Consider the following 144,179-nt stretch of genomic DNA (forward strand, 5'->3'; position numbering starts at 1 on the left):
CTTCACAGCGGGCAGAGTAACAGACATGATCTGCTTTCAACAAGCGAGAATATTTTCTGCTCTCGCTTGTTGAAAGCAAGTTGAGCTGAGTTTCTATGGCATCCATGCCATAGCAAACTCCAATGCCCCAGGGAGGGGCATCCCAGGACATTCCTGGAGCTGGTCCTGGGGGGTGGCGGTCCCCAGGGCCATCTAGGCCTCCTAGAGGGGGACCGCCTAGCTCCCCTCCTTTGTTTTAATTTGACCCAGGGAGGTGTTGGTCCCCGGGGGTCCGCAATGGACACCCTGCATTATTTATTGTATGTGTGCCCCAGGGAGGTGATGGTCCCTGGGCATGCATGGGGGGTCCAGAGCCCCCGTGCATTATGATTCATTTAATCCCGGGTGGTAGCAGTCCCCAGGGCTGCAGGGGGGGCATAGGTCCCAGGGCTTTTTTTCTAATGTTGCCACGGAGTCACAAATCAACCGGCGAGTCCATGGCAAAAATGTTTTTAAAAATGCATTTTCCCCCAGCTGGGTCCTTGAGGGACCCCATCCATCATATCTCAGGGGTCAGGGTATTCCTACCATGCCCCTTTTCTTTTTTTGAAACTTTTTATTTGGGACTCAGCTTCAAGCCGAGTACCAAGCTGGCTGTAAACACTTCCTGGTTGAAGTGTTGACAGGCAATCAAATTTTAGTAAGATTTGCGAGTCCAATGTAAGGACTCGCATCACCAGATATCTATATTTATCTATATATCTAGTATTGGTGCTATGGTGAATTTCTCTTTAAGGGTGGACAACATCTGGTCAGCTGCTGGAGAGGGACAGACTGGGACAAGGGTAAGAAAGCAGGAAATTCCAGACACCTCTGTAGAGGAACACTCCAGAATCTTCTCCCGCTTCAAAGTGGGCACCAGGTGTAACTACTGGATCTGCATCTGCAACCCAGGACCACCAGTGTGACTCCACGGGCTCGCAGGCTGGCCTACTGATAAGAGTCTCAGGGGCAGAAAAGACTCCAACCATCTTGAACCCTGCACCTTGACTCTGCCTGCTGTGAGTCTCAACCCGCCCCGCCCTTCCCCAAGGGTTGTCTTTCCAGTCCTGGACCTTTGCAAGTGGGAATATAAGTGCCCTGCCAGCCCATCTGTGGTCCCCATCAGAACTTACACATTGTGACCCAACCCGACACAGCCCTTGCAGCTCCTCATCAGAATTGACACATCATGATGCAACTCGCTTCACAGCCCCCATAGCTCCTCATTGAAACTGATGCAGCAGAATGCAACTAGATGAGTACCTTGCATTGCAGCCTTCACCACTCCTCATTGGAACCGATGCCCTCCATCAAGGACATAAGGTACAATTGTCAGTGGTCCTTACTAGGTTCCAGCATCTGTATCACGCTCCATCACAGTTGGCCTCAACTTGTGACTGTGCCCCTGTCCGGCGCGACCAGACAACCACAATTGGCGCTTTGTACTATTTATTTATTTATTTATTTATGGGTTTGTTACGCGCCGGCATCACACCCGAAGGTGTATCTCCGCGCGGTGCTGCGATGTGGACAGGTAGAGAAGCCTCCTCCTAGAATAGTACAGTTTTTAGGCGCTTCCTGAAAGCTGGGTGACTGGGGCACTCTCTGAGGGAGAGGGGGAGGCAGTTCCATAGACGTGGACCCATGATGGAGAGGGCGCGGCCTCCCTGTCTGGTCTTATAATGTCTGGGAACCTGCAACAGCTGTTGGTTGGTAGACCTGAGGATACGAGACGGACGATGAAAGACAAATTTATCCGCCAGGTAATGGGGTCCCAGATTGTGAAGACTCTTGTGTATCACACAGCAGATCTTAAATTCTACCCGTTTCCGGATAGGAAGCCAGTGAAGGGCTTTGAGGAGGGGGAGGGAAGGAGTTCTAGGGGGGGAGTTGGTCACCAGCCGTGCTGCGGTGTTCTGCACCACCTGTAGTTTGTTGAGCACTCCCTCACTGGCCGCTAAGAGTAGGCCATTACAGTAGTCCAGGCGGCTCAAAACGAGGGCCTGGACCAGGGTCTTCCGGGTGTCATCGGGTAGAAGGGGGAACACCTTCCGAAGGAGGCCAATAACGTGGAAGCATGAACCCGCAGTAGTGCCGGCATGGTGAGAAAGGGTGAGGTCCTGGTCTAGACGAACCCCCAGGTTTTTGACCACCTGTTTAGGGAGCGGGGCATGTCCCAGGCTTGAAGGCCACCAGTCTGGGGTCCAGAGGATTTTCGCCTCCCCAAATAACATGACCTCAGACTTTCCCACGTTGCACTGTAGAAAATTCTTGGCCATCCAGCTGGCAATTGCAGTCATGCCGTTGGAGAATGCTTGTCTTATCTCCGGGGTAAAGGTTTTAAAAGTGAACAGCAGCTGCGTGTCGTCAGCGTAGGAGATAGGCATAAACCCAAAGGACCTAATCATGTTGGCCAGAGAGGAGACATATACGTTAAACAACGTAGGGCTAAGGCAGGAGCCCTGCGGGACTCCTCTGATGATGTTGGCCGAGGCGGAAGTAAAGGAGCCCATGTTCACCTTCTGGGTCCGCTCTGAGAGAAAGCTGGTGAACCACGCCAGGGCAGATCTGTCAATGCCTATCTCCTTTAATCTGGAGAGGAGAATGTCGTGGGATATGGTGTTGAATGCTGCGGACAAGTCCAACAGCACCAACACCACAGACAAACCTCTGTCCAGGGACAGGCGTATGGCATCCGTAACAGAGAGGAGGGCGGTCTCGGTACTATGCCTAGGCCTGAACCCGGACTGAGAGTGGTCAAGGCTGCCAGTCTGCTCAATAAAAGCGGAGAGATGATGGTTGACGTGCTTCTCCGTCAATTTGCCGATAAATGGCAGCAGAGAGATTGGCCGCAGATTGGTCAAGTCCGACCAGGGAATGGTGGAATTCTTCCTGATAGGCTTGACCATGGCCTCCTTCCACACCTGGGGGACCAGTCCCTCAGACAGGGAGCGATTGATCACCGTTTGAATACAGGGGCTGATAACACTCCCAATAAGGTGCATGACACGGGCAGGTACGGGGTCAACTGGGCTGCCTGACTTGATGGTCCCAATCAGGGAGTTGACCTGGTCTAAGGTGATCTCCGGGATGAGAGATAGTGAGGCTGGGACAGCGCAGGCTGTTCCAGACTGTAAACTGGAAGAGGGATCGTTATCATCCGCGGATGTGCTGGATTGGGAGATTTTTTGGTAGATGGCGTCAATTTTTTCCGTGAAAAAGCCAGCTGTTTCGTCGCACAGTTTTTGGGTTAGCACCTCTGCACTGTCACAGGCGACAGGTTTAGTGAATGTGCAAAGCACCTGGTACAGCAATTTGGGGTCGTTGCTAGCCTCAGAGAGTTGGGAGATGATGTGGGACTTACGGGCAGCTCTGATGTTTTTATGATAGAGTCGCATAGCTGAGCTATACCTGTCTCTATCACTGGAGCTGCGCGAGAGTCTCCAGGATTTCTCCAGCTTTCTGCAGGCTCTTTTCTCCGTGCGCAGTGCGTCTGAGTACCATAGTTCTTGTTTTCGACCCGACCGCATATTGCAGCGTCTTAGAGGGGCGATCAGATTGACCGCCGTACTCAAGGCTTTGTTGAATTTGGACAAAGCCAAATTGGGGGAATCTAATGGGAGAAACTCAGGAGGAATGAAGGCGGCTCCAAAGGAGTTGGCGGATACCTTATGCCACTGCCTGCGCCATAACGGCAGGGGGACAGGGTTGGGGCGTTCCTCCAAGAGAGTAGGGAGGGAGAAATTAATTATAAAATGGTCGGTCCAGTCAACCTGCAAAGGGGGATGACAGATCAGGGCATGGGAGTTCGATAAAATTAGATCAAGAGTGTGGCCGGCTTGGTGAGTCGGGCCCTGGTTACACTGTTTGAAGCCTAGGGCATATAGGTCGGTCAACAGTTTGCAGGATTCAGCGTTGTCGGACAGTTCGCTGTGGACATTGAAGTCCCCTAGGAGTACAAAATTAGTCCCGGATCTAATATGGGGGGCTAGTGTCTCCAGGAGAGTGGTCGAGGCCTCAGTGTAAGGACCCGGAGGGCGGTAAACCAATGCTCCCTTCCAAAAGAATGGGGGCGAGGCGCCAAATTTAAAAACCAATATCTCAATGTCGTCAGTACAACATTGATCGAGGAGAGTGACAGTGAGAGTATCTTTATAGATTACTGCGACCCCGCCGCCGGTTTTGACAGGGCGGTCAAGCCTGAGAATCTTATACCCTGAGGGAACCGCCAGGGTGATAGCAGGGACTAGGTGAGGCTTAAGCCATGTCTCCGTGCAGAAGCAGTAGTCGGGGCGGGTTGATTGTATTAAGTCCCATACCTCCGAATGGTGCTTCGGGAGAGATCTGACATTACATAGTATGCTATTACCCCTGGGGGGCGGGGCGTTGGGGTCCACCGGGGTTAGAATGTCTGAGAGGGGGAAACCAGAGAGTGACTGAAAATGACATTGTTTGCAAGAGAACGGACCCCCGGGACAAGGGCCGTCCTCCTGACCACAACCATTAAGGGGAGGGTGCCACAATTTGCGTAGGTCCCTGGAGGAGTACCTTATTCTATCCGCAGCTAAAGAATTAGGGGCGGCAGAGGTAGGGGTCATGGCCCCCGGCCCCGTTCGGTCACGGACGGGCACAGACGGGCTCCTCTCTGGCTCGTCTCAGGCGCGTCTAAGGCGCCCGTCTGCGCGCAACCGCTGCGCGCTTGAGCGACGAGAGGGCTTAAATGCCCTGCCTGAAGAACTGCTAGAGCGCTAACAGCGCGAGAGTGTGGGTGGGGTCACTGGCTCTTCCTGTCCCGCCCTCCGCTCAAGCGGCACTGGTTGCCGTGTCGGAACGGGGCGGGGCAGGGGGAAGATCGAGCACAGGCCCAGGAAGTCAGCGCAGTGTAGGCGGTGAGTGTACAATCGTTTTTAAAAAGTATCAGTCACAATTTAAAATCACAAGTTTTAAAATAAAGCTCAAGCAGGTGCACAACAAACAGGTACCGGCTAGTGGGGAGCGCGGAGCGCTGTCACAATCACAGCTGATATTAAAGCGGGTCGGGGAGACTCTGCCACCGTCCCTCCCTTCCGCAAGCTGCCGCAGCTCCTATTATGCACTATTTTTACCTGAATCTTTAAAATTGCATATCTTTGATTCTTCTGATTGGATTTTTGTCATTTTGGTATCACATGCTTTATTTCAATGTACTGTGTTTTTCTAAATTATTGGTGTCTTTTAACTTTAGTAATGTTTGTGTGCTGCATAAATTCTTTACACATAGCCTCTAAGTTAACCTGACTGCTTTTGTACCAAGCTAACAGAGGGCTAAGCACCGGTTAATTTAGTGACTTCTTATGGTTCACCCATACAAGGATTGTGGATTCTATTTGTGTAGAGATTCCACCCCTCAACCAGCAACCCAATTTCTCACAAAATATTCATTGAAAAAAGCAAAGGTTAAAATCATGTTATAGTTACGAATTGTAATAATATGTTACTTTACAATTACAAACACCTTACAAATTCACTGAAAAAACAATAGTTCACAGGGACATTATACTTTTGTGAAAATGGCAGTTATTACTTACTGTTTAAACTAACAAAACCAGTAAAATACATCAGTTATAAATCTCAAGTAACTATAACTCGTGCCCCTAAGTCCCTATAACTCGCGCCCCATCATGCACAATGTTTTCATCAATGATGTCACTTCAGATGTTGCCGTGATGCCATAGAACATGTCATGAGTGATGTAATATAAACGGCTGTTAGTAGGGCATAGACCTTCAGTTGTGAGTATCAAGTGAAAAAAGTCAGTAGCCCTCCCAGTGGATTCTGGTCAATGTGATCCATCTTTTCAAAGCTGTAGCTCTTCCTGAGGCGCAAAATTGTTAGCTTTCAAATAATTCCTTTTTCTAAGCCCCAGACACATTTCACTCTTTATAAGATCTTCGGTGGAGCACAGCAGGTAATGAACGATAAACTTGTTTCCAGAATAACATTAAAAAAGTATGTCTTCTTAACTGTCCAACAAACAGCATGTTAGTGCAAAGGTCATCTCCCTCTGGTGTGAGCCATTGGCCCCAGGAATCATTTTACTAAAAACAGCTTCCACGTGGTTGCGCTCAAAGTAGACTTGCACTTACCAATAGTCTCTGCTGTGAGTTTCAACTGAAACGAGACTCATTGGCCCTCCCAGTGCATTCTGGTCAATGTGACCCATCTTTGCAAAGTTGCTGTTCTTCCAGTTGAGCAAAGCTTGATAAATGTTACTTTCTTTTAAATAATACATTTCTCTAAGCCCCAGACACTCTTCACTTCTATTGTGTGTCTTTAGCTTCACTGGAGCACAGCAGGTACTGAGTGCCAAACTTGTTTGTAGCAAAGCATTCAAAGACCAGGGTCTTCTTAATTGGCCAACAAACAGTAGGTCACTGCTAGGGTCATCTCCCTCTGGTGAGAGCCACTGTCCCCTGGAACAGTTTTATGCAAAACAACCTCCACGTGTTTCGGGGGAGCCACTCCATATCCTCCTTTTTTAACTCCTTACTTTCACCTCAAGTCTCCCCACCCCTAAACCCTTATCTTTCGTTACACCCACTCAACCCTGAACCCTAATATTACCCTTATCTCCCTCTACCTCTACCTACCCAAAAGATCTAAAATTAACCATGCCTCCCTTTACCTCTACCCACCCCTAAACCCTAAAATCACCTACATCTGGCTTTACCTCTACCCACCCTTGAACCATCAAATTACTCTTATCTGCCTTTACCTCTGCCCACCCCTGAACTCTAAAATTATCATCACTTCCCTTTACTTCTACCCAGTCCACAACACTAAAATCACCCTTTTCTCCATTCATCTCTCCCCATCCCTAAGCCCTAAACTTTCACTTACCTCCTTTAACCTCTACCCAAACCTATACCACTTTTTTTTAAATAAATAAAGAATGTATTATTTAATAAAATAAAAATACTTACTTAGAACTACTTGCGTGGTAAAGGCATGCATGGCAAAGGCTGCTTCCCTTCTGGGACCTGAATCGTCTATGTGAACAAACTAGCATCTGCTGGAAATGTAGGAGGAGAACCATTGAAGGATGTTGTCACTAAATCCCATTCAAGACTTTGGGGTATGGATAACGGTGCTGTATGCAGCTGAAAGGTCTAGCATTGCCCTGACCTTATTTATCTCTATTGCAACTCCATAGGTTTTAAAGTTGCAACTCAGGATGTTGCTCTAAATTTGCCTGTATAGACATTTCCAGATGGTGTGGGAGTGTTCCATAACACAGCCTTTCTTGTCATGGATAGTGGGTGAGATCATAGCCCTTTCAGCCGGAGGAGTGCTTGCTCGGCTTACATGATCACCCAAAAATGCTGAATTGTAAATTTATCAGGTCTATCTCTGGCAAAGTGTAACATTGTCGTGACATGTATATCTATTTGCACCCTTAGGGTTTTGTATGTGAGACCTCGGCAGGAGAGTCACAGAGGAGGGGGAAAAGTGTGTGAAGACACCAGATTTGCAAGACATGTGTGCGATAAACCCCTGTCAAGAGCAGGCTGCTGTGCACAGTGTGATGTGATTATGGACATGAGGGGTGCTGTTCGCACTAGCCAATGTGGTGTTTGGATGGCTAATGATGACAGTTGGGCACTAAACCCAGAGGATATCCATTTGCCCTATGTCTTCTGCAGAGGAGGCAGCGGCTTGGAAGGCAAGATCTAGCTGTCACTACACTAACAGTTTGGAGGTGTCATCATGGAGAGAAATTGTATGTGACATGGAAATGTAATTTTGTAATTACTACTTTGTCACCCCTGAAGTACTGCTACAATGTTAGTGGGTTGACTCAATAACTGGAAAAGTGGCTGATTGCTCATGAACTGTATTTCGTCTGTTGGTTTCAGGGAAATAAAATATGCTTAAAAATAGTTCAGTAAAGCTAGGCCTAAGAATCCCTGCTTCCGCTCTCTGTTGCTGTAAACTATACCTGTATCAGGCACTGTTATAATTTATAACAGCAAATGTATGGAGCCTCCGGTGCCTAGCTCCCTCCAGGTTTTCCACCACTGGGGGTTGATCTCACACTTAAACCTGATTTAGAGTTGGAAGGTGTCTGGATGTTCTTTGATTTCTGGAGAAAGATCCAAGTCTGGAAGATAATTTGCAGTATAAATTCTTGCACATTACGATCCTTATGGATCCAGACTCAGAAATCAGAGCTTTTTCGATCCCACCGCCGACTCCTGCATTGTTCACTCAGGTGTGGGGGCGTGGGAAGGCACACAGGAGAAGGCGGGGACGAAAGAGGCTCTTACTGCGCATGCTTCCTGTGGCCAGCACTCAGTGCGCCCACATTCAGGCTCTGTACCGATTTTTTATAACATGTTTCTTTTGAGATGACATTCGCGTTTCTAACCAAAGGAAATAAATGGTCTCATCCACATTGGTATCGATAAAACGTTCAAGTTCTCATAAGGAGAACGTTGACAGGTGCTGTCTTCAGAAAGCGGTCTCAAATGTGAATTTAGTACATCTGCGAGCAGCTTGTAAGAGGGCCTGCAATTCTGCACAATATTTACAATCACAGTAATGGTAATATCACAGCGAGTAATTCTGTAAAATGCTTACAATGTTAGTAATGGTGATAATACAGCGGGTAATGTCACACTGTTTCAGAAGTAACTCCTTGCATGCTGGTAGTCGTCTCAAGTAACTAGGGAGGCGCACTCCATTCAAGAGAATGTTTTTTTTATGTCTAATGTGCTGAATTAGAACCGACTTCATGTGATTTGCATGGCAGGTACATTAACGTATTGGCAATCCCCTGTATCTGCACCAGTGCTCTGAAAGTTTTTCATACAGCCAGAGAGCCTGAGGGGAGCTGAGATTATATGTTACTTACTAAGGGCCCGATGTAGGTAAATCTGATTTACCGACTCTAGAATACCGAATTTTACCGATTCGGTATTCTAGATTCGGTAAATCAGATGTAGGAAAAAATTCGGTAATTTTTACTGAATCTGTATGATTCGGTAATTACCGAATCGGTATTTACCGATTCGGTAATTGCCATTGATTTCTATGGGCCTTGAGGCCCATAGGAACGAATGGCAATTACCGAATCGGTAAATACCAATTCGGTAAAATTACAGAATTGACAAGGGGGACAGGGTGTCACTTTGAAACCCTGTTGCACCCCTGATTCAGGCTTGTGTGCCACACATACATGGCTTAAGGGCATGTATGTGTGTCACATGGCACAGGTGTACATGCGTGCATGTACACAGGAATTCGTTATTTACCCTCAAATAATATTTGATGGTAAATAACCAATTCTTAAGGGCCTGTGGCACTGTTTTCAGTGCCACCTACATGCCACATTACCAATTTTGAAAATTTACCAATTCGGTAATTTACAGAATCGGTAAATTTACAGATTCGGTAAATTTACAGAATCAGTCATTTTTAGGCCCCCTACATCTGAAACTACAAATACCGGTCGGTAACGGCCGAAATCGGCCGTCACCGACCGGTATTTGGAGACCTACATCTGGCCCTAAATGTTTTAAACCATACTGATTCGCATGCACAGGAACGTGCACTAAATTTGTGTGTTCTCAACTTTTGCGCCTAAAACTCTTATATTGCTGGTAGGCGGTGGGTACATCACTGCAGGAAGAATATGTGACATCATACCGCATGTTATTATCCCGCATACCATTATCCCGCATTTTTAATTCCGCAAATACTATTATATCGCATTATTTATTAACGATCTCAAAATATCGAAAATTTCATTCAATACAAGAAAATATACTTTTAAAACGCATGTATTTAGCACTAACACTATTAGATTGAAAATTAAATATGTAATGTGCTTCATTACATTGAAAAACACAGTTTTAAAACGAGATGTGTTTTTTAAATGTATACATTTTTTAAAAGTAGTTGAGTACTGGGACGGGGCAGTGTAAAAAATAGGGGTTTTGGGTGGGTAAGTAATTTTAAATTAATACTAGAGTACTAGAGTACTGGGACGGGACAACTTTTTGAGCTATCCTTGTGATTATATGCCCGCTTCCCCCCATTCTCATCCATTCTCCTGCGCCTGCATTGCCCCGCAGAATTCCTGCACACTCGTGGCCCCCGCTAACGACCTTCTCCTTCCGTCATTCTACAAATTTTGCAGCAATCCTTGTGATTATATGCCCGCTTCCCCCCATTCTCATCCATTCTCCTGCGCCTACAATGCTTTGCTGCACATCGGGTAAGCGCTATATTTATTTTTATTTATGCACAACCCTACTCCACTTCACTGGCATATTCCAGTTTGGGCCTGAAACATTAACAACTGCGGAGTAAAAGTAACGCGGGATATTGGTATTGCGTAATAACGTAAAAGTAAATCGCGGGATAAAAGTATACGGGATAATGACATATGCGGGATAAAAGTATGCGGGATCAAAGTACTCGTGATAAAAAATGCGGGATAAAGGCTGCAAACCCTGCAGGAAACCATATTCTACTGCACAGCAATGTGTTTGTTTCTACGGTGTCACTTGATTGTAAGGTGTTTCTTGATTCCATATGTTCATTGGTTCTAAGGGGGTTCTTTAATAAATGTTTTTTGATTCTAAAATGTTTGTTGATTTTAAGGTGTTAATTGATTTTAAAGTTACAGGTAAAATGTGACTGTTTATGAGACTTCCCACGGGTCTTCATTGAGACACCTGGGAACAGTAGTTCAGCCTTGCTCCAGACACGCATCAGAAAAACAACCTTTTAATTTTAGTGTGCTCAGATGTTCGGCATCAAGTGCGTTTTCCTTAACTGTAGAATCAAAGGAAAAAGGCAGTACCTGAGATGTCTGGCCATTCTCTATTGTGGCTCACTAGTACCCATGGGAAAAGGGCTCAGGCAGATCCAGGCATTCAGCTTGACACCAAGCTTGAGCCCTACTTGGCATGCCCACCTCAAATCTCAAGTATTTATCAGATCAGGAGTTTCTAGATTAAAGCGTTTCAAGATGAATTCATAACTATATAATGAATAATACATAGGTGGTATTTTATCCTTACTATTATCATTAGAAATATTTTTAATGCACCCACATGAACTCTTGGCATGAACTTTTTTAACTTCCATTCATCATCTTCTCTTGTGTACAGATTCCATCTGTAAGAAAATGGGTTATTGGTTGAGGAAAGTGGGAGCCGCATTCAGGCAACAACCACAATAATTGCCAGGGTGAACAATAAAAGTCACTGTACTAACATGTGCTTAACATTGTATTTACTTGTCACAAAAGAATTGGACTTAAATTAGAGGCAAAGTGTAAACTATTTATGCAATACTTCGAACAGTCAAAAAGAGAAAACAGAACACAAAAAAACTCCCAAACCAATTTCGAAAAATAGAATAACTTTTAATAAATAAAATGATACCTGCACGACAAAAATGCAACAAGTAGAACGAGCGATACGCAATTTTACAGTTTTTAATAGATATAGTGCTTAAAAACACTTGTGGTCATCTGGTCGTGCTAAACCGGGGGAAAGTCACAAGTTCAGGTTGAATGCGATGGAGCACGGGCCGGATACAGGGACCCGGTAAGTCTCGCTGAAAAAGTTACCTTCTTAGAGCCCAGCACGAAGAGTTCTGTTCACAACAGAGGAGGCCACAAGCAGCAGGGAGAGCATCACAATCGGTCATCACTATATTTAATCTCATTAGTACCAGTTTCACAGCCAAGTACATAACTAAAAAATGGCCCGTGAACCTTTTTAAAGGGTCTTCAAACATGCACGAACATATATATCCAGATTTTTAGTAACATTTGGTCCTTTTGAGCTAGAAACACATTTTAAAAATTCGGCAGTTCATGCAGCAGATGATGGATTATGTGGCATATGTGTCAAATCCTTAATCAAGCGTAAAAATCCACTGCTGCAGAATCGCATAATTCCATTGGCCCTGGTAATAAGGTAACCCCATGTTAGTTAGTGGGAGGGATAGGCTTTGCAATAGATTTTAGGTGTTTTTCACAACAAGAACATGTAAAACCTAAACCCTACTGTTTCAAATGCAAGGCACACTGCCCTATGAGCCTCTGGGGCCTGCACAAGGGGTGACTTCTATGTATTTAAAAGGGAGGTTTAGGACTGGCAAAAGGTTTATGTAATGTTTTGTTTAAAACTGCACTAGGGACTTACAACTAAATTATATGTGCAAATTAAGTGTATGCCAACTTTGCTATGTTTGAAGGAGAGAGCACAGGCACTTTTCCACTGGTTAGCAAATAGTAAAGTGCACAGTGTTCTAAAGCCAACAAAAACAAATGCAGCAAAACAGGAGGAGGATGCAAATACGAGCAAAATAAAAAATGTGCCTTTCGGGCAGCCACTTGGCAGTATCACCAAGTGATCAAAAGGGTGCAAGCTGCTTTTCAAAAAGATCTGTTGGGCGCCAACGCTCCTAGGGAGCTATTTCGTATTGTAAAGTCTCTTACTGCTTCCAAAAGAAGGATATCACTGCCCAATCCCTCATACAATCGCTGCAATGAGTTAGCAGATTACTTCTAAAACAAGGTGGCAGACATCTACAGTGAACTACAAAAGAGTAAGGATGCTTCCTACACTGGTCCTGAAACTCCTCCATTGATTTTTTTTTTTTTTTTATTTCAAAATATTTTTATTGAAAATAAATTTTACATATCCATAGAAAAGACATTCTTAATACTTGTACTGGTCTTGCAAGATTGCGGCCTGGCGGGGCCTGAGAGAGGAAAAGGAAAAGAGAAAGAAAAGAGAGAAGGGGGGGGGGGGGTTATCGTTCCAAGTATGCGTCGAGAGCTTCCCACATATTCTCCTTGGCCGTATGATTTGCCGCCTTTTGCTTGGCGGTGATATTGTCTGCCCCCCGGAGGAAGGTTACCCAGTTGAACCAGCGCTTGAAAGTGGCTTTGCTGGTGTCCTTCCAGTTACCCAGAATCGTTTTCACTGCAGCCGTTAGAAGTACATCGACCAGGTCTCGTACTTCTTTGGACTGGAGTTCTGTTGCTAGGAAGGCGGTGGCTGCCCCGGCTAGTCCACTTTGTATCTTACTTCCCGTTATTGTGTCTATGACGTTATAGACCTTGCCCCAGAAAGCTTTGACTTTGGTGCACTCGAATAGCATGTGAGATAGATCTCCCGTGGCCCTCTGGCAGTTCCAACATGTGCTGTTCTCACTGGCTCCAACCCTCCCTAGTTTCGCTGGTGTCCAGTGCAACCTGTGAAGTAGCCAATATTTGGTTTGTGCTAGCTGTGGTGTGATTTTGTTTTTGGACGCTGTCATCCATAGTTTGGCTCTTTCTACTTCGTTCAGCTGTCTCTGTATGGTCTCCTCCCAGAATGCCAGCGTCTTGTTGTTTAGGGTTGTGGTGCGTGGTGTGATTAGCTTGTAGATTTGTGCTGTTTGGTGGCCCGTCTTGTTTAAGTTTTGCGCGTATTGTATGATGGTGGGTGTTTGTTTCGTTAGTCCTGCTTTGGTGACAGCTGCTTTTATTTTGAGGAATTCGTAGAACTCCTTGTTAGGTAGGGAGGTTGTCTGCTGTAGTGCCGTGTAGGTGAGTGGGGTGTTCCCTGCCTCTAGTTGCGAAGGCGTAGTGATGCCTCTGCTTCGCCATACCTTGCTATCTAGTGTTTTCCCTTAGTATGTGACTTTGGTGTTATGCCACAGAGATTCCCATTTGGTGCCTTTGATACTCACTGCCATTTCCCTGTCCACTCTTAACAGCGCTATCTTTGTGTTGTGAATTATTGCGTTTTTGGCTTCTGGGTGCTTGTGGGCCGTGAGGGCCATAATTGGGTCTGCGCCACCCAGAATACACCTTTCCAGGTCCAGCCACACCGGCGTGTAGTCTGGCGTGGGGGCAATCCAGTGCAGACCCTGTTTGGCCAGGGATGCTTTCTGAAAGGCTTTGTAGTTTGTGAGGTTCAGTCCGCCTTGTTCTTTTCTGAGTCTGAGTTTCGCTAGGCTCATTCTTGGTTTTTTCCCTCCCCAGAGGAACATGTTGATGCTTTTGTCTATTTACAACAAGGGGTGGTGATGGACAGAGTCTCTGAATTAAGCAGAGTACTCTCACCCAGTCAAGAGATCAGGGCTAGATCCAACACCGTTTTTTAGCTCATTGCACCATCCCAGTTTCAGAACCTGGCTGTATGCAAATTAGTCTGTCCCTGGCCCAGTGCATCATGGGAACAGGGCAGACCAGACTACAAAAGCCAATTCTTACACTGGGAAGGAAGCAAGCTTCCGGGGACCGGTTTCTGGCATTACAGCCGTCTTCGGCCCGGCTTGCTTGAATCCTGATGGTGCAATGAGCAAGGGACTCACATCTGAGTATACCCTTCCACGCTTAGGGTGGACAAAATTATTTACAACAAGGGGTGGTGATGGACAGAGTCTCTGAATTAAGCAGAGTACTCTCACCCAGTCAAGAGATCAGGGCTAGATCCAACACCGTTTTTTAGCTCATTGCACCATCCCAGTTTCAGAACCTGGATGTATGCAAATTAGTCTGTCCCTAGCCCAGTGCATCATGGGAACAGGGCAGACCAGACTACAAAAGCCAATTCTTACACTGGGAAGGAAGCAAGCTTCCGGGGACCGGTTTCTGGCATTACAGCCGTCTTCGGCCCGGCTTGCTTGAATCCTGATGGTGCAATGAGCAAGGGACTCACATCTGAGTATACCCTTCCACGCTTAGGGTGGACAAAATTATTTACAACAAGGGGTGGTGATGGACAGAGTCTCTGAATTAAGCAGAGTACTCTCACCCAGTCAAGAGATCAGGGCTAGATCCAACACCGTTTTTTAGCTCATTGCACCATCCCAGTTTCAGAACCTGGCTGTATGCAAATTAGTCTGTCCCTGGCCCAGTGCATCATGGGAACAGGGCAGACCAGACTACAAAAGCCAATTCTTACACTGGGAAGGAAGCAAGCTTCCGGGGACCGGTTTCTGGCATTACAGCCGTCTTCGGCCCGGCTTGCTTGAATCCTGATGGTGCAATGAGCAAGGGACTCACATCTGAGTATACCCTTCCACGCTTAGGGTGGACAAAATTATTTACAACAAGGGGTGGTGATGGACAGAGTCTCTGAATTAAGCAGAGTACTCTCACCCAGTCAAGAGATCAGGGCTAGATCCAACACCGCTTTTGTCTAGGCGTTTGTGGAATTCGGGTGTGAGTGTGAGAGGCAGCATGGAGAGCAGGTAGTTTAGCATGGGGGTGACCATCATCTTTATTGTTTCGATCCGTCCCCACCAGCTTATGAATTTGGGGCCCCATGTGTCTAGCTTGGACTTAATTTTTTTTAGCATCGCTTCCTCGTTATGGTCCAGTGTCGCCCTTAAGTCCCTACCGAAGAGGAGGCCTAGGTATTTTAGGGGTTTTGTTTGCCATGCTAGGCCGGATGTTCCTAGGACAGCCTTGGTGGTGTGGCAGTTCATCGGTTTGCACTCGGATTTCTCCCTGTTGAGCTTGTATCCTGAGACCTGTGCATATTCCTCTATTGTTTGCACGAGTGCCTTAATTGACTGTTCTGGGTTGTTTGTGGTGATCAGAATATCGTCTGCGTATGCCGCTAACTTGAAAGCTTGCCCCTCTATCCGCACCCCCGTGATCCGGGCATTTGACCTGATCATGTGGAGGAGTGGTTCCAGGGCGAGCAGGAATAGACCCGGTGATAGGGGGCAGCCTTGCCTTGTCCCTCTCTCTAGTATGAGTGTGTCTGATGTGGCTGCGTTAACCACCACTCGCGCCCGGGGGTTTTTGTACAGGGACATGACCATACCCCTGTATTTCTCGCCTAGTCCAAACTTGAGCATGCATTGGTTGAGGAAGGGCCATGAGACTCTGTCGGGGGCGTGGCTTGGATGGCAACGAAGGCAGTCGCCTAAGTTCGAGAGCTCCGCGACCCCGGGGAGAAGAACGGCGAGACAACCAGCGATAGCCCTCGGTCCCACACACGGAGCAGACGGCAGTGTGAGGGAGTGTGCGGTGCGGCAGAGTTGAGGAGCTAAAGTGAGCGACACAAGGATAAAGGCACTAAAAAAGCCTTTTTCGAAGGAGCAAAGGCAGTGAGAGCCCAAGATGGCGGGGCAATAAAAAAAAAAAAAAAAAGGACAAGACGACGCCACAGCACGGAGAAGACTGCAAGACGCGCCCGGTGGGAAAACTCGTGGCGGCACGGCAAAGAACGAGGTGTAGTGGAGGAGCCCACGGGGGCACCGAAGAGCAAGGAGGTACAGAGGAGATACAGAGGAGCGCAAAGGCAGAACGGTGGCGGCCATCTTACTTCGCCCTGAAGCACAACAAGGAAGCACAACACGGAGGCGAGGGAGCAACCCAGCAGGTGCCCCCCCCACCCCCAGCTCCCGCACCAGGAAGAAAAGCTGCCGCGCGGTAGCACAAGAGGAGCAAGCGTCCCTCCAGAGAGGGAGGTGCAGCGGAGCGGCAGTAAGGTGAGGCGGAAGAGCAGGGCACCAGTGCTCGGAGGGAAAGAGGCACCAGCACGAGCAACGAGCAACAACCCCCCCAGGAGGCACAAGCGAAACATCGCCGGGTTAAGCTCACGTCCCAGCACACGTGGAGGCAGACAGCCTCAGAGAAACGGAATCCAACGGCGGCGGCCATCTTGGGAGGGGCGACAGGCACTGCGCAGCGAGCAAGCGAAGGAAGGAGAGAAGCGCAGCATCGCGGTCACCCCCCCACAAGAGCCTCGTGGATGCCGGGGTGTACCAGGGTGTACCAGAGGGACGGCCAGCGATCAAAGCGTGGCGGTCCTGAAGAGGAGGCGAGGAAGGCGAGAAAGGCGGCGGCCATCTTGAGAGGGGCGGTCCACATAATAGCGCAAGCACACAACAGCGCGGAGATCGGGGACGCAGACTTGCGAGTAAGCTGACGCTAGCATCGCTGCAAGGTGGTGCTACCCACTGACATTCAGGTGGCCCGCTGTAAATGTAAATGCACGCGCTGTACATCAGCCACCAAATAGGCAGTACCAAGGCCACACAAGAAGGCGAACATAGTGGCGGCCATCTTTGAAAGGAGGAGCACTACAATAGCACAACAGGCAAACTCCACAGCGTGGAGGAAAGGAGGGCACAACAAAGCTGCAAAACAATTGAGAGAGACAGCAGAAACAAGGGCACAATTACCTCAGTGCCTCTCAGCCACAGTGTGACAACGAGCCAGAGAGTGACCCAGCACCTGACCGCATCTACGCAGCCCCCAGAGCGGAACATACCTAGCCACCCCCTAGGGGAGGAGCAGGGCTGGCACAGTGAAGTGAGCGAAACATAGGGGAGGCACAGCCAAACGAGCGGCGACAAAGAGGTGGGAACGCTAGACCAAACCAGGATCCAGCACCTGACTCAGAGTGGTAGCCCTGGCGTCCGGGAAAACCAGGACAAGGTCTATAAGGTGGCCAAGCAGGTTCACTTTTGGCAGCGACGCAAAAGCAGACACGGTTACGACTGCCAAAACCACCCCACCAAAGGAAGCACAATATAACCTGCAGAAGAAAGAGAGACTGTCCATACACCAAGAAAGAAGAGGCCTGGAGACAATGAACGGCGATAATAAAAAAATTAGGAAGGACCTGGAATCACCGATCAAAATGAAAAATCTGCAAGGCACAGAGTCTGCGATGGACCAACTCGTAAAAAAAATAACTGAAGCCAACGACCTAGCAAAGGCCACAAAGATCTCAATGGACAATGTCCAGCTAGAGCTCACAGCCATACGAGCGGACCAGAACAAAACGGCGAGCAGAGTAGCGGAGACAGAAAGAAGGATTAGCGACATAGAAGACAAGTCAGGCATCATGGACAAAGACATTTGCTACATCTCCAAAGTCTCCAGTGAGTTGCAGAAAAGGCTCGCAGAGCAAGAGGACAAAAACCGAAGGGGGAACATCAGGATTCTAGGCATACCAGAAGATGAGGAAGAAGGTTTGGGCTCATGCGCAGCAATGCTCGAAACACTGATACCCAAGCTGACAGGCATAAAATTCGAAAGAGCCTTGGAGATCGACAAGGCATACAGGATCCCTGCCACAAAACAACCGCACATGAAAGGGCCTAGAACGATCATCTGCAAACCCCTTAGGTCGAGCCACACTGATGCAATCTTCACTTTTGCCCGAAGAGGGCAAACCCCCATCTGGAAAGGAAAGAAGATAATCTGAAACTCCTCCATTGATTGAAGGGACAGATCATCTGCAGAATTGTCCCCTTATTACGAAAGAAGCACTCCCAGATTTGTTTGGGAAAGTGGAAACCTGGATCCCCTTTAGCCCCTGCCCCTGCACACATTCTCTTACAAGGAAGCCAATAAATCTTGCCTATAATCAAGAAATTACTAAACACCTCAATCTCCACATGCATAGTTCCACTGGAATGGAAGCATGCAGTGTGTCAAGTCTCAGTTAAAAAATATATATTCTGACATTTAAACAAGCACTACCCATGCTCCCAGTCACTTCCTCCCCACTAGTGCCCTATTGCTATTCATCCCTTCACAACCAAGTCAGCTACTCATGCAGCGCCATCTCTTCATCACTTCTTCCTTCTACAACTCAACCTTGTAGGACAGCTTTCATAGAGACCACCATCGATTCCAGTCCACTCTGGATTCCAGATTAAAGACTGACTAGTTCCATAATCCTCGCTTGCTTGTAAAGAACTAGTCTGAATATCGGAGAGCAACAAAAAGTAGCCTGGAAAAGTATTATATACTCATAGTTCAATTCATCATATGTTTTCTTTACTGCAGGCTAAGTCTGGAGTCAGTAGTGGATGGCAGGGAATGAGTGTGGAAAGAGTTGGACAAAAAAAATAATACCACTTACCTCTTCTGCTGGCCACGACTCCCCACCACTAGAAAAAAATATTGTTTGTCTCGTTATTAACATTTAACAAATTTGTAATTGAAGTAGTTTAGATGATGATACCTACCTGCAGTGCAAAATACATTAAATATGGCTTCCCAGATGCATATGGTGAACAAAACCACTTACCTCTTCCGCCGGCCACAACGCTCCTCCCCTTCTCCAGCAAATCCTGGAACCAGGAAGCACCCCAGGATACCCATAGCAAATCACAACACTGCAATGCAGCTTTGTGGTTGGCTCCTCTAAGCGATGTGATTGGCCTGAGTGCTGTAGATCAGCGCTTAGATTGGGACTGGGGGCCTGGGCATGTTCCCCACCAGGCGGTGTAATGCAGTCTGGTAGGGAACATGCAAAGTGTGCATGACTGTTTGGCCGGGCCAAGACGGCCGACCAAGCAGTCATGCGCATTTGGAGTGTGCAAACCAGTCCTCCCCCTGTGCCTCCAGCCCTGCCCTGCCCTAACCCATCCCGAACCTGCAAAAAATAAAATGATAATAACTATGTTACTATCATTTTATTTTTTCCTGCTCAAAGAGCAGTGGGGTGACGCTCTTCCGCCTTAGCGGAGTAGCCGCCCCTGTCTGGAGTGACTGTGAATGTCCAGTGATTCAAATATCCTCTTGGTCGGATACTCTGTTCGCCATGATTATTGAAGATCCTTTTTGAAAGTTGCATCACGTTAAATGTGGTCTACCCAAAGTGTCTCAATCTTACCAACCAGTGATGTGCACGATATACGGATTACCTACAAATCTTTATCACCTCTTCTCTCCTCTTCTTTAATAGCACATGCCTCACCCATTAGTATGCTTGCTGGGAAGATCTTTTTGTTCACCATGCTTCTGAGAAGCCATATTTGATGTATTTTGCACCAAGACTTAATACTGGCAGGTACGTATCATCATCTAAACTACTTCAACTACCAATTTGTTAAATATTGATAACGGGACAAACAATATTTTCTTCCAGCGGATGAAATTTGTTTTCATATTCGGAGGTGCACAGCTCACAGGTCACAGGTGAACACAAGGCTGAAGACTGATTTATTGCTATATAGGGAAACAAATTTGTGGTGAAAATAGTGTCTTTGCTCTTTAGCAAGTTATTCAATAATGTGCTCTCACTGGAGATCCCCTTGTCTGCCTGTTGCTAAGAGTGGATTCTGAGCAAAAATGATATTTATGAGCCCCAACAAGAGATGAACTCCTCAACATGCAGTTTATACTGCCATATGAAGTCTTCTACCAATAGTCCAGTTTTGATACAGCAAGAGTTTCCTGAAGTGGTTTGGCGCGTGGGTTACTACTATTAGGTACTGTAATGTGCAAATACAGTAAATATCTGCATGACAAAATCCAATTATTCTTCTGGTCTTTCTAACTCTTTGCGTACTTTCTATTTTGGTGCCAACTAGGGGTGGGTGAAGCGTTTGTTCACAAGTGCAGGTTGGGAAAAGTAATCAGCTCACAGAATAAACATAATGAGAGGTTACTGCTACAGGATGTCCCAAGGGCGGGTCATTCTGGAACAGCCAATCATCCTATGACAATTTCCTGACATTTTTTTCTGTCCTCCAGACCACAGCAGATCCTTGTTACTAGGTAGGACGAGCGCACCAGGCCTTTCTTTGGAGGAGGTAGGGCAGGGGTTTGTAAGGTCAGCAGGACATTGCCTTGGGGGTGGGATATTTTTAGCAGGATTTTGTTTGTGGTTGAGGTGGGCTGAGGGCTATGGAGGGAGAAAGGCAGCGAGGCCCTACCTTGTAGATGAGGGTCTCTAGTGGGAGAGGTGTGGCGCCGCGGCCAGGGCGACTGACGCTGGAATCTGGGGATCAGGGTTCGATCCCCGGCTCCGGCGGCAGGTTAGCCCAGCACCATGTGACTCTGGGCAATAGCTTGCTTAATCTTCCCGACGGTTCTCAGCGCCTAGAGACCCTTACGGGTGATTGTGCGCTTTACAAATGTGGATTATTATTATTATTATTATAGACGACAGTCAAAATATGATGTGTGGTGGGACTGGGGCAGCATTTGCTACAAAGAGAATGGATTATTGCCCTGGCAGTAGGTTGTTTAAGCTGACCTCCCTTTTATTTTATGTAGTTTTTAAAATAGAGTAATATGTTTTGCAATATTTTGTTTCCAACCACCTTTGCAATGTTCCATACTTCTTGTGATAACCATAGAGGGATAATGCATCTGCCTGCTCTTTCCTACAACTAATTGGCTCTTACATTTCAGCCCCATCCACCAACCCCACCATCTAATACGCAAAAGCCTACCCATAAACAAATGATTTAGATCGCCTTTTACAGATGTAACCAAAATGAAACAAAAGCAAAATCATGATCCAAACATTTTTTAAGTTCAAAAAGATTTTATTAGGCAGAGAAGTAGGCATGAAAAGAAATAAAAGGAGAGGAGAAGAGGGGGAAAAGGGTGACAATAAGGGGAAAAAGTAAAAAAAAAAAAAAAGGGAATATAAATACATTCGCAAATACAGTAAATATAATGATACAAAATAGTCATGAATAAGAAAAAAGCGCAAGTAAATCTAGGCATAAAAGTGATTACTGGATTAACAAAATGCAAAAAGGAGAGAATGAGTACATATGGAAATATAACAATAAGGGAATGATAAGGCAATCAAGGAGGTTTGAAAACTTCTTGCTGGGCAGATAAAGGACAACGGGAGGTAGCAGAACATCTGTCCAGGTACAGAACAACAGGAAGCCATAGAGCCGTTCTCTTCGTAGCTAGCTGGGGGGGAAACAAAGGTAGTGTCCAGTCTGTGATTATGACAAACATTGTTCCACCATGCTTGGAAGGAAAGGTTAGATGAGGATTTCCAGTGAGTGGTAATCTGTTGAAACGCAACAGCCAGCAATAGATCCACAATACGTATATCAAACTGAAATATGTCCCAGCAAGGTGAAAGGCTGCCTAGAAAAATGTGAGCACGGGAGAAAGGAATGCATGTTTGAAATATTACATTGATTTGAGCCCACACCCTAAGCCAAAAGGCGTGAACAGAGGGACATAAGAAGAGCATGTGGAACAGGGTAGCGGATGGAGCGGAGCATGACCAACATATGTCTTGGGTGGAAGGGAACCTCTTATGAAGGGCAGAAGGGGTAAGGAGTAATCTATTGTAAATGAAGAACATGGATTGCGTGAGAGACGCCGCCCTGGATGATTTGCGTATCTTGAGCCACAACTTGTCCCAGGTGAGCAAAGGCCAAACCATGTCAAAGTCGTGCTCCCACTGTAATTCCACCGTGGATTTGGGTCTAGGGGTGTCTGCCACGTGAAGGTGCTTATAAATGGCCGAAGCTTTAGGAGTTGTGCGAAGTAAAGAGTGTAGGCGCAAAGCAGGAGTAGGGGGAATGGAGGATGTCTGCGTCTGCGCAAGTGATGTGTACACAGCCATTACCGCCGTTTTGAGCCGAGAGTAATTAGGAGCGAAAGAAGCAGGTAAGGCGTATACCGCTCTAAGGTCTGAGAAAGAGAGAAATGTAGAATGGGAGAACAATTGCGAAACCCACAAAAGACCCTTCTGCCTCCAGGACTTCCAGCAGAAGGGTTTAGAGCGAATGAGGAGGTGAGTGTTGTGCCATAAGGGGGAGGAGAGAAAATCCGCAATAGAGCTAGGAGGGGTGGGGTAGGAAGCCAAAAGGAGTTTGGTCGTAAATCTGTGAATGGGTGTGGAAACAGAGGAGGGTTTACGAGAAAAAGCGAGATACTCTGCAAAGGAGAAAGGGGAAAGGAAGAGGCGTTCCAACTTGACCCACAAGGGGCATGGGTCGTCAGGATCCTAGCCAGAACGACGCTTGCCGGAGTAGGAAGGCTCTTTGATATGAGGGGAAAATGATCCAAACATTTAATAACGAATATGGGGCATCATTAGGATGGCGGGCGGACTTTGTCGCCTGCCATCCTCATGGTAAAAGGGACCTCCCGCCATAAGGGCGGGGGTCCCGTGGGGGCAATTAGGATGCGCCCACCACAGTGGCAGGCGCATAACGTATTTTTAACATTGCGGCCTTCAGCACCGCCTGCCGCAATGCTAAAAATACATGTTGTGCTTTCCAAAGCATAATGTGACAGGCACCGCGCAGTGCCTGCCACGTTGTTCTTTGAAAGGCAGGGGGTACCATCATGTGCACCCCCCACACCCCCCCCCCCCGGAGTCCATGGGGGCCTACAAAGGGCCCCAAAAGCAGACTCCGCATGCCTTTCCGTGGCGGCATTGGCATTCACAAATGCACATACTAATATGGCTGGCGGTGTCTGAAAGACACCGACACCATATTGAACCCTTTTCTGCCCGGTCAACATGTCGACCAGGCGGAAAAGCAGCGGATGTTTTTTCCGTCCGCCGCAGACCCCCCAGCCATTAGAAAATGGCGGGGGTCTTTTCTACAAGGATGGCGGGCGGATTGCCCCTGCCGGGCTGGCGGTGACTACCGCCGGCCCAGCGGGGGCAATCCGCCCGCCATCCTAATGGGGCCCATGGTGTGGAGCAGTAGTCGATTGCTGGTGAGAGAGCAATTTGTGAACAATGGGATTGTGGGTAGCAGGAGAGAAAGGAGAGGACTAGTAAATATAATCTACTGGGAGTGAAGTAGAGCACATTTTATTGTAGTAAATGTGAGTGTCTTTGTCTGTATGAAACCTGTCATGGGGTACATGAGGGTAGTGGCAGGGTATAAGTTGACCTATGCTTATTGAGTTTTAGAAGAGGCAGCAAACCTTTCAAAAAGTCCTCGTCCAGAATATTGGGCATATTAAAGGAGCGGAGGTTTCCTTAAAGAAGACTAAAGACTCTTGAGATATCTGTTTGCGGGTTGACTCATGGGTCTTTTCCTGTGGTTTAGAGGGTTTTCTGAGTTTGATCAATTATAAAGCGTTCTACTGTTTGACCATTGTGTCACTGGAGGTCAATCATATCGACTTATATATATATTGGCTCCATAATATCAACAACCAGCATATTGTTAAGGTCAGCATGTATATCATATATATTTAAATCTAATAAGGAAGAGTGATCTGTGTTGTTTGTTGCCTACTTCAGGTATATGACTGACAAGACAGATTGAAACTATGAGCATACTTAAAATAAATTATGTGCTGTATACTTTAGAAGTGTAAATCCATATCGTTATTAATCAAGTACTAAATGTAAACAACAGGGGCACTTTGTAATAAAGAGAAATTGGATGGTTCTAACATGATCTTTCCTGACTTTAAAGCGCATATTTTCTTTAATAGGAGTGATGTTGCTGTCATAACCTTGTTCAAAGGAGCAAGCAGGAGCTACTGGGCCCAGCCTTGGGAGTTGAGGCCTTTTACTTCCGATATATCGGGACCCAACCTACAATGGATCCTGAACAACTTGTGCAAGTACCCCTTCAGCACTTGACTCTCAGCGGTAGAGCAGGTTAAGTAGTCCAAGGCTACTCAGGGGGAGAAGGGTGAGGAGGTAAACACAGGCTCACAATTCAAAATATGCTCAGCACTAGGAATAAATGATTGTTCAGTCAAATACTTGCCTTTATGACAAAAGGAATATTTATATATGAAAAAAAGTAAAATACCAAATTTCACAAACAATGCACACTGTCCCCTGCACAGTGTTGGCTCTAAGGGTTCATTGATGGGTCCCCCTTCCCCTCTCTATAGTTGTAGTGATTATTCCCCATTCAATATAGGCGACAATCAGGTTAAACCCCACTAGCAGTCCAAGTCTCAGGAGGACGCCGACTCTGACTCTTTATTAAAATACAAAGTGTTCCAGGTCCAAAACACTATCTTGCAGGCAAGTTTCCCAGGAGCTGTCTGGTCTGTAATTCAGTTTTAACCGCATCATCAGGACCTGAGTGACCAGAGGCTTTGAGCACATCCCTTTATGGGCACTGGAGCTGAAGCAGCTGCCTCCAGTAAGTTTTCAACATGCCGCCCGGGAAGGATGCCGTCAGGTGTCCTCCAGTTCCTCACAAGCAGTCCTAGAGCCAGGGGATTATCTATGCTCCTCTGATGCTGGTAGGTTCCTTGGGATCCTTCCCACAGGTAGGGGAAGTGCAAAACTCCTGATGCTCACTTCAAGGTGGCTCTCCTCTGGCTTTCAGTGGTCGCTGACCTTTCCCTGCATATGGATAAAGACTTGATTTGGACAACAGTCATCTCCCCACACCTCATTACAGGGGTCCAATTACAAGGATCCCTCACTGGACCTTGCTTGCCTCAACGCTCTTCTCCACTTCACAGGGCACACTGGTCTTGGCAAGCAGGCAGGCACTGGTACTAGAGGCTCCAAGGGCAGGCAGCCTTGAAGTCCCTTGGGGAGTTCCTCTCATCCAGCTGGAAGACTGGAAAGCCTATGCACACAGTCCTGGCCACAGGCATAAGTCTTACATAGCTACTCATCCTCGCACAGCCTGACTGGTTGCTTGATAGCTGAAAAATGCGGGGCCTCAAGCTCCTTTTCTTATAATCCATTTGTAGATACTAAGGGGCAGACTTACAAGCCCCTTGCGCCACTTTTGCGTCATTTTTCCCATGTTAAACATTACGCAAAAGTGGCGCAAGGGGCTTGTAAATCTGCCCCTAAATGTGATTTAGAGTCTGAGTTGTTGAGGCTTATGTCGAGGGTCTGCTTTGAAGTGTCCTCTCCTCCGCCCTGTCCTTCCTCCAGAAAGCCTGTCACTGCAGGACTGACTTCAAATCTGATAGTCTCACAACACGAGCCATGAGAGTGACAAAGATTCATACCTGGATGTCAACCACAGTGATATGTGTTTTAAAAAGGTACCATAAGGCCTCAGCCCTGCATTTTATGATTCTCTCCTCAGCCCCATCTCTTCTCTGAGATGTGCCCAGGCCTCTTCCTAGTGCCCTCTCCCTGAATCAAAGAGTACCCTTTGAAGTGTACTGAGCAGCCCCACTCTCCCTGGCTCTCACTTCCTCCAGTGTGTCCCACCAGCTTACAGGAATGCAGCAATCCACAACTCTTTCTGGAGGGATTTCTCTACTTCGTCTCCTAGTGTGCCACCAGTCAGACCAGGGTCTACCAAAATGGAACTCATAGTCTTCCTTGTATTGTGCATTTCGCAGGCACACATATACCCCTCACATGCATATAATACAAAACCCACTGCACATCACTGCATTCTCTCTGTATTGTACCACTCACAGGCACACAGAAACCCAGCACATGTGTATATGTGACCTTTGAATGAGTGAGTCTGTAGGTCACACTCCTGTGACACAGGTAGCAAGGACCTGTCCATTCCTACTGATCACCACACTTTATGCTGCTACGACAGCACACATGCTGCCTAACTCCTGGTAAAGGCAGTAGCTTTCACCACTGTGTGGGTAGAGCTTTAGGTGCCCCTCCTTGTCCAAAAAGACTGCAATTCATGAGAGAGGTCTATGTCATGGAGAACATGCAAGATCAGTGTTTGACCATGACAACAAAGATCAGGATTAAGGATCCAAACATCATTATAGTTGGAGCACTCAGGGCAGGGGTGCACGTTCATCACCATGTGATGGACGTTTCCGTCCCAACAGCTGCTTTATAAAATCTGCCTTTTGAAGCAAAGAATGATTACTAATTGTATTCCCTAGTCCAGCTATCCTATATCACCTTTTACATGACACTTACACATTTTTAAAAACCTCAAAACCTGAGGCAATAATTCACTTGATTAATGGAGCAATGATTTATGAAGAACTTGCTGTTGCATATTCTGACAGATACCTTACCTTTGTACACCTACGGCTAACATTTCCTACTTTTGAAAATGCACAATCAAAGTTACAAAACATATTTCAAACCAAAGACGATGGCGCAAGTAAATGTTTGTATTAAAGTACATTAAAAATGAAACTTCTTTAAAGTACTTTGAACAAAAGCGAATAGCTAATGCCGTTCTGTTATCCTCATGTTTCTGTTACTTTTTGTTGAGCACAAAAAACACGTTATTCATTGGACCATATACCAATAGTTTATTTATTTTTATATTTTTTTTTAACTTACACCTGTGGTGCTTTCTTCCTGTTTGTCAATACTGCCGCCTGCCCAGATAATGCAAATTAAAGCTTTTACTATGCCTAGGTGTGCTAGTCTTTTTAAATTCCCTCTCTGAAAAACATATTGATGTGGAAATTAGAACCGCTCTTGGGTTCTAATTCTAGCCTAGACCGTGGATAAGGTACATACATTTAAATGCCACTTTCTAATCTGCTTCTTTTGATTTTGTTTTACAGGATATTGTGCAACACTACTAATAATAAAAATGTATGGCTTAAAAAATTATAAAATATGCTACATCCCAGTTCTAGCTTTTGAGGGAGACACAAGACACCCAGGAGCAGCCAATGAAATCTACAGAAGCAATCAAATACTTGAGAATGCCAACCACCTATTGAATTCCACTATGCTGGTGCAATTGTTGCTATCATAAATGACTCATTGAAGAGAAAAATTAGGGCAATTCTGATTCTGCGAATCATTATTGAAATGTTGCTCTTGCAAATGTATTTTTTGTAAACCCACATTGAACTTAAGTGTGTAAAATATTTTGGAATCAGGTCTAAGGAGAAATGAGTGAAAGCCAGGTGTAGCTAAGCATGTAACTCCATGGCATTTTAGCCAGATTCGCACAAATTATTTATAAATTTTGAGCAACCACAATTCTTGGAAGTGTCATTGGTTGTTTTTTATACTAGTTTTTTACACTTAGGGTCTTATTACGATGTCAGACAAACTTACGTCTTCCCAACATTGTCGCCGATAGGGGTCCGACCGACCTCCAGTCGGCAGTCCCGACTGTTGAATCACGATGCAACCGGACTTGGTGCCGTCACAAATTCCCTTTTCTGTATAGGAGCTTGTGCTGTGGTTGGAACCCGGCCGCAGCACAAGCTTCCATACAGAAAAGGGCATTTGTGTTCATCCCTACACTGTGTGACAGACACCGTAAAGTGCCTGCCACGCGATGCAGGGATGAACGGCTACCAACTGGAGGCTGCACTGAGGAGAGGGCCCAGTTAGGGGGCCCCAAACTTGCTTTCTGACAGGCTTTCCATGTCGGAAAGTCCGGCATAGAAAGCCTGCTGGAAACCAAGCATCGTGATTTAGTTAGACGGCATAAAACGCCGTCCGTATGGATTACGGGCCAGTATCTGAGTGGAATCTAACCAGAATGACCGTCCAGGTTCACTTCTGACCGCTTAAATTGTAATTTAAGAGGAAGTGAAACTGATGATCTCGGTCGGAAAGCTTTTGACCTCAGGTCAGAGGCTTTTCGAACAAGATCGTAATCGGCCCATTAATGTTTGTTCAAACTTACAAAAATCCTTAGACAATAACTTATCAGTGAGGATACAGGGTTAACGAAAACTCATAATATTGTAAAGTCACAATTTCCCGACAAGCCCAGGACTTTGAGATTAAAATGTCTTGCTCATAATGCAATCTCTAGCACCAAAAGAGACCATTCCAAATCCCAGCATCTGCCACATCAAAAGGAAGGCATTAGTCCAAACAAAATTCCACTAGGCTCCTCATTTTGTCACATCCTGTGAGGAATTTCAGATACAATTCGATTTCTCTTCAAAAGTTGTGTATAAGTACAATGAAAGCTTTTTGAGAATAAGCTTATATAATGTTGAGCTTATTAATAGCAAAGTGTTTTATTAATCTGAAATAGCTTCTAAGCCCCCAGAAGGGATGCGGCACGGAGGAGATGGGAGTGAGGGAAAAGAAGCTTCAGGAGACAGTAAAAGCAGATGCCAAAGGTAGGAAATGAGGGAAGAACCTTGTGAATAGAATGAACTTCCTCAAAACGATTGTATCTCACTAACTGATACACTGATCTACAGTACTCTAATGAGGCCAACAAAAATTGTTTTGCACATTTTAGAAGATCACGTGTAAAGCCGCAATAATGTCCTTGGGACGTGCTGCATCCTGCACATTTGGGATCTTAACTTACCACTTTGACTTGATTACTCAGGGGCAGATGTAGGTCATTCCCATTTACAGACTCTTAAATACTGAATTTTACCGATTCGATATTTAAGAGTCTGTAAATGGGAAGGGGGCAGATGTAGGTAATTCCGATTTCAGGAATACCGAATCTGTAAGATTCGGTATTTACCGATTCGGTAAATTCCGAATCGGTATTGCCCATTGATTCCTATGGGCCTTGAAGCCCATAGGAATCAATGGGCAATACCGATTCGGTATTTACCGATTCGGTAAATATCGAATCCTGCAAGGGTGCAGGGGGTGTCATTTTGACACCCTCTAGCACCTCAAGTACGGGCTTGTGTGACATGTGGCACACATACATGCCCTAAGGGCATGTATGTGTGTCACATGGCACAGGTGTGCATGCACAGATGTGCATGCACACCTGAATTCGGTATTTTACCACACAATAGGATTGGGTGGTAAAATACCGACTCTTAAGGGCCTGTGGCACTGTAAACTGTGCCACCTACATTTGGAATTACAGAATCGGTATATTTACCGATTCGGTTATTTACCGATTCGGTAATTTTACCGAATCGGTAAATATACCGATTCTGTAATTTTCAGCCCCCTACATCTGAAAACCCTAATACCGGTCGGAAATGGCCGAAATCGGCCATTTCCGACCGGTATTAGGGCTCCTACATCTGGCCCTCAATCCTTAACCTTAACTCCACTCATAGCATTTCACAGCAACTGCAACACTAATGCTAACTTTGGCAGAGGATTGCAGCTCACTTGTCCCATACCAGAGAGCTTTCAAATTTTCCCATTTCAAGCATGAGTAACATTATAACAAGGCTTGTGCTTCCTGGAACATGTAGTCTTGCTTTAATCATGCTAAATGCAACACTATAAGAAGTCAGAATGAAAAGAAACAAAAAAAACAAGCATTGGCAAATCCAAAAGCTCTCTGCTCTTAACCTCCAAGCTATTGGCTTGCTAATTCTTTCTTAATTCCATCAACATGCCAAAATGGTAAACAGTGCATCCCAACACATGAACACATGTATTCTGCGGCCAGTGTACTTTTTTTTTTTTTTTTTTGTAAAACCTTTATTAATGACAAATTATGGGTACACAGCTCGGTGCCTACAACCTGACCCAGGCCGGCAGCAACACGTGTCATAAATACATTTTTATTTCTGACAAGGATCCTGTAGCTTAACACAGCATGCCGCCTACAACCCATCTGGGCCGGCCGCGATATAGTCTGGCGAGAGCAATGTACATAAGCCAGGTATGATCATTTTAGTTGCAAATGTAGTTAAACAGAGTGTGCATGAGGTTTCAATTTCTTCTTAACTAAACCATGAACGGTATAACAACCCAGTGAACATATTGCCCCCCCTCATTGCGCCCACCACGCATTGTATGTGGGGCGTAGTAACTTCTAGTGTGGAAGTGTGGTACATTCACAACAGTGACATAAACTACAAATGTTAATATAGCTGTGTTCCCACACTAACTTGACCAGGGTACATTTTCTAGGGGGGGTATGCCTATATAAGTGACCGCAAGCTCGAACTTGGGCCTCTTACCCTAATTATCATGCCATGCATACTACCACGGAATGGGGTGACCATATATGTCTCGGACCAGTATACCTGATATACGCTGTATGCACGTGACTCCTGAATGTGCCTAGAGCCGTAATCCCTAGTGAGTGTAACTACGGCACCTCAAAAGAAGAGCAAAGCCCCTATGGTATACAGTTACAACAAGTTGTCTACACTTGGGGGCCCTGATCGGGGCAGGGAGGCGCAGAAGGGACGTCTATTTCTGTCTCAACAGCGGCCTCTTCCACGGATGCCGCGTCATCTTGTATGCGATGTAGGTAGGAAGTAAGGGGTCCCCAGAGGTCCTTGGGCCTTGATTTGTGCGGCAACAGCTCGGAATAGTTATGTATTTGCTCTTGCCATGTGGTCATAGTGTTTAACCATGTCTTAAACTTGGGTGCTCTCCCTCGCCCCCACCTGCATGCCACGTGGCGCTTCGCTAGCAACAGGCTCAGCGCCATTAATTTCCGGTTGGTGTTCACCGTCGCGCATGACTGACCCAGCAATGCGATTTTGGGGCATGGAGCTACGACAGTGCCTAGCATGTCTGACAGGGCCGCGAATACCTCGTCCCAGTATGCTGCTACTGCATGGCAGGACCATGCCAGATGTATGAAATCAGCCCCCTCGTTTCGACAGTGAAGGCAGCGGTCATTATCTCGGAGGCGAAAGCGGTACAGTTTTGCCGGTGTATAGTAAAGTCGGTGCAAAAATTTGAAATGTACCAGTCTGAGGCGTGCATTGCCTGTCACTGCATTAGTGTGAGAGCAGCTCTCCTCCCACTGATCATCTGTCAGCGGGGTAACGAATTCCCTGTCCCAGTCTGCTCGTGCCTTCAGGAGGGGGGGTGTAGGAGCGTTTTGTACATGTTTATATAGCATGGACACTATATGTCTTGGTGTGTCCGTCTGTAGAAGTGCGTGCAGGGGCGCTATGGTGTCTGGTTCAGTCGGGAAGTCTGGGGTGATTGCTCTGATATTCTGCCTTAGGCGTGTGTAAAGAAATGTGTCCATCAAGGAGGGGGAAGTGTCACCGAAAAATTGGTCCGACGTGCGAAATTGGCCCTGCAAGTATAGATCCCCCCAAGTGTGGTACGCAAGCCTCGTTAGCATTTTACGACCGATTTCCTCGCACGTAACACTCAGTCTAGGGTCATGTGCCAAGGTCATACACGGCGAGTACAAGAGTGTGGCACCCATCGCTTCCGCTATGTGCTGCAAAGCACGTACAGTGCAGTCCACTGTGGAAGGGTCTCGTTCCGCCGCCCGGACCTCCGTATACAAGTAGCCCAAGGGTTGCACAGGTCTCGTGTAGCCATCCTCCACGGCAAATTGTGCCATGAAGGGCGGCGAATGGAGCCAGTAGGCTGCGAAGTGACTCTGAGCGCAGTCATAATAGAGTTTAAAATTAGGAACCTCGAAACCTCCCTGGTGGTAAGGCAACATAAGCGTCTGCAGGCTAATCCTGGCCTGCTTCCCACCCCAGATTAGTCTTGACAATTGGGAATTCAGAGTACGAAAAAAATGCAGGCCCGGGCTGTACGGGATGTTGGTAAAAAGATAGGTTAGATGGGGTTTGAATGGGGAGAAGACTGATAAGATCCGGGTTGAGAGGGGTGTCCGGCAGGGCTGCGTTTTAGCTCCCACCCTATTCTCGCTCTATGTGAATGGGGTGGTAGAGCATCTGCTTGAAGAACCAGCAGACGCCCCCACCTTGGGCGGCGTCAAGATCCCAACCCTGTTGTTTGCCGACGACACCCTTCTCATTTCGAAAACCCCCCAAGGCCTCCAGATGCTCCTGAACCGGTTTCAGGATTTTTGTGTAAACAGAGGACTTGTCATAAATGGGGACAAAACGAAGTACCTAGTCATGCACCCCCCTAGGAAACTTGGCCGCCCCCCCATCCTGAATTCTATCCCTCTTGAAAAAGTATCAGAATTTGATTACTTGGGAATCCGTTTGAGTGATGTTATGAACTGGTCTCCCCACATTAACAAAATGACTCTGGGTCACAAAAGGGTGGGGGGAGCCTTGTTAAAGGAGTATAATAATTCATCTAAACACTGTGTAGCTCCGATAATTGATATATACAAGGCTAGAGCAGTATCCGCATCACTTTACGGAGCAGAGTTATGGGGTCTGGGTAACATGGAGTCTCTGTCTAAGGCTGAGAATAAATTTATTAAGGACCTAATGGGAATCCCGATGAGCACCCCGACAGTTCCGGTGCTCATGGACGCGGGCTGTAAACCAATCAAGGATATGGCCCGCCTCCGGCCTCTCTTATTGTGGGCTCGCCTGTGGAGGGTCCCGGAACTAAAATCTTATGCAGACGGGCTGGTAGAGGTAATGCATTCGGATGGCTGGCAGAAGATTAAATGGCTTAGGGACATTAAACACCTGCTTGGGGACCTGGGATTGGGTTCCTGTTGGTCCACATACTCAGCTCCCCCGAAGGAGACTCTGAAAAAAATATATTGGGAATGGGTTTCCTCAAAGCTCATCAGCAATCAGCATCACTGCAATTCCACCGCAGCTTACCTGAGAATAAAAGATGTTGTTGCCTTTGAACCCTTTTTGGACATTATTACCATCCCAATGGATCGGGCCCTATATATTAAATTTAGACTAGGGACCTTACCCCTAGCCGATCTCCTTTCCAGATGGAACTTGAACAAGCAGGTATCACGCGACTGTGCCCTATGTACTGACAGACCTGAAACCGTGGCACACTTCCTCCTTGAATGCCCGGATTATGTGCGCCCCAGATCCCACTGGCTCAAACCACTTTGTAGAGAGATGGGTATTCGTCAGCATTCGGTGGCTTTACGTATTTTATTGACTGATACAGCTCCTCCCATTGTTTGTGCTGTTTCTAAATTTTTAAAATGGGCTTGGTTGATCCGCTTAAAAAGACTGTCCATATCGATTTAATGCCTTTTTAATTTTTTAATTTTATTTATTATGTCTAATAGTCATTTTTATCTGATGTTTTTAATGTACAGTCTATGTTTTACGATGTGCTGTTTTATATATTTTTGTGTAATGCTTTTATGATATATGCATATCGAAATAAAGCTATCAACCAACCAAAAAGATACAATAGTTTGGGGAGAACCACCATCTTGATCAAGGAGATGCGACCTGCCATGGACAGCGGGAGATGGATCCATTTGGTGACGTTATCTGCAAGTTTGTCCATGACGGTACCGTAATTAGCCCAGAGAAGGGCCTCGCGGTTTCTCGACACTTTGATACCGAGGTATTTTATTTCATCTGATTCCCAGGCCAAGGGATAGTCCAGTGGGAATTGTAGTGTGCGATCAGTAAGGGGGAACAAGGCTGATTTGGCCCAGTTTATTTGTATCCCCGAGATTCCACCAAAACGGGTTACCTCTCGCAAAATAGGGTTTAGATTGTCCCGGGGTTTATGGACATAAATAGTCATGTCGTCTGCATATAGCGCAATAAGCAATTGCCGTTCCGGGTATATAAGGGAGCGATGATTGTGATGTTGCCTAAGTTTTGCTGCTAGGGGCTCTATGGCAATCGCAAAAAGAACCGGGGACAGCGGGCATCCCTGGGGAGTACCCCTTCGGATCTCAAAGGGAGCTGAACGGGATCCATTCAGTAACACCCTCGCCTGGGGTTGGTGATAGAGTAGCCGGAGCCAGTCAAGGAAAGTGAAGGGGGTCCCCATGCGTTCCATCAGCTTCAGTAGATAGTCCCATTCCAATGAATCGAACGCCTTTGTGGCGTCTAGAAAGATGGCAGCCGCTTCACATCTGGGGTCAATATCTTGTAATACTGCTTGTAGTGTTCGCAAGTTATGGGAAGTTGCACGATTGGGTACGAACCCAGCTTGATCCGGCAGGACCAGCCGCTCCATCAGGAGGTTCAGACGTGTTGCAAGTACTTTCGCTAAGATTTTAACATCTACGTTCAATAAAGATAGAGGCCTATATGAATCGCAATGCTCCGGGTCTTTACCCGGTTTCAGAAGTGAGGTGATCAAGGCCTCGCGCATAGTGGAAGGTAGTACGCCTTCCTCCAGGGCAGTATAGTATACTCGTTTTAAGATCGGGGCCAGCAAATGAATATAGGCTTTATAAAAATCTATCGGCAATCCATCGGATCCTGGTGCCTTACCCGATTTCATGGACATAATAGCGTCGGTTATTTCGTCCAGTTCCAATTCGTGATGGAGGAATTTCTGTTGGGAAGGGCCAAGCCATGCGATGGCAGTATCATCAAGGTAGGAGTTCAGGTCTATCGGCTCAGTTCTGTGAGAGGTGTAGAGTGTAGTGTAGTGTTCAGTAAGGATACAGAGCAGTTCTGGGGGATTCCTTCGTGGAACATCGTGTTCGTCTAAGAGGGTGGACACATAGTTATGAAATCTGGGTGGTTTAACCGAAGCAGCCAACGCTTTCCCGGGTCTGTCACCTTCGCCGTACACCCGCGCAGTATATGGTTTCCCCAGGAATTTACTTTCCCTATCTGCCGCCTCAACATATTCATTCATCTTTTCCCTGAGTTGAGCTTTGACAGCGTGATCAGTTGCGTTAAGTTCCATGTCACGCTCCAGTGTGCGCAATTCGCTTTCCAGCTTGCGCAAGTCATCGCGAAGGAATTTGAGGACTCCACCCCCTTTAGCTATGCACCACCCCTTAATGGTGACTTTAAAGGCCTCCCAAACTGTCGTAAGGCTGGATACCGATGTTATGTTGCGTTCAAAAAATTCTATTATGTCTTGTTCCAGCTCAGTCCTGAAGGCTGAGTCCGTGAGGTGTGCTGGGTTTAGACGCCAACTTAAGTAAGGGGACACGTCCACCGGAGCGCATAAGTTAAGGAGGACAGGTGAGTGGTCTGAGAATGTTCGTGCCAAGTGCAACGCCTTGGTCAGCCAAGAGGTGAGACCAGCCAACAAAAATATATAGTCTAGGCGTGCCCACGTGGAGTGCACTGCCGAGTGGTGAGTGCCTTGTCTGAGTGTTGGATGGATGTGCCTCCAGGCATCAGTTAAGTGGTGCTCCTTTACAATATCTAACAAAGTGCGTTGCATGCATGTACAATGCACCGCTTGTGCATGGGACCTATCTAGACTGGGACGAAGTGCCGTGTTAAAATCCCCCCCAAGAATGACATGCGCTATGTCTAAAGCCTGAATCTTCCCCCATAAAGTGAGGAGCGCTTCGGGGTCGTCTATATTGGGGCCGTAATAACATGCAAAGAGGACTGTGTGTGAGAAAAGCCTACCCCACACCATGCAGAATCTACCATCTGCATCACTATCCGACCCGAGTGGTGTGAAGTGTACACCTCGTCTGATCAGGATAGTCACACCCTTAGAATAATTGGAATAGGAGGAAGACACTCTACAGGACGCCCAGCGAGTAGCAAATGTAGTAGAGTTCCCTGAAATCAAGTGCGTTTCTTGGAGCATAGCAATGGACACTCCCTGTCTATCTAGGTACCCCAAAATCTGTCTCTTCTTCCTCGGGTCGTTCAGCCCACGCACATTCCATGAAATCAACGTAATCTGTTGTGCTAGCTGTGTATCTGTTACGTCACCCATTCCGCTGGGCACAACAAATTGTGGCGAGCATGCATGGTATCAGAGTTTACCTGGCAAACAGTGACACAAGTAAAATAACACATTCCCCCCCCCCCCCCCCCCCCCGGAGCAACCCAATCCCATTCAGGAAGTGCGAAGTGCAGTAGCCATAATAACAAGATGGATGAATTGAGTCTCCTTCCCTCCCACTCCGGCATCCCCAACCCGCCGGGTATATAAGTCCCAGCCCCCCATAGTAAACCAAAAGAGAACTAAAGCAACTACAACTGTAGTCCCAACCCTAAGAAGGGATTGGACGTTAAGGGGATCGCCCGTAGGGGAACGATATCTAGGGGTGCCCGACCTGCCCACCACCTCCTTTCTTACACCCACATGACGCCGGTTAGCCACCGGGAAGTCTGCCGTGGGGCGGAGGCGGGTAGCCGAGCAAACAGTGTAGTAAAGACCATTGATTCAGTAAGTCAGTAAAAAAAAAAATTACCTCACCAGGGCAGCAGGGTTTCACGACCTTGTCCGTACTGCGGCCTCGAGGTTACACGCCCAAGTAGTACCCGGCCATTATAAAATCCTGTTGTGACCTCAGTGAGAGTCATCTGCTGCGGCTGCACGATGCGTCCCCCCGGGCGTGATACTTTGTGTGTAGTTTGGAATCAATAACAGTACCGCAGTAGAGTTATAGCACAGCCCGGTCCCAGTCGCGTAGCAGTGAACAGTTTGGTGAGACGGTGAAAGTCCTTCACTGGGACGTTGCCCAGTACGTCTCAGTGTGCACTGCGAGGTCAGTGTGGCTTCATACTTGACTGTAGTGGACCGGTTAGTCCTGTTGTGACATTGGTGATTGTGACCCGGAACGGCGCCTTTCCTTGTCGTCCCGGGCTTTGTCTTCCTGCATTGTTTGAGATAGTCCTCAGCCTGTTGCGGTGTAGTAAAGAAGTGTTGCTTGCCCTTATGCGATATCTTCAATTTTGCTGGGTAAAGCATTGCGTATGGAATGTCATGGGTCTGAAGCTTCTTTTTCACCTCTGTAAATTTGCGACGAGCCTCCTGCACCGTAGGGGTGAAATCTGGGAAGAAAGATAGTGTTGTGTTGTTGTATCCGACCGTACCCTTCTCACGAGCTCGGCGGAGGATAGCGTCCCGATCCCTGTAGTTCAGAAAGCGGGCGATGATAGGCCGAGGTTGCGCCCCTGGGGGCGGCCTAGCCATGAGGGATCTGTGGGCTCTTTCTACAATGAGGTGAGCTGAGAAGGATTCCCTGCCGAACAGTTCAACCACCAGGCCTTCTACGAAGTCCTCCATTTTCCCAGTGTTCGTGGTTTCTGCCAGGCCTAGGATACGAACGTTGTTACGGTGGGACCTCGCTTCCAAATCCTCATTCTTGTCTGCTATGACCTTGAGGAGTCTGTCCATCTGTGCTACGTGACGGTTGCTTGCAGTGGAACCGTCCTCCAATTCGGGAAATCCTGCTTTCGGTTTCCTTGATGCGAGTGTCATGTTGGTCGATTTTTTCCACCATAGTGTCCATCCTCCTGTTGATGGAGTCTATTTTGGAATCAATAGTCGTGAGGCTCTGTTTCATATCGAGGAGCAAAGATTTCCATTCATCCCCAGGCGTGCCGCTCGTGGCAGGACTCCCCGTGGTCTCTGGCGTTGATCCCGGGGTTTTCCTTGTCTCAAACGGAATTGTGGATTGTTTGACGTCGCTGCGCCCCATGGTGAGCCTCGGGGTCCGCAACAGTGCCGTGCGAGTGGATGCCAGTCCGGTGCAGGTCGCGTAGGGAGGAGCACCCCAGGTGAAAGAGGGGGGGTGCCCCCAATGGTCCGTCCGCGACCCTCGTTGATGAGGTGGGACACTGCCCGTCGTGCTACGGCCCGAGACTGTAGGGAGGGGAGTTGCAGTGATCAATTACCAGTCAATGTCTGTAGTCGCCAGGAGGGGTGCCAGTCCGTGATCTCTTCCCCAGTAGTCGCCGTTTCTCAATCGCATTGATGATGGAGTAAGTATGGGCCGGGGGTGACCAACCGGGCCGCCGCAGTAAGGACAGGTGTGGGGTCTCACCTGTAATGGCCACAGCAGGATTCTTATAGTTCACGTGGTTGCTCCAAGTACTGTGCCAGCACCCCAATGGACTGAAATGGGTTGCGGGGCAGGCCCGAAGTCGCAGCGTAAGTACACCCGCACAGAGCCTCAATGAGTATTGCGGCGTTAAAATGTCAGACGTCTGAGCAGGTATGGGGGGTCCCACAGGTGGCTATGGTTCGTCTGCAGTGCTTTTTGAGCAATTGAGGATGGTCGCACACTCCGGGGCCGACGTTCTGATCAACGTTGCTGCAATGTGGGTTCCGGGAGGATTAGTGTCCAGAGAGCCGGTATGAAGGGGAGGGGGGGGCCGCCACAGTAGCTCCCGAGTTAGTGAAGGTCCGTTATTACAGGCCGCAGGCTCCCGATGTTTCCCAGCGGGGAAGGCGGGGAAGGCGGGGAAGGCGGGGTGAGGGTCGCAAGTTGTGCCGCGGTGAGGGGAGTCGAGGCCCGGGAGGGGCTCCGGCTGTGTAGAACGCTGTTGGGGGGCTTCTCCCCTCCAAGCTTTCAATGCTGAAGGCAGCTGTCAGGCATTCGGGGGAGATCTGCCCTATGGTCGCTCCGGGCGCATTGTTTGGCTGGACTCCGTGCAGGCCCCGGATCCCCGGTCCCACCAGGAGGCCTCCCGCCGAGGAAGGGTCCGCAGGGCGGTGCTTGGGCCCGGTCGCCTCCTTTCTCCCGGAGGCGCCAAGGAGTTGCTGGTGTCAATTCGCTCTGCTTCGGAGCGCAGCGCCGGCAGTAAAGCAGGTGAGGCCTCCGGTAGGGCTAAACAGCAGCACGAGTCACTGGGGCTGCATAGTGCTGGAGGGCAAGGCCGCTCAACCCCGATGGTGCGTGGTGGGGGAGGCCGGAGCCGCAGGTAGGTCTGCGGCAGGGATAGATCGGGCCGAAAAAGGAGCTATGGCCGCAAGGAACACTGTCGGGGCCCTTCTACTCACAGAATGTCCCGCCTCCAGTAGCCTCCGTGCAGTGGGGGAGTATGCCCTGAAGATTTCCGGAGCCTCAAGATTTGGCGCGTTGTCAGCGTAGGCCGCGGGTCCCCGGTCTCTCCTAGTAGACCACCCGCCGGGGGTGAATCAACCGGACGGTGCGAAGCGCCGCACGGAAGGTCCAGGGCTGATATCTCCGCTTTCAGCAGCAGTATCTGGGAAATGATTCTATCGGCGTGTTCCTCTCGGTAACGCGGTCTCAGCGGTGAGGTAGAGAGGACAGCAGCTGTGGTCAGGATGGCATTAAAGTTTCATATAAGGCTCGGCCAGGCGAGAGCTTCACATCAGTGCGGCCATCTTCGTCTGGCGCCACCTAGCGCCCCCTGCGGCCAGTGTAATTATGAGAAAAACAGTCTGTAATTTTTTTTCTGTTAAATAAAATCCTTTTGAAGATGTCTGCCAAAGTCAATAAATGCATGCGTCATTATGTACTGACAGTCATTTTGAAAGTGCAGGGTAGTGCAGAAAAAGAAAAAAAAAGCGGGCCCGGTAGCAATTTGTAGCTGCTGGACTCTCACTACAAATATAAAATATATAAAAACCTCAAAAACATAATTGAAAATGGAAAGCTTTATGGTAAGTAGGCACTAAAGAATATATGAAAACACTGAAGCACTTGCATTGGTCGTTTGCACAACGGTATACATTGTTCAAAGTTCCAGCTGTCAGGTAATTTCAGATAACAGGCTTCAAAGCATATAGATTATTAATAGGGGGGTTGACCCAGCTAAAGTTACGGGGACCTGGGTAATTAAGTAGGTAAGAAGAGGGGGTCCCAGTAGCAATGGAACATATAACCACACAGTTGAAAAATAATCAAGGAAACATAAATTGAGTCCACATTGTTTACTTCACAATGGGAATGCGTATTGAATATGCAGGATTAATGTACACAATAATAGAACAATAGTTTACATGGTGCCCCAGAGAGGGAAGCGGGATGGGGTGGTGTAGTGATAGTGGGGAGTTGGTGAGGAAGAGAGTGAAATTCGTAAGTGACAGTAAAATCAACAATTGTCGGTCGTTTAACAGAGTTACAGACTATGTACAGAAAAATGAGACCAAAAATGTTCATTAGATTGTTCAGAACAGGTCATACTCCAAGTAGTCCAATAAATGTAGACAGTGGGGAGTGGAGTTGACGAACGAGAATAAATGGATGTCGACGTTTCGACCCTCAAAGGTGCAGATATCAGTAGTTATCTTGCTGTAGGGTCTTCATCAGGACGGGAGGGGACACACAACCACGGACGTGGTATCGACAGGACCGAATCGAGTATGGAGAAAGTTCCACGGGAGGATCGTGGTATGCACCAATCGTTGTAAGGATGTAGCTGGTTAGAGATGGGGTCGCAGATACCTTCGTTATATGATTCCAGATTCCGTAATGTAGACACGTCCGGCTGCGGTAATGGTTCGTGTCGGTCAGGCAAGAACGCTCTCATGCAACGGTCGATCATGGATTGAATCCCTCTAAGATCGCGACTTGGCCCGTTGTTCTGAACAATCTAATGAACATTTTTGGTCTCATTTTTCTGTACATAGTCTGTAACTCTGTTAAACGACCGACAATTGTTGATTTTACTGTCACTTACGAATTTCACTCTCTTCCTCACCAACTCCCCACTATCACTACACCACCCCATCCCGCTTCCCTCTCTGGGGCACCATGTAAACTATTGTTCTATTATTGTGTATATTAATCCTGCATATTCAATACGCATTCCCATTGTGAAGTAAACAATGTGGACTCAATTTATGTTTCCTTGATTATTTTTCAACTGTGTGGTTATATGTTCCATTGCTACTGGGACCCCCTCTTCTTACCTATTCAAAGCATATAGAGACACCTTATTGCTCATTTGCACAATGGTCCACATTTTTACAGTTTGTGCACATAGGCACCTTATAGCATATTTGCACAATGTAATATAATGTTTATAGTTTTTATTGTATATTCCTCGGAATGTAACCATATGTTCTCAGTTTTATGATTACAGTGCGTTCGTGATAAAAGATGTTTGTATGTGGTATCAATGTTCTAGTACGCCATGTAACCATAGAAATATTCTTCTTGTACAGGTGCACATTGTTTAAGGAAACTGGAAATTGTGTTTTTATTCAAGATATTAGTGTTTTAATTGCAATAATTTTTGTTAATAATGCAATAACGAATTCGTTATTAATTACTTTATGGTGTGGGATAGGGGATTAAAATAGAGGGAGCACGGGTGGCACAGTGGCAGAGACACTAGAGCCCACGGGAACACATACAAAAACAATCAGTCCACCTAAATAGGAGGAAGAGCAAGAAGCAATATTAGTGGGACAAAGGAGGCCTACAAAAAAAGGAAGGTTCATATGCTTGGAAAAAGTTCTCCATATTCATGAAAGACAGCCAAGGCAAGAAAGAAAGCCACAAAGGGTTTGGAAAAACAGATTAGAAAAGAGCACTTGATAGGGAGAGCATGTGTTGGGGAAAGATCGCTAAATGGGACAGCCACAAGGGGAAAGTAATTGATCGGATGTGCAAGTACAGAGACCACCACACGAAATACTGTTTACATTAAGCTACAGCGGCTCTGTTGGGATGAACCAATTGCTTTGTCATACAAGTATTTGTATAAAGGATTAATTTGAAAACAGTATACTGAGCATTGAATAAAGCTTGCAATACTTTTAAGTAGGAAAAATCTGAGCGCGCAAGGTGATCATATAAAGAGCAAACCCAATAAATACAAACTGCTGGATATTATGTGAAGCTTTTTGTTATTAACTTGTTTAATCAGAAATAACAAATAGACATAATGTTAGGGCTGTCCCAGTTAAAATTCAAATACGAAAGTGACAAGTGTTTTGAAGTGACAATAAGTGCTCAGTGCTGGTGACACGGTGCGTATATACAATTGCGGAATTATGAACAAATATATATAATTTACAACAGCTGGTCAGGTCAATAAGTATTTTGATAGTAGGCACCTCTAATTGCAGAGCCTGGCTTGACAACCCTTCTCCGAGCCTTTCTGCATTAAATACTTTTGAAGGGACCTGACCTGACAAACTGATTTGAATTGAACGTCATGTTGAATGGAATTTTTAGCCACTTTTTGATGTTGACTCCCTCCCCGTGTTAATAAGTTTACACGAGTCTTCCTGACCTTGCACAGGTAAGACCCTGATCAGTGAGGACAATGAGCGCTGTTCTCTCTCACACATCAGAATCCCCTATTAATCCCATGCTTTGTTGCTATAATCCACCGCAGCCCCCAATCCTCACATCTTTTTCCTTGCCAATCAGGCGATTTAATTCATTCCTTATGCAAACCCTCTCACACAATATCCTCTCAATTTTAGGCTGTCCCCAGTCCTGAAGAAGACCCATTACAACATATTACTTATGTGTTTTTAGGGTTGAAGCGTCAACGCTTTTCATTGGTTCAGCCACTAATTCCCTCTCGCCTACAACTGAAAGCAACCTTGCCATCCCCAGAGTGGTTTTGCTAACTATTAACCTGACCAGCTTTTGTAAATTGTATATATTTGTACATAGTTCCACAATTGTATATACACACCATGTCACCAGCACTGAGCACTTATTGTCACTTCAAAGCACTTGCCACTTTCGTATTTGAATGTTAACTTGAACAGCCCTAACATTATGTCTATTTGTTATTTCTGATGAAACAAGTTAATGACAAAAAGCTTCACATAAAATCCAGCATTTTGTATTTATTGGGTTTGCTCTTTATATGATCACCTTGCGTGCTCAGATCTTTCCTACTTCAAAGTATTGCAAACTTTATTCAATGCTCAGTATACTTTTTTCAAATTAATCCTTTATACAAATACTTGTATGAAAAAGCAATTGGTTCATCCCAACAGAGCCGTTGTAGCTTAATATATACTTACCCAGGCTCTGAGGGTCACTGGGTCGCCCCATTTTTCTTAACTTTGCCGAAATACTGTTAACATCCGCTTTGGTGGAACTGTATTTTCCTAAGGTTTTGCATTTTACCCTTGCAACCTATTTCTATACAAATGTATCACCAGGACCGAATCAGTGATTCGCCTAGAATCTCAGGATGTTGTGCGGCACCCACGAGACTCGAACTGGGATCCCCAGTCCTCGAGTCAGCAGCTCTGGCCGCTATGCCACATCCTCTCCACTCCCATGTTATCTGTCAGGGAGCTCTATCCTTCTCTTGGATGATGATTGATGAAAACAGCTCTTTAATCACTAAATAGGAGAAACACATGCATTACCAATAGATGTTTTAGATTGATAAGGTCCCAAAAATAAAGTTTTGCACTTTACCATAGCAGCTCCTGGCACCGAAGGGGAATACATTTGTTTGAGTGTGCTCCTTGTGGAATTGCAGCATGCTGTAACTTACAGTGAAGTTAGCAAATGACTTACATGGACAGACTTGTTGCCCTATGATGCATGTTGTAATGGGCAGAAGAAAAGTTTGAATGACATAACAGAAGGCTAACAAGTCTATGTGAAAACCTCTAAAAGCAACTATGTTATACACATGAATTTAGAAAAAGTAAAAAGCCTTGGCTGACACCAGACCTAAAATAAAGCCAATTGTTCTGGTGTTGGCTGCTAGCCTCTTGCCTTTGCTAATACTTTTTTTTATGTTTGTAAAACTTTAGTAAAAATATATATGTAGGGTTGAAAAGATAAATAGAGAGGCATGCAAAGACAGATAGAGAGGGCTGTAGAAATAGATACTGTTGCACAGATAGTCTTGAAAGATAGATAGACAGATAGACTGTTGCATATATAGAGATGGTTGCATTACTAGAGAGCTAGATAGAGAGGTTTGCATACACATAGAAGGTTACATAAAAATAGAGGGTTGCATAGATATACAGACATACAGACAGACAGACAGACAGATAGATACATAGATTGATAAGAAATTGAAATCAACAGCATTGCTTAAAATATAATTAGTTAAATGTCTATATAAGCATGACATACTGAAAGCAAACTAGAAAGCCATACAAGTGGAACATATAGATTAAATGGGTTTCCAAGGATAACTATAGTCCTCAATAAAAGCATGACCCAGGAGTGCAGGTATAAATGCATTTAATTGCATACATTCTGAAAAGAGTATACTTATGGATAGAACAGTTTTAAAAGGGCACAATCCATTTGAAACTGTTGCTGTGAAATTGTAGCAGTTAGATGAATAAAGGCTAATCCAAAAGGAATTTACAACAGTATTAGCAGGAGACAGGAACTGCTAAATGTGCTCACATTAAGAGCTGGTAGAAAGAATACTGCTATCACAAAGGCAACACTAAAGAAACAATAAAGCAAAAACAAATGCTGTGGCAGTGGGGGAACTAACTAGTGTGCGGATGTGCTCCTCATGAAAGAGCAAAATGGCGTTACTCAAAGTTAAGTTAGCCAGTGGCTGAAGTAGGCTTACCCATCGCCCCATGCTGTATGCTGCAGTGGAAGGAAGCAAAATAGGAATTAAACAACAACTGACCAATGCATGAAGAGCGCTGGCCGGCAGCCCCTTTAAATGAGTATATGATGCATATAAGTTTAGTATAGTCAAAAGATCTTGGCTACTGCCAGACTTAAGAAGTGAAGGTGCATAAAATGAAAATACCTTTCCTTGTCCAGAAGTAAGCATCTTCCACCTATCCTCTCCCTGTATCTCACAGTTATGTGGTTAAAAATCTGAACCTAAATGAAAGAGTCCCTATATTAATGGTTCCTCTACTTTCAACTTCAAGTCTCCAGTGCAGACCATGGAAGTATCTTCTGGGCTGTGCCGGCGTAATGATTTCTTTTGCTTCATGTGCCCTCAAGAGAACATAAGCTTGCTAGTGATCAGGAGGTCTTACTCAATACCACATAAAATGACTCATGGGCTGTGTTCTTTAATCCCACTCTCATGGCACATGGATTTAGCGTTTTTATGGTGTACACTATGGTCGTTGCTCGCCGAAGGAATATTATATTCTTTGTACATACTGTGCCTCCTCTGACAGGAAGTGCCATTAAGTGAGCAGAAAGCATGGCCCATTTAGCAACCCTTTCTTTCTTCTGCTCTCCTTCAGAATGTGCATGTTTGTGCCCATGTAGGAGTGACCAGGATATGGCTCACCACTTAGAGTTTGTGGGTTGCTCTAATCTGAGCAGTGGCAAGACTGTGAATGTTACAAAAACAGGAAAGAAGGGGGAAAGAAGGTGGAAAGGAATGTCTGGAGTGCAATAAAACTTGAAACGTTCGTCATGAACACCAAGAGGAGAGATTATGGAAATCCAAACAGAAAAGGGATGAGAAAGAAGCAATGTTATGTTATGTTATGTTATGTTAACAAAAGCTTGTAAAGCACACTGTCATCATAAGTTTCCTGGCGCTGGATATGTATGATGATGAGGCGGTGGGACATGTTAGCGGGATTGTGTGAATAGCAAAGCTTTTAAGGCCTTTCTGAAACTCAGTAGGTTGTCGCAGGTCTTGATGGAGAAGGGGAAAGCGTTCCAGAACCTGGGTGCCAGGTGTGAGAACCTACGGCCTCCCAACTTTTTCAACTTGATGGTAGGAGTGGAGAGTCAGTGAAGGTGGGCTGAGCGAAGATTACGGGCCGGGACGTGCTTTACGATCAGACTGTTCAGAAATTTAGGGCTGTTGTAGTGAAGTGCTTTGAAGATTAAGCAACCTGTCTTGAAGGCAGCTCTTTATGCTATGGGCAACCAGTGAAGTTTTTGCAGCGAAGGCCTAGCCGATTGCCATCTTGGTGTTTTATGGATTAGCCTTGCCGCCTGATTCTGGATAATTTGAAGGCAGTTGAGCAAGGTCCGGGGTAATCCTATGTAGAGGGAGTTGGAGAAGTCAAGGCGTGAGAGCACAAGAGCAATCACTACCTGTACAAGGTCTGCCTGAGATAGCAGATGGGAGATCTTCCTAATTTTTCGCAGTTGGAAAAGGCTGGCAGAAATCACGGTTCCCACGTGTCCCTTGAGTGAGAGGTCAGAGTCGATAACCACCCCTAAGCTTTTCACAGAGAGGGACGGAGAGGGGGGAGGGCCGTGTTCACTCGGCCAGAAGTGTGGTCCCCAATGCACAGCGCTGTTCCCAGGCAGTACCAGTTCTGTATTTCCTGGGTTCATTTTTAGCTGGTTGAGATTCATCAAATGCTGGATATGAAGCATCACCGATTGGAATTCAGCCGCGGCATTTGGGGAATCTGGGGATACTGGGATACTGAATGTGATTGAGATAAGGGAACGACATGGGAGCAGAAAATGGAAGAAAGGAGTGCAAGGGGCAGAGGTAGCAAGAAACACAGTGAGTGAATGGAACAGAGGGAAGGATACGTATATGCTCAACAGGCCTTAGGCGCGGTGCCCCCAAAGAGAATTCCTGTTTGTAGAGGGTCTGATGACTGGCACTGGCCTTTAACAGACTTAAGGAAAAGGTTTGTTTATGCCATTATCTTTTCGAAAAGTCTTGTATTTCTTATCTGCCTGACAGAACAGTTTTTCCTTTCATAATTACTGGCTTAACTTGTGTTTGTTCCATCCATAAGAGCGTTGTTGACATTAAAATGTTTTTCTTAAGCATTTTGTGTGGCTGCCGTTAAATCAAATTTTGGGTGTAGCACGGTTACAACGAATTTTTTACAACGCACTACCATTACATCGCAACTTTTACCACGCAAACCATTACAACGCAATGCGCTGGGGGGCGCTCTAGGATAGGGAATGTATTTAATATACTATCCAACACCTTCCCTGCTATCCACGGGGACTGGAGTTGGAATAGTAAATTAAATAATTCACTATCCAGCGCCTAAAAGCATTATGCGTTGTAATGGACTGCGTGGTAAAAACCGCGTTGTAAAGGCATGCGTGGTAAAAGCATGCGTTGTAGTGACACCAATCCCAAATTTTGACTTGTTTAGCACAGCATTTCTGCTGGGCTCCTAACACAAACTCTTTGTGCTTACTGTCTGGCACTGTTCTTTTCCATACTCTAATTCTCAGATTGTGTACACGCATCCAAGTGTCTGTGACGTGGAAGCTGATAACTACGTGGATGCATTCAAAGGCAACAACATATGAAAAGACAACATTAACATTCAACAAGTGTGACTGCAAGTGAGCTGGATTGATTGCATATTTACTTAACATTCAAACTGAACTTTTTCTCCAGCAGTGCAAGTGAGATATAGCTGGGCCAGCATTATGAGCAGAGATGTGCACTATTGTGAAGTGCTTCAACAAAAAGTAAATAGTAGTACTTGAAAAAGTGAGCAGTGCAAGGACACATTAATGTGTCCATGCTCCAGAGGAGGGACAAACAGAAAAAGAGGAAGGAAGGCCCTCACATTTTAATGACTAAAAAGCAAGCAAATGAGAGTGACAATGAAGTCAAACAATGGTAAGAAATGGGCGGGCTCTAAGCTCAGTGTAAATTAACAATACATCATACATCAAGCAGAGCATGCATTGTCTAGTAGACACAACCTATAAAAATCTAAACTTCCTAAAGAAATAAACAACTGCAGTAATAAGGCATACATTAATTCCAGTAACATTCAAATCAAATGCCAGCTGCAACAATAAGACTGTCTACCTGTTAAACCTTGATTCATTCATAAAGCATCTCTGCAAGATATTGGGGTTGAGGGGAGAGAGTACCAGCCTCAAGTAATAAACACAAACCTTGTCTGGGTAAACCATCAAAGTCACTAAAGTAGCTTGAGATCAGCCCCCTGGTAGCAATGGGACAGAACAAACGGGCTTAACTTAAAGACAATGTGTAAAGTATTCATGCAGTACCAAAACAGTAATAAAGTAAAAACTTAACACAAGAAAAAGCCCCAAACCAATTTAGAATAAGAGTACATTGTAATAAATAAAATGTCACCATAATTTAAAAAAATCCAATAAGGAAAATCAAATATATTAATTTTTAAGGTTTAAGGTTCAAAGTGGTGTCAAAAAGGGATGTATGACGTTACAACGCATACTTTTACAACGCATACCTTTACAACGCATTTTTTACAACGCAACATCCTTTACAACGCATTCCATTACAACGCATGCCATTACAACTAATTTTCTGAAAACTACCTTTACAACGCATTCCATTACAATGCATACTAGCTTTACAACACATACCATTACAACGCATGCCATTACATTGCATGTATGGTAAGTATTGGATAGAGTAGGGGTAAAAATTACTATTCTAACTCCAGGGGGTGCAACTGTAGGGTAAGTGTTGGATAGTGTAGCAGTAAAAATTACTATTCTAACTCCAGGGGGTGCAACAGTAGGGTAAGTGTTGGATAGTGTAAGGGTACTATGCGTTATAATGGTATGCGTTGTAATGGTATGCATTGTAATGACTGTGTTGTAATGACATGAGTTGTAATTGTATGAGTTGTAGTGTCATGCGTGGTAATGGTTGCGTTGTAATAGCATGCGTTGCAAGGGATGTTGCGTTGTAATGGCTGCGTTGTAATGGTAGTGCATTGTAAAAGTTGTGTTGTAAAGGTTGTTTCCCGTCAAAAAGCTTTATCCGCCAAACGCAGTCATCTAGCTGTCCTTGACCCATACGTAGATGTAACTCAAGGCTAGTGGCGATGGAGTGTGGGTTAGATACTGAAACCAGGTTCAACATGTTTGAAAGTTTTACATTCAGAGTTGGTATCTGAAAAGAAAGTCGAAAATCCTCAGCGGGGCAAGGCAGCAGCCTATGGTCAAAGAGGGCTCCACGTCATTGCATAGTCATTAGATGCGGTATCAGTGAAGCCATTGAATTTTGCCAGGAAAGCTCAGAGTTGGCAAAATTTGAATTTTGCAACCAAAGAAGATCTCTTGTAGGCCAGATACTTTTTCTGCTGTGGCCCTGTGAAAATGTCAATTTTTGGACTTAGGGCCTGATTTAGATGTTGGCGATACCATGACGAATTGCCTTTTTTGCTGGTCTTCCTGTACACCAACCTGGTGGTTCCTCAGCACTGTTTAGATGTTGGCTGGGAATGGGACCTCGTCAGTACTTCGCTCTCCACCCACAGCGGCGGGATGGACTACAGCAGGCAGCGACTGGACTTCCTGCCCACCAGATTTGGATCTGGGATGTTTATAAGGGAATTGTGTCGAGAATCCCTCCTACTTCGAGTCTGTAGAAAGGTAAGAAAAAGGGGAAATATTCATCTTTTCTGGGGGTACAAGATGTGGTTTCCTCCTCTTTGCTGTTTTCCAGGTACCCCCTGTTCTGCTACACTCTAACTGTGACGGACTGGCACCCTGTTGACAGAACCCCATTGACAGAATCAAAGATAGGTGTTTTCAGGTGTGTGAGGGTATACATTGCAGTATGTATGTTGGTTGAGTGCACAGCAGTATGTACAGAAGGAGGGCAACTGTTCCTAATAAAGAGGTGACTGGTTGGACTTTGGCAGGAGGAAGGGAATCTTCATTATTAGAAGGTAGTGCCCTTATACACTCGTTTGGGTGTTATGCTACATAATTGGGCTTTACTCCTCTTGGGGCCGGCACTGCAGTGCTGCATGGGCACAACGAGGGGGCTCTTTGGCGGAGATCTTTTGCAAATAGCTGTGATGATGAGTGCGGGTGTGTGGGGAGGGTGAAGTTTTGAAATAAAATGACATAAACCTACCTATGGGGTACCGAAGGGTATTTTAATGAGGGGTCCCCATGGCAGGATTACAATTGTGTGGGATGTCAGCTGTGGTTATGAAGACTGACCATCTCTTGATGGCTGCTCTAGAAGTTCGACATGTTTCACGTCTTTGAGCTCCAGAAGAGATCTGTGGCATTACTTTAGGACCAAAAACAAATCATGTGTCTTTACCCTTAGTCAGGGCGGGGTGCATAGATCTAGGAATGTCAGGTGATTCTCCAAAGACTATTAGGGAAGTAGTCAAAAGTAGTTACAACGAAAAAGCTACCTGGGTTCTCCAATCCAACATAAAATAAAAGAAAAAATGGAAAACATGGAAAGAATTTGTATCACTTGCATATTAAGAAGTTCACATTTCCTTGAAATCCATAGTAAGGTCATAATGGCATAGGTATAGTTGGAAGTGCAATGCAAAGCTCCTTTGTGTATTTAGTCTCACAAATCCCAAATTTCAGGCGAGTGAGACTTAAGTAGACGCTTTTACAACTGCATGCAAAAACAGAATACAGACAAATATACACAAACACACACATAGTGGCCCAGAGTCAGGGCAGGGATTCTTCTCACCCTAATGTCTGGGAATTAAGGCGCCTTTGGTCAAGGCAGAGGGCTGCGTAAAAACTGCGGTGGAAACACTAAAAATGGAGATACAAGGAAGTACAAATCAGTTCACGAGGCAAGCGTACCAGAAGGTCTGCAAAGTTCCACCTTGGTGAAAGTATACTTACAAAATTCAGCGCAGTGATGAGCCTGTCACCTACCCTTTTGCTCTGCCTGCCTGGAGATGGCTGGTGCAGTGGTGACGACATGGTTAAATACACTGGATTAGTCCCTGGTGAAATACAAAGCATTGCCCGGTGTCGTGACAGTGGTCACATGATCAAGGTCACGTGACAGTATACTGAGAGTGGTGAATGCTCAGTTCGGGGGAAAGCGGCAGCCATGCCAGCCTGAATGGTTAGTTATGCAGCTCGTCCATTCAGCGGAGCTGCCAGCCCTATGTCTCCAGTCCAGGTCATGGTGGCTAGATGAATAAAGGCGGGGCTGATGTTCTGCTGGGAAACTACGGCACTAGACCATAAAGCGAGACAGCGTGCGGGCGGTCCATTGTGGTCTATAAAAAGGATGCCAGGGAATGGTGGCCATCTTGAAAGAGGTTCAGTAAAAGTCAGTGCCTCTGAATAATATTGATGTAAGCCATGATAATGCCATGGGGAGACTCTATTCCCGGCATATGGATGTTGATAGTACAGGACATAATAAGACCACACTGGCCAGAAGAGGCGCGTGAGGTCTGTAAGTCCCACGAAGAGATCAATCTCTATCATCAGTGTTATACAGTGTCAGTAGGTAGTTAGTCTCCAGATGTTTGGGAAGGATGGGAATGTCATAAGAACTGATATAAGAGCTGGTGAGCTCAATGTGTTCTGTGCACATATAGGCAGTACCGGTGAGTGCCCTAATTGTGTTGTTTAAGTGATGCACTCAGTACAGGTATATCATCATTCAGCCCATGGATATGGGTCTTACGGCGAAAGACCCAACTTTTTCTCTATTGAATAATGATCTTGGGTCCCACCGATCATTTGCCTCTAGGAAGTACTCCTTAAAATTTCAGTTGTGTGGTTCTCTGTACGAAAATGTGCTGACATTTTGGTAGTTGCTCTTTTGCAACAAATGTTGATACAGTGTTCTGTAATCCCAGTCTTTATTGTTCTGGTGGTCATCCCTACATAAGGTAGCATGCAGGGGAAGGTGATCAGGTAAATACAGTACTTAGTATTGCAACTGGTGTGTCCTCTCTGGACTAACAGGCGGGCCTCCCCTAGATCGATCTCTTTCTTTGCTTGAGTAAGTGGGCATGTTGCGCACATCCCGCATGGGTAATGTCCCATGACTGGTGGAAGTCCCCAGAGGGTCAGTTGAGATGTCCTAGGGGTGACTTGAGGTTGAAATGTGGACAAGGAGGTCTCCAAAATTTCTTGTACGTTTGAATGCAAATCTCGGGTTAGTAATGTCTAGAGAACTTGTCTTCAGGACTGGCCAGTGTTTTTTAATGATTTTTTGAATCCAGTTGGAGGAAGGTGTGAAGGCAGTGACACAGGTGAACGAGACTTCAGATTCCTTCTCTTGTGTCTCTAATAGTGCTTTATGGTGGTTGTTTCTTGCTCATTTGTATGCTTGAGTGATTATCCTGGATGGGTAATTGCATGTTTTCTAATTGGTGCTAAACTCTTTCGCCTGAAGGTCATATTCCTTGAGTGTGTTGCAGTTTCGCCATGAACTGAGAAATAGGCTTATCGAAATATTATTGCGTAATGCTTTAGGGTGGTGACTTCCATAGAGAAGTAAACTGTTGTGATCAGTTGTTTTTTTTAAGTTACTGGTGGACAGCTTTCCTGCTTCTCAGGAGATCAAGAGATCCAGAAATGGTACTCCATGATCAGATATGGGGCAGGTAAACTTGAAGAATGGATCTGCAGTATTTATCCAAGAGCAGAAGTCTGCACATGTAATTATATCTCCAAGCCACAGGATCAGGATATGGTCAAAGAATTTTCACCATGTTCTGATATTGGTCTTATATGCATTGTCATCTCCCAAGATGTATTCTTCTTCAAAAGCCTCCATGTAGAGGCAGGCTAAGCTTGCCGCAAAAGTAGTGCCCACTGATGTACTCTGTATTTGGTGGTAGAGTTGGTCTTTGTATTTAAAGAAGTTTGATCCCAGGGTTATACATGCACGCCCCACAATAAATCTTATAAGTATGGCTCTGCCTTGAGGCTGGTCTTCATCACGTCGATGAAGGCTTCTTTTGGTATGTTGGTGTACCAATAGGTATATTTCTTCCTGCTCTGTGAGATTCCTGAGTAGTTCAGCACATCAGTGGTGTCTTTCAAATATGTTGACGTTCTGATGACAACTGGTCTCAGGAAGTAGTCAAGGAATTTGCTCAGTGGCTCGAGAAGAGAGTTGATTCCTGATTCAACCTGTAGTCCAGGTGGTGGTTGGAACCCCTTGTGCATCTTTGGTAAAGTGTAGACATATCGGATCCTATGTGTGAGGCTAACCAAGAAGTTTGCTTTGTTCTTAGTTATCCAGCCTTCTGTCTCTGCTGCACTCACCAGATATTTAATCGTGGCTGTTAATCTGGCAGTCAGGATGAAGTCAATGGGGAGGTAATATCAATCATTGGAGAGTTGCGCAGACATTCACCATCATAGGTAGAGGTGTCCTCGAGCAAAATGGCTGCTCCTTTATCTGCCAGTTTTATAATAATAGTTGGATAATTTGTAAGCTTAGGAATTATGTTCCTCTCCCTTTTAGATTGATTATTAACTGAGTCTGGGTGGTTGATTTGTCCTACTTCTTTGAGTACTGCTTTTCAAACGTGGTGACCTCACTTGGTATCATAGCTGTAGTAGGTGTAAACCTAGAAGGGTTTCGATGGCCTGTATCCCTTGAGTCTCTGGTGGGTTTGTCTTGGAAAAATACCTGCAGGCGAATTTTGATAAAGAATTGTTGCAATTCACTGTTCAACCAAAAAGTGTCTTCTTTTGGGGTTGGGACAAGGCCCAGTCCTTTCTCTAGGACCGTTTCCTGTTCTTTGGTAAGGGTACGAGAAGATAAATTCACTACATGTTTTTGTCGTAAAAACCTGTGGTTCGGGTTCTTGCCACTGTATTCTCTTGTTGCTACCTCTTCTTTTGCCTCTGCCTCTGCTCTAAACTTTGCTGAAAAAATGAGGCTGAGGAAATGGTTGTTGGAGCATTGAGGATTGTGGTTGTGGAGCCATCTGATACATTGGGTGCCACAGCAGTGGATGTCCTGGGTATGGGCCCCTATATGAATTACCAGGAAATGAAGACATGGGGTAATCAAGAAAGAAATCACTACACATATCCTACCCACACACTACATACATATGTTTTACATAAATAATAAAATGTCACTTACCTGTCTCCCCACCACCACGGTTTCCCCCCCCGTCTTCACTCCGCTGACAGAACACCGCCACTCCAACAGGAAAATCCAGATTGACTCAGTGGGACTCTGCCGTCGGGACGGCAATTGAGGGTGGGTCGCCAGCACAGAAGACTGACCCTGCAGCATTCTTCCGTGTATCACCTGTAATCTAAATATGGGTTGCAGAAGGATGAAAACTAACTTCTTCAGAAAACAAATCAAAAGAAAACACAAGAACTATTCACTGAGGACCTTGATCTCAATTCAACTATAATGACTGCACGGGCAATTGAAAACTCTGAAGCGTACTTTAAGGAAATGTCTGTGCCTTTTGAACAAGTGTAGGTCAGGGAAATAAGTGTTTTGAAAGCAAAAGTGGATAGAAAAAAATAAAGAAGGATTTAATACCCAAGTCTGACTATTGTCCTGATGATAAAAAAGACAGGCAAAGTATGAAGACAGCAGTGTTTTAGATGTGGCAGCCACACACATGTTGCTTCTTTCCAAAAACTGTCTAGCTTTATTGCAAATGTACTTAAAATGCAATTCCGCTGGACATTTTGCAAGAGAGTATCGTAACACATGTAAATCTACTCTTTCTCAGGATGAACAGTGTGGTATGGAAAGAATAAGTGAGGATGAGTGTGACCTGCTACTCACTGTAGAAATGGATGATGATTCATATGGTCCTGAAATGCAAACTGAATCTTCGATTTCTAGTAAGGATGGAGTAAACAGTGAGAATGTTCTGTTGGTGAAACCATTTAAAAAGAAGCCCCCCCCCCCGATTTGCAATATCGCAATCAATGCCATTAATGGACGTTTAATGGCTGATTCAGGTGTAAGAAAAGGGGTCAGGCAGATCAGGTTGATTACCCCTTTTCTAGGTTTGCCCGGCGTTAGCCGCCTCTCACCCAACTCACGGTTACCAAATAAAGAGGCAGGCGCTGGAGACTGGAAGGCAGGAAACAGGAGTTTATTTCCGACGGAGCAGAACACATCAGATCGGACAACGAGGTATCGTTTCGAGGTGCTCTAACTGCATCTCTGAGGCCTGGCCTCTTATACACAGGTTTATGGCTTTATTACATATATGACATCCATGGTATTGCTTTGAAGTTCAAAAAGGCATCTTTGTAATCCCCGGTTCAGGCCCGTTCTCACACATATCTACAGTAGAGGTCCCCACCCAAATCTCAGCATGATGGCTATCGCGCAGCTGGACATTCCGCTGGGAACAGGAATGTGGGCGATCGGTCGGATCTAGGGGTGTGAAGGCATTGATTAACCCCCGCTCCTTTGATGTGGGGCGAGGTCCTACTGTAGGGGGCAATAAACTGCATCTGTTGAGCTAAGTGATGGCCTGGGGTCCGGCCGGACAATCGGGCAGGGAGGAAGAGGTTATCAAAAGGGCCTGTTCTATGAATGAGATGAAAGAGTGGGGGGGTTCAGCACGGGATGTGGCTCGGAGACAGGGTCGCGCTGGAGGTGCGTTTATGACTCAAGCAGGAGAGACCGGGGGCTGTCGGGGATGCTTGCGAGGCCGGGGAGTGAGGGAGAGAGAGAGAGAGATGCTGGCTATCGGGAGTGGGCAGAGAGGCCATGGCAATCAAAATGGTTGCTGCTTACGCGCACGTATGGATCTGAAAAGGACAAGATTGCGCCGATAATGTTTACGCCACAATCCAGATTTTAACAGTCCTCCCTTTTCAACATATCTAGCCAGCTTGTCAATTTATGTCTATCCCCATTATATTACGTATTTCGATATCATACAAAGCTTTCATACGTTCAGCTTTGAAATTCGGAGTCTTAGGGCACATGCAGTTAGTAATGAGTGAACACAAAGGTGGCAAGCATTGAATACCTAGGCAACACCCACACAGTACCACGACCGGTATCAATATAAATGTAAACAACCTCCATCTCCAGTCCTTCAAAGTACCCCAAAACCAGCTCCCAAGCGACCATCCTTCTTGCTCCTGGTGAACCTCTGAGGAAAGTCTATGGAGGTGCTCGATTGCTTTGTAGACTGAGGGTGAGTTATCTGGCATGTAGGTGCAACAGCTGGATCCGATGATGCGGCATGCTCCTCCACGGTCAGCTAGAACCACATCTAGAACAAGGCGGTTCTGAAGAGCCACCAGGCGGACTGCCTGAAGCTCGGCCGTATTGTTAGTGAGGATGCCAGCCGTGATGTTCATGGTTGTTTCTACTGCCTGGGTCAGGTGTCGGATGGCGCGGCTGTTTGCCATTGGGCCCCACAGAGGAACAAGTCCCTTCACTGCATCCAGGAACTGTGCTCCGGTGGAGTCGGCTTGTTCAATGTCTCTTGCGCGCTTCTGCCGGTGATGGTTTGCTGGGGCCACGTACGTTGGAGGGAGAATGAAGGCGATGTAGCAAGTACCCCCCCAACCTTTTGGAAGCCAAGTGTAAGCTTTGGTGCCACAAACAAAGTACATATTCGGAGAAGCAACAAAGGAGGGGGGATCAATTGAGTCCAATGTTCTGGTGATGTGGCAGGAACTGTGACCCACCAGCTGTGTTCCCAGGCCTTCGAGGCACACGGGGCCCGTGACATTGATAACAGACAGAGCCACAGTCAGAGTGGCAGCAGTTCGTTTCCGTAGGTAGGAGAAGGTGGGTCTGGCTGGATTATGGAACACCTGCATTTCAACTCGTTCCTTGGCAGGGATGTCCATATGGAAGGAGGAACCAGAGGTCAAAGGACAAAAGGGAGCAGATGTCCTCCCGGTTTTGTTCAGCCAGAACCCATGGTAGAAGTGTGACACTGTTTGACCAGAAGTGGCGTTGTCCTTGTAGCTCTCTTGCAAGAGGATCAACCAGGCAAGGCAGGAGCCGTGAACTGAGAAAGGGGAAGGGATGAAAGGGATGGAGTGTCCGGTGGCATGCGGGAGCAACCCGCAGATCCAGCAGTTGGTGGCGTTGGCGGCAAGGTTGTGTTGGTGCAACAGTTGCACGAAGGAATTGTTCCAGAACTCCTTACGCCTTTCTCGGAGCTGAGGCGAAAGGGAGATCAGGTGATGCTCTTTCATAGTGGTTGGCTGTGCAGTGGTCAGCAATATCTGATGAGCGGGTGCGCTCTCTTCCACGATCCAGAAGGAAGTCATGAGGAGGAGGCAAAAGAGGAGGGCAATGAAAAGGGCAATTGTCTTTGATTTGTGCATACTGTCAGTCTTTGGGTTCCTGTAGTGGGTATTTCCGGTTGCTTCCATCATCTTCTTATCTGGCGCTTCCATCATCTTCGAGGTGCTCGGTAGTGGACAGAACCGCAGACTTCGTTTAGCTTCTCTCCGGGTAACCCTTGGTTGTGTTTAGGCTACCGTTCTGAGATTCAACTTAATCCGTGGTCTACTTAGCCGAAGCTCCCTCCTTTCGACGCAGGAAATACCCTTCCCTGGATGGCACAGTGGGATCAGAGAATTTTGCAAGTTCGAGTGCCTCGGTATCAGGATAACAGTTCAGTGATGGTCGGTCTTTGTTCAGGAGCTCTTCTTGGGTGCTGACGTTTTCTGTCGTGGCCAGGGTCGAGGAGACCTTCTTACAGTGGTGTGCATGCAGCCAGTGCCGTTTCCCCTCCACTCGAAGAGCCGTCCGGGTGGTGATCAGTACTTGCCAGGGGCCCGTCCACCGGGGTTCCAGACTCTTCGCCCGTTGGAAATTTCAGATCAGCACATAATCCCCCGGTTGGATATCGTGACCCGGACCCCTGGAAGCATTGGGGATGGCCTGCTGCACCTGCTGATGAATGACAGACAATGTTTTAGTCAATTTGCACAAGTAATCAGACAGTAGGACGTCCGGGACGTCGTGAATGGAGGTCGGTTTAGGGGCAGTCCAGAGGTTCATCGGTCGCCCAAATACAACCTCGTAAGGGGTCAAATGGTGCTTAGTGGGAGTGGAGCGCATCAATAGCAATGCCAGTGGGAGGGCATCTGGCCATTTAAGTCCTGTGGTGGCCACTATCTTCGACAGTTTTAGTTTCAGTGTGGCGTTGTGTCGCTCAACTAAGCCAGAAGATTGGGGGTGAAAGACTGCATGAAACCTCTGTTTTACACCCAACCCTTTCAAGATTAGTTGGATAACTTCAGCTATGAAGTGGGGGCCGTTGTCGCTCCATAGAATTCGACAAAGACCGTAGCGAGGGAAAAACTCTTTCAGTAGTACCTTGGCAGTGGTCATGGCAGTGTTATCACGGGTTGGATAGGCTTCTACCCATTTGCTGAAGGCACACACAATGACTAATACATACTTCAGGCTTTGGCATCTTTCTAGTTGGATGTAGTCCATCTGGAGGACCTCAAAAGGATGGTCGGGGACCCCAAACCCTCCCCGGGGTACCACAGTTCCCTTCCCAGGGTTGTGTTGCAGGCAGATAAGGCATTGCTGGACCAGGCGTCTGGCTGAGTCGGGGATTTTGTCGTTGTGCCAGACCTTGGAGATGAGTTCGATCATGGGGGCAGATCCTATGTGTGCAGGGGAGTGAGCCATAGTCAGTATGGGGATCAGGTACGAGTTGGGTAGCAACCATTTGTTAGTGTCCTTTGTCCGCCAGCAGCCTTCATCGTCTTTCAATCCCACCCGTGCCCATTCAGTCAATTCGTGTGGTGAGCTGGCCATCTGGATGTCCCTAATCGTTTCCCTAGCGTCAGTCCATTTTTCTGCTTGTGACCTGGTCACATACATGCGTGTCGTCGTCCTATTCTCAGCTGTGGTTCGGGCAGTGATGTCGGCCAGTGCGTTTCCCTGTCCGACTAAGTCTGTCACCTTCCTGTGTGCCTGGCATTTGATTACGGCTAATCGTTTGGGGAGGAGAACTGCTTCAATCAGGGCGGAGACTATATCTCCGTGGAGGATCGGCGTGCCGTGGGACGTCAGGAATCTCCTTTCTCTCCACAAGAGTCCAAAATGGTGAACCACTCCGAAGGCGTACTGGCTGTCCGTGTAAATGTTTGCCGTGGTCCCTGTCGCTATAATACATGCTCGTGTGAGGGCAATCAGTTCTGCCGCCTGTGCGGATCGTTGTGTGATGCGGGCTGTCTCAATTACTGTTCGGGCTGTCGTTACTGCATAGGCAGCTGAGGTGGTGCCGTCGGAGAGTTTGATGCAAGAGCCGTCTACCCATAGCTCTCCGTCAGGGTCTGTGAAGGCGGTGTCTCGGAGGTCAACTCTACTCCTAGTCTATAATACATGCTCGTGTGAGGGCAATCAGTTCTGCCGCCTGTGCGGATCGTTGTGTGATGCGGGCTGTCTCAATTACTGTTCGGGCTGTCGTTACTGCATAGGCAGCTGAGGTGGTGCCGTCGGAGAGTTTGATGCAAGAGCCGTCTACCCATAGCTCTCCGTCAGGGTCTGTGAAGGCGGTGTCTCGGAGGTCAACTCTACTCCTAGTCTGTTCGTCTGTGAGGGTCACACAGTCATGTATAGGGGGGACATTTGGGTCGTTTTCGGGAAGAGGCAACAAGGTGGCTGGGTTTAGTGTGGTGCATCTTTTCAGCGTGATGTGGGGTGCAAGCAGAGTCAGTTCGTATCCAGTCAGTTGTGCGCTAGTCAGGTGTTGTGTCTTAGTCTGGTTCAGGAGGGTGTCAACAGCATGGGGCACTAATACCGTGAGGGAATTCGATAGTACGATCCCCTCACTTTGTCGGATAGAGACAGCAGCGGCAGCTACGGCTAGAAGGCAGGCAGGCAAGGCTCTCGCTACGGGGTCAAGGCAGAGAAATAGGCACATGGTCGTTGCTTGGGGCCAATAGTTTGAGTCAGGACAGACAAAGCGCACCCCTCCCTTTCGTGAGGGTAGAGAGAGAAGGGCTTGGTGTAATCGGGGGTTCCTAGGACTGGTGCAGAACGAAGGGCGTCTCGAAGTTCTTTGAAGGAAGATTGGCATTTGGGGGTCCAAGGGAGTGGGAAGGGGACATCTTTGGCTAGTAGGGAAAGTAGTGGCTTTACAATGAGGCTGAAATTTGGCAACCACTGCCGGCAGAAGGAGGTGAGGCCTACCAGGGAGCGGACTTGTTTCTGGGTCTTTGGGACAGGGGTTTCTAGAATGGCCTGAATTCGATCGGGTGTAAGCTTTCTCCCGACTTTGGACAAGAGGTGGCCTAGGTAGGTGACCTGGGGTTGGCAGAATTGCAACTTTCTCTTGGAGACCTTGTGGCCATTTTCCGCAAGGAAGTGCAAGAGTTGGATGGTGGCTGTGACTGCAAGTGGAGTGGTGTCGGCCGCCAAAAGGATGTCATCGACGTACTGTATCAACACCACTCCCTCCGGTAGCTGAACGGCGTCCAGCTGTCTCTTGAGGGCCTGGCTATAAATGCTGGGACTTTCTGTGTAACCTTGGGGAGCTCTACAAAATCTATATGAGCGAGATTTTAACGTGAAGCCGAAAGGGTAGCGGCTGTCTGGGTGGATGGGGATGGAGAAGAAAGCGTTCTTGAGGTCTATTACAGTGAAGGTGGTGGCTGTAGAAGGAATCAGGGTCAGAATGGTGGCGATATCTGAGACTACGGGGTACTGAGGTACAACTACCTTGTTGACCTCTCGAAGGTGCGGTACGCTTTCTCATCTCCCTCGCCCTGCTTCTTCACAATGGGTAGGATAGGGCTGTTGCAAATATTGCTGACTACTTCCTCTACCACTCCTGCCTCTACCAGGGACTGGATTATCATTACCAATGCCTTCTCACCTTCGGGCGATATCCGATACTGTGGGAGTTTTGGGAGTATCGCATCTTGGTGAACAGTTATGTGCACGGGGTCGATCATCATTCGTCCTACGTCAGCGTCAGTTTTAGCCCACAGATACAGAGGTAGAGAGTCAAGTAAGGATGCGTCAGCGTCAGAGATGGAGAACATGTGTTGTGCGGGATGAGGTCTGAGCAGAGTCGGGTTATCGTACAGAATGACTCGAACTCCGTCCTGTGAACACCTGATAGTAGCTCGGAAATGCTTCAGTAAGTCAAGTCCCATAATGGCATCGGGGGTGTTGGAGGAAAGCAGAAACGTCGTGTCAGTGGGGTTACTGTCCAAGGCGAAGGAAACCGGTGCGGATAAGGGGTTAGTGGAGGGCGTTCCATCAAAGCCTATTGATGTTATGTGTGAGCCAGACAAGGGTGCCCTTGGAATCAGTCGTTTAGATAACGCACTACGTGTCGCGCCAGTGTCTACCAGAAATGGAGACTTCGTACCTAGGACCTTAGCGGTGACATAAGGACCTTGCTGGTCAACATAGAGCTCGACTGGATCCCTCCCTTGCCCTAGGCAGTCCTATGCAAAGTCGCGGGCATCGTCACAGTCAGTCTGCTGGCACTGGTTCTGTCGGGGGTGGTCAAAAGTGTTCGGTCTGCCTGATCTGTCATTGCTGGCGTCGTTTGCGTGCCCTCGTCCCTGTCCTCTATTTTTCGGCCCACCCGCTACGTCTTTTGCGTCCCTATTTTTGTACATTTCTAGCAGGACCGGGCACTGGGACTTCCAATGCCCATATCCTTTGCAAAACGCACACTGGTTCTCATCGAGGTCTGTTTGTGGAGCGCCAGGTGCGGGTGTGCGGTCTCTTGGGGGTGGATTTCTAGGAGCATTTGACTGGTAGTTTCCTCTATACTGTTCCCTTCCTGTCGTCACTCCTTGCAATTGAGCAATCATCACTCGTTCTTTCAAGTCCTTTTTCTTTTTCTCAGTCGCCCTATCGTTCTCGTTCTTTTGCCGTTCGTAGTATTGAGCCATCTGGAGGATAGCCGCGGGTTTGGAGGCAGCCCAACTACTTTCACTAGTCTGCAGTTTTTGCGAGACTTCTGGTGTCAGGCCTTTTACAAAGTTCTGGACGAACAAGTGATGTCCGGTCGCAGAGGTCATGTCCTGGCCACTGTAATCGGAGAACACCGTTTCGAACCGGGAGAAATATTCTGAGGCGTCTTCCTGTGGTTTCTGGCAGCAGGCCGTTACTATCGACCAGTCCACCTTCTTTTCTGGTACTATGGTTTTCAGTTTTAGTACTATTTTGTCTGGCAGGTCTAGAATCGATTTCAAGGGTTTCTTCCGGGCTCTCGCTGTTTGTCTATGCCATCGAGTTGTGACCAGGTATGTCCGAACAGCTCAAGGTGGTCGACTTTCCGGATTTGCTTCCACACATCAGCTGGCAGACATAGCCCGAAAAACAAGTGGATGTCCGCTAGGGTCATAATCGTCGAACCCAAGGCGGTACCTAATTCTGTGTAGAAGGCAGTGGGGTTCTTTCGTAGATCGGGCAAGGACTTTCGGAAAGTCAGGATGTCTTGCCGATCCCAGGGTTGGTAAACCCAGTTGTACACTACCCTCCCTCTCGCATCTTGGTGGTTAATATCGTCGTGTGTTCCCTGTCCTCGTGAGGGGACCCAATAAGGTGCCGCTTCTCTTATTGGCATCATGGTGTCAGTTCTCTCGGTTTGAGGTTCAGTCGCTACAGGGGTCGTGGTGTCGGCTTCTAATTTTTGTTCAGTGAGGTGGCAGAAGACTTCAAGCGTGCGCGAGAAGAGGTCCGTCACATCACCCTCGCCCTCGTCTCCAATGTCAACTTTTCTATACAGAGTCATTAGGCTTTCAGGACCTTTGTTACGATACCGGTCTTCATAGGCGTTAAGGGTGTGGTAACAGAAACGTGTAACAAAGAGTCGTTTGTGGTTATCAGCATATGTATTACATATATCTGTCACGTAATCTTCGTTTTCTTTCCGTTCTACTAGCGTCTTTACGATCTTATCAATCCATGCTCGTTCATTCTTACTCAATCGATTTAGCCTAGCAAAGTCTTTCTTCTCAGTTTCGGGCTCATCTAATGTTGCTGCTTGCGCTGCGCTGAGTACAAGGGGCTCGGCCGGCGCGGAGGCCGTGAGGACCGAGGCTCTGGCACTGCTCTCATCTGTGCTAGGGGGTTGCGTGCGTTGCACTAGAGGTTGGGAAGGGGCGTATGGAGGGGGCATGTAGATGATCGGGGGACCTAGCAGTAGATCATCGTTCGCTCGCTGCTTCGAAGGTAGCTCAGGGTAAAGCGTAGAGGGTGTTCTAACGGGACATTGGCTCGATGTCTCGGATTCTTGCTTCAGTCTAGCTCCCTCTCTTTCCTTTATCTCTTCTTTCAACTTGCTTGCGGCTAAATGAGCTGCTTTTCGCAATTCTTTCTCTAGTCTGACTTCGTTTCTTTTCTTTCGTTGTTCCGTCTCCTTGCGCCACATGCCGAAACTATCAAGCATAGTGGGCGTTGTTTTATTGTTACAAAGGGCTGTTTCCAGCACGCTTATTTTTGCGTCATCGAAGGATCCTATCAGTGGCCACTGACTTTCCTGATCCTTTTTAGTATATTTATGCCATAACTTACTATAAGCTACGGCGACTAGTCCATACTTTAAAAACATATCCTTATTAGGGGTGCCCTCAGAGGAGCCGGATGATCCACCTCTAATAAGCGGTCCGGGCTGAACCAACTACTGAACAATGGGACGAAGATAGGCATGACGGGTTACAATGGGGACAAAAGTCTGCACTACCTATCCTTCACTACTTTGCGAAGACTAGACAGAATATTTCTATTCTACAGTATTCGCAAATAGGGAATACCCAAAGAGAGAACCAATTCCAAACAGTCAATTTTCGGACAAACAATCAATCAATCAAATGAGGAATAAAATAGGCGCGACGGGTTACAACGGGGGCAAAAGCCAGCGCTACCGACCCTTTCACTGCTTACAAAGACTAGACAGAATATCTCTATTCCACGTTATTTGTAAGCAGAGAATACCTCCAAAGAACCAATATCGAACAATTAATGTCCGTTCAATCAAACAAGCAGTGGCGAGAAAGAAATAGGCACGACGGGTTACAACGGGGCAAAAGCCTGCGTTACCTATTCTTCACTATCTGCAAAGGAGGACAGAATACTTTTATCCTTCCCCGTTTGTAGACAGAGAATTCTCGGGAAAACAATCCTCGAACAAACAATGTTCGGGCAAACAATCAATCAGTGGGGGAGAAAGATAGGCACGACGGATTACAACGGGGGCAAAGGCCTGCGTTACCTACCCTTCACTACCTGCAAAGGAAGAGAGAATACTTTCTATTCCTCTCCGTTTGCAGACAGAGAATCTCCAAGAGAACCAACAATTCGGAGAGTAATACTAGTATTTTCCAATCAATCAATCAAATATTTCACAGTTTGTCGTGTTACACAACTTTACCCGGACCGCATGGACAGTTTCCTGTCTTCCGATTCCAGCGCCCGATCGTCCTCTACTCTCCGTCGTGGCACTCCTGATGGTTCCCAGTCAGGACCGTAGATCACTCGAGAGAGGTCTGCTCGGAACCGGTGAAGTTCGGATGATCGGCTGCCAGACGAGGGTCTATCGGGCAGGTGCACTTCCCGATCGTTGCAGTCGTTCACTCCGTCGTCAGGACCTCTCCCACTGGATCCATGTGTCGCTGATGGGCCCCACGTTTGGGACACCAATTGTAAGAAAAGGGGTCAGGCAGATCAGGTCGATTACCCCTTTCCTAGGTTTGCCCGGCGTTAGCCGCCTCTCACCCAACTCACGGTTACCAAATAAAGAGGCAGGCGCTGGAGACTGGAAGGCAGGAAACAGGAGTTTATTTCCGACGGAGCAGAACACATCAGATCGGACAACGAGGTATCGTTTCGAGGTGCTCTAACTGCGTCTCTGAGGCCTGGCCTCTTATACACAGGTTTATGGCTTTATTACATTTATGACATCCGTGGTATTGCTTTGAAGTTCAAAAAGGCATCTTTGGAATCCCCGGTTCAGGCCCGTTCTCACACATATCTACAGTAGAGGTCCCCACCCAAATCTCAGCATGATGGCTATCGCGCAGCTGGACATTCCGCTGGGAACAGGAATGTGGGCGATCGGTCGGATCTAGGGGTGTGAAGGCATTGATTAATCCCCGCTCCTTTGATGTGGGGCGAGGTCCTACTGTAGGGGGCAATAAACTGCATCTGTTGAGCTAAGTGATGGCCTGGGGTCAGGCCGGACAATCGGGCAGGGAGGAAGAGGTTATCAAAAGGGCCTGTTCTATGAATGAGATGAAAGAGTGAGGGGGGTTCAGCACGGGATGTGGCTCGGAGACAGGGTCGCGCTGGAGGTGCGTTTATGACTCAAGCAGGAGAGACCGGGGGCTGTCGGGGATGCTTGCGAGGCCTGGGAGTGAGGGAGAGAGAGAGAGAGAGACGCTGGCTATCGGGAGTGGGCAGAGAGGCCATGGCAATCAAAATGGTTGCTGCTTACGCGCACGTATGGATCTGAAAAGGCCAAGATGGCGCCGATAATGTTTACGCCACAATCCAGATTTTAACACAGGGTCACCTATTATGTTGATTGACCCTGAAGTTTTAAATAAAAATCATGGTACAAGAACTGAAGGAATCTAGCATAAACATGTATGCCTATGGTGGTTAGAGAATTGATACTGAGTGCAAGTTGATGTCATGCTTGAGTTTGAAGGGAAAAGAGCCATGTGTAGTTTATGTGGCAAAACTGGGATCAAATCGCTTAAAATGGAACGACCAAGGTGTGCTGGATATAGTACTTAACTCCAGTTATCCTGAATGTTTGGTTTCCAGGTGTAGATTAGTATGTATGAACATTGCTCTCAAGAACCAGTGGGTGAAAACATTTCCTGAGGTATTAACCAAACTTCTACGAAAGTCAAAAGGTTTAAAAACCAAACTGTTCTGAAAATGAGGTCCTTACTGATTGCACACAAAGTCCATATGGTACCTTTATAACTGAAAGCTCATCTATGTAAAAAATGTACACGTTATGTGATTTGAACATAACTAAGCCAATAGAGTACTCCAAGTTGTTGGCTTTAGCAGTTCTTGCACTTAAGTGTGACAATACAATATGTTTATGTGTCGATCTACAGGACTTTAATCTGAGTATTTGGGTTGATATAGAACCTCTTCCCAGTATACATGATATATTAAGTACACTTGAAGGTGCTTCAATATTTACCACACTTAATATGTCAGCTGCATTTCAGCATGTGGTCTTGAAGAACCGGGGTTTAACCCAGCGGCGTCAGGGACACGCCTATGATCTTCGAGTTCACCTGTCTTGGTATTCAAAGACACGGAATACTTCTGGATGGCGTCAGAGACCAAGTTTATTAGCTGCAGCTAGTAACAGTGATCCTAGAAATACATCACGGTGTAAATTCTCAGGAGACTGCTCATTTTACTTAGGCGAGACGTCCCCTTTTATATCCAATATTCACATTATAAATGTACACCCACTGCACAAAATTCTAGCCAATAAGATACATTTTCACACAAAGTATCACATAGCAAAAACTCAATTTACAGTATCCCAACCCAAAAGTTAATTATTAGGAATGTCCCAAATTCAATCTCCACAAGCCGGACAAACCTATAATTGAAAGCATAACCCATGTAATGAAGAAACATAAAAAAGAAACAGTAACAGATACTGAACAAGATAAAGCATGTGCAAGGAAACTAAAAAGTTAACGATGTCCTGAACATTGATTGGCAATCTCAGATAAAGATCGATCAGGGAAATTGGCTTTGTGAGGTCAGTTTCAGGTGAAGAGGTCAGTTTCTTACAGTTCATTTCAGAGTCAAAAAGAAACCTAGTTAATGTATACATAAACTAAGAAGGCCAGGCCACTTCGTTCGCCAGGTTACCTTTACAGGCCTACGTGAGGGCAACACAAAATGGTGGCACAGAACAAAATGGAGTCAGACTCGAGAATTACAGAACCTCAGGCCCTCCTTTTGTCATTACGTAGGCAATAAACTAAGACTCATGTTAATCTGAATCTAGGTCTATATCAATATTCATTAGGTCATCAAAGTGTTGCTGTAGCATCATTTTATTATTCTCTACTTCTCTCTGGACAGATCTCCGAACACACATAGTAGCACAAAGACTACAAATGGCGGGACCACACTGGATGCAAAGACAACAAGAGAAAAGGATGGCTAAAACCATACCAAGGAATGTCAGAATCTTCCATCCCCACTTAGACAGCAGTCCCCAAAACCATCCCATCAATGACCAGTCTCCTTCGTCTACATGGATAGACTCAGAGATCTTATGCAACCTAGAGATGGCTTGGTACACTGTAGGGGTATTATCTGGTATGTAAACACAGCAACTAGATCCAATCAATTTACATACTCCTCCTCGATCTGCAAGTATGATGTCTAATACCATACGGTTCTGCAAAGTCATAAGGCGGTCCGCTTGAAGCTCAGATGTAACATTACTAAGAGCACCTGCTGTCTCATTAATAGTAGCTTCAACAACGCGGACAAGCTGTCGAATATGCCTACTATTGATCATAGGACCCCAAAAGGGCAGGAAGTCCTTGAAGAAATCTCCTTCTTCATGTGCTGCAGTATCTTCCTGATTGAAGACACCTCTACCATATCTCGTTCTATGATAGTCTGAAGCAGTAGTGTATGTAGGGGGAAGCAAAAACGCCACATAACATGTTCCTGAAAAATCAGGTGGCAACCATGTGTAGGCTCTGTCATGACAAACAAAATATGTGCCTTTAGCTGGCACAAACGGTGGAGAAGTCCGGGATGAATAGACATAGGTTTGAGCACACACACTCTTACCTAGCTGAGCTTTCGGATTCCGACCAGTACCTTGCAGACAAAAATGGCCTCGGTGGGGTACAATCCAAATAGGGGGAGACCTTTTTCATCTCTCCTTCTCTGTCAAGCTGGTACTATATCCAGTCACGTTCCAACCAACATAAGCCTGCACCTCATCCTTAGGGATAGTATTATATGCATCAATATCTCGATCATAGCTACTATTCCCCTTATTAAGGCACTATTGCTGGAGTTATCTTTAAGGGAACGTAAGGGGCGTACCTCATTTGCATAGATAAACATGGTCTGTAAAGCCCACACAGACCCATTAAAAGAAAAAGGCAAAACCAAATATGGCATACCTTTATCTGTCGTATGAGGCATAAGACCACAAACCCAACAATTAGTGGTATTTACTACTAACTGATGCTGATGCAACAACTGTATGAACGAGTTGTTGACAAATTCTGATCTCCATGTTTGCTCATGTTCAGGCAACGTATAAAACTGATGCAAAAAAACAGTAGTGAAAGAAAGCATAGGTTGGGAGGTGGGTGCAGAGGTCTGTTGTGTAACATAGACAATCCAACCCACACAAGCTAATGTGATACTTAAAAACATCAAAAAGCACAATATTATAAAACATTTGCTACATATCAATGTACAAAATCTTGTCTTAAGATCTATTCTCTCAACATCTCTTTCAGTTACAACAGACTCCATCCTCTAACGTGCTGCTCGCGGCAATTTTCCTTCTTCACTCAAGTGTGCGTCCAGGCGTCCTAGACGTCCCTAGAACCGCAGACCTGTCGTCAATACGCGGGCCACCCCTTAAGTCTTATACCACGACCCTGCAGCTGAACCCGGATGGTGGTTCAAAAAAAAAAAAGAAAATAGTCTTTTGTCTGAAAGAGTGTAATTCACAAAAAAATTCACATTTTATTTGTCCTTTTTAGACCTTAAGTTGTAGCGTTCTTTACCAGGCACAGTTTGATGCTGAAAGAGTGTCTCTGGATACGTAGTATCAAGTCTCAAACACGGCGGCACAGCTTCTTGCAAGACTTCATTATCCGCACGTTCTGACTGAGTCCATTCCAGATGTGCATCGCTAAAAGGTACAAATCTTGGAACCTTTTCACTCTCGGAATCGGCAACACCTTCCCGGACCAACTTATCGTACGGTAAGGGCAAAGGCGTTTAAACCGGAAACTGCGGCTTCCTAAAGAGAAGCCAAAAACATCCCTACTTTCCTCAGCAATCGGAATACTGAAGAAAGCGTTCTTCAGATCAATAACAGAAAACCAAGCAGCTGAGGCAGGGATCATAGTCAATAAAGCAGTAATGTCTGGGACAACAGGAAACTGTGGCACAACAATCTTATTGACCTCTCGAATGTCAATCAAAAACCGATACACAGGTGGCTGAGAAGAATCAGTACGGTTAAGGACATGCAGAACAGGACTATTACACACATTGCCTCTCGTTTCTTCAACCACACCTTTCTCAACCAAATCATAGATAATCGCTAAAAGAGCTCTTTCGCCATCACTGGAAATTTTGTACTGAGGAATGCGAGGTAATTTAGCATTCGATTTAAGGGTAACAACGTAGGGTGGAATCTGCAAAAGACCAACATCATTAGGACCTGTAGCCCAAAGTGTATCAGGGAGAGAACGCAGTTCCAGTGGAAGGCGATCCTTAGACAGATACATCGGGGAAATCACTTTCTTACCCACCGTAAGATGTACTCCCAAAGGAGAACAATGTAATGCCGCAAGCAATATTTTCAATAAGTCCAAACCCAACAAATTCTCGCCACAGCCAGTCGTTAGAATAAGGGGAGCCTCCAATTCACAAGGACCAATAGAAAGGGGCAAGGACAAGAAACCGGGTTACGAACTGGGGTGCCAGAAAATCCTACCGAAACATTAGTCAAGCCAAACAAGGGTGCGCCAGGGAGTTTAGAGTGCATGATAGAACTCTTTGCTGCACCAGTATCCAAAAGAAAAGGTTCTGCCACACCTGATGTAATCACTTCAACATAAGGTCCACTCTGGTCTACTGGAACTGACACTACTCCCTCCCTTTGTCTATGGCTGTCCTAACTATCATTAAAACCAGCACTCTCACTTCCAACATAATAATCATCAGTGTAGTACTGAGCGGACTGAACAGTCGGAACATTCTGTTGGTCAAAATAATTTATAGAATTCTGAGGGGAAAAGGAACGTTCATTCTGGGGAAACGTACCACGTCCCCTACCCCTAGGTACTTGTTGGTAACCACCACGACCTCTCAGACCAGACTTCCCATTCACACGCTGTAGCAAGATCGGGCAACTATTCTTGAAGTGACCTTCCTCTTTACAATAAGCACCCTGATTAGGGCCTAACGGGAGTCGTAAAGCAAAAGACTCAGGCTTCTGCAACAGTTTCTGAAACTGTGGGGGTTGCTGAAACTGACGCTGATTAGGGCAAGGCGTATAATTCTGCTGCAGAAGAACTTTCTTTTTTTTTATTCTCTAGTCTTCTTCTCTACTTTATCCTTCTCATCTTTATCTCTATTCTCATAGTATTGTGCAGTAGCCAATATCTGGGCCGAAGAAGAAACAGCCCATGGACTCTTAGAGTCCTTTAACTTATTAGAAAGTTCAGGAAGTAAATTAAAAACAAACTTATCTACAAACAACATCTGACCACCTTCTGTATTCATGTCCTGACCACTATGATCAATGAATGTTTCCTCAAACCTAGTGAAGAAATCAGACACACTCTCATCTTTCTTTTGTTTGCATGCTGCTAACTTGTCCCAATTCACCCGCAAAGGAGGCATCATAGTTTTCATTAAATTAATAATCCTACCAGGTAGTTCTGCAACTAAGGGTTCAGGTTTGGCACCTCCTACCTGCCGACCATCTGCAGCAGTAATATTAACCCATGTATCTCCTAATTCCGGCGCGTGATCCTCGTGACGGATCTTCGCCCACAAGGGTTGAGGAACTACATTACCCATCAACATATCTATGTCAGCTAAATTCATAACACATGCATCAACTGTCTGAGACAATTCCTTGTAATAACCGGCAGGATTTTTACGGGGGTCAGGCAAGGTCTGCTTAAGAGCCAAGACCTCAGCTCTCTTCCAAGGGACATGCACCCACACTCGCTGAAAATGAGCCGGTGCAGCCGCAATACCATGAGCGGCATCAGCCAAAACTTCTTCTCTCCATACAGGGGGAACCTCTCTCATAGGATACTGCTTCACTTTTCTCCTAACAGAAGGGTCAGGTTCGAACAATGACTGAGGTGGAAGTCTAGACCTAAAAGTGAGTAGTGTCTCTACCGCTTCCTCAACATCGGAACCCACTATCGTTCCTTTAGCAAATTCAGACTGAACATGGAATTGAACCCAACTCATTATCTTCCCACTCCTGACGAAGGAAGGTACACATGACATCCAAAACATACCTTTGTTTTGGTGCCTCGCACTGTATGCAGATATCCATAACCACTTGTGGACCGTACTTGGAGGCATTCGAAACCCATCTACGAGCAAGGAGATCTAACACTGCCCGCTCTTCGGGACCAGGAAGCTGACTACGTCTCTGCTTACGTTCAGAAACAGGGGTCATATTTAGTGACCCAAAGAAAGGAGACAAAAGACTAGCGACAGTCTCAGTCATTCGTTGTCGAGCAGAAGGAGAAGAAGTTGACATGAGGACAGGAGACAAAGTGTTTTGAGGCAAGAGAGATGTAGGGATAGAAATACGAGAAGTCGAAGATAAAGGAGTGTAAGGCAAAGGAGTTTGAGGCAAGGCTGGTGACAAAGCTGGCGGTCCTGGAGGGGGCTGCACCGCGGAAGGAAGAATCACCTGTGAAGCAACAGGTGGCGGAACAACAACAGGGGTTGAACGACAACAAGGGGTGCAACAACTGGAGGTAACGGAGGTGCAGTAGCACCTTGCAGATAAGGGGGTGGTAATCTCAGTTTCAGGGTCTTCAGTCACATTTGAAAGGGGAGGTGGCAAAGCCCTTGTAACATTTGTCAATGGCCATGCAATGTTGTCTATCTGACACTTCAATCTCACAATCTTCTTCATCTTCCTTAAACTGCCTAGCAGCTTGCATTACCGACATATTCCTTTCCTTCCTATCTATCTTAGCTTGCTTAATTTCTCGCTGTTTGGCTTCCTTACGCCAAAGGCGGAAAGAGTCAAACATCGCCGGCCGGGCTTTCTTCTTAAATAGCGCAACTTCTAGGTTATCTAAAACATCTGATTCAAAACTACCATGTGGGGGCCATCGTAAAACACCATATTTCATTGTATAACAGACCCATACTTCATTAAAGGTAATGGGACCCACACCATGCTTTGTATAGAGCTCATAGGTTGGAGTTCCAACCGGAGGTATCGGACACGAGTCCTCCAATCGGGAATCCTTATTACAACTACAACAAAACCATTTCCTAATTTTGCCAAAACCAGGCATCTTTAGCTCGCTAGTCTTGCTTCACACTTCAAGGGGTTATCAAAAAATGATACACTCGTAAATATACGAACCCCTCGGCTTCGACTATTGCAATGGCTGAATCAAAACCAAGAAACAAAACAAAGTCGTGGGAGCGACCCACTTATACTTAACCAAAATGTCTGTCACGCCACCAGAAGACCATCTAACGTCTCGCCTTACAAATCATCACAAGAGGGTCCAAGACAGGTTGACAGTCAGGGCAGCAGTCCTTCGCAGCCGTTGGAAAGGGGAAGCCTCGCAGAAAAAAACCTTCGGTCCACGTCGACATGCAGGGGTCAATGAAGTGGCGGCCGTCCTCCAGATTTTCCTCATGGGGCTCCTCACAATCTTCGGGCTTGGACCAGTACCGCTGAAGTCGCCCCATGTTGGGCGCCAGTTGAAGAACCGGGGTTTAACCCAGCGGCGTCAGGGACACGCCTAAGATCTTCGAGTTCACCTGTCTTGGTATTCAAAGACACGGAATACTTATGGAATGGCGTCAGAGACCAAGTTTATTAGCTGCAGCTAGTAACAGTGATCCTAGAAATAAATCACAGTGTAAATTCTCAGGAGAATGCAGTACGCAGAATAAGTGAGGATTTTTCGTAGCCTGGAGAACACAAAGACATTGAATGCTTTGAGAAAGCTTGTGGTCCCTGTATTTTAAGTGGCAAGATCCAGGTGAACCAATCAGCCCTGTGGAAGTTCCTCCAATGCCTTAGCCCAAATTGGCCTTAGACGTGGCAGGTCCAATAAGAGTTTTGGGTGAGAATTCCAAGTTCACCATTTTACTAATTGATTACATATCTAAGGGCCAGATGTAGGAAGCCTAATTATGGTCGGTAACGGCTGAAATGACCGAATTTCATCCATTGCCGACCGGAATCAGGCTTTTCAGATGTTGGTGGCCAAATTGTAGGATTCAGTAATTTACCGAATCGGTAACTTAAGGAATCGGTAAATTACCAAATTCTTAACATACCGATTCGGTAAATTACCGAATCCTTAATGTAGAGAGCACTCAAGTGAGTACTTTTTACATTTAAGGATTCGTTATTTACCACCAACTATTAGTTGGTGGTAAATTCCGAATACCTTTTAAAAAGCAATTTTGGGCTTTTTATTCAGTGCCATGTGGCAGACATACATGCCCTTAGGGCATATATGGCTGCCACATGTGCACCCATGCACTATACAGGGGTGCAACAGGGTGTCAATACGACACCCTGTCACCCTTGTGAGTCTACCCCCTATTACCGATTCGGTATTTACCGAATCTGTAATTCTCATTTATTCCTATGGGCCTCCAGCCCATAGGAATGAATGGGGAATACCGAATCGGTAAATACCGAATCGGTATTTACTGAATTTTACCGATTCTGTAAAATTTACCGAATCATTAGCTACATATCATTTACCGATTCTAAAATACTGAATCGGTAAAATTCGGTATTTTAGAATCGGTAAATGATATTTACCTACATCTGGCCCTAAATGCCTAGTGGTCAGTTTTGGCTGTAATGAAAATACAGCTACGGTGATCCAATTCTTACAGAGGGTGTTCATGCGGGAGGGATCCCCTAATGAACAAGTAATGGACAATGCCACCTAGATAGTGTATGACAAAATGAGATCTTTCATGGATTCCAATGGCATCAAGCATACTAGAACATCCTTGTATCATCCTAAAAGTAATGATCTAGTTGAACATTTCAATGACACATTTTAAAAGACCATCTACAGATTGCTATGACTAACAAAATACAGTGGTGGAAAAAATGTTGTGGGCATACAGAGCACCACCAAATGCATTTACTGGTGTGTCTACTTTAGTGTTTCTGAGGGGTTGTGTTCCCAGATACAAATTTAATAGGGAATGCATGTATAGATGCTCTGTTGATGCAACACAACAGTCGAGTGTGATTGATGTAAGGTAGAAAGTGCAAAACAAGTATGCACGTTTTCCCAAAGGAAATGGTGTATGGTATGTTGTGGCTAGATGTTGGGTGAGAGTTACAAAAAACAGTTCTTATACCAAATGGTGAATCCAAATTCTCAGTCCCTGTAAAAGTTACGCGTGTGTTGCCAAGTGTGGTACACACCAATGATGGCAAGATTTGGCAAGATTTGGAATCATTACATGATTGCTGTTGTTTCTCATAGTAAGGAGGAATTAGTATGTTCTCATTTGGCAACAACAAAAACAGAAGTCATAAGAAAAAGAAACAATAATAAGCCCTACTTTACCCAACCTTAGATGGATAGACGGTGCTTAAGCATTACAAAGATTATGTCTTAATTTAGGCTGACTTCTGTGTGTTAATTTCTTTTGGTGTACATAAAGATCTCCTACTGAATGTTATGATAATGTATCCATTATTATAAAGCAGTATCTGATGACAAGTTTTCCATTGTCTTCCATTTGTCTTTAATACATGTTATCATCTTTTAAAATTATTTTTATCACATAGTGTTATTTCAGTTTTGGTTCATTAAAGGGGAAAGATGTGTTGGGATTCTAGCAGGAATGTGAAACAGTGAGGGTGAATGTTGGTAAAGGAGATTCACCAATAATCACCTTTGCAAGATGGCGCCTGTTTCTAGGCTCACAAACCAAAACACAGTGTGAGCTGCTGTCAAAAGGGAAGAAGGACTAGCCTCTCCTTAACTCAACTCCTACCTGATCTTAATGATGGGAAACTCTAGTAGGACAACTCCCCTCTTTCAATCAGAGGATTAAAGACAAAGATAGGACTCCCATTCTGATTACTCTCTATTACTGTCGGCCATCTTTCCACAGCCCTCCTATCCTGAATAAGTGCCAATACAGTCCCCTGATTGACCGCAGTAAGTCTCTCGCTTCTCAGGTACCCAGCCAACGTGCATGCTTTTATTTAATTGCACCCACTCACAGTTTTCTTGCTGCCTGCTCCCTCATCGTTTTTTTTCTTCTCATCCCAGACCCCCTAGACCCCTTTTACAGTCTACCCCCGCCAATTAACCTTCTACAAAGTCTAAAATAATGGCACCTTAACTATCCGTTCCCAACTTATTCTCCCTACCCACTAGGCCTAGTATCTGCCTATTTAAGCTTTATCTGTTAAATAAAATAACCTTCACCTCCATATACTCATTTTTGGGGGCCCCATCCTCACTAGGACACACTATCAGAATGGAGATAAGTCCCGACCCTTCAGGATATAATGCCTTCATTATCAACTACCCTTCTAACCTCTCCGAAAATGCAGTCAAAAAACACAAACATCGTATACTCAAAGGCAAACCCGATACATTAATCTCAGACGTTTGCTTCTGTGCAAACAAGGGTAGCATAGTTAATGACCTCATCTTCTATACAAGGAAACAAGCATGTTGGTGGAATGTGATCTCTTCCATGCTTTGAATATCAGGCATTGGGAAAGCACCTCATGGTCTCAAATTAACAAGGTCACCCTCGCTCACCCTCAATGCTAATGCTACAATCACCCTCTAAAATAATAGCATTATCCATATCCAAGCCTCTAATGCCAATCTAGCCACGATGGGCAACATCTTCCCTATACTCAAAAAGGCAGTCTCGGCTAAATCCAATGACCCCTACCCACACCCTATCACTACTTTAGACTCAACCTGTCCTCCCCCCTCCACAGTCGGGAGGTCCACACTCTCCCTAACTCATTCTCTCTCCTTAGATGATCTCAGAGCCTCTCAGTCCCCTGTCAGACTGACCCAATAAACTAGACCTCTGACTCAGAAGGCAGGCGGGCCTACTGGTTCGCTCTTCTCGCCATTCTCCAGTCCGATACAGGCTGATTCTCGAGCGGCGAGGTTCGCTCTCACCCTACCGCCATTGCACCCAACGAAAGATCCCCTTTTATGCATCCCCTTTTCTATGCCACCTTCTAGGCCGGAGTCCTGGCAATTGCCCTCCACGGACCATGTTCAGCTAAACTCACTCAACCCTTACTTACCGTCCCTGACTCGCAGGGCAATGGCCCTCCCACCCTCCTACTTTTACCAACCTATCTATCCATGCATCATGGAACACCACAAGTCCTCGATGAAAAACTCCCCCCTCTGGAAATTCAAAATACCACCTTAGACCTCTCTGACTCACATTGAGACCCCTCCTCTACACCTGATCTCCCCACACAACCGCTACCCCTCTCACAGCACTCAGACCTGGTGATGCGTCTGGACGATATATCTCTCCAGCTGCACCTTCTAACCGTTGAACTTCATGATTTGAAAGCCCTTTCAATTGAACATCTGCCCCAGATCTGTTCCCTCCTCTCTCTTGCGAATTTGCCCAGAGACCCCCCTAGTGATAGAATTCGCCTTGGTCAGCTTTCCCCCTCTCGATCTCTATAATTGTACCCCTACCTAACGTTCCATTCCGCCCCAGAAGAGCGAAGGCCCATGTCGCGTTTAACGATATCGATGACTTACTCAACTCTTACTCGCTTATCCTAGACACCAACAAGATTCCTCAGGGGCAAATCCAAGCCATTCACTCTAACCCAAACAGAGAACTCCCTCACAAACTTAGAGGCATACATAAAGACAAGCTTATGAGAGTGACTATCATAAAGACTCCTCCCCCTCAAACACCGGTACAACTTAAATGCGTACTACTCAACTGCAGGTCCGCCAGCAAACATGCCTATGATATATTCAACCTCATCCAACACAATGAGATAGACATCATCATCCTCACTTAAACTTGGCTCAATCCCTCTCCCACTCCTTTCCCAGACCTCTTAGTGCCTCCTACCCATGACGGAATTCGTCTAAACAGAGCTATGAAGCCGGGTGGTGGCCTAGCTTGCATACATCGGAGCACACTCTCGGTCTCCCACTCGGAGTCTTCTATGCCATCCTCATACGAATTCTTTTGTCTCAACATCTCTAGGAACAACCTTCCGGTGTGCAAACTACACACATTTTATCACCCCTTGGGGACAACCTCCCCTTCATCGAACAATTAATGGAAATTATCTCTTGCCATATCGATTCAGTTATGTCCCAAATCTTCCTCTGTGATTTCAACCTTCACTGGTCTAACCCCAATGACCAAGCTGTAACATGTACCAAATCCTTCTTAAGTGATCACGAGTTGATTCAACATTGTGACCGGCCAACTCATAATAAAGGAGAAATTCTGGACCTCATCATCACTAAAGGTCACACCATCACACTGGATACTATTCCCCCATGCGATTGGTCCGATCATCACAGCATCTTCTTTTATATTAACATGGAGGTCTCTCTGAGGAAGGCTCAACCAACGAAATTGAAGATTTGGAAAAGGGACCTCAGAGATATCAATACCGCCGAACTAGCAACCCACTGTAAATCTGCCCTCTGTTCCCAAGTTGACATGTCTGAGGTTCATGCACTCATTGACTTCTACAACTCTACTATCTCTAGCATCATGGATTCCATTGCTCCACTTCAACAAAATAAATGTCTCGGACTCTGGAGTGAGCCCACATTCATGCGATGATCTGGCTGCTTTCTTTACTGAGAAATCAAGACTCGTCAATATTGATCTTGACTCCAGGAAGGCTCGATTGCTATCCGATGAGTCTGCACCCCCCTGCTCTATTAGAGAAGATTGAACCGATTAGCCTGAGTACCAAGAACAATGCCTAATGGGGCACCTTCACTCCCCTCAGTGAAAGAGACATTAACAAGATTCTTCAGAGTATCAACCCATCTAATTATTTTAGCGACCCATTGCCACTTTTTATCTTCAAAGAAATCAAGGATGTCATCACCCCTATCTGGACAAAGTTTGTCAATGCGTCTCTGTCACAAGGCATGATCCCGGAGTGCCTAAAAGCAGCTCAGGTAACACCTATTTTAAAAAAGCCTACTGCAGCTAGTACTGACCTTAACAACTTACGCCCTCTTTCTAACATCCCCACTCCAGCCAAACTCCTAGAAAAAGGCATCCAATCTCAACTCTGTGCTCACAACGAGAATTTCCATCTCCTGGACCAACATCAATCTGGCTTTTGAAGTGGGCACAGCACCGAATCGGCTCTCACTCATGTTATGAATGACATTTTAAAAATTCTTGACCAAAATTAATCTTGCCTCCTTATCCTTCTTGACCTTTTCTCTGCGTTTGACACTGTTAATCACGACAACCTTCTATACATTTTGGAACACAGAATGGGCCTTTCTGGTTCAGTGCTGGAAATATTATTTTTTATTTTTTTTAAGAGTTTTGTATAGCGCTGGCTAGACCCAAAGGTATCAGAGCGCTTTACATGAGAATCAACAATATAACAGAACAAGTTCAACAAATTACACAATACATCAAAAAATAAGCAATACAATTAGGAAGGGAGAGAAGGGAGAGAGAGAAGTAGTAGAGGGACTAGGGGAGGTGAGAAAGGGAGGATAAGGAGAGATGAAAAGAAGTCTGTCTAAGAACTGACTGGGCAGGTGATGACCAAGGAGGGAATCCACGGCCCATCTCCTCTATAGCTAAACCAGGTAGCTCCATCGGGCGTCAGACAAAATAGTTCAGTCTCAATACATTGAGAGAGGAGAGACATACACTAGAGGGAGGATGCGGGAGGAGAGGACAGGAGATACGAAAGGAAGTGGAACAATGTGGTCCAACAATATAACAGAAAAAGATCAACAATTACACATTACATCAAACAATCAGCAATACATTGGGAGAGGAGAGAAAGGAGAGAAGAAAGTAGTGGGGGGTAGGTGAGGTGAGAAAGTGATGATAAGGGAAGAGACAATAAGGAGAGATAAAAAAGAAGTCTGTCTAAAGACCGACTGGGTGGGTGACGACAAAGATCCCAAAGAGTTAAGGCGAGCCACTCTCTCTCCCAGCCATCCCCAGTATCCATGGGGGTCCCCCAAGCCTTATCTCCCATACTCTTCAACTTGTTCTTGGAACCATCTCTTTCATATATACGCGGATGACACGCAACTTTATCTGAAAATCTCCTCCCCGGATAACCTCATATCACTCAACACTACCCTAATGAATACTGAAAACTGGTTAACTGAGAACCACCTCCTGCTCAACACCTCCAAAACAGAATTCCTTCTCATTTCGCCTCTGAATCACATCCCCAAGTTAGACCTTTGGATGAACCACCTCACTGCCTTCAACCGCTCTCCCTCATTATTGATTCAGACAAATCTCTCGGAATCACCCTGGACAAGCATCTGACCATGAAGGATCAGATTAGCAATGTGTGCAAGGGAGCTAATCACCTGATGAGGATATTCAGGAATCTCAAACCTTTCTTCCCACAAGCTGAGTTCAAGCAAGTAGTCCAAGCGCTTGTTTTGCCAAGACTAGACTATGGCAGTGCTATGCTCTGTGGCCTTCCCAACTATACCTTGGCCCCGCTAAGGGCTTAATTGAATGCTGCAGGCAGATTGGTTATGGGTACCAAAAGAAATGCGTACATTTCCCCAGTCCTTGTGGTTCTGAAAAATCTGGATTCATATAATAGTACTGGACTCGAGAATAAAAACTTCGTCGAAATAGGACGAATTTGGTGTCAAAAGACCGAGAATGACAAGTACATCAAGTACATGTATTTTCGGCGTATTCGAGTGACGATTTCACCTCGAAATCGTCATTTACATTCTAAACCCTTAGCTACATGTTACCCTTTACATAGGCCTTAATCCAGTTGAATTTGATTCCACAAGGACACATACTCCTTAATCGACTTCTCCCTGACCCCAGTACAAGTTAGAACCATTGCCCCAGGCCGAACTCGTTAGGTCAGTTCCCTCCCAGTGACCGAGCAAGATAGCATCTAGGCTCAACCAGCCATAAAACCATTTCAGCGCGCACACCTGCCATATCTCGCTCACATCTTTTCTCCATTCCTTTTCTTCACTTGCTTTATGATGGGGAGGTGACCGTTTTTATTAGGGGTCCAGCGATATCTGATGAAATGTTGGGCCTTGCCGGATGATTTGTTATGGGCAGCACGACGTGAAATATGTACATGTCATCATGACTCTGCTTTTTCTTTTGTAATCAGTAACTATAAATGAAATACCACGAATCCAAGGAATGTTTTGCCCAAGGCTGAAAATAACGTATAAGAAGAGAAGCCTGACTCCTGAGAATATACCCGTCTTGTACTTCTAGGACCCTGTTACCTTGGTTGCAGCCAATAAACTAATCTTTGACTTCACCTGGAAGACTCCGAGTTTCTGTAGGTCTGACTCAGGAGAACCCGAGGTCTCTGGGTGTTGATCCCCTGGCACCGCTGGGTTACCGGTTCTGTGCCGGTTCTTAAAAACCCAGTACCTCAATTGGCGCCCAACGTTTGGGGCGATTCCAGTGGTACCAATCAGCCTGAAGATCGTGAGGAGCTTCGTGTGGAAATTCCGGAGGAGGGCCCACCACCTCATCGACCCCTGCATGTCGACGTGGTCCGAAGGTCTTTGCTGCGAGGTTCCCCGCTTCCCGACGGCTACAAGGACTGCTGCCCTGGCTATTGCCCTGATGTTGGACCCTTGAAGTTTTCGGTAGAGCGAAACGCTGAAACGAGTCTTCTGGTGACGCCATCGATATTTTTCAGTTAAGTATAAGTGGAGTGTCTCCCAGTCCTTAGTTGGACTTACTTTGTGGTATCTTGGAGATACAAAAGGCTTTTATTGGTTCTTGCAAGCACCATAACCGAAGGACTCGTGTATTCACGAGAAATATCGTAATCGATAAATCCTTTGAAGTTTTGGAACTAGACTAGAGAGCGAGGATGCCTAGTCTTAGACTTGGGAATTTGTTTTGTCTTGGTAGTAATAATAGGGACTCCCGATTGGAGGACTCATGTCCGGTTCCTCCAGTTGGAACTCCGACTTACGAGCTATATGTTAAACATGGGGTAGGCCCCATCGTTTACAACGAAGTATGGATTAAATACACTAGGAAAGATGGTGTTTTAAAATGGCCCCAATATGGTAGCTTTGATTCTGAAATCTTAGACAACCTTGAAGTTAAACTCTTCAAAAAGAAAGCCCGGCCGGCGATGTTTGACTCTTTCCGCTTATGGCGCAAAGAAGCCAAACAAAAAGAAATTAAATTAGCTAAGAAAAATAAGAGAGAAGGGGGACTTTCAGTAATGCAAGCTGCTGTGCAGTTTAAAGATAATGAAGAAGAGCAGATAAATGAGCAGTTGCACAGGCAACGTAAAATGGCAATAGATAAGTGTTATCCAGTTTTGCCGTCTCTTCAGCAAGGGGCAGCAAAAGAGCGTGAAAAAGACCCATTAATGTCGCAATTATTAACTTCACCACCCCCCTATGCGCAGAATGCCACAGCACCCCCGCAACCTTTAGTTGCACAAGCTGCGCCTCCTGCTCTTCCACAGCACCCACCAGCTGTTCTTCAGCTGGCTCCTACTTCTTCGGTGCAGCCTCCTCCAGGGCCACCGACCACTTCTGTTTCACCTGTGTTTTCTACGTTTTTGCCTACTATACTTTCTACATCTCCTAATGCCCCCTCTACGATTTTGCCTAGTACCACATCTATTATTCCTGATACCTCTTCTGCCATCTCTACACCCGCCTTATCTCACCCCGTTTTTTCACCTGTTTGTCCTTCAGTTTCACCTTCCATTCGGCAGAAAATGGCCAGCACTGTCACTAATCTTCTTTTACCTCTTTTCGGGTCGCCTGCTACGACCCCTAACATAGGAAGAAGACAGTTGCGAAGTCAACTGCCTGATTATCAAGAGAGAGATTCCCTGAATAGTTTAGCTTGGAAATGGGTCTTGGACACTGTAAAATATGATGTACAGTCAGTCATGGAAGTCTTCCATCAATGGGAAACAGCGACACAGAGATATGTTTTCGAACAGATGTGTGTCTTTCTTGGCGAGGATTTAGAAGACAATGATCAAGAATGCATCCCACAAGAGATGTGTCGTGTACGATTTAAGTTCGGAGAGGGTATGATTGTAGGTCCCGATGTGGAAAAGGCAGTTGAAATGCTATTATCATATCGAAGTAAGGGAAGCAGTTCTGGGTCACCATCGGAATTTAGTGCATCTAGTAGGAAAAACGCACGACAATACCCTATGAGAGAAGTTCCCCCACAGTGGAGGGAGGGTGACGCGACAGCTGTCCCACCTGTCCTGCCACACTTTCACCGTGTATGGGTACATGTCCCATGGAAGCGAGCCGAAGTTTTAGCACTCAAACAAACACTACCAGATCCACGTAAAAATCCTGCAGGGTACTAGAAAGAATTGTCGCAAACTGCTGGGTCATGTATAATGAATTTGGCCGATATCGATATGTTATTCGGGAACGTTGTTCCACAGCCTTTATGGGGTAAAATTCGTCATGTAGATCATGACCAGGAATTAGGTGACACGTGGGCTAATATTACTGCTGCAGATGCACGCCAAGTTGGTGGTGCCAAGCCTGAGCCTCTGATAGCGGAACTACCTGGTAGAATAGTAGATTACATGAAAACGATAATGCCTGCAATACGCGTAAATTGGGATAAGTTATCTGCATGTAAGCAAAAGAAAGAAGAAACTGTTTCAGATTTCTTCACCAGATTTGAAGAAACATTCATTGACCATAGCGGTCAAGATATGACCACAGAAGGTGGTCAGAGATTGTTTGTCGATAAATTTGTGCACAATCTGCTTCCAGATTTGTGTAGGAAATTAAAAGATTCGGAAAGTTCTTGGGCAGTCTCATCTTCAGCCCAGATATTAGCTACCGCACAGTACTACGAGAATAGAGACAAAGATGAGAAAGATAAAGTAGAAAAGAAAACTAGAGAACTCAAAACGAAGGTTTTGCTACAGCAAGCCTATCCGCCACGTGGTGGTGGTAATCAAAGTAATAATGGTCAGAATCACTACCAGAATACTTTTCAGCAGCCTCAACAATATCAGAGAAACTTGCAAAGATTCGATTACACTCAACACCGCGTAGGTCCCAACCAGTGTTTATATTGCAAACAAGAGGGTCATTACAAATATAACTGTCCTGCCCTGCCACAACGTACGAATGGAGTTCCTGGCGTTAGAGGTCGTGGCAGTCAGCAAGCACCTAGAGGTAGAGGGCGTGGAAACGCCCCTCAGGACGCGCGCCCCCTTCCGCCACAAAACTCTATGAACAGGTTTGACCAGCAAAATAGCGTATCTGACAGGACAGCTCAATACTACGTTGATGAGTATTACACAGAAAATGAGCAGTGGGAAAATGAGGATTGCTAGGACAGCCATAGACGAAGAGAGGGAGTCGTTTCAGTTCCAGTAGATCAGAGTGGACCTTACGTTGAGGTGATTACATCAGGTGTGTCAGAACCTTTTCTGTTGGATACTGGTGCTACAAAGAGTTTTATTATGCACTCCAAACTCCCTGGCGCACCTTTGTCTGGCGAAATGAACGTTTCCGTAGGTTTTTCTGGCGCCCCGGTTAGAAATCCGATTTCTGACCTTTTATCTCTTTCTGTTGGTCCTTGTGAATTCGAAGCACCCCTTATTTTGACAACAGGTTGTGGTGAAAATTTGCTAGGATTAGATTTGCTAAAAAGATTGTATGCGACTTTGTACTGTTCTCCTTCAGGAGTACAACTTACTTTAGGTAAGAAAGTGGTTTCTCCCATGTATTTGTCGAGAAATGCACTTCCAGCAGAATTGGCACTTCTCCCAGATATTCTTTGGGCTACTGGTCCAAATGATGTAGGCCTTTTAGAAATTCCACCATATGTCGTAACATTGAAGTCGAATGTCAAAATGCCACGAATTCCCCAATACAGAATATCCAATGAGGGTGAAAAAGCTTTGCTAGCGATTGTTTACGAGCTGATTGAAAAAGACGTGATTGAAGAAACACGAGGCAATGTTTGCAATAGTCCTGTTCTGCCTGTTTTAAAACGAACTGACCCTTCTCAGCCACCTGTGTATAGATTCGTGATTGATCTCAGAGAAGGAAATAAGATAGTGGTGCCATAATTCCCAGTTGTCCCCGACATTACAACATTATTGACTATGATTCCAGCCTCTGCCTCCTGGTTTTCGGTGATTGACCTGAAGAATGCTTTCTTCAGTATCCCGATTGCTGAGGAAAGCAGGGATATTTTTTCCTTTAGTTTAGGAGGTCGAAGCTTCCGCTTCAAACGCGCTCCTCAGGGCTACTGTGAAAGCCCCTCAATATACAGTCAAGCTCTGAAAACACAGCTAGACACGATTGTTTTGCCTACAGGTGCCACTCTCGTACAGTACGTGGACGATTTGCTCATAGCTGCGGATACTGAGAAAATTTGTAAAATGGCCACGTTGTCATTATTGCGTCATCTATGTGATTTGCATCACAAGGTGTCACTTTCCAAGCTTCAATATTGCCGACAAGAAGTGACCTACTTAGGTCATCTCTTATCGAAGGAGGGAAGGAAACTGACCCCAGAAAGAATTCAGGCAATAGCAAAATTGAATGTGCCAAGAACGCAGAGAGAAGTACGCGCTTTCTTGGGCATCACATCGTACTGTAGACAGTGGATTCCAAATTTTTCATTATTAGCCAAACCCTTGTTGGCACTAACGTGTAAAAATACACCCAATCCCATTCACTGGTCTGAAGAGTGTCAGAAAAGTTTTCTTGAATTACGCACAGCATTATGTTCGGCCCCTGTGTTAGGTAACCCCAACTACAGTAAGCCTTTCACATTATATGTCCACGAGAAGGAGGGCTGTGCACTGTCTGTGCTGACCCAGTTATACGGAGATAGACAGCGGCCATGCGCCTATTTTTCGTCAACTTTGGATCCGGTAGCACGAGCATTGCCAAGTTGTTTAAGGGCCACAGCAGCAGCAGCTGTTTCCATTCGACAGTCTGCTGGTCTAGTAATGAATAATACGCTAATCGTGATGGTCCCGCATGCAGTAGACACATTGTTAAATAGGACCAAGACACAGCACTTAACTAGTGCTCGACTGTCCAGTTATGAATTGACGCTACTAGCAAGCCACGTGCACATAAAAAGGTGCAGTACCTTGAACCTAGCCACATTGTTACCAATTGCAGAGGAATCGGATGCTTCAGAACAGCACGATTGTTTCCTTCGAACAGAGGAAGAGACGAAAGGGAGAGTTGATCTGTTCGACACTCCTCTTGCTGAATGTGATGGTACATTATGGGTGGATGGTTCATGCTTTAAACTCCCAAATGGTAACGTGACTACAGCATATGCTGTCACAACTTTGCACACAGTCATTGAAACTGCGCGAATACCACATGGTTCAGCTCAAGCCGCTGAACTCGTGGCACTGACGAGAGCATGTGTGTTATCTAAAGGAATGAAAGTGACTGTCTATACCGACAGCCAGTACGCTTTTGGAGTGGCTCACAGTTTTGGACGATTGTGGAGAGATCGTGGGTTCCTGACTTCGCATGGAGCTAAGATTCAGCATGGTCAGTTGGTGAATGAGCTTCTTGAATCACTGACGTTGCCCCGGCAAATAGCGATCGTAAAATGTAGTGCTCACAAGAAAGTGACTGATGATGTTGGTCGTGGAAATGCATTCGCTGATGAAACTGCTAAGGAAACTGCAAAGAATGTGATGAGCCGAATGTACGTTGCGAGCCCAGAAAGATGGACTGGTGATGTTGGAATATGTGAAGACACAATAGAAAGTGTGAAGTCCATCCAAACTGAGGCCACGGAGAAAGAGTTAAGCATGTGGAGAGAAAGTACAGGGAGAATGGATGCAAATGGTTGTTGGATTGAATTGACAGAGCGACAGAGATGGTTGTTACCCGATGCATATATGCTTGCAGTGGTTACAATGGCTCATGGGATGGCCCATATCAGCGCGAAAGGGATTTGCGAGTTGTTGGCCTCAGTGTGGAAGAATTCAGGGATTCCCAAGTGTGCAGAGAATGTTGTCAAAAATTGCATGGTGTGCCTGAAGCACAATCCTGGTAGGGGAACCCCAACTCCAGCTGGTCATTTTGCACCTCCTACGTATCCGTTCGAGGTTTTGCAGCTAGATTTCATACACATGGAGAGGTGCAACAACTTAAAATACGTGCTTGTGGTTGTTTGTGCCTTCTCAAGATGGGTAGAAGCCTATCCCCTAAGGGACAATACTGCCTTGTCCACAGCGAAAGCCCTTGTGAAAGAGTTCTTCCCCAGGTTCGGAATGCCTAGAATGGTCTGGTCTGACAACGGAAGTGAATTTGTGGGTCGTGTGATGAAAAGAGTGTGTGAAGGGCTAGGCATTAGGCAGAAGTTCCACGCTGCAAATCACCCCCAATCAGCTGGACTAGTGGAATGTTACAATGGCACGCTTAAACTTAAATTGGCCAAAATCCAAGCGAGCACAGGTCTTAAATGGCCTGACGCTCTACCCTTAGCACTCCTATCCACCAGAATGACTGTGCATTCGCGAGTGAAACTCAGCCCCTATGAAATAGTCTTTGGTCGGCCAGCCAACATATGGGGAGTGCCTAGGCCCACGAAGTTTAGCGAGCTGCAACACCCTATTTTGCTTGACTATTTGTATGAATTGACGGCTAAATTGCGTGTTTTATATCAACAGGTCCACAACACCTTGCCTCCGGTCTCTGAGACTCCGGGTCACTCCATTGAACCCGGTTCATGGATCCTAGTCCGCAACTTTCAAAGAACAAGAAACGACCAGCCCAGATGGACCGGGCCTCACCTCGTCCTTCTGTCTACAAGGTCGGCTGTTAGGGTGGAGGGGAAGGCCAATTGGGTCCACGGGATCCATTGTAAGAAGATACCCTTCCCTCTGCCACATGACCAATGGGTCCGGATAAGAGGCACTGACTCAGAGCGCACAACTTATGAACGTGTAAAAGCAGCTAATCCTGATTGTGAAAGTGAGAACATTTTTCAAGAAACTGTGCCACCACCAGAACAATTGAACTCTGTGGAACCTGAACTATTATTTCTGGACCAGACAGTGCCCGGAAAAAGACGCTACAATTTACGTCCAAGAAAAACAGACTAAAAGTAAAAGTGATTTCTTTTATGATCCGAGAGAAAAACCTGTGGACTAATAAAAAATGTGTGCTTCCCCAAATCCTATTTTTGAAAGTGCAGATTCTCCCATCTAGGTAACTTGATTATTTTTGGGGTTTTTTTCGAACCGCCATCCGGGTTCCGCTGCTAGGGTCGCGGTTGATTAAAGACTTTTGGGTGCAGCTGACGACGTTAGGTCGCTGGTTCCGGTTGGTCCAAGGGAGCTGCCCTAGACTGACGGAAGCATCCTTTAGCAGAAACAACCTACCACCGCGGGCAGCACCTCAGAGAGGATGGAGTTTCCTGATGTGGAGAGGCCTGTCAAACAAATGAACTTTAAGCAGAGACTTTTTTCCACGATGACGAAGAAAAGTTTTATAATAGTGTGTATTTTTATGCTATTCAGCGTAATGGTCTTTTTGATAAGCTATGTTTATTTCTCTTTTCATGTGACATTTGCGCCCACTACATCACCCATACCTCCTCCTACTGTTTCCTCTCATTCTTTCCACCCTTTGCCTGACCACGAATCAAATAGGAGATTAGAGTTCATTAATAACTCCTTCGTTCAGTTATTACACCAACACCAACTTGTAATGAACACAACTAACTGTTGGGTGTGTGGTCTCATGCCCCACACCACGAATAGAGGTATCCCCTATTTGGTCCTGCCATTTAGTCACAATGGGTCAGTATGGGCCTATAGGACAATGTTCATATATGCACGAGAAATCCAACCCCTACGTTCTGTAAAAGACAACCTCAAGACTAGCGCCCTAGTCAAAGGTATAGTTGACATGATCAAGGAAGTAACTTCTTACGAAGATACCCCGGATGATGAGATACTCGCATATGTAGGTTGGAATGTGACCGGATATGGCACTACATTAAGTGAGAAACAGCAAGCCAAAAGATCGTCCCCTATCTGGATCGTACCCCATCAAGGTCACCTATGTCTGCAAGGTATTGGCAAGAATCCCAGAGCTCAGCTAGGGAAGAGTGTCTGTACAGAAACGTATGTTTTTGGATCTCAGACTTCCCCCGGCGTTTTTAGCCGCTAAGGGTACTTATTTCATCTGCCATGATAGAGCCTATACATGGTTGCCCCCTGACTTCTCGGGCTCATGTTTTGTTTCATTCCTGTTACCTCCCACCTACACAGCAGCGGCGGATTACCATCGGACAAGGGTAGTTAGAGGTGTTTTGAGTAAAGAAGACACTGCAGGTCAAGAATTTGGTGACTTTGCAATGGGTTTTCTGCCGTTCTGGGGAGCCATGGCTAACAGCAGGAACATAAGGCAATTGACAAGGGTAGTTGAATCCACCGTGATTGAAACTGCTGGTGCCCTTAGTAACCTGACTGCTGAGCTCCAGTCGGATCGACTTATGGCCCTTCAGAACCGGGTCGCTTTGGATGTAATACTTGCGGACCGAGGTGGAGTATGCAAATTGATCCAGTCCAGTTGTTGCATTTTCATTCCAGATAATGCTCCAACAGTGTACAAGGCTATCTCCAAACTACATAAGATTTCCGAATCTGTTCATGTGGATAAAGGAGATTGGTCGTTAATGGGATGGTTCTGGGAACTAATATCTGCCTGGGGATGGAAAATTCTGATGGTCATTGGGATGGTCTTAGCCATTCTATTCCTGTTCTGTCTATGCATACAGTGTGCTCCTGCAATATGTGGCCTCTGTGCTACATCATGTGTAAGGAAGCCTGTGTCAAGAAATGAACTCAGCACTAGAATGATGTTGCGGCAACATCTCAATGACTTTAGGAATATAGATCTGGACTCAGATTAACATGAGGATAGATTAATTGCCTATGTAAGGACAAAAGGAGGGTCTGTGGTTCTGAAAAATCTGAATTCATATAATAGTACTGGACTCGAGAAAAAAAACTTCGTCGAAATAGGACGAATTTGGTGTCAAAAGACCGAGAATGACGAGTACATCAAGTACATGTATTTTCGGCGTATTCGAGTGACGATTTCACCTCGAAATCGTCATTTACATTCTAAACCCTTAGCTACATGTTGCCCTTTACATAGGCCTTAATCCAGTTGAATTTGATTCCACAAGGACACATACTCCTTAATCGACTTCTCCCTGACCCCAGTACAAGTTAGAACCATTGCCCCAGGCCGAACTCGTTAGGTCAGTTCCCTCCCAGTGGCCGAGCAAGATAGCATCTAGGCTCAACCAGCCATAAAACCATTTCAGCGCGCACACCTGCCATATCTCGCTCACATCTTTTCTCCATTCCTTTTCTTCACTTGCTTTATGATGGGGAGGTGACCGTTTTTATTAGGGGTCCAGCGATATCTGATGAAATGTTGGGCCTTGCCGGATGATTTGTTATGGGCAGCACGACGTGAAATATGTACATGTCATCATGACTCTGCTTTTTCTTTTGTAATCAGTAACTATAAATGAAATACCACGAATCCAAGGAATGTTTTGCCCAAGGCTGAAAATAATGTATAAGAAGAGAAGCCTGACTTCGTGAAAGTGTTCAGTCTCCTGAGAATATACCCGTGTTGTACTTCTAGGACCCTGTTACCTTGGTTGCAGCCAATAAACTAATCTTTGACTTCACCTGGAAGACTCCGAGTTTCTGTAGGTCTGACTCAGGAGAACCCGAGGTCTCTGGGTGTTGATCCCCTGGCACCGCTGGGTTACCGGTTCTGTGCCGGTTCTTAAAAACCCAGTACCTCATCCTAAAAGCCCTAAATTGGTTGCCCTACGAAGCAGTAATACAGCTAAAGATTGCCTGCCTGTCTTACAAATCCCTCCATTTCAAAACGCCCAGTTATCTAACGCAAAAGCTAGAATTATCCGGAGGGGGTAGACCTTCTAGGAGTGCTAACTCTCTCCTCCTGAAACCACAGATCTTTCACAAAAAGAGAACGTGTCACAAAGCTTTCCCTGGTTCTTCTCCTGGAACTCTCTCCCACCGGAAATACGCAGTCTCCTCCAAGGTTGCCTTCAAATTGTAAAAAGATTCCTCATGAACAAGTTCTTACCTTCAAAGGGTTTTGGATCATCTACTCTATAGCATTGGACTTACACCTTCAGCCCTGCGCTGGGTGCGATTCTTCTTTACTATTCATTTGCTCCCCTCCCAGTTCGCTATATACCAGTTATTATCTTATTCTTTGTTGACCCCTTTCGATTGTAGCCTTCTTGTTTGGTATTCCTATTTGATATGTGTTTTGGTTGGTATTCCTATTTGATGCCTGTACTGCAATAGTTACCTTCCTTTCCCTCCAATTGTAAAGCACTCTGATATCCTTCGGGATAATGGTCGAGCTATATAAAACTTTATAAATACATTCCAGAATGGGCAGTTGGGGTGATGGACTGATGGTCGTTGGATGTGGAGAAGACGGTGAATACACTACATTTTAACTGCAACCCCTAGTGGCATCTTCCTTTCAGTGACACAGGTTAGAAAGATCTCAGAGAAAGAAAGAGGAAATTGGCAAGGGAAGGAGTGCGATGTGGGAGCTAAGACATTAACAAAGAACAGAGCATGGGCATGAATGGAGACAAGATGGGGAAGAATGCAGCGGGCAGGGTCGGACTGGCTATAGCATGCACTGGGCATTTCCTTGGTGGGCCGTAGGCTCCTTTTGTATCCGTGGGGGCCGGTTTTGCTACTGGGGGGCAGTTTTGCAGAAGTGCTGCAATATCAGCCCCCTATAACAAAAGTGAGAGCAGTGCTTCTCACTAGCAGTCCTCCCCCCTGGGCTGATTGCTGGTCTCAGTCTGGCCTATGCAGCAGGTGAAATATGGGGAATAACAGGGGAATGAGTCAGGACAGATATAAGTGATAAGTAGAAAGTTGACAATAGGAATGAGAGAGACTACGTAAGTGGAAAGAAGTCCAGGGGGAGAATAGTACTGATATCTTTTGGCAAAGTGTATGTAAAATCGGACACATTATTGTATGTACATTTGCATTATGTAGAGCACACAGTCATCTCTATCGCAATATTTTGGGCATGCGGTAGGCAACAACAGTTCATCTATTTCACTTCAGCATTATTTTTCACATGCAGAGATAATCCTTACTTGTATTATGTACTTTATTTCCTTTTCTTCTGTGTATAGTGCTGAATACCACGTCTTCCACATCTAAGCACTGTAAATAACAGATGTTACTGTTACCTATCTTAATCGTTCTCCTTTCACCGACCTTCAGTCTCATTCTCATTAAATGCCGCGCTTTTCTCTCACCCATAGTCTCACTCCTAGTCTAAGGTTCATCTGGGTGAGTACCTGCACATACTTTGCCCATTCAAAGCACTGTTATCCAAAGGCAGTTCTGCTCACACTCATATAGAGAGGGAACGTGCATATGGAGTTGCCATGTTAACCACTAATGTAGGAGGGGCCCAGATGGTGGTCGGTACAGGAATCCATCTGAAATACCACCCTGAAGGTGAGCTCCAGTCAAACTGAACATGAGAGTTTGTTTGATGCTGGGCACTGTGGCAGGAGGCAATTTTTTATCTGTGTGCTCTTTCTGCCGCTGTTGTCTATAAAACACATCACCTTGGCAAAGGTGCTGCAACATCAGTCGACTGGCGAAGTACTGCAGGGCAGATGGCAGGGCAGACTCATTGACAGAGCACTGTGCATATAGAGGCTTCCATGTGAAATGATTATGTCGGCACAGAGTGAATAGTACATTCCACAGGAGTGCGCCTTACATGCCACTCCGGCTTTGAGCACCATAACCCATATTTGCAAATAAATACGTTTGTCTGATGTTGGATGAGGTGGCAGTGGGTAGTGTGAACTGAATGGCCTAGCCCTCTGAAAGGAGATAAAGGCCAGCTTTATATTTTTCATCAGTGCAGGTGGTCTACTTTCTGAACTAGTGAACAATGTCTAAAGTGATGAGAAAAAATATCAACAAGCTGTAGGCTGATCCAAAACATGATGAGGAGTCCATCCAGAAAAGCCCTTTATGTGTTCTGTAGGTTGGGGTTGTTTGTTTTCACGTGACATGAGGGATTCCCATACAACTGCAAATGCAGTATCCTGACTTTTTAGCTCCTTAATTGCCAACAAACAAAAAAGGCCCAGATGGGAACAAGTCATTGGAAGGACTGATGATGTTATATCAGGAGGAAATCCGTAGATTTTGCAGGGCAGTATCGGCAACATCCGGTTTTAGGCAAGTCTAAATAAAGTTTCTAAACAGGATAAGGACAGGCAGACGATGAACACAGCTTGAAGGGGTGTGAAGGCATAATTCCCCTTCCAGTGTGGAGTTGTCCCTTAATATTGAACTACTGGCTAGAACTACTGAGAACTATAGGTAATTATAGGATTTGCTACAAACCTGGCAGTATACACTATACTTCTAGGGAACTGGGAGGCAAGAGAGTTGTCCATATATGTGTTACTGAACCATTCTTGTTAAAAGAGGCACTGCAAAATGGTGAGGATGCTCTGTTCTACAAGCAATTGTGGAAGAAAATGAACATAGGATGCTGTATTACAGTCGAAATGGCGGTGAAGTTGCCCAAACAAATTTGAAACAGACTGGAGGAAATAACAACTTATGAACTGGTATGCCATTGTAACTGCTTTGTAGAAAAAAAAATTATATAATGTACAAGACAAGAGATTGTTATTGTTTTCATAATAGTCATTTATTATATTTGGTACTTGTTTTCACACAGATTGGTGAAATCAAAACAAGATCAAAATTATAATATTACACCTAAATCAATAAATTGCATTGCAACATTCTTATAGCACATGTACTCCGGTTGACACATGAAAAGGTTACTTAAACTGCTCACCCCGTGGCCTCTTTTTATATAAAAGAAAAATGAACTAAAATATTTATTTTAAGAAAGCTACATGTAATTTCAAACTATTGTGTTTTTTGTACCAATTTTGATGGCAAGGTTAATTTATAAGACTGTACCCTACATTTAGAGATTGGTGTAGGGGGAGTGTACACTGGCAGTGCTTCCATCCTGCTAAACTCACAGAACCCCCATCCCATTTAGAGTGAAGGGAACTAGAGTGTTTCTGACAGCAGAGCCATAGCTGCTTCCACTGTCATAAACCCTAGGCCTGGGAACCTGTCTGCCAAAGAGACACCCTGTCACAATTATGGTTGTATGACACAACCACGCTTTCCTTTCCCACGGGTTCCTTGCTAACTCGGGCGGAACAACAAATGCGCCTGAACCACACATTCCATTTACAATACAAGTTGTTGCCTTAGGAGGGTGCTAGACTTTGGAATAGTATAATTTACTATTCCAACTCCAGTCCCTGTAACGGTAAGGAAAGCTTTGGACTTTAAAGTCCAATGCTGCTTTACCTAACACATGTTGTTGTAACAACTTGAGTTATAAATCGAACATGTGGTTTAAAGGCATTCATTGTTCCACCCACGTTGCAAAGGCAATGTGTTGTCCCACGGTCGTAGTATTTGCCTTTTCCCCTCAATTATGGTTACTGAACTCTATTTAGGGAGGGTGTGGCAGTCAATAGGCTTTGTTGTCCGAGTGCCTGTGTGTCAGGGTCATTGCTATTTTGTTTTTCATGAACAAACTCCAGCCTTGGGAGTGCTGTTTGTGATAAACAAAGAAGATACCAACCAGGCCAAAGAACCACGATGACTGCTCTGCATTCATCTGAGCCTTAAGTGCATCTGCTGCACAGGCAATTAGTTTTACAGACCTCTAGTTGGCAGGTGAGAATGTCTAAGTGAGGTCGGCTGCCTGCCATACTTTAAATGAGACCATATGTTTTCTCTCTAATAAACTATTCATAGACTTGAAAAAAAGTAACAGAAATAAAGAATGTAGCCTATGGTATCGCTTAAGAATCCACAGCCCATGGCAACTTTGTTTCAAATTTCAACATTTGTTATGACTGAGAAGGACAGACGGCTCAACTGAGGACATCCCTTTGATCTCAGATGTGTACTAAGGTGTATTAAATATACTGGAAGGGAGGCAGATTTCACTGTTGATTTGCTGTAATAAATGTGGAGTGAAGAAGTGATCAGTCATAAGGTGTTTGGCTGTTTTTTCCCACACTCATTCTGCGGGGTGCTGGGTCTTTTTGGTTCAGGCTCAGAGGTGCTTAGCTCAATAGGTATTGGCTTCATGTAGCACAAGACAGTAACCACCATGCTGTTCACCAAAATGAATCTCCTCACATGCACTGAGAGAGAATTCAAGATTAAAAAAAAAATCTAGGAAGGCGCTTGCAAACCCTGGATAAATATTGTGATGCTTTGGGAACAGCTGTTATTTTAGAATATTGGGTACAAATTGGCGGGCACCAAATCATTATGCTTAACACTACTGTGCTGAAAGTCACAAATTCGATATATGTGTTTTTAAAATCTAGATGAAATGTACTTATTAAATACTCAAACATACGAAAATCTAACCATTCATTAAAACCCAAGCCCTGCAGGTCTTATTATTAACAAACCCCATCATGCTCATTACATGCATTCTAAAATGATGATCAAATCGGCCTTCCCTGAATGTAACCGTGCAGATTAAGAGAAACGGTCAGTTTAATCCTTTGGAAGTAGATTATTTACACCTATATCCTCAGCCATTGCCTCAATATGAATTGGTGGGGATAGATTGAGAACATTTTGACAGCCTCTTGCCAGTCAATCCAAATTGCCCACTTCTAAAATATTTTCAAAGCTTTAATAAATGCAAGAATCAGTTTGTAAAATGTTGTGCATCAAATTTGTACCTTTAGTCAAATAATTCAAACTTTTTAAAGTTGAAACCATATTCCTAACATTTACAATCTCAATGTATTTTCTACCTCCGAAATAACAAGCTAACAGAAGCATACTGAAAACCATAAAACTGCACATCTTTCTCTTACACTTCATTGTCCAGTACACGGGTGCACGCTGCGTTCCATTACAACAATAACTGTGCCTCGGTGGCCATCAGGCCTGACATGGAAAAACTTCCCAAATGGGCTCAAAACAAAAACAACATCATTGCAACCACACTCCCTGCATGGTGGAGCATGCTACTTCATTGCCCCACATAGGGATGGTAAGTGTATATCAATGCTGCAATGCAATGCAATACAATACAAGGCTAAAAAATAAGCATTGGCAAAGCCATTAGGTTGCGTCATTGGAGCAAATGGTTCTTGCCAATGCCTTTATGTGGTATATAGCTTCTGAAAGATCTTTGACCAGCATGGCTAAAAGAAAACAAAGGAAAACAAATGTGGATTGATGCAGCCACAGAAACAGCGTGCTTTTGTGTGTGATGATGTCTGCAAATACATACATGACTTCACATGCACCCACTTACAAAATGGCAGAGGCACCACTTTTTTTATTTTTTATTTAAATATCCAAAATGAAACAGAAGGATAACGAAACTGCTATTTTAACATGGAAGAGCCGAAAGCAATTTGATGCCTTGTCCTCTCAAAAATACAATTTAAGAAATGTAAGAAAAAAGAATGCTGGAGCATGCGGCGATGGAGGAATGAGTGTGGGAAGCAATGTGGAGTAGCGGTCAGTCGTGGGAGTGCTGCCCGGCGGTGACATGGGGAGGGGGTAGTAAACTATTGATCACGACCAATTACAGGTAGGTAAACATAAAAATAAATAAAACAAATTTTGGTGAGCGCACTGCATCGCATTTGGCGATGCAGTACACGCAACAAAATTACAAAATTAGTTTTATTTATTTCTATCTTTACTCACTGGTAATCGGCCGAAATCCATAGTTTACTACCTCTCACCCTGCCCCTCCCCCACCCCACAAAGAAAAACCAAAGGTGATGATGGACGGAGCGTTGACAATACAAACAATCACCCCCAGTCAGAGGTTTTTCTTTGTTCGCCCTAAGTTGGCAGGGTATGCTCAGACGTGAGTCCCTTGCTCACTTTGCCACTGGAGTCAAGCAAGCCCGGCTGAAGACGGCTGTAATGCCAGAAACCGGTCCTGGGAAGCTTGATTCCGGTCCAGGGAAGACATGGCTTGGCAGTTCGGGCTGGACTGTTCCCATGAGGCACAGGGTCAGACTGATTTGCATATGGCCATGTCTGAACTGGGGTGGCGGAGTGAGCTAAAGAACAGTGATGGATTAAACCCAGATCAGTTGACTGGGGGTGAGTGTTTGTATTGTCAACGCTCCGTCCATCACCACTTTTGGTTTTTCTTTGTTCGCCCTAAGTTGGCAGGGTATGCTCAGACGTGAGTCCCTTGCTCACTTTGCCACTGGAGTCAAGCAAGACCGGCTGAAGACGGCTGTAATGCCAGAAACCGGCCCTGGGAAGCTTGATTCCGGTCCAGGGAAGACATGGCTTGGCAGTTCGGGCTGGACTGTCCCCATGAGGCACAGGGTCTGACTGATTTGCATATGGCCATGTCTTAATTGGGGTGGCGGAGTGAGCTAAAGAATGGTGATGGATTAAACCCAGATCAGTTGACTGGGGGTGAGTGTTTGTATTGTCAACGCTCCGTCCATCACCACTTTTGGTTTTTCCTCCCCCACCCCACGTCACCGTCCAGCATCACTCCCACGACTGACCGCTACTGGCAATGTGGAATGGGCCGGGGAAGGAAAGCAGCACACAACAGAGAACAGCACAGGGGCAGGTGAGAACCATGCAGGCAAGAAAGCAACATCGAGCAACTGGTGGAATTTGGGTGGGGAGAAGCAAATGTGAGAGACAGTCTGTGACATGGGGAGGCTACAACACGGAGAAAGGTGTCAGATATTTTGTGGTGAGTAGAAAAAGCACATAATGGAGAGAGCTGGAAAACATATGCACTCTCATGGAGCGCTTAAGTATAAAGACAAAAGTTGTTCTGTAAAAGTGAACAGTGGACAGCTAAAGGCCAAGCCACGGGATAGTAATGAGGTTATGCTCCATGGGTCAAACAAGCATAAGAAGTAAAATGATGGACAAATACAAATATGGAATAAGACACAAGCTAATGAGAGTGGCAAGCAACAGGTGGGTTGCAAGCCCACTGTAAGTTCTTGGTAAGCCCACAATACATCTTTTCCAACCAGACAGCTTGTGCTCTTTGGTAGTCAAAACATTAAAAAGAGTACATTCCCTTTTTTATGAAAGTTAGAACTCTGATGTGCAATGTATAAATACTTAATTTCCAGGGCATTCTTGTGTAACAATAAGTAGTGTTTAGTGGGAGACATAACAATTTTGTGTTGAAGAGGGTATGGGACATCTTTGACAGTGTTTATACTAAAATGTTAACAGTGTGTAACTGAGTGTACAGCAGACAATTACTCTTAAACAACCAAAATAATTCATATATGTTTGAGTCAAATGGGAAATCTCTGCTCCAAGGACACTATCACTTCCACTTGACTTTATCTAACAAAGGGATGTCTTAACTGGGCAGTCAACCTTTTCTTGCAGCAAGGAATAGGGTGGATGACCATACGCCTGACTCCACAGCGATCCCACCCTCGGACAACGCCAGCGAGCACACCATCTCCTCCTGGACACGGATCACGACCAAAGAGAGCGCTTAGACCATGAAAGGCATCCACTCAGGGGCCCCCACAGACCCTTGCCCACCACACAGCTACCACAGAGCCGCCACTGCCATCGCACCAGAACTACAATGCACCATCAACACCACCTTCGAGTCCGGCACCCTAACGACTGGGAACGCGCAGAAGTCAGGCCCCTGCTCAAGAAACCCTCAGCAGATCTGACTGACCTCAAGAACTTCCGGCCCATCTCGCTCCTTCCCTTTGCGGCAAAAGTCATTGAGAAGACCGTCAATGCACAACTGACAAGGTTCATTGAAGACAACGCCGTCCTCGACCCTTCACAATCCGGATTCCGCTGCAACTACAGCATTGAGACATCCCTACTCGCCGCCACAGACGACATCTGCACCCTCCTCGACCAAGGCCACACCGCAGCCCTAATTCTTCTTGACTTGTCAGCAGCATTCAACACGTCTCCCACCGCACACTCGCCGCAAGACTACATGACGCCGTCATACAAGGAACCGCCCTGTAGTAATGTGTAAATTACATTATGATGTCATTAGTTCTAAAAGAATGTTAAGGCTTAAGATATTCACACGGAGCATTCAATTGATGTACTAGGATGAACATGGAACCTGATTTACAAGCTCCATTAAAGGATATCAATTAATTATATTAACTGTATCTGAAGGACTTCTTTACATTGGCGACGAAAGGAGAAGAACACATATAAAGAGTGAAGACTGCACTGCTAAAAGAAACGTGTCCTGAGAGTTTCTAAAAGAATTCATGAAGCTGCAGATTTTACCACAGTTGCCCTCAATTCCTCCAAAGGTACACAACAAAGTGCAGGAAAAAAACAAAGAAGCAAAAGAAAAAATTAAATATTACGCAGAAAAAGGAAAAAAATATCAAAGCCAAGACTATCAAGTCAGTGACCTGGTATTAGTTCGACAACAACAAGTAAAAATATCACAAACCAGATTACACCCTACACCCTTGGAAATTACGAGCATACAAGGTACAGCAATGACTGCAGGAAATTATAATAGAACAGCCCTTGACTGGATCCGATCATTCCTCACCAGCAGAAGCCAAAGGATCAGACTGCCACCTTCCTCTCTGAACCCACGGAAATCAACTGCAGAGTCCCACAGGGATCATCGCTCAGCCCAACCCTCTTCAACATCTACATGGCCTCGCTGGCCGCCATCGTCCGACAGCACAGCCTCAGAATAGTATCCTATGCCAATGACACCCAGCTTATCCTCTCCCTCACCAAGAACCCCACCGCCACTAGAGTCAAGTTCCAGGAAGGAATGCAGGACGTCGCAGCCTGGATGAGCAACAGCTGCCTAAAACTCATCTCGGAGAAGATGGAAGTCCTTGTCCTTTGAACCACCCGATCGGCATGGAACAACACCTGGTGGCCCACCTCCCTCGGCAGCCCCCAACCCCCCTGGACTACGCCAGAAACCTCAGCATCATACTCGACTACTCCCTCTCTATGAACTGACAGGTAAACAACGTCGCCTCCAGCTGCTTCAACACTCTCTGCATCCTCCGTAAGACTTTCAAATGGATACCCCCGAATCAAGGAAAACAGTCACCCACACACTCAATACCAGCAGGTTGGACTACAGAAACGCCCTCTACACTGGCATAAACAAGACCCTACTCTGCAAGCTCCAGACCAAACAGAACACCGCTGCCAGACTCATCCTCAGTATCCCTTGACACAAGCACATCAGACAACACCTACGAAAGCTCCACTGGCTCCCAGACGAGAACAGAGTCACTTTCAAGATACTCACCCACACCTACAAATGCCTACAAAACACCAGATCGCAATACCTCAATGATGGAATCACCCGCCATGTACCCAAAAGAAACCTCCGATCCGCAAACCACGTCTTCGCTGAAGCCCCATGCATCTGCAGAGCCAAACCAGGGGGAAGATCCTTCGCCTTACATCGCGGCCAAGACATAGAACGAGCTCCCAATCAACATCAGATGTGCCTCCTCCCTGAAGACCTTCAGGAAGGCTCTCAAGACCTGGCTCTTTGGCTGAACAGAACTGCTGCCCCCCTCCCCCAGCACCTTGAGACCCTCACAGGTGAGTAGCATGCTTACAATTCCCTGATTAATTGATGATACTGAAGAACCAGGTTTTCAAGTACCCAGCGGCGTCAGGGACACGCCCAGAGTCCTCTAGGTTCCCTTGCCTTGGTATACAGAGACACGGAATACTTCTTGGTGGCGTCCGAGATTATATTTATTAGCTGCAGCTAGTAGCAGAAATCCCAGTAATACAGCACGATGTACAACTCAAGAAACTGCTCAATTTTACTAAGGCGAGACATCCCTATTTATACACAAAAAAGGTACATTTAAAATGCACACCCCTGCACCAAAATTCAACCAATAGAAAGTACATGACATCACACAGCATCATACAGTAAAGCTCATTTTACAGTGTCCCAACCCACAAGTTAATATTTAGGCATATCTAAAATATTAATCTGAAAAGCCCACACAAACCTTTAATTGAAAGCGTAACCCATGAAATGAAGGAACAATAAAAAAAGTAGTTTCAGATAATATGCAAGATTAACAAAGACGTAAAGAAACTTTAAAAGTTAACAAATGTCTTGAATAGTGATTGGAAAAAGTAAATAACGATCTTGCAGGGAAATTGGCTTGGCAGGGTCAATTCCTAGGTGAAAGGCCAGCTTCTAAAATTAACTCCAGCGCACGAAGAAAATCCCTGGTTAATGTGTACATGTGATTCACAACAGGTTAGATTGCTTGGCTCACAAACTAACTTCTGAAGCCTACATAGAAAGCAACACTAGATGGCAGTCACGACACATAGCAAAAACCCAAGTTTCAGAAGAGAAAGTCTTTAAGAAAAGAAAACATTTAGATGTTGTTTAAGATCAAGGAAACTTAATGGTTAACAAGGTCCTAATCAGTAATTGGAAAACTCAGTCAACCATCAGCTAGTGAAACTTAGTTTTACAAAAGGTCAGTTCCAGGTGAAAAAAGGGTTACTCTCTGCAGTTCATTCAGAGACAGAGAAACCCAAATTAATATATGCACGAAAAAGCCACTTGTTCGTTGGGCCCACAGCACTGGCCTACGTAAGGGCAAGATTAAAATGCAGACAGGTTTGAGAATTTCAGAACCACAGACCCTCCTTTTGCCATTACGTAGGCAATAACCTAAACTCATGTCAATCTGAATCTAGGTCTATATCTATTCTCATCAGGTCATCAAGGTGTTGCTGTAACATCATCTTATTATCCTTCACTTCTCTCGGAACTGGTCTTCTCACACAGATCATAGCACAAAGACTACAAATGGTGGGACCACACTGGATGCATAAACAACACGAGAAAAGGATAGCTAACGCCATACCAAGGAACGTCAGAATCTTCCATCCCCATTTGGACAACGACTCCCATAACCATCCCATCAATGACCAGTCTCCTTCGTCCACATGAATAGACTCAGAGATCTTATGTAGTCTAGAGATGGCTTGGTACACTGTCGGGGCATTATCTGGTATGAAAACGCAGCAACTAGATCTAATCAATTTGCATACCCCACCTCTATCTGCAAGTATAATATCTAAAACAAAACGGTTCTGTAATGTCATAAGGCGATCCGCTTGAAGCTCAGCTGTAATATTGCTAAGGGCACCTGCAGTCTCATTTATAGTGGCCTCAACCACTCTCGTAAGCTGACGAATATTCCTACTATTAGCCATAGGACCCCAAAAGGGTAGGAAACCCTTAAAGAAGTCTCCAGCTTCGTGTGCGACAGTATCTTTCGCATCGATTACACCTCTACCATATCTTGTCTTATGGTAGTCGAAAACAGCAGTGTATGTAGGGGGAAGCAAAAATGCCACATAACATGTGCCAGAAAAATCAGATGGCAACCATGTGTATGCTCTATCATGACAAACAAAATACGTGCCTTTAGCTGGCACGAACGGAGGGGATTTCTGGGACGTATAAACGTATGTGTGAACACACACACTCTTACCAAGCTGAGCTCTCGGATTCTGACCATTACCTTGCAAACAAAGATGACCTCGGTGGGGTACAATCCAAATAGGAGGGGACCTTCGCTGTCTTTCTTTCTCCGTCAAGCTAACACTATATGTCGTCTTATTCCAACCAACATATGCTCGCACCTCATCTCTAGGGATAGCGTTATACGCATCGATATCTCTAATCATATCAACTATTCCCCGTATCAAGGCATTATTACTTGCATTGTCTTTGACGGAACGTAAAGGAGAGGCTTCATTCGCATAGATAAACATTGATTGGAGTGCCCAAACTGACCCGTTAGGCGAAAAAGGCAAAACCAAATATGGCATTCCCTTATCTGTAGTATGTGGCATAAGACCACACACCCAACAATTTGTGGTATTTATGACTAGCTGATGCTGATGCAACATCTGTATAAACGAATTGTTCACAAATTCTGATCTTCGTGTCTGTTCATGTTCAGGTAATGTATGAAACTCATGTGAAGAAACAGTAGAAAAAGAAAGAGTAGGTTGAGCAGTTGGTGCAGACGTCAATTGTGTAGGAGAAACAAACCAGAATATAGTAGCTAATAGAATACATAAAAGTATTAAAATAGATAAAGCTATACCACACTTAGAGAACAACATTCTGTAATATCGGTTTTTCATCTCTTGCTTTTTATCGTCATTCCTCAATACAATCTCCATTTTCTAATGTCGCTCACGCAATCTTGATAGAGTACTTCAGCTGTGATTATTAGCAGGTCATAGGGACACTGCAAGTCCTGCAGACCTACTGCCACTACTCAGGTCACAAACTGAACCGTTGGCACTCCTACGTGACCCTGCAACTGGCAAATGGTAACCAATCAAAAATTTAACAGAAACCCATAATACAATTTCAGAAAAAGCAAGAGAAAAAGAAAAACAAAATTCAAATACAAAATACTTGAAGAAATTGTCTCTTTTTGGTCTCAGTGTGGGAAAAATAAAAAAATGTAATGTTCAAAGTCCCTTTATTTATTTCGAGATCGGAGGTTGTAACGGGATTTAGTCGGCACACTTTGGTCGGTAAACAAAAGTTCAGGTTCGGTAGTGTCCAATCTCAAACGTGGAGGAACAGCTTCTTGTAGCACATTGTCATCCTCGCGTTCTGACCGTGTCCATGTCAAATGAGCATCACTAAAAGGAACAAACCTAGGAGTTTTTTCACATTCAGAATCGGCTATACCTTCCCTCACCCACTTGTCATATGGTAAGGGCAATGGAACCTTTTTTGTATGGGTGGCATGCACCCAGTTTTTCTTGCCAGCTACTCTAACAGCAGTTCGAGTCACTAACAAAACTAAATGCGGTCCAGTCCACCTCGGCTCCAGATTCTTTGTTCGTTGAAAATTCTTCGTAAGAATGTAGTCGCCGGGTTGAATTGTGTGTCCTGGATCCGCAGTTGCTGTTGGTAGACTGTCATAGACCTGTTGGTGGAGAACACGTAATTTAGCAGTCAAGTCATGTAAGTAATCCACCAACATAGGGTACTCAATACTGCTGTATTCTTTAGGACGAGGCACACCCCAAACATTCGCAGGACGACCAAACACAATTTCATACGGACTAAGTCCCACTCGAGAATGCACAGTCGTCCTTGTTGACAAAAGAGCCAACGGCAAGGCATCCGGCCATGTAAGGCCAGTGCTTGCTTGAACCTTAGCTAATTTCAGCTTCAAGGTACCATTGTAACATTCAACAAGTCCAGCAGACTGGGGGTGATTCGCTGCATGGAACTTCTGATTTATTCCTAATCCAGCACATACTTTCTTCATGATTTGACCCACAAATTCACTCCCATTGTCCGACCATACGATTCTCGGCAAACCATACCTAGGGAAGTACTCTCTCAGCAAAACCTTGGCTGTAGACAAGGCAGTATTATCCTTTAGGTGGTAGGCCTCTATCCACCTGGAAAAGGCACAAACAACCACAAGGACATACTTCAAATTGTTGCATCTCTCCATATGTATATAATCTAGCTGTATCACCTCAAACGGATACGTAGGAGGAGCAAAATGACCAGCTGGAGTTGGAGTTCCCTTACCAGGATTATACTTCAAACAAATCATACAATGTTTCACCACGTTCTCTGCACATTTCGGGATTCCAGCATTCTGCCAAACTGGAGCCAACAACTTGCATATTCCCTTCGAACTTATGTGGGCCATTCCATGAGCCATTGTAACCACTGGGAGCACATACGCATCCGGCAACAGCCATCGCTGGTGTTCTGACAACTCAACCCAACAACCTGTTGAATCCAACATACCCGTAGTTTCTCTCCAAACACTCACTTCTTTCTCAGTCGCTTCAGCCTGAATCATTTTCACACTTTCTATTGTGTCTTCACACATTCCACCAGCCATAACCCAATTAGCTGGGCCTGCAACATACATACGGCTCATCATGTCTTTCGCCGTTTCCTTCGCAACTTCATCCGCAAACGCATTCCCTCAACCAACATCGTCCACAACTTTCTTATGCGCACTACACTTCACAATTGCAATCTGCTTCGGGAGAGTGAGAGATTCCAAAAGTTCATTCACCAACTGCCTATGCTGTATTTTGGTTCCGTGCGAAGTAAGGAACCCACGCTCTCTCCACAAACGCCCAAAACTATGGGCAACTACAAACGCTTACTGGCTGTCGGTGTAAACATTCACTCGCTTTCCTTCTGACAACACACACGCTCTAGTCAAGGCAAGTAATTCTGCTGCTTGCGCAGAATTCTGTGGTATGCGTGCTGTCTCAACAACTGTATGTAAAGTTGTAATAGCATACGCTGCAGTCGTTTCACCATTCGGAAGCTTAAAACACGAACCATCCACCCATAGGGTACCATCAACATTCGTAAGGGGAGTATCCCTTAGGTCAACTCTAGCTTTCGTTTCTTCCTCTGTACGAAGAAAACAATCATGCTTTTCTTGAGGATCCGTCTCTGTAGAGATCGGTAACAACGTGGCTGGATTCAGCACATTACATCGTTTGATGTGAACATGGCTAGCCAACAGTGTCAGCTCGTAACCTGAAAGACGTGCACTAGTAAGGTGCTGTGTCTTAGTCCTGTTTAATAAGGTATCCACTGCATGTGGGACCATTACAATCAACGTATTGTCCAATACCAAACCAGCAGACTGTCGGATAGAAACAGCCGCTGCAGCTGTAGCTCTCAGACAACTCGGCAACGCCTTAGCAACTGGGTCTAACGTAGAGGAGAAATACGCGCATGGACGTTGCTTGTCCCCAAACGTCTGTGTCAACACTGACAACGCACAACCTTCTCTCTCGTGCACGTACAACGTGAAAGGCTTACTATAGTCTGGAGTACCCAATACAGGAGCCGAACACAATGCATCACGTAGTTCAGAAAAACTTTTCTGACATTCGTCAGACCAAGGAAGAGGATGCGGAGTATCTTTCAAAGTCAATGCTAACAAAGGTTTCGCCAACAGTGAAAAATTGGGGATCCACTGTCTACAATACGATGTAATACCTAAAAAGGCACGCACTTCTCTCTGTGTGGATGGTACATTTATTTGCACAATCGCTTGAATTCGTTCTGGGGTCAATCTCCTTCCCTCCTTCGACAAGAGATGACCTAAATAGGTCACTTCTTGGCGACAATACTGTAACTTTGAAGGTGACACTTTATGATGAAGGTCAGACAAATACCGCAACAAAGAAAGAGTAGCCTCTTTACAAATCTGTTCATCATCAGCAGTAACCAACAAGTCATCAACGTACTGAATAAGAGTAGCACCAACAGGTAACACAAAACCATGAAGCTGAGTTTTCAACGCCTGACTATAAATGGAGGGACTTTCACAATAACCTTGGGGAGCTCTCTTAAACCGGAAGCTTCGGCCTCCTAATGAGAAGCCAAAAATATCCCTGCTCTCCTCAGCAATAGGAATACTGAAGAAAGCATTCTTCAAATCGATGACAGAAAACCAAGCTGCCGAAGCAGGAATCAAAGTCAACAAAGCAGTGATATCAGGTACCACAGGAAACTGTGGCACGACTATCTTGTTTACGTCTCGAAGGTCAATCACAAACCGGTACACAGGTGGCTGAGAAGCATCAGTACGTTTAAGGATAGGCAAAACAGGACTGTTACAAACATTACCTCTCGTTTCCTCAACTACACCCTTCTCAACCAGATCATAAACAATCGCTAAAAGAGCTCTCTCACCATCACTCGAGATCTTGTATTGGGGAATACGAGGTAGCCTAGCATTCGATTTAAGTGTGACAACATAAGGTGGAATTTGCAAAAGACCAACATCATTTGGACCTGTAGCCCAAAGTGTATCAGGAAGCGAACGTAATTCCAGTGGCAAACAATCCTTAGACAAATACATTGGAGAAATCACTTTCCTACCAAGGGTAAGTTGTACTCCTGAAGGAGAACAATGTAATGTCGCATACAATCTTTTCAGCAAGTCCAAACCCAACAGGTTCTCACCACAACCAGTCGTTAAAATAAGTGGAGCTTCCAATTCGCAAGGGCCAATCGAAAGGGACAAAGGACTAGAAACCGGATTACGAACTGGGGCGCCTGAAAATCCTACTGAAACATTGGTCAAGCCAGACAAAGGTGCGCCAGGAAGTTTAGAGTGCATAATAGAACTCTTCATCGCACCAGTATCCAAAAGAAAAGGTTCTACCACACCTGATGTATTCACTTCAACATAAGGTCCACTCTGGTCTACTGGAACTGACACTACTCCCTCACTTTGTCCTTGGCTGTCCTAGTTATCATTATAACCAGAACTCTCACCTTCGACATAGTAATCCTCAACATAATACTGGGCAGACTGACCACTCGGAACATTCTGTCTGTCAAAATAATTCGCAGAATTCTGTAGGGAAGAGGAACGCTCAGTCTGAGGGATCACACCACGTCCCCTACTCCTAGGAGCTTGCTGAAAACTACCACGACCTCTTTGACCAGATACACCATTCGCACGCTGTAACAAAGCCGGGCAACTGTTCTTGTAATGACCTTCCTCTCTGCAATAAGCACACTGATTAGGGCCAGGAAAGAATCGCTGTACATAAGGCTCGGGCTTCTGTAACAATCTCTGAAATTGTGGAGGTTGCTGAAACTGAGGCTGATTCTGACGAGGCGGATAAGCTTGCTGCAAAAGAACTTTTGTCTTTAACTCTTTAGTTTTTTTCTCCACTTTATCCTTCTCATCTTTATCCCTATTCTCGTAATATTGTGCAGTAGCCAATATCTGGGCCGAAGAAGAGACAGCCCATGAACTCTCAGAGTCCTTTAACTTATTAGAAAGTTCAGGAAGCAAATTAAAGACAAATTTATCCACAAACAACCTTTGACCACCCTCCGTACTCATATCCTGACCACTATGATCAATAAACGTCTCTTCAAACCTAGTGAAGAAATCAGATACACTTTCGTCTTTCTTCTGCTTACATGCTGCTAACTTATCCCAATTCACTCGTAAAGCGGGCATCATCGTTTTCATCAGATTAATAATTCTACCTGGTAATTCTAAAACTAGAAGTTCAGGTTTAGCACCTCCCTCCTGTCTACCATCTGCAGCAACAATATTCGCCCAGGTATCACCTAATTCAGCAGCATGATTCTCATGACGAATCTTCGCCCACAAGGGTTGAGGGACTACATTACCCATCAACATATCGATGTCAGCTAAATTCATAATACACGCTTCAACTGTCTGGGACAACTCCTTGTAATAACCAGCAGGATTCTTACGAGGGTCAGGTAAGGTCTGCTTAAGAGCCAAGACCTCTGCTCTCTTCCAAGGGACATGTACCCATACTCGCTGAAAATGAGCCGGAGCGGCCTGAATACCCAAATTTACATTAGCCTGAACTGCTTCTTTCCATACTGGAGGAACTTCTCTCATGGGATACTGTTTCACTTTCCTCCTAATAGAGGAATCAGGTTCATACAATGTCTGAGGCGGAAGTCTAGATCTGAAAGCAAGTATTGTCTCTACGGCATCTGTAACATCAGATTCCACTATCATCCCTTTGGCAAAATATGACTGAACATCGAGCACTTGCTGCGGAATCGGACCCAACTCATTATCTTCCCATTCCTGACGCAGAAAAGTACACATTACATCAAAAACATACCGTTGCTTAGGCGGTTCCCACTGAAAGAAAACATCCATAACTGCTGGCAAATTATACCTCGAAGCATTTAAAATCCACCTACGAGCCAACAAATCCAACACTGTCTGTTCTTCAGAACTAGGAAGCTGACTACGACTCTGCTTACGTTCTGAAACAGGGGTCATATTCAGTGACCCAAACAATGGTGACAACAAATTAGAAACAGTCTCTGTCATTCGTTTTCGAACAGAAGGAGAAGAAGCAGACATAAGAACAGGAGAATAAGTATTCTGAGGCAAGGAAGGTGTAGGGACAAGAACAGTAGAAATCGAAGATGCAGAAGCAGAAGGCAAAGGAGTTTGAGGCGAAGCTGATAACAAAACTGGCGACCCTAGAATGGGCTGCGCAGGAGGAGGCAAAACCATCTGTGGAGCACCGGGTGGCTGAACAACAGCAGGAGGTTGAACAACAAAGGGTGGAACAACCGGGGGTAATTGAGGCGCAGTAGCACCCTGCACATAGGGAGGAGGCAATCTCAGTAAATGAGAGATCAAAGGATCTTTTTCAGGGTCTTCCATCACTTTCGGAGGAGAAGACGGCAAGGCTGGATAACATTTATCTATGGCCATGCAACGCTGTCTATCTAAGACTTCACTCGCACGCTCTTCTCCATCTTCCTTAAACTGTCTAGCAGCTTGTAGTACTGACATATTTTTATCTTTCCTATATCTCTTTGCTTGCTTAATTTCTCTCTGTTTGGCTTCCTTACGCCAAAGGCGGAAAGAGTCAAACATTGCCGGCCGGGCTTTCTTCTTAAATAGCTTAATTTCTAGATTGTCTAAAATCTCTGTTTCAAAACTACCATGTGGGGGTCATTGTAAAACACCATCTATTTTAGTGTAGCGGACCCATACTTCATTATAAGTAATAGGGCCTACTCCATGTTTTGAGTACAATTCATAAGTCGGAGTTCCAACCGGAGGTATCGGACATGAATCCTCCAATCGGGAATCCCTGTTACTACCACAAACAAACCAATTACCAATTTTACCAAAACTAGGCATCTTGCTCACTAGTCTGGTTTCAAACTTCAAAGGGAATCAAAAAAAATTATATACTTTGTAAATATACAAGCCCTTCGGCTTTGGATACTGCAGCAGCCAAATCAAAACCAATCAAATCAAAACCAAGTAACCAGACAAAGTCGTGGGAGCGACCCACTTATACTTAACTAAATATCTGTCACGCCACCAGAAGACCGTCTATCGTCTCGCTTTACAGACATCAATCGGAGGGTCCAAGACAAGGCGACAGTCAGGGCAGTAGTCCTTCGCAGCCGTTGGAAAGCGGGAAGCCTCGCAGAAAAGTCCTTTGGTCCACGCCGACATGCAGGGGTCGATGAAGTGGGGGCCCTCCTCCAGAATTTCCTCACGTGGCTCCTCGCAAACTTCGGGCTTGGACCGGTACCACTGAAGTCGGCCCGCGTTGGTCGCGCCAACTGAAGAACCGGGTTTTCAAGTACCCAGCGGCGTCAGGGACACGCCCAGAGTCCTCTAGGTTCCCTTGCCTTGGTATACAGCGACACGGAATACTTCTTGGTGGCGTCAGAGATTATATATATTAGCTGCAGCTAGTAGCAGAAATCCCAGTAATACAGCACGATGTACAACTCAAGAAACTGCTCAATTTTACTAAGGCAAGACATCCCTATTTATACACAAAAAAGGATTTTGGAAAAAGGGGGTGGTGATGGACAGAGCTTCTGAATGATGCAGAATACTCTTACCAGCCAGAAACCGGTCCTTGGATGCTTGATTCCGGTCTGGGAAAGACAGGACTTGGCAGTTCGGACTGGACTTTACCCATGAGGCAAAGGGTCAGAGCTGATTTGCATATAGCCAGTGTCTAACCCAGGGTGGTGTGGAGAGAAAAAAACGATGGATTTAGGCCTAGATCCTTGTACTGGGGTGAATGTATGACATTGTTCTACATTCTGTCCATCAACTGTGTTTTTTGTAATATACACAAAAAAGGTACATTTAAAATGCACACCCCTGCACCAAAATTCAACCAATAGAAAGTACATGACATCACACAGCATCATACAGTAAAGCTCATTTTACAGTGTCCCAACCCACAAGTTAATATTTAGGCATATCTAAAATATTAATCTGAAAAGCCCACACAAACCTTTAATTGAAAGCGTAACCCATGAAATGAAGGAACAATAAAAAAAGTAGTTTCAGATAATATGCAAGATTAACAAAGACGTAAAGAAACTTTAAAAGTTAACAAATGTCTTGAATAGTGATTGGAAAAAGTAAATAACGATCTTGCAGGGAAATTGGCTTGGCAGGGTCAATTCCTAGGTGAAAGGCCAGCTTCTAAAATTAACTCCAGCGCACGAAGAAAATCCCTGGTTAATGTGTACATGTGATTCACAACCGGTCAGATTGTTTGGCTCACAAACTAACTTCTGAAGCCTACATAGAAAGCAACACTAGATGGCAGTCACGACACATAGCAACAACCCAAGTTTCAGAAGAGAAAGTCTTTAAGAAAAGAAAACATTTAGATGTTGTTTAAGATCAAGGAAACTTAATGGTTAACAAGGTCCTAATCAGTAATTGGAAAACTCAGTCAACCATCAGCTAGTGAAACTTAGTTTTACAAAAGGTCAGTTCCAGGTGAAAAAAGGGTTACTCTCTGCAGTTCATTCAGAGACAGAGAAACCCAAATTAATATATGCACGAAAAAGCCACTTGTTCGTTGGGCCCACAGCACTGGCCTACGTAAGGGCAAGATTAAAATGCAGACAGGTTTGAGAATTTCAGAACCACAATACCTTCTCCCCCCACCTGGGCCCTTATGGAGTTAAAAATTAAAGTGCAGATGAGCAGGGAGGAACATAAACTGGAAATGACTGGTTTCATGGAGGCTAGACACCAGGTACCCACAAAGAATTGCAGAAATAGGTCAATAATTACAGCAGGGATGTCTTCAGTAAATGTTTCTAGCACCAGAACTACACAAATAGGCAGCACCACAAGATAGTCTTTAGCAAACTTTAGAGGCACTGAAACATTTGGGGAACCAGTGACGACATTAGAATAAGACAGTTGTTCCTCATGATCACTCTTCAAAACCTCTGAACACTGGTCTGTTTCTTCACAAGTCCAGCACAGTAGTTCCAAAGAGTTTCTGTACTCAAGAGTTTCCAACTTGATTTGAGTTCTATTAAATGAAATAATAAAAAATGGGGACATGTCACTGACCATGTCATGAATGATGTAATATGTGACATCATCACCAGTGGATTGTGGGCGCGAGAGTTACAGTTAGTACAAGTAACTATAACAGAGGAATTTCAATGGTTTTGTATGAGTGAAATGTCCAGCTAACTATAACACCCTGAAACCTATGTTTTTTTCAGTGAATTTCTAAGGTTTTTTAAATGATAATTCCTAACTATAACCTGCTTGAAACCTATGGTTTTTTCAGTGAATTTCAAAGGTTTTTTAAATGATAATTCCTAACTATAACCTGCCTGAAACCTATGTTTTTTTCAGTGAATTTCAAAGGTTTTGTAAATGACAATTCCTAATTATAATGTTGACCAATTCCCCATATCTTCAACAAGTAACCAATTCTGCAATGCTACCTAAAAAAACAGGCAATAGTTCCACTTACCACTAACAAATTAACATCAACATTTAATTAGTGTAAGGACGTCGACTATGCACTGCGTAAATTACATTTAACTCATAACCCATATTTAAAGAGCAATATGTGATAGAGGTACTAATTATACACTTCTGACACCCAACAAAATCACAATACCCTGCGTCACCATCACTACAACTACCCCTCCCCCTCTACTACCTCAGAGGCATTCCAAAACAGGACAACAGACCTTCCCAAAATAATATACACCCTCAACAGCACACTAGCTCAATGTTCAGAGATGTGGCTACCAACTATGTATAAGGAAAGGACCTCACACATCAACAATAATTTACACATTGCCAAGACTATTGGTGAAATGCTATACACAACTTACTATAGAAACCAAAAACGTTTCCGTGTGTAGATGTACCATTGATACGTGTGTACTGCACAGTGGACGCAACCATATTATCTCAGACTCCGGGGAATATCTTGGTCATGTTGCTATGTTGTCTCTACCCCCTTGAAGCAGGAGTGGAGTGGGCTGATCCAACGTATGCAACTCCATCGTAAGACTATAAATAATTAGCCTATGCCTTGGGTGTGGTTCACTTCTGCAAAGAGAAAAGACTCTGCCACAGCGAAGGTTCTCACCCTGCCACGTGGCTTCCGCCATGACCACGTGCCTTCTTGATACAGGCCGATTGCGAACTCAGCACCACAGCATCGCAGACTTATGTCTGTATCAACTACTGCATTCGATCTACACTGCGGACAGCAGGGTTCACAACTTGAATTCAGCTTTAGATCTACACTACGCACAGCATTGAAGTTATCCTTCATTTGTGTAAGGCAGAGACAATTCTACTCTATGTCCTCAGACTTTGTTAAAATAAGTGATACAAATTCTTTGTCTGTATCTGTGCTGACTACTGCCTACGATCTATAAGGCGGTCAGTAGAGTTTACAACTTGATACCAGTGGTGCATCAGCACTACACATCAGTCTCAATTTATTTAAAGCAGAGACAATTGCACTATGTCCTCATTTTGTAGTATGAACAGTAGGAAATTCAGCCTTCATTTATTTAAGGTAGAGACAATTCTACTATATGTCTTCAGATTTTGTTTAAATAAGTGACAGAAAGCATTCCTCCATGTCTGTTTCAACTACTGCCTTCGATCTACACTGCGGACAGCAGAGTTCACAACTTCAATTCAGCTTTCCATCTACACTACGGACAGGATTCAAGTTAGCTTTCATTTATGTAAGGCAGAGACAATTTTGTTAAATGATAAGACAAAAAACATTCTTCAATGTCTGTACTGCCTTCAAATGTACACTGCGATCAACAGAGTTCACCACTTGATACCAGAAGCGCATCAGCACTACATACAACATTGAATTCATTCTCAATTTATTTAAGGCAGAGACAGTTGTATTGTGTCCTCAGATTGAGTTAACTGTAACAAAAAAGCATTCCTCAATGTCTGTGTCAACTACTGCCTTCGATCTACACTGCGGACAACAGGGTTCACAACTTGAATTCAGCTTTCCATCTACACAATGGACAGCATTCAAATTAGCCTTGATTTATGTAAGGCAGAAACAGTTGTACTGTATGTGTATGTGTTCAGATTTTGTTAAAATAAGTGACAAAAATCATTTGTCGATATTTTTGCCGACTACTACCTTTGATCTAGAGTGCGGACAGCAGGGTTCACAACTTGAATTCAGCTTTGAATCTATACTACGAACAGCATGAAATTTAGCCTTGATTTTTTTAAGGTAGAGATAATTGTAGTTTATGTCCTCAGATTTTGTTAAAAGATACGACAAAGAGAATTTCTTGATGTCAGTGATGACTGCCTTCAATCTACAGTGTGAAGGCTCACGATTCAGGTAGAATGGCGATTGTACATGAAGCGTTCCAATAGACAAGAGACATTATACCACTGCGACCCCACCAAACCACGAATCATCGCAGAGTGAGCACACGCTGAGTTCTTTCGGTACCACTAACTCACTGCACCACAAGTCATCTTCCCATAGCCTTATTAAGACAGAATTCACTAGGCAAAAAATATTGCTCCCAGTGCAGCCTCCCTGCACTAAGCATTATCGCAGGATACGTACAAGCCCAGCACCAAAGATAGTACTAACTCAGTGCACCATAAATCATTGCAAAGAAGAGTGAACAGTTTTATGTCACAGTGAGACATACTGTCCATTTTAAATGTCCCTGAAACATACATATTTTAATAATGTACTTTATACCCGTTCTGTCTTTCATTTCAATCAAGATTGCAGATGATGCAGTCCACCCTAACATTTACATTGCAGGCAGCAGGGTTTACAACTTGAATTCAGCTTTGAATTTATACTATAGACAGTAGAGAATTCAGCCTTGATTTACTTAATGCAGAGATAATTATACTGTATGTATTCAGATTTTGTTTAAATAAGTGAAAAAAAGCATTCTTCTATAACTGTGTTGACTAGTGGCTTAGATGTACACTGCGGACAGTAAGATTCACATCTTGAATTCAGCTTTCTATCTACACTACAGACAGTAAGGAATTTAGCCTTGATGTATTTGACGTCGATATATAGACAACATCCTCTTACTTTGGCAGGGGCAACATGAGGACCTTTTGTCCTTTATTTCCTGGCTAAACAATAATCGAGCACATCTCACTTTTACCTCTGATATACGAAAAAATGACCTTCCATTTTTGGACTTGACATTACGCGTGGAAGATGGTTCTATCGGCACCACTATGTACCGTATACCCACCGAAGGAATACATTACTCCTGTATTCCAGCTACCATCCCTGCGCCTTGCGTGATGGCTTGCCCTATGGGCAATTTCTACGCATACGACGTAATTGTAAATGGCGGAAGGACTATTTTCGAGAAGCAGCCGCGCATGGTATAGTCACAGGGAGATAATTTTGGGTCCATCTACCAAACAACAAAATACACGTATCCCCTTTGTCTCTACCTTCAACCCCTGTAGTAACAAGGTAGGCAAGATAATAAAAAAAAACTGGACAGTTTTACGTACTTTCGAACGTTTCTCTGAACCACCTTTACTATCCTATAAAAGAGGAAACAACCTTTCAGACAAACTGGTTCATGCCATCACATGGCCACAGAAGTAGAAGTGCGACCAATCACTAACTACAGCTTGGGGCCTTCCACCCATTTTGGGCCATTTTAAATGGGAGAACTGTAATGTCTGTGACTTGACCAACAACACTAAAGTATTTGTAACTGCGGAACACACCTACCAACTCAAACAATTCACATATTGCTGGTCCAAAAATTTCATTTACGCACTTCATGGCCCATGTAATTTACTTTACATAGGCCAAACCACTCAAAAGACCGCATCTCCCAACATAAAAGCCGCATCAGATGTAATATCACCACAGCACCATTGATAAGTCATAACAAAGAGATGAACCACTCAGCAACAGATATGACATGGCAGGTAATAGACCGCCCAAACCTACCCATAAGAGGGGCAATCTTCAAATCTTGATGAATAAGTGTGAATGCAGGTGGATCACACGAGTTAACGCCATATCCCATGGGTTAAATTCTCTTGATGAGTGGAATACGGTATTTGCAGCAACTTAAAACATACAACCTGACAACCATAGACTGAATTAGTACTTCTTGCCGTTAACTTCATGGTGGATTTTCATCACACTATTTAATTCCATCCAAAGACATGTATATTCCCTAACTACAATCTGAATTAGGAACAGTAGATCATGTACTTTTTCCTTCCTTGGATCCATGTAAATAACGTAACTTTTCGATCATTCATATGCGCGTTCCACAAGTGATATTATGCAATATGAAGGTTTGTCCCTTACTATAAAGTATCCATAATGATAATACTGAGAGAACTTTCCTGTCTGCACCTTTAGAATTGTTTAACATTGCCCCTTAATTATGTAGATATTTATGTGATAATTGATATGCTGAAATGTATCATTATATATTATGTCCTCATTAGAAATGGTTTTGTCACGCTATTTGATTCATGACAATTTATGACACTTTACCCCAGTTTTTCTTCCTTTCCCCTCCTTATTTCTACCTTGTCCTACCCACTTTACGCCTACTTCCGTTCGCCCTTTTGTCCTCCCCTCCACCTCCCCCCCACATTATTTCGCTCTCGTTCTGGACCCTTAAGACACATCTGCAGATAGGCGCCTTCTACTTCCCCCGGGGGCACTGAGCCTCGGCTTTCCACGTTCTAGTTGTTTTTTCTCATTACGTGAGACGTCCTTAAACCCAGAAGCTCACTCACGAACACCAGAGACGCTTGATTCGTCGGACCTGTTACACGGTCCACACCAGCTTTCTTTGTTTCCCGGAGGCACGCAAGGATTTCTAAGATCAAATTGTCTTCTCCTCGAGTTTAAGCCTGACTTTGCCTGGCACTCCCAGCCCCATCGGAATTTTGGAATTTGACCCTCGGTTGCGGACCATTTCTAGTTACAGTTCGGTAAGAACACTGCCCACACCCTGAATTTTCAGCTGTTTGATTATTTCATGCTTTTGGACACAATGGGTCCCTTACACGTGCTTCCTTTTCCTTTTAGAGCTTGATTCTCTAACCCCCATTGATAGCCTCAGATGTGGTACTTTTCTCCTTAGTAAGTACTGCCGTCTCTCTTCCCCTCGAATGTTTCCCCGCCCTCCTCCTCCCCCCTGCCCCGACTTAGCACCTATTTGAGCATATTTCATTTAATCGCTCTTTTTTCTCGCCTCTTCTTATGTCCCTTAGATTAGTTCTTGGAATTGATTCCCTCCCAAGACGTGGCCTTGGACTCCAGACACGGAATCTACCTACCTACTTCAAAGGTAGTACCCCTTATCTTCTTCCGCCTCATCACCTAATTCCATTCCTTGGTTTATGGGTTCTAATTCTATCCAATTCCCCTTCCCTCTCTCCCTATTCTATAGAGAATTGGACCTCATCCATGTAACCATCGTCCTGATGATGACCTCAAGTCATAGAGGTTGAAACGCCGTCGACCCTGCAATGCCATTTGTGGCTTTCTTTTGGTCAATTTGCAAATAATCAAATTATGTATAAAACTGTAAATACTGTATTTTGACTGTCACATGCTATTCACCAATTCTGCACCCCCTCACGTTGTTTTCTAAACACTTGTGTCACTGCGCCATTCATTCACTTTCACTTTGCCAGTACACTTTTGGTTGTTTTGGTTACTGCAATTTATTTGTGCCTGTGTGCTTCTATATGTGAATAGCAACCTTGAATTATCCTTTGGTCTCCCTTGTTCTCTTTTTCCCTGTGCTATGTGATTTACCCACGCTTTATTTGTCTGTTTACGTGATATTCCTGTTGAGACATTGTATTATTGCTATAACTAGTACCTGGTCCAAACTGGGTTAACGGGTTTACTCCTGTTGTATGTTTATTCATTGATGTATTTAAGGTGCAAACAAAAAATACTCATATGGCACTGCTTGTATGCACAAGCACCTTTAAACCCTGCAGCCTGTGAACTATGCTCACAAAGAATGTAGAAGACTGCGCCTAAATGTACCTCCACCACTGGCAATACCAAGTACCTCTAGGGCATCACCTTCAACATCGCCACCAGACATATGTCCCCATTTTGAGAAAGTTAGAATGCACTGCGTGAAATGCAATAGTTTATTTTGTTATGGGAAGCAATCACTAGACCTAGTTTGCAGAGCAATTGATAACCATTGATAGTAGTTTTGTTCCCCTCAAAGTTCATGCAGTCTGGTATACAACAGTCAATGCTTCGAGTACAGACCGCTAGAACCACGTATCATCGCAGGGTGAGCACACACTGAGCACCAGACGTACCACTAACTCAGTGCACCATAAATAATCATCACGTGGCATTATTAAGGCAAAATTCAGTTGCCAAAAGACATTCTTACCAGTGCGTTCTGCCTGAACCACGCATCAGCGCAGACTCTACATAAACCGCCCCTACCTCAGTGTACCACAACTCATGAACCCTTTACGATAGAATCTTCTGTGTATAATTTCACATACAGTGCTCCTACCTTTGTACAGCAGAAGTCATAATCCGTTTATGATTGAATATCTGTGTATGATATTTTGATGACCATTCTATTTGTTACCAACAGCAATGTAATAAAATGGAGTCAAGCACACCTGCCTGTACCCACTTCTACTATCTATCTGTGTCTGTATGAGGCTCCTGTGCCCTAACACAATATATTGTGCTGTAAATAGTGTATGCAACTATCTTACCTCTGCCAATAACAAAAACTTTGATTATATAACTTTCTCTCGCTCATTCTACAAATACGAACGTGCAAAGTGGATCATTTCAATACTGCAAAGTAACTGTATAGTCAATTTATAAATGTGTACTATTTCATTTTTTTTAGCATATTTATATAGCGCAAAGTCGACCCAACACTATATCAGCAACTTACTTGAGCACCGTATTTACAGTACATTTTCAAGCACGCGTTGATTACGTCATTACTCTACAATAACAGGATGTGAACGCGACTCCGAGCCTCGAACAATGATTTCCAGCACCAAGTTCGCCAGTATACCTGAATGACCACATACGTATATGTATTATCTGTCCTTCATGTGCTAGAAAATGCAACCTAAACTTCTCACAGCCCTGTAATACTACAGCTACAGCACTCCATTGAATGTACAACAAACATTCATATTCCCAGAAATACGTCATGTCCACCATCTTTTATCTGTGCATCTATGGATGAATATAGGGTCAGTGATACCCCGTACCTTCCATGTTAGCCATATTATAGAACTTTACAGACATAATGACGCATTTGCGTGTAAGACCCGGGTGACAGCAGCACTACAAAACGAACACCCAAATCCGGAGATTTTTCATATAACTCACGACGGAATCATGCCCATAGCTCCGGAGTCATCGTTCACAGCCTCGCGCAGCACTGGCATACGTCAGTCCAGCCCACAAAACAACGCTACATGGCCCAGATTTCCATTGTAGTGATTTCTTAGTTCCAGGTGTAGCTGTCAGAATGGCACACACACACACACACACTCCCTCATGGCTGGTATACACCCACACCACACCCATCCAGCACATGAGTCACTACACACATGACCCTACCAATAAAAAAGACGGGGCGCAAGTGCTCTACGCCATTTTAGAGTTGCTCCCATCGTAAGGGCTCTAATGACCTGTCCTGGTAGTTCTGACGCCTCATGTAGGCCCGAACCACAGAACAGGGGGGCCCACCACTACATCTGTGGCCTCTTTGGTCAATGAGTGAGTGGTACTGTAAGGACTGACTGGGTGATGAACCTGCGATGATGATGGGAGTACGAGTGTGGTGTTAGCCATAGCGATATCAAGACTCAGCACCATATGTGTTGTTGTATGTACTTTATTCGATAAAACAATTATCATAAAAGTATGTACATCCTTATACATTATAGAATAAAACAAATCCATCAATCCATTATACATACAACCATAGTGCGGATGAATAAATACAGTTTTAAAAAAGTATATATACAATAAAACAGAACACATAATCTCAATATAAAATGCTAAAAATACCTTAATCAATCAAACACTCAGACTTCTATGGGGAAGTTCGCTTTAACAGCCTTGAACGTGTCTGCCAAGCACTATCCAGGTACTTTGCTACCCCACAGACTGTTACCAGGGATGATGCATCGGTGGTTAAAACACGTAGGGCCATCTTCTGGCACCTAAAACCCAGCTCTTTGCAGATTAGTTTTAACCATACCTTCCTAGCAACCCTGTATGCTGAACATGCAAAGAAAAAATGGGCCACAGACTCAGTGGGAGCTGAGCACCCGGGGCAAGATGTTGTAGGGGAGCCTGTCTTTTTCCAACCTGCTATGGTTTCATTTGCCGGGAGGATCCTGAACCTCTATTTTAAATAAAGCAATCTATCATTGGGCTTTTGTATAAAATCAAGAAACGGTTCGAGCCTCCTAACAGGTTTGTGCTCGAGAAATTGTTCTGTGAGGATCCCCCATTTACAGCTACGTAGCTCCTCCTCCTGTACCTAGGCCCAATATATCTTCTTCATTATTTGTTTTGGTGGTGGGCATTGGCTGTCCCAAATTTCACTCATCCCTAGTTTTAAAGCCAGCTGCCTGAGATTACTCAACCACTTGATCTTATTACCAGTGTTGAGTTTAATTAATTCATCCAGGACAGTCGCATAGTTTGCCAATTCCGGTGTCCTTCTAAGACGTACCCAGAATAGTAATGGGCGGAGACAAACTATGTCTTTTAATGAACGCCTTCCAATATCGTGGCGCAAGGGTTTTACAGGGGTAGAAACGGGGATTGAGACCAGCTCTCTCAGAAATTTATTTTCTGATCTTACTAAATCAGTAGTATTCTCAAAATCCCACAGCTCAGATCCATAAACTGCCGAGGACAATGCTTTCCCTTCAAACACCACAAGGGCAGGGGCTATAGGTTTGCTCATTGACTCTCGATGTTCCCTTAAAATTGCTCCTGATACTCGCTTGTGGTTAAGAAGCATTTTGGCCATATGGGTTTTCCAATTCATCCGGCTGTTAACCCTTACCCCCAAGTAGTCAAATGAGTCTACCAACTCTAATGAAGTACGATTGAGGGAGACGTTATTTTTAAATCTCTTTGAGGGTGACATGGCCATAAGCTTCATCTTAGTAGTGTTACTGGTAAGGCTTCTTTCGTCACAAAATGAGCTAAATCGATCTAACAACTTTTGGAGGCCTGCCGGGGTTTTAGATATCAAGAGGGTGTCATTGGCAAAGAGCAGGGTGGGTATTTTCTCCCCCGCCAGGGCTGGGGCATCGGCTGGGTCCTCCCTCAAATGGTCTACCACCCCATTAACAATGAGAGAGAACAAAGTCGGTGCCATCACACAGCCCTGGCGGACCCCCCTGTTCACTGCCACACTCTCTGTCAACTGTCCCTGGTCCCCCCATCCTATCTTTGCAAATTCCCCTCATGCAATTTCTTAACGAATTCAAGAAGGGCAATGGGAAGGCCCAGGTCTTGCAGCACCTGCCATAATTTAGAGCGTGGCACTAAGTCAAAGGCCGTCTTAAGATCTATAAACGCCAGGTAAAGGCTGCCTTTCCCGATGGTCACGGTCTTCCAGTATACAGCAAAAAATCTGAATACCTGGTCCATCGTACCCACCTTCTGCCTAAAACCCGCCTGGAAGTGGGAAAGGATACTCTCTTCTTCTATCCACGACCCTACCCTAGAGATGATGACCTAGCCAACCAACTTCTGGATCACGTCAATCAGACTGATTGGCATGTAGTTGGCAGGGTCATCTCTCGCACCTTTTTTATACACTGTTACAACTAACGACCTCAGCTCCCTTCCACGAATCCGTAACTGGGTAACCCCTGGTAATCAGATTCATTATTAGGGAGATGAAGTTTGCCCAGGTCGCAGGGTCATGTAGAAGCAACACCATATGTTACACTTTTGGTTGCAGAGCTGTACTGCATCATGTAGAAGGTGCCCTGTACACGAAAAGGTGAGCAGGCAAGCCTGAGTGCTCAGCAGAGGGAGTAGATGGGGTGCAGCAGACTGGATACAAGGAGGCAACGCAGAGATTTAGGCATACGCAGTCGTATATACCATATCTTATTGCATTTGTATTTTTTTTCAATAGCAGGAAAGCTTTTATGATGGGTCAAATGTCCGTCGCTTGTTATGATCGAAACCACGTGTATCACTGCGCACCACTTGCTTTCACAACCGGATAAAACCATTACTACTATAGTAATTTTACAAAAATCAAAGCCTATTAAACAAGTTGGAACTGTACAAATAGTTGTTTTTTAACTGCAGAATTGAAGGTGTGTGAAAGGATGATGTAATTCTACTCCACATTAAGATAGTAACAATTGCCAATCATAACATCTTTCTTTTACTATCTTTTAGATGTAAAGCTTCAGGGTGCATTATGTACTTGCAAGTGGTGAAAGACACACTGGTGACAGAAAGGTGAGCTGTGAATATTCTTTTCAGTCACTCTTTCACTTCCTCTCTGTTTGATAAAGAAATAATGCACAATATTAACTTCCTTTTTATCTTACAGGTTGTGTTTCACAAATTGGTGCTCCCCCCAACACCTCCAAAGCTCAACGTTTGAAGATTCTGCGATGATGCATGGCCATCGTAACAACGTCTGAGAAGGCTGCTTCGACACGTGGTGCACCCTCTGGCACAAAGTGAACAAAGAAGCTTGTTTCCAAATTAACGAGAAGTCACCTGTGTGGGGAGTGAGTGGTTAGTGTGCAGCAGTTTGACTGCGTAGGAATGTACAATTAACTCCGGGCACTGGGAGTGGATATGTTTCAACCGTCTGAGGGGCAGATTTACAAGCCCCTTGCTCTACTTTTGCATCACTTTTAACATTGGAAAAGTGATGCAAAAGTGGCGCAAGGAGCTTCAAAATCTGTCCCTGAGTGCACAAGAAGAAGCACTCACCCCCGGACTCTGGGAAACAATGGGATGCAACAGTCTGAGTACGCAGTAATGAGAACTCACCGCTATGCAGTGGGAGTGCATGGGGTATAGTACTTTGGAAGAAAAACATCTCACAAACACCTCCTTGCAGTGGAAGTTGATGAAATACAATATCCTGAGTGTACAAAGATATAAAGCAAAAATATACTTATGCAGTTGTATGTACTATGCTATTACTAACTCTATACTATCTTTCAGACCACTAAACTGGAGGGTGCACTATGAACCGGCACGTGCTTGAACACATAACAAAGGCAAAACGGTGAGCTTAAAAGATTTTCTCCAGTATTAACTGCTCTATCTATTACTTTCTCTCATACACACTTTTAATGTTGTTTTTTGTCTTTTTCTCTCTCTCACTCTCTCTCACATTGTTTCTCTTTCTCTTTTAAAGTTATGGACGCTCCTATCCACTCTGCTGATAAAAGAATGAAACAGAAAAGGGGGGTGGTGATGAACAGAGTGTCTGAATTAAGCAGACCACTCTTACCCAGTCCAAAGATCAGGGCTTGATCCATCACCGTTATTTATCTCACTGCCCCATCCCAGCTCAGAACCTGGCTATATGCAAATTAGTCTGTCCCTGGCCCAGTGCATCATGGGAACAGGGCAGACTAAACTACCAAGCCAATTCTTCACCAGAAAGGAGACAAGCTACCGGGGACCGGTTTCTGGCATTTCAGCCTCTTCGGCCCGGCTTGCTTGAATCCTGATGGAGCAGTGAGAAAGGGACTCATGTCTGAGTATACCCTGCCACACCTATAGTGGCCAAAAACGATACAGAAAAGGGGGGTGGTGATGAACAGAGTGTCTGAATTAAGCAGACCACTCTTACCCAGTCCAAAGATCAGGGCTTGATCCATCACCGTTATTTATCTCACTGCCCCATCCCAGCTCAGAACCTGGCTATATGCAAATTAGTCTGTCCCTGGCCCAGTGCATCATGGGAACAGGGCAGACTAAACTACCAAGCCAATTCTTCACCAGAAAGGAGACAAGCTACCGGGGACCGGTTTCTGGCATTTCAGCCTCTTCGGCCCGGCTTGCTTGAATCCTGATGGAGCAGTGAGAAAGGGACTCATGTCTGAGTATACCCTGCCACACCTATAGTGGCCAAAAACGATACAGAAAAGGGGGGTGGTGATGAACAGAGTGTCTGAATTAAGCAGACCACTCTTACCCAGTCCAAAGATCAGGGCTTGATCCATCACCGTTATTTATCTCACTGCCCCATCCCAGCTCAGAACCTGGCTATATGCAAATTAGTCTGTCCCTGGCCCAGTGCATCATGGGAACAGGGCAGACTAAACTACCAAGCCAATTCTTCACCAGAAAGGAGACAAGCTACCGGGGACCGGTTTCTGGCATTTCAGCCTCTTCGGCCCGGCTTGCTTGAATCCTGATGGAGCAGTGAGAAAGGGACTCATGTCTGAGTATACCCTGCCACACCTATAGTGGCCAAAAACGATACAGAAAAGGGGGGTGGTGATGAACAGAGTGTCTGAATTAAGCAGACCACTCTTACCCAGTCCAAAGATCAGGGCTTGATCCATCACCGTTATTTATCTCACTGCCCCATCCCAGCTCAGAACCTGGCTATATGCAAATTAGTCTGTCCCTGGCCCAGTGCATCATGGGAACAGGGCAGACTAAACTACCAAGCCAATTCTTCACCAGAAAGGAGACAAGCTACCGGGGACCGGTTTCTGGCATTTCAGCCTCTTCGGCCCGGCTTGCTTGAATCCTGATGGAGCAGTGAGAAAGGGACTCATGTCTGAGTATACCCTGCCACACCTATGTGGCCAAAAACGATACAGAAAAGGGGGGGTGGTGATGAACAGAGTGTCTGAATTAAGCAGACCACTCTTACCCAGTCCAAAGATCAGGGCTTGATCCATCACCGTTATTTATCTCACTGCCCCATCCCAGCTCAGAACCTGGCTATATGCAAATTAGTCTGTCCCTGGCCCAGTGCATCATGGGAACAGGGCAGACTAAACTACCAAGCCAATTCTTCACCAGAAAGGAGACAAGCTACCGGGGACCGGTTTCTGGCATTTCAGCCTCTTCGGCCCGGCTTGCTTGAATCCTGATGGAGCAGTGAGAAAGGGACTCATGTCTGAGTATACCCTGCCACACCTATAGTGGCCAAAAACGATACAGAAAAGGGGGGTGGTGATGAACAGAGTGTCTGAATTAAGCAGACCACTCTTACCCAGTCCAAAGATCAGGGCTTGATCCATCACCGTTATTTATCTCACTGCCCCATCCCAGCTCAGAACCTGGCTATATGCAAATTAGTCTGTCCCTGGCCCAGTGCATCATGGGAACAGGGCAGACTAAACTACCAAGCCAATTCTTCACCAGAAAGGAGACAAGCTACCGGGGACCGGTTTCTGGCATTTCAGCCTCTTCGGCCCGGCTTGCTTGAATCCTGATGGAGCAGTGAGAAAGGGACTCATGTCTGAGTATACCCTGCCACACCTATAGTGGCCAAAAACGATACAGAAAAGGGGGGTGGTGATGAACAGAGTGTCTGAATTAAGCAGACCACTCTTACCCAGTCCAAAGATCAGGGCTTGATCCATCACCGTTATTTATCTCACTGCCCCATCCCAGCTCAGAACCTGGCTATATGCAAATTAGTCTGTCCCTGGCCCAGTGCATCATGGGAACAGGGCAGACTAAACTACCAAGCCAATTCTTCACCAGAAAGGAGACAAGCTACCGGGGACCGGTTTCTGGCATTTCAGCCTCTTCGGCCCGGCTTGCTTGAATCCTGATGGAGCAGTGAGAAAGGGACTCATGTCTGAGTATACCCTGCCACACCTATAGTGGCCAAAAACGATACAGAAAAGGGGGGTGGTGATGAACAGAGTGTCTGAATTAAGCAGACCACTCTTACCCAGTCCAAAGATCAGGGCTTGATCCATCACCGTTATTTATCTCACTGCCCCATCCCAGCTCAGAACCTGGCTATATGCAAATTAGTCTGTCCCTGGCCCAGTGCATCATGGGAACAGGGCAGACTAAACTACCAAGCCAATTCTTCACCAGAAAGGAGACAAGCTACCGGGGACCGGTTTCTGGCATTTCAGCCTCTTCGGCCCGGCTTGCTTGAATCCTGATGGAGCAGTGAGAAAGGGACTCATGTCTGAGTATACCCTGCCACACCTATAGTGGCCAAAAACGATACAGAAAAGGGGGGTGGTGATGAACAGAGTGTCTGAATTAAGCAGACCACTCTTACCCAGTCCAAAGATCAGGGCTTGATCCATCACCGTTATTTATCTCACTGCCCCATCCCAGCTCAGAACCTGGCTATATGCAAATTAGTCTGTCCCTGGCCCAGTGCATCATGGGAACAGGGCAGACTAAACTACCAAGCCAATTCTTCACCAGAAAGGAGACAAGCTACCGGGGACCGGTTTCTGGCATTTCAGCCTCTTCGGCCCGGCTTGCTTGAATCCTGATGGAGCAGTGAGAAAGGGACTCATGTCTGAGTATACCCTGCCACACCTATAGTGGCCAAAAACGATACAGAAAAGGGGGGTGGTGATGAACAGAGTGTCTGAATTAAGCAGACCACTCTTACCCAGTCCAAAGATCAGGGCTTGATCCATCACCGTTATTTATCTCACTGCCCCATCCCAGCTCAGAACCTGGCTATATGCAAATTAGTCTGTCCCTGGCCCAGTGCATCATGGGAACAGGGCAGACTAAACTACCAAGCCAATTCTTCACCAGAAAGGAGACAAGCTACCGGGGACCGGTTTCTGGCATTTCAGCCTCTTCGGCCCGGCTTGCTTGAATCCTGATGGAGCAGTGAGAAAGGGACTCATGTCTGAGTATACCCTGCCACACCTATAGTGGCCAAAAACGATACAGAAAAGGGGGGTGGTGATGAACAGAGTGTCTGAATTAAGCAGACCACTCTTACCCAGTCCAAAGATCAGGGCTTGATCCATCACCGTTATTTATCTCACTGCCCCATCCCAGCTCAGAACCTGGCTATATGCAAATTAGTCTGTCCCTGGCCCAGTGCATCATGGGAACAGGGCAGACTAAACTACCAAGCCAATTCTTCACCAGAAAGGAGACAAGCTACCGGGGACCGGTTTCTGGCATTTCAGCCTCTTCGGCCCGGCTTGCTTGAATCCTGATGGAGCAGTGAGAAAGGGACTCATGTCTGAGTATACCCTGCCACACCTATAGTGGCCAAAAACGATACAGAAAAGGGGGGTGGTGATGAACAGAGTGTCTGAATTAAGCAGACCACTCTTACCCAGTCCAAAGATCAGGGCTTGATCCATCACCGTTATTTATCTCACTGCCCCATCCCAGCTCAGAACCTGGCTATATGCAAATTAGTCTGTCCCTGGCCCAGTGCATCATGGGAACAGGGCAGACTAAACTACCAAGCCAATTCTTCACCAGAAAGGAGACAAGCTACCGGGGACCGGTTTCTGGCATTTCAGCCTCTTCGGCCCGGCTTGCTTGAATCCTGATGGAGCAGTGAGAAAGGGACTCATGTCTGAGTATACCCTGCCACACCTATAGTGGCCAAAAACGATACAGAAAAGGGGGGTGGTGATGAACAGAGTGTCTGAATTAAGCAGACCACTCTTACCCAGTCCAAAGATCAGGGCTTGATCCATCACCGTTATTTATCTCACTGCCCCATCCCAGCTCAGAACCTGGCTATATGCAAATTAGTCTGTCCCTGGCCCAGTGCATCATGGGAACAGGGCAGACTAAACTACCAAGCCAATTCTTCACCAGAAAGGAGACAAGCTACCGGGGACCGGTTTCTGGCATTTCAGCCTCTTCGGCCCGGCTTGCTTGAATCCTGATGGAGCAGTGAGAAAGGGACTCATGTCTGAGTATACCCTGCCACACCTATAGTGGCCAAAAACGATACAGAAAAGGGGGGTGGTGATGAACAGAGTGTCTGAATTAAGCAGACCACTCTTACCCAGTCCAAAGATCAGGGCTTGATCCATCACCGTTATTTATCTCACTGCCCCATCCCAGCTCAGAACCTGGCTATATGCAAATTAGTCTGTCCCTGGCCCAGTGCATCATGGGAACAGGGCAGACTAAACTACCAAGCCAATTCTTCACCAGAAAGGAGACAAGCTACCGGGGACCGGTTTCTGGCATTTCAGCCTCTTCGGCCCGGCTTGCTTGAATCCTGATGGAGCAGTGAGAAAGGGACTCATGTCTGAGTATACCCTGCCACACCTATAGTGGCCAAAAACGATACAGAAAAGGGGGGTGGTGATGAACAGAGTGTCTGAATTAAGCAGACCACTCTTACCCAGTCCAAAGATCAGGGCTTGATCCATCACCGTTATTTATCTCACTGCCCCATCCCAGCTCAGAACCTGGCTATATGCAAATTAGTCTGTCCCTGGCCCAGTGCATCATGGGAACAGGGCAGACTAAACTACCAAGCCAATTCTTCACCAGAAAGGAGACAAGCTACCGGGGACCGGTTTCTGGCATTTCAGCCTCTTCGGCCCGGCTTGCTTGAATCCTGATGGAGCAGTGAGAAAGGGACTCATGTCTGAGTATACCCTGCCACACCTATAGTGGCCAAAAACGATACAGAAAAGGGGGGTGGTGATGAACAGAGTGTCTGAATTAAGCAGACCACTCTTACCCAGTCCAAAGATCAGGGCTTGATCCATCACCGTTATTTATCTCACTGCCCCATCCCAGCTCAGAACCTGGCTATATGCAAATTAGTCTGACCCTGGCCCAGTGCATCATGGGAACAGGGCAGACTAAACTACCAAGCCAATTCTTCACCAGAAAGGAGACAAGCTACCGGGGACCGGTTTCTGGCATTTCAGCCTCTTCGGCCCGGCTTGCTTGAATCCTGATGGAGCAGTGAGAAAGGGACTCATGTCTGAGTATACCCTGCCACACCTATAGTGGCCAAAAACGATACAGAAAAGGGGGGTGGTGATGAACAGAGTGTCTGAATTAAGCAGACCACTCTTACCCAGTCCAAAGATCAGGGCTTGATCCATCACCGTTATTTATCTCACTGCCCCATCCCAGCTCAGAACCTGGCTATATGCAAATTAGTCTGTCCCTGGCCCAGTGCATCATGGGAACAGGGCAGACTAAACTACCAAGCCAATTCTTCACCAGAAAGGAGACAAGCTACCGGGGACCGGTTTCTGGCATTTCAGCCTCTTCGGCCCGGCTTGCTTGAATCCTGATGGAGCAGTGAGAAAGGGACTCATGTCTGAGTATACCCTGCCACACCTATAGTGGCCAAAAACGATACAGAAAAGGGGGGTGGTGATGAACAGAGTGTCTGAATTAAGCAGACCACTCTTACCCAGTCCAAAGATCAGGGCTTGATCCATCACCGTTATTTATCTCACTGCCCCATCCCAGCTCAGAACCTGGCTATATGCAAATTAGTCTGTCCCTGGCCCAGTGCATCATGGGAACAGGGCAGACTAAACTACCAAGCCAATTCTTCACCAGAAAGGAGACAAGCTACCGGGGACCGGTTTCTGGCATTTCAGCCTCTTCGGCCCGGCTTGCTTGAATCCTGATGGAGCAGTGAGAAAGGGACTCATGTCTGAGTATACCCTGCCACACCTATAGTGGCCAAAAACGATACAGAAAAGGGGGGTGGTGATGAACAGAGTGTCTGAATTAAGCAGACCACTCTTACCCAGTCCAAAGATCAGGGCTTGATCCATCACCGTTATTTATCTCACTGCCCCATCCCAGCTCAGAACCTGGCTATATGCAAATTAGTCTGTTTCCTTCCCAGTGTAAGAATTGGCTTTTGTAGTCTGGTCTGCCCTGTTCCCATGATGCACTGGGCCAGGGACAGACTAATTTGCATACAGCCAGGTTCTGAAACTGGGATGGTGCAATGAGCTAAAAAACGGTGTTGGATCTAGCCCTGATCTCTTGACTGGGTGAGAGTACTCTGCTTAATTCAGAGACTCTGTCCATCACCACCCCTTGTTGTAAATAATTTTGTCCACCCTAAGCGTGGAAGGGTATACTCAGATGTGAGTCCCTTGCTCATTGCACCATCAGGATTCAAGCAAGCCGGGCCGAAGACGCCTGAAATGGCAGAAACCGGTCCCCGGAAGCTTGTTTCCTTCCCAGTGTAAGAATTGGCTTTTGTAGTCTGGTCTGCCCTGTTCCCATGATGCACTGGGCCAGGGACAGACTAATTTGCATACAGCCAGGTTCTGAAACTGGGATGGTGCAATGAGCTAAAAAACGGTGTTGGATCTAGCCCTGATCTCTTGACTGGGTGAGAGTACTCTGCTTAATTCAGAGACTCTGTCCATCACCACCCCTTGTTGTAAATAATTTTGTCCACCCTAAGCGTGGAAGGGTATACTCAGATGTGAGTCCCTTGCTCATTGCACCATCAGGATTCAAGCAAGCCGGGCCGAAGACGCCTGAAATGGCAGAAACCGGTCCCCGGAAGCTTGTTTCCTTCCCAGTGTAAGAATTGGCTTTTGTAGTCTGGTCTGCCCTGTTCCCATGATGCACTGGGCCAGGGACAGACTAATTTGCATACAGCCAGGTTCTGAAACTGGGATGGTGCAATGAGCTAAAAAACGGTGTTGGATCTAGCCCTGATCTCTTGACTGGGTGAGAGTACTCTGCTTAATTCAGAGACTCTGTCCATCACCACCCCTTGTTGTAAATAATTTTGTCCACCCTAAGCGTGGAAGGGTATACTCAGATGTGAGTCCCTTGCTCATTGCACCATCAGGATTCAAGCAAGCCGGGCCGAAGACGCCTGAAATGGCAGAAACCGGTCCCCGGAAGCTTGTTTCCTTCCCAGTGTAAGAATTGGCTTTTGTAGTCTGGTCTGCCCTGTTCCCATGATGCACTGGGCCAGGGACAGACTAATTTGCATACAGCCAGGTTCTGAAACTGGGATGGTGCAATGAGCTAAAAAACGGTGTTGGATCTAGCCCTGATCTCTTGACTGGGTGAGAGTACTCTGCTTAATTCAGAGACTCTGTCCATCACCACCCCTTGTTGTAAATAATTTTGTCCACCCTAAGCGTGGAAGGGTATACTCAGATGTGAGTCCCTTGCTCATTGCACCATCAGGATTCAAGCAAGCCGGGCCGAAGACGCCTGAAATGGCAGAAACCGGTCCCCGGAAGCTTGTTTCCTTCCCAGTGTAAGAATTGGCTTTTGTAGTCTGGTCTGCCCTGTTCCCATGATGCACTGGGCCAGGGACAGACTAATTTGCATACAGCCAGGTTCTGAAACTGGGATGGTGCAATGAGCTAAAAAACGGTGTTGGATCTAGCCCTGATCTCTTGACTGGGTGAGAGTACTCTGCTTAATTCAGAGACTCTGTCCATCACCACCCCTTGTTGTAAATAATTTTGTCCACCCTAAGCGTGGAAGGGTATACTCAGATGTGAGTCCCTTGCTCATTGCACCATCAGGATTCAAGCAAGCCGGGCCGAAGACGCCTGAAATGGCAGAAACCGGTCCCCGGAAGCTTGTTTCCTTCCCAGTGTAAGAATTGGCTTTTGTAGTCTGGTCTGCCCTGTTCCCATGATGCACTGGGCCAGGGACAGACTAATTTGCATACAGCCAGGTTCTGAAACTGGGATGGTGCAATGAGCTAAAAAACGGTGTTGGATCTAGCCCTGATCTCTTGACTGGGTGAGAGTACTCTGCTTAATTCAGAGACTCTGTCCATCACCACCCCTTGTTGTAAATAATTTTGTCCACCCTAAGCGTGGAAGGGTATACTCAGATGTGAGTCCCTTGCTCATTGCACCATCAGGATTCAAGCAAGCCGGGCCGAAGACGCCTGAAATGGCAGAAACCGGTCCCCGGAAGCTTGTTTCCTTCCCAGTGTAAGAATTGGCTTTTGTAGTCTGGTCTGCCCTGTTCCCATGATGCACTGGGCCAGGGACAGACTAATTTGCATACAGCCAGGTTCTGAAACTGGGATGGTGCAATGAGCTAAAAAACGGTGTTGGATCTAGCCCTGATCTCTTGACTGGGTGAGAGTACTCTGCTTAATTCAGAGACTCTGTCCATCACCACCCCTTGTTGTAAATAATTTTGTCCACCCTAAGCGTGGAAGGGTATACTCAGATGTGAGTCCCTTGCTCATTGCACCATCAGGATTCAAGCAAGCCGGGCCGAAGACGCCTGAAATGGCAGAAACCGGTCCCCGGAAGCTTGTTTCCTTCCCAGTGTAAGAATTGGCTTTTGTAGTCTGGTCTGCCCTGTTCCCATGATGCACTGGGCCAGGGACAGACTAATTTGCATACAGCCAGGTTCTGAAACTGGGATGGTGCAATGAGCTAAAAAACGGTGTTGGATCTAGCCCTGATCTCTTGACTGGGTGAGAGTACTCTGCTTAATTCAGAGACTCTGTCCATCACCACCCCTTGTTGTAAATAATTTTGTCCACCCTAAGCGTGGAAGGGTATACTCAGATGTGAGTCCCTTGCTCATTGCACCATCAGGATTCAAGCAAGCCGGGCCGAAGACGCCTGAAATGGCAGAAACCGGTCCCCGGAAGCTTGTTTCCTTCCCAGTGTAAGAATTGGCTTTTGTAGTCTGGTCTGCCCTGTTCCCATGATGCACTGGGCCAGGGACAGACTAATTTGCATACAGCCAGGTTCTGAAACTGGGATGGTGCAATGAGCTAAAAAACGGTGTTGGATCTAGCCCTGATCTCTTGACTGGGTGAGAGTACTCTGCTTAATTCAGAGACTCTGTCCATCACCACCCCTTGTTGTAAATAATTTTGTCCACCCTAAGCGTGGAAGGGTATACTCAGATGTGAGTCCCTTGCTCATTGCACCATCAGGATTCAAGCAAGCCGGGCCGAAGACGCCTGAAATGGCAGAAACCGGTCCCCGGAAGCTTGTTTCCTTCCCAGTGTAAGAATTGGCTTTTGTAGTCTGGTCTGCCCTGTTCCCATGATGCACTGGGCCAGGGACAGACTAATTTGCATACAGCCAGGTTCTGAAACTGGGATGGTGCAATGAGCTAAAAAACGGTGTTGGATCTAGCCCTGATCTCTTGACTGGGTGAGAGTACTCTGCTTAATTCAGAGACTCTGTCCATCACCACCCCTTGTTGTAAATAATTTTGTCCACCCTAAGCGTGGAAGGGTATACTCAGATGTGAGTCCCTTGCTCATTGCACCATCAGGATTCAAGCAAGCCGGGCCGAAGACGCCTGAAATGGCAGAAACCGGTCCCCGGAAGCTTGTTTCCTTCCCAGTGTAAGAATTGGCTTTTGTAGTCTGGTCTGCCCTGTTCCCATGATGCACTGGGCCAGGGACAGACTAATTTGCATACAGCCAGGTTCTGAAACTGGGATGGTGCAATGAGCTAAAAAACGGTGTTGGATCTAGCCCTGATCTCTTGACTGGGTGAGAGTACTCTGCTTAATTCAGAGACTCTGTCCATCACCACCCCTTGTTGTAAATAATTTTGTCCACCCTAAGCGTGGAAGGGTATACTCAGATGTGAGTCCCTTGCTCATTGCACCATCAGGATTCAAGCAAGCCGGGCCGAAGACGCCTGAAATGGCAGAAACCGGTCCCCGGAAGCTTGTTTCCTTCCCAGTGTAAGAATTGGCTTTTGTAGTCTGGTCTGCCCTGTTCCCATGATGCACTGGGCCAGGGACAGACTAATTTGCATACAGCCAGGTTCTGAAACTGGGATGGTGCAATGAGCTAAAAAACGGTGTTGGATCTAGCCCTGATCTCTTGACTGGGTGAGAGTACTCTGCTTAATTCAGAGACTCTGTCCATCACCACCCCTTGTTGTAAATAATTTTGTCCACCCTAAGCGTGGAAGGGTATACTCAGATGTGAGTCCCTTGCTCATTGCACCATCAGGATTCAAGCAAGCCGGGCCGAAGACGCCTGAAATGGCAGAAACCGGTCCCCGGAAGCTTGTTTCCTTCCCAGTGTAAGAATTGGCTTTTGTAGTCTGGTCTGCCCTGTTCCCATGATGCACTGGGCCAGGGACAGACTAATTTGCATACAGCCAGGTTCTGAAACTGGGATGGTGCAATGAGCTAAAAAACGGTGTTGGATCTAGCCCTGATCTCTTGACTGGGTGAGAGTACTCTGCTTAATTCAGAGACTCTGTCCATCACCACCCCTTGTTGTAAATAATTTTGTCCACCCTAAGCGTGGAAGGGTATACTCAGATGTGAGTCCCTTGCTCATTGCACCATCAGGATTCAAGCAAGCCGGGCCGAAGACGCCTGAAATGGCAGAAACCGGTCCCCGGAAGCTTGTTTCCTTCCCAGTGTAAGAATTGGCTTTTGTAGTCTGGTCTGCCCTGTTCCCATGATGCACTGGGCCAGGGACAGACTAATTTGCATACAGCCAGGTTCTGAAACTGGGATGGTGCAATGAGCTAAAAAACGGTGTTGGATCTAGCCCTGATCTCTTGACTGGGTGAGAGTACTCTGCTTAATTCAGAGACTCTGTCCATCACCACCCCTTGTTGTAAATAATTTTGTCCACCCTAAGCGTGGAAGGGTATACTCAGATGTGAGTCCCTTGCTCATTGCACCATCAGGATTCAAGCAAGCCGGGCCGAAGACGCCTGAAATGGCAGAAACCGGTCCCCGGAAGCTTGTTTCCTTCCCAGTGTAAGAATTGGCTTTTGTAGTCTGGTCTGCCCTGTTCCCATGATGCACTGGGCCAGGGACAGACTAATTTGCATACAGCCAGGTTCTGAAACTGGGATGGTGCAATGAGCTAAAAAACGGTGTTGGATCTAGCCCTGATCTCTTGACTGGGTGAGAGTACTCTGCTTAATTCAGAGACTCTGTCCATCACCACCCCTTGTTGTAAATAATTTTGTCCACCCTAAGCGTGGAAGGGTATACTCAGATGTGAGTCCCTTGCTCATTGCACCATCAGGATTCAAGCAAGCCGGGCCGAAGACGCCTGAAATGGCAGAAACCGGTCCCCGGAAGCTTGTTTCCTTCCCAGTGTAAGAATTGGCTTTTGTAGTCTGGTCTGCCCTGTTCCCATGATGCACTGGGCCAGGGACAGACTAATTTGCATACAGCCAGGTTCTGAAACTGGGATGGTGCAATGAGCTAAAAAACGGTGTTGGATCTAGCCCTGATCTCTTGACTGGGTGAGAGTACTCTGCTTAATTCAGAGACTCTGTCCATCACCACCCCTTGTTGTAAATAATTTTGTCCACCCTAAGCGTGGAAGGGTATACTCAGATGTGAGTCCCTTGCTCATTGCACCATCAGGATTCAAGCAAGCCGGGCCGAAGACGCCTGAAATGGCAGAAACCGGTCCCCGGAAGCTTGTTTCCTTCCCAGTGTAAGAATTGGCTTTTGTAGTCTGGTCTGCCCTGTTCCCATGATGCACTGGGCCAGGGACAGACTAATTTGCATACAGCCAGGTTCTGAAACTGGGATGGTGCAATGAGCTAAAAAACGGTGTTGGATCTAGCCCTGATCTCTTGACTGGGTGAGAGTACTCTGCTTAATTCAGAGACTCTGTCCATCACCACCCCTTGTTGTAAATAATTTTGTCCACCCTAAGCGTGGAAGGGTATACTCAGATGTGAGTCCCTTGCTCATTGCACCATCAGGATTCAAGCAAGCCGGGCCGAAGACGCCTGAAATGGCAGAAACCGGTCCCCGGAAGCTTGTTTCCTTCCCAGTGTAAGAATTGGCTTTTGTAGTCTGGTCTGCCCTGTTCCCATGATGCACTGGGCCAGGGACAGACTAATTTGCATACAGCCAGGTTCTGAAACTGGGATGGTGCAATGAGCTAAAAAACGGTGTTGGATCTAGCCCTGATCTCTTGACTGGGTGAGAGTACTCTGCTTAATTCAGAGACTCTGTCCATCACCACCCCTTGTTGTAAATAATTTTGTCCACCCTAAGCGTGGAAGGGTATACTCAGATGTGAGTCCCTTGCTCATTGCACCATCAGGATTCAAGCAAGCCGGGCCGAAGACGCCTGAAATGGCAGAAACCGGTCCCCGGAAGCTTGTTTCCTTCCCAGTGTAAGAATTGGCTTTTGTAGTCTGGTCTGCCCTGTTCCCATGATGCACTGGGCCAGGGACAGACTAATTTGCATACAGCCAGGTTCTGAAACTGGGATGGTGCAATGAGCTAAAAAACGGTGTTGGATCTAGCCCTGATCTCTTGACTGGGTGAGAGTACTCTGCTTAATTCAGAGACTCTGTCCATCACCACCCCTTGTTGTAAATAATTTTGTCCACCCTAAGCGTGGAAGGGTATACTCAGATGTGAGTCCCTTGCTCATTGCACCATCAGGATTCAAGCAAGCCGGGCCGAAGACGCCTGAAATGGCAGAAACCGGTCCCCGGAAGCTTGTTTCCTTCCCAGTGTAAGAATTGGCTTTTGTAGTCTGGTCTGCCCTGTTCCCATGATGCACTGGGCCAGGGACAGACTAATTTGCATACAGCCAGGTTCTGAAACTGGGATGGTGCAATGAGCTAAAAAACGGTGTTGGATCTAGCCCTGATCTCTTGACTGGGTGAGAGTACTCTGCTTAATTCAGAGACTCTGTCCATCACCACCCCTTGTTGTAAATAATTTTGTCCACCCTAAGCGTGGAAGGGTATACTCAGATGTGAGTCCCTTGCTCATTGCACCATCAGGATTCAAGCAAGCCGGGCCGAAGACGCCTGAAATGGCAGAAACCGGTCCCCGGAAGCTTGTTTCCTTCCCAGTGTAAGAATTGGCTTTTGTAGTCTGGTCTGCCCTGTTCCCATGATGCACTGGGCCAGGGACAGACTAATTTGCATACAGCCAGGTTCTGAAACTGGGATGGTGCAATGAGCTAAAAAACGGTGTTGGATCTAGCCCTGATCTCTTGACTGGGTGAGAGTACTCTGCTTAATTCAGAGACTCTGTCCATCACCACCCCTTGTTGTAAATAATTTTGTCCACCCTAAGCGTGGAAGGGTATACTCAGATGTGAGTCCCTTGCTCATTGCACCATCAGGATTCAAGCAAGCCGGGCCGAAGACGCCTGAAATGGCAGAAACCGGTCCCCGGAAGCTTGTTTCCTTCCCAGTGTAAGAATTGGCTTTTGTAGTCTGGTCTGCCCTGTTCCCATGATGCACTGGGCCAGGGACAGACTAATTTGCATACAGCCAGGTTCTGAAACTGGGATGGTGCAATGAGCTAAAAAACGGTGTTGGATCTAGCCCTGATCTCTTGACTGGGTGAGAGTACTCTGCTTAATTCAGAGACTCTGTCCATCACCACCCCTTGTTGTAAATAATTTTGTCCACCCTAAGCGTGGAAGGGTATACTCAGATGTGAGTCCCTTGCTCATTGCACCATCAGGATTCAAGCAAGCCGGGCCGAAGACGCCTGAAATGGCAGAAACCGGTCCCCGGAAGCTTGTTTCCTTCCCAGTGTAAGAATTGGCTTTTGTAGTCTGGTCTGCCCTGTTCCCATGATGCACTGGGCCAGGGACAGACTAATTTGCATACAGCCAGGTTCTGAAACTGGGATGGTGCAATGAGCTAAAAAACGGTGTTGGATCTAGCCCTGATCTCTTGACTGGGTGAGAGTACTCTGCTTAATTCAGAGACTCTGTCCATCACCACCCCTTGTTGTAAATAATTTTGTCCACCCTAAGCGTGGAAGGGTATACTCAGATGTGAGTCCCTTGCTCATTGCACCATCAGGATTCAAGCAAGCCGGGCCGAAGACGCCTGAAATGGCAGAAACCGGTCCCCGGAAGCTTGTTTCCTTCCCAGTGTAAGAATTGGCTTTTGTAGTCTGGTCTGCCCTGTTCCCATGATGCACTGGGCCAGGGACAGACTAATTTGCATACAGCCAGGTTCTGAAACTGGGATGGTGCAATGAGCTAAAAAACGGTGTTGGATCTAGCCCTGATCTCTTGACTGGGTGAGAGTACTCTGCTTAATTCAGAGACTCTGTCCATCACCACCCCTTGTTGTAAATAATTTTGTCCACCCTAAGCGTGGAAGGGTATACTCAGATGTGAGTCCCTTGCTCATTGCACCATCAGGATTCAAGCAAGCCGGGCCGAAGACGCCTGAAATGGCAGAAACCGGTCCCCGGAAGCTTGTTTCCTTCCCAGTGTAAGAATTGGCTTTTGTAGTCTGGTCTGCCCTGTTCCCATGATGCACTGGGCCAGGGACAGACTAATTTGCATACAGCCAGGTTCTGAAACTGGGATGGTGCAATGAGCTAAAAAACGGTGTTGGATCTAGCCCTGATCTCTTGACTGGGTGAGAGTACTCTGCTTAATTCAGAGACTCTGTCCATCACCACCCCTTGTTGTAAATAATTTTGTCCACCCTAAGCGTGGAAGGGTATACTCAGATGTGAGTCCCTTGCTCATTGCACCATCAGGATTCAAGCAAGCCGGGCCGAAGACGCCTGAAATGGCAGAAACCGGTCCCCGGAAGCTTGTTTCCTTCCCAGTGTAAGAATTGGCTTTTGTAGTCTGGTCTGCCCTGTTCCCATGATGCACTGGGCCAGGGACAGACTAATTTGCATACAGCCAGGTTCTGAAACTGGGATGGTGCAATGAGCTAAAAAACGGTGTTGGATCTAGCCCTGATCTCTTGACTGGGTGAGAGTACTCTGCTTAATTCAGAGACTCTGTCCATCACCACCCCTTGTTGTAAATAATTTTGTCCACCCTAAGCGTGGAAGGGTATACTCAGATGTGAGTCCCTTGCTCATTGCACCATCAGGATTCAAGCAAGCCGGGCCGAAGACGCCTGAAATGGCAGAAACCGGTCCCCGGAAGCTTGTTTCCTTCCCAGTGTAAGAATTGGCTTTTGTAGTCTGGTCTGCCCTGTTCCCATGATGCACTGGGCCAGGGACAGACTAATTTGCATACAGCCAGGTTCTGAAACTGGGATGGTGCAATGAGCTAAAAAACGGTGTTGGATCTAGCCCTGATCTCTTGACTGGGTGAGAGTACTCTGCTTAATTCAGAGACTCTGTCCATCACCACCCCTTGTTGTAAATAATTTTGTCCACCCTAAGCGTGGAAGGGTATACTCAGATGTGAGTCCCTTGCTCATTGCACCATCAGGATTCAAGCAAGCCGGGCCGAAGACGCCTGAAATGGCAGAAACCGGTCCCCGGAAGCTTGTTTCCTTCCCAGTGTAAGAATTGGCTTTTGTAGTCTGGTCTGCCCTGTTCCCATGATGCACTGGGCCAGGGACAGACTAATTTGCATACAGCCAGGTTCTGAAACTGGGATGGTGCAATGAGCTAAAAAACGGTGTTGGATCTAGCCCTGATCTCTTGACTGGGTGAGAGTACTCTGCTTAATTCAGAGACTCTGTCCATCACCACCCCTTGTTGTAAATAATTTTGTCCACCCTAAGCGTGGAAGGGTATACTCAGATGTGAGTCCCTTGCTCATTGCACCATCAGGATTCAAGCAAGCCGGGCCGAAGACGCCTGAAATGGCAGAAACCGGTCCCCGGAAGCTTGTTTCCTTCCCAGTGTAAGAATTGGCTTTTGTAGTCTGGTCTGCCCTGTTCCCATGATGCACTGGGCCAGGGACAGACTAATTTGCATACAGCCAGGTTCTGAAACTGGGATGGTGCAATGAGCTAAAAAACGGTGTTGGATCTAGCCCTGATCTCTTGACTGGGTGAGAGTACTCTGCTTAATTCAGAGACTCTGTCCATCACCACCCCTTGTTGTAAATAATTTTGTCCACCCTAAGCGTGGAAGGGTATACTCAGATGTGAGTCCCTTGCTCATTGCACCATCAGGATTCAAGCAAGCCGGGCCGAAGACGCCTGAAATGGCAGAAACCGGTCCCCGGAAGCTTGTTTCCTTCCCAGTGTAAGAATTGGCTTTTGTAGTCTGGTCTGCCCTGTTCCCATGATGCACTGGGCCAGGGACAGACTAATTTGCATACAGCCAGGTTCTGAAACTGGGATGGTGCAATGAGCTAAAAAACGGTGTTGGATCTAGCCCTGATCTCTTGACTGGGTGAGAGTACTCTGCTTAATTCAGAGACTCTGTCCATCACCACCCCTTGTTGTAAATAATTTTGTCCACCCTAAGCGTGGAAGGGTATACTCAGATGTGAGTCCCTTGCTCATTGCACCATCAGGATTCAAGCAAGCCGGGCCGAAGACGCCTGAAATGGCAGAAACCGGTCCCCGGAAGCTTGTTTCCTTCCCAGTGTAAGAATTGGCTTTTGTAGTCTGGTCTGCCCTGTTCCCATGATGCACTGGGCCAGGGACAGACTAATTTGCATACAGCCAGGTTCTGAAACTGGGATGGTGCAATGAGCTAAAAAACGGTGTTGGATCTAGCCCTGATCTCTTGACTGGGTGAGAGTACTCTGCTTAATTCAGAGACTCTGTCCATCACCACCCCTTGTTGTAAATAATTTTGTCCACCCTAAGCGTGGAAGGGTATACTCAGATGTGAGTCCCTTGCTCATTGCACCATCAGGATTCAAGCAAGCCGGGCCGAAGACGCCTGAAATGGCAGAAACCGGTCCCCGGAAGCTTGTTTCCTTCCCAGTGTAAGAATTGGCTTTTGTAGTCTGGTCTGCCCTGTTCCCATGATGCACTGGGCCAGGGACAGACTAATTTGCATACAGCCAGGTTCTGAAACTGGGATGGTGCAATGAGCTAAAAAACGGTGTTGGATCTAGCCCTGATCTCTTGACTGGGTGAGAGTACTCTGCTTAATTCAGAGACTCTGTCCATCACCACCCCTTGTTGTAAATGATAAAAGAATGAAGGCTGACTTTAATGCAGTCTGCATTGTAGAACCAAAGCTGAGTTGAAGTTGTGAACTCTGTTCGCCACAGTGTTCACACAAGGTAAGCAGAGAGGCCTAGATACACAATGCCTCCAATTAAATGTGTTCCAAATAAATAATATTGTCCTGTATAATGACATGATCTCTCACCTAATTCTGTCTCATCTCTGAATCATTTTAAAGACATGTTGGTCCATACTGTAAATCTGACGCAGTAGGCACTTCTGTACAACGCGGGCTATAAGAGAGGTGGAATGTATCAGGCACACTACAGACGTGCAAATTAACAAATATTGCCAAGTGTTACCTTAATTTGTGATTGTTGACCTCATTCAGTCACATCGATCTAATTTTAAACACTTATTTTCATTTTTGTTTTTCAGATTACCTACCCTCCTTGCATTGGAGTCCATCAAACATTTTGTTTATTATATTGTTATGTTAAAGGTTTGTTTCTAGTTATTTATTATATTGTTATTTCAAAGTTACGTTTCTAATTATTTATTGTTGTTTTAATAAAAGTTAATGAAAAAAAGTATAAACGTCTTCTTTTTCTGACAACATTTCACTATTATTTAGTGTGATAATCATATGCTTACAAAACATTTAACAATTAAAATAAAATTGATGATTATAACTAGAAGTATAATACTGAGGCTAACTCTTTTCAACCAGAGGCCTCAGGATGAAAAAGTACCTGCTAGGGGCCCCCAAAGTCATTTTCTGACAGCCTTTTCGTGTCGGACAGACGGAGTCAGAAGGCTGTTGGAATTTGACGTTGTAATCGGTCAGTCGGAAACGCTGTCCATAGAGCTGTATGAATCGGCTCCGACCGACTCAAATTCTCCTAAGGCCGGTTGGAACGGATTCAGAATTCTCCTTCCGACCGCGAGCATCGTAATTGGTCGGAATTGTTTCCGACGAGTCGAGCGGATGGGTTTCGACATGGTCTAAGACAATCCCACTGACGATCAGAGCCTTTCCGCTCGACATCGTAATGAGGCCCATAGTGCACTTCCCTATTATGTGTTATGCTGATTTAGTGGTCAGTCCACTTTAATGAATAGCAGTGTGCCATCAACATGGACCCTATATTGAAGATCTCACTGTTTTGCAGCTCTAGATGTGATTCCTGATGCATCTATAAAAAAAAGCCAAAGGGGAAGGGTGAGATTCTGATGGTACACTTGTATACAAACTATGGATCGGATGTTAGTTTGCCCAAGCTTTTTTCAAAAGGTCATACATACTCTTGGAACAGAACAATGCTATTTGCATTGGGGTATGGACAAAGTATTCTTCTTTACTTTTCTTGTGGCTAAATAATTGTGATGGAGTAGACGTACCTCTCTCCCCTGGCTTGATCTGGATTTATACCTTTATGAACAAGTGCCAATTATTGTCAAACCATTGACACTGCCCACTTACACCAGGTCAGGACAGAGCCTGCTAGAAGAAAGATAGATACAATGACATGAAAATGTGGTATATTAGAAGATGGATACAGGGAAATACGATAGAAGAAGGATACTGACAGCAAGTTCAAAATTCCATGTTACTTTCTCCTAAGTAGTCAGAGTCCTCCCTAACTCTTTGCCTTCCTGTTCTCCTACAGTTCTTGTTCTCCTCAAATTGAATCTGTACGATATCCATCCAGTGCTGTTTCACAAATAAATTCTGGTACTCATAATGGTGCAAGTATTATGGGAAAAGCATGAATACCAGGATATGAGTGCAATAAAAAAAAGATATTGATAATCTCCTCATATATGGAACAAAGCATCTAATAATATCTGTAGTATGTGTTCTTGTCTCTATGCCGTACCTCCTAATGCACAATAGAAAAGCCCAAAAGAGTAATAGAAAAGAGAAGCATTAAAGTGTTTTAAGGAAATGTAACACTGCCAGAGGAGGAAGCTGAGAGAAATTTGTAGTTGGAAGAGCAACACAACAGTTATGGGAACGTAACATAAAGGAAAATGTGGAACTTAATACACTACAGGTGAAGGTTTGAAACAAAAGTACAAGCTAGGAGCAAACCTGCTGAGAAAAGCTTATATTGTGCCACTTGATAATGATAAAGGCTCTTTATCACCCTGTCACTCAGAAGCAAGAGAGGCCTTGTAATATTGTTGCTATTGCTACGAGTGATAATAGTTATTACGGTTGCTATACAGTAGATGGGCTTGAATAACAACAGAAAGAAGACAATGTGTCGCTCCGTCAACCTTGTTGCTGTAGCACAGTCATAAACATTTACATTCACAAGACATTTCTCGTGTGTGTGTGTGTGTGTGTGTGTGTTAAAGTTTTATTTCACACGCAAAGTGGAGGAGTGTGGCTCAATGGTTAGAGCGGCAGACCCTGATGCAGAGTTCTGGTCAGGGACTAGGGTTCGATTCCCGCCTCGGCGGGGTCTTGGGCTCAATTTCCTCGGACCTATTAATTCTCGTCTCGGTGCCTATTTTAATCACGGGCCCCACGCTGCAACTCTGGGCAATAGCTTGCTTAGCCTCCACACCGGCCCCAACAGCGCTAAGGATGCCTGGCTAAACCCTGGGGGTTCCCAGGAGTGGACACTTCACAGGGAAAGCCAGGAGGGGTTCCACAGCGGTATGAGTATCAGCGCCAGGAAGCCGAATAGGCGACACCGCAAGGTGACCGTCTGGTGACAGTGCGCTCTATAAGTACCATGACATTTACATTTACATTTACGTCAGAAGCCTTTAACAAAAGAAACAAAGCTTGCGGTACCTCAGAACATTTCTACGAAGAAAATAAATGCTGGTTTTTCACAGAATATTTAACAACAAGGGGTGGTGATGGACAGAGTTTCTGAATTAAGCAGAATACTCTCACCCAGTCAAGAGATCAGGGCTAGATCCAACACCGTTTTTTAGCTCACTGCACCATCCCAGTTCAGAACCTGGCTATATGCAAATTAGTCTGTTCCTGTCCCAGTGCATGATGGGAACAGGGCAAACCAAACTACCAAGCCAATTCTTACACTGGGAAGGAAACAAGCTTCCGGGGACCGGTTTCTGCCATTTCAGGCGTCGTCGGCCCGGCTTGCTTGAATCCTGATGGTGCAATGAGCAAGGGACTCACACCTGAGTATACCCTTCCACGCTTAGGGTGGACAAAATATTTAACAACAAGGGGTGGTGATGGACAGGGTTTCTGAATTAAGCAGAATACTCTCACCCAGTCAAGAGATCAGGGCTAGATCCAACACCGTTTTTTAGCTCACTGCACCATCCCAGTTCAGAACCTGGCTATATGCAAATTAGTCTGTTCCTGTCCCAGTGCATGATGGGAACAGGGCAAACCAAACTACCAAGCCAATTCTTACACTGGGAAGGAAACAAGCTTCCGGGGACCGGTTTCTGCCATTTCAGGCGTCGTCGGCCCGGCTTGCTTGAATCCTGATGGTGCAATGAGCAAGGGACTCACATCTGAGTATACCCTTCCACGCTTAGGGTGGACAAAATATTTAACAACAAGGGGTGGTGATGGACAGAGTTTCTGAATTAAGCAGAATACTCTCACCCAGTCAAGAGATCAGGGCTAGATCCAACACCGTTTTTTAGCTCACTGCACCATCCCAGTTCAGAACCTGGCTATATGCACATTAGTCTGTTCCTGTCCCAGTGCATGATGGGAACAGGGCAAACCAAACTACCAAGCCAATTCTTACACTGGGAAGGAAACAAGCTTCCGGGGACCGGTTTCTGCCATTTCAGGCGTCGTCGGCCCGGCTTGCTTGAATCCTGATGGTGCAATGAGCAAGGGACTCACATCTGAGTATACCCTTCCACGCTTAGGGTGGACAAAATATTTAACAACAAGGGTTGGTGATGGACAGAGTTTCTGAAGTAAGCAGAATACTCTCACCCAGTCGAGAGATCAGGGCTAGATCCAACACCGTTTTTTAGCTCACTGCACCATCCCAGTTCAGAACCTGGCTATATGCAAATTAGTCTGTTCCTGTCCCAGTGCATGATGGGAACAGGGCAAACCAAACTACCAAGCCAATTCTTACACTGGGAAGGAAACAAGCTTCCGGGGACCGGTTTCTGCCATTTCAGGCGTCGTCGGCCCGGCTTGCTTGAATCCTGATGGTGCAATGAGCAAGGGACTCACATCTGAGTATACCCTTCCACGCTTAGGGTGGACAAAATATTTAACAACAAGGGGTGGTGATGGACAGAGTTTCTGAATTAAGCAGAATACTCTCACCCAGTCAAGAGATCAGGGCTAGATCCAACACCGTTTTTTAGCTCACTGCACCATCCCAGTTCAGAACCTGGCTATATGCAAATTAGTCTGTTCCTGTCCCAGTGCATGATGGGAACAGGGCAAACCAAACTACCAAGCCAATTC

Source organism: Lissotriton helveticus, chromosome 1_1 (genome assembly GCF_964261635.1).
Source record: "Lissotriton helveticus chromosome 1_1, aLisHel1.1, whole genome shotgun sequence".
In the NCBI taxonomy this organism is placed as follows: Eukaryota; Metazoa; Chordata; class Amphibia; order Caudata; family Salamandridae; genus Lissotriton; species Lissotriton helveticus.